General features: G+C 38.1%; 4 protein-coding genes and 2 non-coding genes across 11 annotated transcripts in view; 5 read left to right on the forward strand and 1 right to left on the reverse strand.

Moving 5' to 3' along the window:
- LOC122342649 (plexin-B2-like) overlaps nt 1-57,556 on the reverse strand; it is a 92,547-nt gene extending 34,991 nt beyond the window's left edge. The window contains exons 1-3 of one of the 3 annotated variants that reach the window (XM_043236620.1): nt 57,170-57,556; nt 49,537-49,636; nt 10,105-10,182 (exon numbers count right to left, since the gene is read on the reverse strand). The gene's annotated coding sequence lies outside the window, so the exon portion shown is untranslated. Of the gene's footprint in view, nt 1-10,093; nt 10,183-49,536; nt 49,637-57,169 lie in introns of all 3 variants that reach the window. The other 2 variants (XM_043236618.1, XM_043236619.1) reach the window with 2 other exon arrangements.
- Nucleotides 57,557-71,371: 13,815 nt separating this feature from the next.
- On the forward strand, nt 71,372-103,959 carry abcc9 (ATP-binding cassette, sub-family C (CFTR/MRP), member 9). 4 transcript variants are annotated; one of them, XM_043236753.1, is made up of 41 exons: nt 71,372-71,508; nt 72,826-72,987; nt 74,268-74,409; nt 74,501-74,622; nt 74,848-75,014; nt 75,581-75,823; nt 75,907-76,095; nt 77,754-77,924; nt 78,865-79,020; nt 79,099-79,233; nt 79,318-79,480; nt 79,603-79,643; nt 79,724-79,866; nt 79,944-80,058; nt 82,452-82,553; nt 84,153-84,225; nt 85,006-85,111; nt 86,965-87,003; nt 87,256-87,291; nt 87,934-88,035; nt 88,779-88,863; nt 89,030-89,110; nt 89,996-90,133; nt 90,255-90,380; nt 90,555-90,654; nt 90,731-91,008; nt 91,095-91,246; nt 91,342-91,411; nt 91,612-91,769; nt 92,247-92,339; nt 92,746-92,848; nt 93,378-93,479; nt 93,587-93,707; nt 94,462-94,592; nt 95,709-95,787; nt 97,448-97,556; nt 99,342-99,445; nt 99,662-99,795; nt 100,374-100,436; nt 100,877-101,059; nt 102,220-102,351. In XM_043236753.1, exons 2-40 carry the CDS (start codon nt 72,840-72,842, stop codon nt 101,012-101,014), a joined length of 4,758 nt encoding a protein of 1,585 aa, XP_043092688.1. In that variant the 5' UTR covers nt 71,372-71,508; nt 72,826-72,839; the 3' UTR covers nt 101,015-101,059; nt 102,220-102,351. The 4 variants fall into 4 exon arrangements, with proteins under 4 accessions (XP_043092688.1, XP_043092689.1, XP_043092690.1 ...); XM_043236754.1 differs by lacking the exon at nt 100,877-101,059 and having other exon boundaries at nt 102,220-103,959; XM_043236755.1 differs by lacking the exons at nt 87,256-87,291; nt 100,877-101,059 and having other exon boundaries at nt 102,220-103,959.
- Nucleotides 103,960-105,054: 1,095 nt separating this feature from the next.
- Nucleotides 105,055-108,489, forward strand: kcnj8 (potassium inwardly rectifying channel subfamily J member 8). The gene is given in 4 exon segments (XM_043237536.1): nt 105,055-105,208; nt 105,426-105,793; nt 106,428-107,098; nt 107,101-108,489. Coding segments are annotated over 3 exon segments (1,251 nt in total). The 5' UTR covers nt 105,055-105,208; nt 105,426-105,440; the 3' UTR covers nt 107,328-108,489.
- A 1,146-nt stretch (nt 108,490-109,635) lies between these two features.
- On the forward strand, nt 109,636-109,776 carry LOC122343893. Its single transcript, XR_006250877.1, has one exon. It is a non-coding gene; the product is annotated as a U4 spliceosomal RNA (small nuclear RNA).
- Nucleotides 109,777-110,523: 747 nt separating this feature from the next.
- cmasa (cytidine monophosphate N-acetylneuraminic acid synthetase a) lies at nt 110,524-114,556 on the forward strand. The gene is made up of 8 exons (XM_043237535.1): nt 110,524-111,171; nt 111,249-111,391; nt 112,009-112,164; nt 112,387-112,520; nt 112,670-112,764; nt 112,872-113,043; nt 113,632-113,791; nt 114,044-114,556. The coding sequence occupies exons 1-8, from the start codon at nt 110,939-110,941 to the stop codon at nt 114,337-114,339; spliced, it is 1,389 nt and encodes a 462-aa protein (XP_043093470.1). The 5' UTR covers nt 110,524-110,938; the 3' UTR covers nt 114,340-114,556.
- On the forward strand, nt 113,355-113,495 carry LOC122343892. The gene has a single exon (XR_006250876.1). It is a non-coding gene; the product is annotated as a U4 spliceosomal RNA (small nuclear RNA).
- Nucleotides 114,557-127,500: the final 12,944 nt, after the last annotated feature.

Raw genomic sequence — 127,500 nt, forward strand, 5'->3', positions numbered from 1 at the left:
CAGGGAGACTAGGAATTAAACAACACGCTCTTAACGCGCTCTCATTTTATACTTGAGCAAGATAAGCAGAGGGTTGTATGAAACGCAATTTCTTAATTTATGACTCGCGAGCATGAATGGTTTGGAGAAGAACCGGTTCAGCCAGCAGGATGGATTACACAATCAGAGAAACTGACATGTTTTGGAACAGGAATGCAGAGTTGCATTTCATTTGAATATATGTCTATGTGTCTGTAAATCTAATAATGTCTGTTAGGAGAGAGAGAGAGTTGCGCGGTGGTCCTAGTTTATAAGGAAACACTTCAACATAATTAAAAACATCAAACTTTAATCTATTATGTGTCACAAACATTCAGAGATTGAACCGAGAAACAAAGTAAGAGTTTAAAGTAGAAACTTGTAAAACAAAAACAAAAAATCGAAATAACGCCTTTTACTGTTTGGCTATATACTAGAAATGAGTGTCGTCAAATGATTTATCGTGATTAATCACATCCAAAATATATATACACACACAGACATAAAAATATATTTTGAAAATATTAACATTTATACATTTATATATTCAGATTCTTATATTTTACATTGGAAATAAATAATATATAAACCACATTTTTCTTAAATATATGCATGCATGTGTATTTATATACATGTAAATACACACATAATAAATATATACAATATTTTAGAAGAGATTTCCTGTGATTAATCACTTGACAGGACTAGATATATGACATAATATATATGATATGATATGATATATGATACGTTACAAGTAAAAAAACTGAATACTATACTTAAGACACATTCTCTTTTAAGATTAATTTGAAGCAACTTTCCCATGAATCCAAATTGTGACTGTTTCGATTTAGGATATGTTTTTAAATGCTTTAAATAAATGGTTTAAATAACCATGACAGTTCATGTCTGCACAAAAACGTCTTTCTTTGTGAATACAGACTGCATGATTGGTTGCTGAACCTGTAGTACAAAGAATGAATGATGAAAGATGAAACGCAACTCAAATGTAACCGTATTTCAACACACAGCTTGACCACCTTAGGCTGGTATGACCTGTTTTTTTTTTTTTTTTTTTTTTCAGCATTTCCCTTTCACACACTTCTAAGCAGAAAGGAGGAAAATCAGCTTTGGCTTCCCAAGTGTGGATGAGTCAACGTGATTTAGACAGCAAAACCAAGTAAAATTCCCCATGCCAGCTTTTCTCTTCAATAACATAACCACACACATCTCCACAGAGCTAGCGAGAACCCACAAGCCATATTAAATCAGTAATAATATCTGCTGCATTTAGCTGTAACTGTAAAAGGCAAGTGGTTATTTTCGTTTGAGCCATTGTGTGGCTTAAGCTGGTGTGAGTAGGCTAATCGCTAATGCTAGCTCATGTGATGAGGCAAGGGGAAAATCTCTAATCTGTATTACAATACACATTCTTTTCAAATTCCCCAAACGAATGGAAGGAATAATGCCGCGTTCCATTCGAATCGGATATGCAATATTCCTATTTGATATCTACCACACAGCATTCGTTTGTACAAGACATGGCAGATGTCTAAAAAAATGCTAGCACTCGCTCTGCGGGTGTACAATCACCAAAAGTGAAGATTCATTTAAAATATTCTTATTTTATTCGATTTTTTTTACACACCAGTGTTTTAATTTGTTGTCTAAACAGGACATAAATATATTAACCTTTACTTTTTAATGTTCTTTTGCTCTTTAATTTGCTTAAAAGTACGGTAGCTGCTATGTTTGCTTTAGCGGCATGTAACCACATCCAAATCATCTTATGATTCCATCCAAATGTCCATGACTGAACTCTAGGAAATTTCAGCTTCAAACAGGAAGCTGGTAATTGCAACTTTCTGATGTGAACAGAACCCAGCCTAAGCAACAAACATGTAAAAAATTTAGAACCAAAAAAAAAAAGTTTACATTTCAAATATTTGAGCAATTCTGACCCAGATAAGCTAGAGATAATGAGAAAGAGCTGGTTTGAGAGTCACAATTGCCGGCTTTATGGTCTAAACACTCTGCTGCTGATCCGTACAGCAGATATAAGAAAAGCGGGGCATTTTCAAGCCGCCTGGAGCTCTGTACCGGCTGCGTGGGATTCTGTTCTGGCTGCAATGCTCTGATAATTTCTTAATAGGCTGTTGAGAAACCAATTCAGCTTATGGGGAATAATGCAGAAACAACTTAGCAAAAAGAGAAGGAAAAAGAGAGAAACATTTTAGAGACAGGTACAGAGACCCGTGACTCATTGCACCAGAGATTAGGGGCTGATGACTGCAGTGAAGTTCAGACTGGTGGTGGCAGCGATCTCCATTAGTGCACAATTACTATAATCAGTATGTGTGCATATTGGTCTGCCTCCAAACACACACACACAGCCCACAAGTTTCGATTGCAGAGAAATCTGGCCTGTGATCTCATCAGCAATGAAAACACACACACGCAGAGTCTCCATCTGGTTTTGACCCGTGGGTTTACGTTACGATGTATGCTTCGTATATGGAGCATTATAAGAAAAAAAAACAGAAAGCATAGCAAAGCACTTGACGTGATCAATCAATAAAAAAAAAGATGCTCTGATTTCAAGGAACTTCAGGAAGCAGGTGGACGGTTTAACATGCCGCCTGCAGCACTCAGAGAGCGGCATAATTTTTTAATAGACAGTCAGAGGAAGTGAGGGAGGTTACACTGGCTTGCTCTTTCTCCTCCTACTGCTATTTCAGAAAGAGATTTCGCAATTTGGGATTTGTAAAAACTTCTGTGCCAGTGTTAATGGGGATTGAAAGTTTGATAAGAGCAAAAAAAAAGAAGTGAGGAAAGAATGAGTAATGCACCGCACACACACACACACACACACAGGACAGAGCCTTTGAACTACTCTGATGATGACAATGGTAAAAAACCAAAACAACCTCAACCCTATATTTATGTGATAAGAGGAGATACTAAGGCAAAACATAAGATAAAAATAAAAGCAAAACAACAAAAAGCCTAAAAAATCCCAAACCTGCACAAATATATGATGTAATAATATAATATTACATTACGCAACATTATAAAATGTTACATTATATATTGTACAATGTAGCGTTCTACATTATACAACAGTGTACCGCGATATACAGCAGGCTAAGTGAAAAGTTAAAGTGAAAAATGTATATGAATTTCAAAAGTACTTTATATTTGCAGTTTCCCCTTTTGCTTTAATGACAGCTTGCAGTCGAGCACTCAGACATCTGTCAAAGCCCCGGAAATGATGACTAGCGGAATAACTGTACTTCTGTCGAGTAAGCGAAAGGATCCGTCTTCCTCTGGTTCTGCTCTCATAACTTTTTCTTTTAATATATCTGACAAAGTGCCCGAATCGCAGTCTCTTTCCCAGGCTGAGAAAATCATTTCTAAAAAAAAACAATATATCATTCCAGAGAAAGTGAGACAGAATAAGAGAGTGTACCACAGAGATCCGTCCTCCCTTCTGCAGTTTTAACTCTGCATCCAGTGGAAAGAACGGAGGAGGGAAGATGCGCGTCTGAGATAGCAGGAGGAAGAGGATGGTCGAGGAAGGAGAATCGATACTCTGTCAGAGCTGGAACTCCTCAGCGGGCGACTTGGGACACGGCCAGCCTCACCGTATCTGACAGCTAATTGTTTCTCAGGAGCTTCCAGAAAGACATTGTCACGGTGAGGGAACACAACCGTATTATTATCAAAATACCAAGTGACATAGTGAAAGGTCAACAGAATCGTTACGTGTCATACCTGTCTGTGTCTGTCAAAGACAGAGGAAAAAGGGGAGACGGGGGGGAAGAAGCACTTGTCATAACACCAAGACCTGATGTGACCGAGTCAGAAGAAGAAAAAAAAAAACCTTCAAGGAGGAGGAAGAATTTAAAACCTCATTTGGAGGCCAATGTCTGTGTCAAAACAGTCATGGAAGCCCGTCGATTTCCTTTCAGAAGCTCGCTCTCACGACCTCTGACCTTTCATCGACCTAGTTTGTAGACGGATACGAGGCTGTTTACTTGGAGCAGCAATATGGCCTGCAAGGAGATCATAAATTTTTGAAAATGAAATAAATGGTGCTTACTGGTGCAAAACTCAGTCCCGTGATTCAAAAGTGTTTGCTAAGTGGCTTTTAATGTGTTCTAAGTGATTTTTTACACATCGCATTTATGTCGTCTGCCGCTTTAAATGCTCAAGCCATTTTAAAGTCAAGAACAGTCAAACGTTTACGAATCTGCAAAGCGTTCATTATTTTAACAAAATAAGAGGGATCGTACAAAATGCATGTTATTGTTATTTAGTAGTGGCCTGAATAAGATGATTCACATAAAATGCGTTTACACAGTTCAGGAGAGAAAATAATGCTTAAAGTTATAAAAATGACAAAAAAAAAAAAAAAAAGTTTACATACACTTGATTCTTAATACAGTTTTTTTGAAAGGTGTTCACAAGTTCCTTTGTTTATCCTAACAACTGTCAGCTGTTCTTCAGAAAAGTCCTTGAGGTCCCACAAATTCTTTGGCTTTCCAGCATTTTTTTGTATTTGAGCCCTTTCCAACAATGACTGTATGATTTTGAGATCCATCTGTTCACACTGAGGACAACTGAGGGACTCATTCTGCAACTATTACAGAAGGTTCAAATGCTCACTTGATGATCCAGAAAGAAACAATGCATTTAGAGTCTGGGGTGAAAACTCTTGAAATTTGAAGATTAGGGTAAATTGAACTTATTTTGTCTTCTGGAGAAAAATGTAAGCACCTTCTGCAGCCTCCGAAGAACAGTATTAAACGGAAAGATAATAAGAAAAATGCATCTTCCTCGAGTTCAAAAGTTTTCACCCCCAGCTTTTAATCATGGTGAAACTTGGCATAGCCTTGGGCTTTGTGTATTCCCCTAAAATATGGAATATATTTGAAGTACAACTCATGTCTGTAGCACAAAAAAGCACAGGATAAATTACATATAGAATTTTAATATTAAGGGTTTTGGGTAATGCTTGGTAAACGCATACCAATGTGTTAAAATGATTTCCAAATTTTAAAATGAGAGGATGAAAACTGGTATATTTGTTGTGGTAAATCCAGAAGGATCAAAGATGACTGAGGCTGCCACTGTGAATATGTTCTACCGAGCAAATGCTCAGACAGAAACCAGCTCTAATTCATTTACCCGTTCATCCCCCTTCACTTATTCACCTCACTCTCGCTCGCTCTCCTTCCAATCTTTCTGTCAGCTCCTCTGGGTCAAATTACCCCTGCCAGGCATGACGAGATTTTGATGCTCTCCCTCCGTTTGGTGCCCTGAAAGCTTTAAATCGAACTATGATGCAGGATCGACTCCAGAGCCAAATACAGGTCTGAAAAACTTCATGGGGGCTGAACTTGGATCAGAAAGCACAGAGTATTACTGTCTGTCAGGATCTCAAGGAAAACAACTTCTCCTCCTCATCCATAACTGGTGAAACGCTTCATCTCCTCCGCTGGCATACCGTGTCATGGCCTCTCTGCTAGATCATGGATCGTGGGATAGATTACAGCAGCACAGACTTCTGGGATAGATCACAACTATTACTGCTGAGGGAGCAAAATATATCCATCAACCTAGAAACTCCAAGTCTGCTCCAAAACCTACTGAGGCACACCATTTTAAAGCATCGACTTTGCAAGCTGTTCCAAAAGATAGAGATGTTAATTAAGATGCTTTTTAAGATACCTTGTTTTAGCCAAATGTAGATATGTAGAATCAGAATGCACTGCAACAATCCCAGTGAACCAAGTTCAAGATGGCAGTCGAGGCAAAAGAGATACGGACTATAAATGAATAAAGTTGTATTTCATTTAAACAGACAAGTACTGATAAAAGCCATTCCAAGTAATTAATTACGTTTGCTTAGAGCGCATCGTTACACTCCAAACATCCTGCTGTTAGCTTAGCAACATGCTAACAGCACACTCAACTGCAACCAAGTTATGAGGTAAACAATTTGCTGCCTACGTACAGTGTTACAATCTGTCATGTATGAGGATCTATTTGAGTTAGGATGCTGTCTACGTAGAGAATGAATCTGTTGACTAAGTTTACGAACAGAGCTTCTGAAAAGAGAGGAACATGCATCTTTCCTGATACCATCTTGGTTTGGATCTACGACCAGGCTTTGGGTCTATTTCCTGCAAACTGCTAGTTTTCTCTCTGTCCCGTCCGCTCAGGCTTCCCTCTCTCACAGATTATGAACTAGTGGGAGGACAGGTGAGAACGCCCATAATTCTTCCACAGCAGAGGGTCGATAATTTCAGGAAGGGGCTATATATCTGACTCCGTCGCTTATTATTACACAAGGGTCGTAATTCTCCAGCTCTGGATGTATGAGACCGCAGAGTTCCACTTTATCAGAGTCACTTGGCAAAACTATGACTTCCAACAATGCAACTGAGCCCCTATTAAAGAGGGAGTGCTGGCAGAAATGCATATTCACGCACGGTGCAAAATTATATTTTTGCCACATCTGCTAATGGCAAATTTTGAGTCAATAGATATTGCTTAATAGTCATAAAAATGTACTTTAAAACAAATTTAAGCAAATAAAATATACTATTATATTTATTCTTCAAATAAATATAACAGTATAAAGTTGATAGTAATGTAATAAAATATATAAATAAGTGTAAATACTAAAATATAAAACAATTAAGAAAACATAACTAAATGAATATAAGATCAAAGTAGACAAGTATTACATAATAACAGGAAAATTAGAAATAAGTAGAAAATTAAAATGTATATATACAAATAAATATAAATATACAATACATTACATTATAATATAATATCATTACAATATAATAGTATAAAGTGGATCATAATATAATAAAGCATATCAGTAAGTGGAAATAATAAAAAAATGGAAAAATAAACAAATATAAATACACAAATGAAACTTTAAATAAAAAGTATATAAAGCAAATTAATAATAATTGTAAGTATAAAGAGATAAAATAAATATGCAATTAAAAAAGTATTAAAAAACAAATGTGTGAATAAAATGAATAGAAACATCAATGTAAATGTTTAAATAATGGATAAAAATCCATACAAATAAATAAGCATGTGAATAAGCATAAATAAATAAACACAAGCGAACTAGTTGCATTTTTTCCACCAAAAGGAAATTGAGACTCCCATCTTGAGAGTGAATTTCGAATCCTGCTCATACACATGCAAAGCACAGGAGTGTATGGCACTGCTCCAAGCACAACACCCCAGTCACCACGTCTCCATCACATCCTCACTGTGTTTGTGTGAATCATAGCTAGTCTCCCAGCACTTAAAGTTAACTTAATGTAAATTTGTTATTACTTGCCCTCTGGGCTCCAAAAAGTGGACTTCTGCTCAAACAGAGTTCCCTGACATTTAAACTCCAAGAGGGGCCCTGAAGACCTTTCGTTTAACACAGCTGTTTGAATAAACCATTAAAACTAGTAACGACAAGACCTACAGCAAATAAGCATGTTGGACAGGAGGTGAGGGTGGTTTGACCTCTCTGTAAAATGATGTGAGACCCGGTGGCTGACGAGAAATAATCACACAGACCCACATCATTTCTCTGCACAAATACACGAGCGCACACTTAAATCTTTCAGGCTCCAGAGGCACTTCACAAACAGCCCTCCTCCAAATCTAGAGACATGTTTGAAATAATCACTTGTTCTCTCTCATGTCAGCAAGAGTATTGATATTCAAAACGCACGGCTAGCTGTTAAACATTCATCAAGACGGGGCAGACTGAAGCTCCTTAGCCTGCGGTAGGGCAGTTTGGGCTACATGGGTTTTGTGATCTGGATCACAAACAAACTGGAGTTTTTTTCCAGGCCATCTGAATGATAATTGTATGCTAATCGACTGGTCCATAAATACTATATTTACAATTAGATTTACGAACACTGAGCCTAATTCATAAAACATGAGCGGAACTGATTTTTTTTGCATAAACTGCTCAAGGCTTTTCGCCCACTGATTTTTATTAGATGATGCAACTGAACGTTAAGAAACATCCTAAAAGGGCTTTAAGAAATATACATAGAGCGCAAACAAAAACGTTTCTTTTGGATTAATCACAATTTGATAGCACTACTTTCGAACTTTTTACTGTATTTTTGATCAATTGAATGCAGCATTGGTGAACCTAAGACACTTCTTTCTTGCAAAACGTTACAAGAAAGATTTTTTTTTCCAGCTACTGCTAAAAAACTTCTGATTCAGCTTCTTTTGATTCATTCCAGTCACATCAATACCACTGACGGTACAAAACGATTTTACGCCTGAGGAAATGGCCCGAAGCGATGAGTTTATCTCTCTGTAAAGGTGAAAGTTTAGCTGGTGAACATGCTTTACTATAACTTTCCAGCGGTGCAAAAGGCAGAATTTACACTCAATATCGCACACTTCCTGGGTGTAATCACCTATTGAGAAACAAACGCGTACACACACTTATTATCACAGTGACGTGACTGACAGGAGCTATTAATCATTGTCAGCGACTGAGGCGAAATCCGCATTGAGGCTTTTATGAAAAATGGTTTGCGATAGCAGAGCAGCATTTACCAAGGTCTCGCTCTCTCTTTATGTATGTGAAGCTAATACTTTCTTTCTGTAATAGGAGCTCAGTGTCCACCGTTCCTGCTTAATAACCGGCAAAAAGAAAAACTAGGTGCCGGGATCTCATAGCGAAATCAAGAGCAGCTCATAATCTGCTTTGCAATCAGAATTTCCTCGCCGCCTCGTGAAAAAAAGCAGACTGCCTCAGGCTTCAATATAAATGCAATAAGGTGAGGGTGGAAAGACAGAGTGTGTTTAGAGTATTGAAAGCGCCTGCGTTTTTTTTTTTCTGTGGTTGGAGGGTCTGGTTTCATGTTTCATTGACCTTCTTTGTATAAAAAGCATGGATCCAATCCTTTATTGAAGGACAGCAGAGACCGAGGCAGCCAATAGCAGACGCGAGTCAAAAGCAGGAGATCAGGGAGTGGCTAGAGAAACCTTCAAGACAACCTCGTGAGAAATTACAGCTCTCAGGCGCCTTCTCTACTACTTAGTGTGATTCTCAGATTGTTAAGTAGAGAAAGGAAAAGCAATTTATTCTATTAAATTACTCCCCTTTTGCCCACTGCACCTGAAGAGGAACGTGGAAATCTACATTTTTATAATCAACTTCGCCGAGTACTTTTCTGAACAATTACTTATGGACAAGACCCATATAATTAAACGGTGATGAGTTCAGACACATTTATTTTTACAGTATGGGCATAGAATGCATAGTTTCAAAAACAGGGCAAATGATGAACAACAACTCATAAAAAGCATAAAAATTCTGCATTATTCTACCTGTGTATATATACCCACATGCACACAATTTTTTCATATATTTATATATAAACACGTACAATTGTTTTTGTGTGTGTGTGTGGGGGTGATATAAGACATGAATATTCATTTTGATATATTTATTAAATATTACGTGTTATAACATCCAAAATTGGACAACATATATTCAAAATCAACCGATATAGATAAATGGGTCTCAAAAAAACCCCCCAAAAAACAGGGGTGGTAAACCATTATGGTACCTAAATATCATGCCTGACAGTTATAAAGGCCCGAGATGTATATTTATGTGCAGATATAAACGTACTATAATACATTATTGCACAAAACAATCACTATATTTTTCACAGCAGGTGGTTTTAGGTCCAAAAAACTTGTCTTGAAACACATTCAGGTGACGAACGTGTTAAAGTGCTTTTGGGATGGACACAGAAGATATGCTTTAAAGAGCGATGCTTTAAACTTCACTGTGAGAGTTTACGTCTCTGACAGTCTAACAGCGCGCTGAAGCACATCACGCTGTCAGCATGCCAGAACCCTTTCTGCAAAGCTGCATCTTAGTATTTATCCCTTTTAAAGCACAAAACGGTAACGCTAAGAGAGAAATTAGAAGCAAAAATGTAGATTAACTTGCCCATCCCCACTTCTTACTGTCAAACACAGTCCTACATCTACTTACTCGCCACTTACTTTTGACTTTCCCCCTCTCTCTGCCCTCCTCCGCCTCTTTTGTTTCCTCTGATCCTCTTGAGTGCTGCTGTAGAAACACTACAAGAAAAAAGAAAGAACAAAGGGCATTATTACAATCAAATGGACGGAGAAGCGCGCACAAAAAAAAGCCAATGAGCACACTCCCAATTCTATGGCAGGCACTCAAACGAGGCTAAAGTCAATTATGCCTCGGCTTAGCCTATTCCACAGCCCGATTCCATGATTTAAATGCTAAATTTCCAATGAAACCTATGAGAGAATTACAAAAGCCATAATTTAGACCACAATAGACTTTAAACTGCTGAATATTGACAATAAACTGAACACGGTCAAGTACTGGCTGCGTCGTCAATGAGTGAGCAATACATGACAGCTGTGAATGTGTTTCCAATGCGGGGTTGAATCCCATGCAAGAGGAACTTTGATTGGACGGGGCCTATTTTGTCCAACAGTGAGTGTTGTAAACAAAGGAACAACAGAGGCAGGCTTCGCCAAAGCGAGCCTAATAAAGCTCACAGCGAAACCGATACGAGGTAGAATTGGGGATGTCAAAAGCCCTGAAACCTAGTCGATACTAAAAGAAGAATTATCGGACTCGACTTGGTACCAGACTCTTTGTGGTCAAGCCATCTGTGAGAAAAATATTGGTGTGCGGCTTTTGTGAAAATTACAGTAATCTACAGCAAAAGCAGAACGGCCTGACTTAACCTAGAGAGAATGTGGTTTACAGATGAACAACATGATGAGGGGAAATGGCAGACATGTTTCATTAGTGCTAACGTCACAGATGAAGAGTCCCTCAAGAGTATTAAACACACTTACACACTCGCGCTCACTTGCTCCATGCATCAGCGGAAGAGCGTTTATCCGTGTATGCGGACACACACACACACACACACACACACCTGTCTCTCTTCTCTCAGAGCAAGCATTGCGTTCATAAGATAAACATAGTCCGACTCATTGGAGGAATTGTGGAAATATACTTTTTTTGTGAAATTTAATTAGAATTTTTGCTGTAATGGGGGAAAAAAAACAACAGAACAAAGCTAATAGTTATAATAATGATGATAATAATAATGGCAATTATATATTTTTAAATGCTCAGTCAGATTTCAGACACTTCACTGTATATTATATTATTCTGAAAATAATAATGTTTCTTTAATGCCATGCCATTTAGCTTTAACTATATTCACAATATAGAACGGCCATGTAAATGTCATGAAAATAATTTTCCAATCCAGGCTTTGGTAGGTTTACAACAGGTTAGAGAAAAAAAAATAAAGTAGAAAGTAGTAGTGCGGTGACCCACGAAACTGAACGCAATATTGCATAGTTTGTCAGTGATCTACAACACGCAAATTAATATTATGTACGCAAAAAATTATTTTGGACGCAATTAAATCACAATTAATCATTTGACGGCACTAGTCAGAATACATAACCTTAAAATGAGCCACTTAGATTATATAACTAACTATAATTTTCACAATGTACTCCGTAATCAGCAGCGGACTACAAAGTAAATCTACAAAGTCAATGTTTGATAGTTCACCCAAACACCCTGATGTCAAAATATGTGTGTGTGTGTTTCTACTCATGTGACAATTTTCATTTATGTGACCCATCAATATTTATATTACTTAATTGTAATAGAACATCCACTCACTTCTATCCCCATTTTGTTTTGCTTTTCTGAATATAATCCATGTCTGCCAGCATCTTCCCATCATAATTCGTGTGTGTGTGTGTGTGTGTGTGTCCATTCATTCTGATGTCTTTCACATATGCCGAGGCTGCCCTGGGCTGTTTGATGATTTCAGAGACTCGGTGTCAGGGGTCAAAGGGATTTGGGTGTGGGCAGAGAGGTGGGCTTGAAACCCCACGCTCCATTTCACTGCTGCGCCAATGTATGTATGTTCTCATTCAGTGTGTTTCAGTGCGTCTGTGCTGCCAGTCACCATCATTTTTGGCTCCGCCGTGGACTGAGCAATGAGAAGCAGATGTGTGTAGTCGTGTTTCTGAATTCTGATCTCTTTCTGTCGCTTTCCTCCTCGAACACACACCCACATACATGCACGTACAGGTTCATGGCCAAAAGGCAAGTCATTCTTTTTTCTTTCCAGCCAATCTGCAAGATCTGATCTGATCCATGCGTGCAGACAAAACACACACGAAAACTTTTATCAACAAACAGCACAAAGTCCAAAAAGGGGCTTTCCATAAACTCAGCGTTGAGGCATTTAGGAGCCAGCGAGCCAGAAAAAAAGCCTCAGTGAGGAACAAAGGCTGTCCGTAATCAGAGCTTTTAGGCGTAAGTTGTCCAAAACATTCAGAATTTTGTTCAAAACTCGGGAGGCGTGACGTGCCAGAACCCGAGCGTTCCTAAAAATATTTTCCAGAAGGAAGCGGAGGGCTGTTTCAGTAATCTGTCCCGCAGCTAGAGTCGGTCCGCTCCTGGCGCTCAACACAACAGCGAAAAACCCACCAAAAAAACTGGCAAAAACTTCAAAACCTGCAGTTACCACTCATTAAACACACTCGCACCGCAACCGCGCGGCGCTGATCGACAGATGAAAGAGACGTCAGGGTCGGAAGTTAAAAATGCAGATCCTTTGCTGGCGTTCCCTCATCCAAGCATCAATCCATCCAGATCCAGGGGGAGGAGGAGGAGGGTGAGTTGTGCTGAATGAGGGTGAGCGTGATGTTGGGAAAGATCTTCGGCCAGGATGGGCTCGGAGACTCGGCTGGGAAAGTTTACGGCTGGAAGTAATGAAGAAGCCATGCACACATACAAAGAGCAAAACACACTGTCTGGAAGCAACCACCGAACCACGAGATGACCTTTACGATCTAGAACACACACGCACACAGACGAGGTCTGCAAACAATTGTAGACCACCAAACGCTCTTTAGAAACACACATATGCATTAAAACAAACACAACAAAGATTTAAGGTTGAAGCACTGAGGGAGCCATTTGTGACCTCACACACACACACAGCTATGATGATTTGACAGAGGTGTGTGTGTGTGTGTGTGTGTGACAACAAAATGGGCAGGACAGCAGGAGGTAAATGTTACATCTGACACCATCAACAATTAGCACAGCACTGTCAAAAGACCAACCTCAAGTGCTTACCCTCACATTCAGAGCATTCCAGAGATTCTTCCAAACAGGACTTTGACCCACTGTGGGTGAACTCTGACCTTTAGAGTATACGCTTTCGCATTCCATTTTTTTAAACACTAAAAATGATCCTTCCCGAGGTGGCTTTTATTTCACTTACATATGATTTTAAATACCGACTAGACTACTGTTTACTTTCCATGTAATATGTTCCTTTTTATTATTGCTGTGTTTATATAATTACATATAATTATATAATTACACATTATGATTGTTTTTGGATATGATTAATCGCAATTAATTGTTACCCAGCACTATTTTTTATATGCATCAGACATACATATTTTATATATGCAAATATGATATATGTTTTATATAATTTTGCAAAACTCTATACAAATGTAAACGCATGTGTATTTACATTAACTGTTCATTCATTCAAATACGTCAAATATAATGAAAACTAAATCAATCCATCAATTCATGCACACATTTCAGGTCAACAGGAAAAATAAAGTGGCTGGAGTAACGGCAGCGTGTCAAAAATAAGCGAGTGTGTCCATTAACTGAATGTGCGTCACATTGAGCTATTCCAGGACCGCTTGATTATAATAGAGGCAATCTAGTTGGGTTTTGAATTGAGTTGTTTCGAAAACTACAGAGTGAGAACATTATCAATAATAGCTACTAAGTCAAAACCAGCAGGTGTAAAGGGAGGGTGCAGAGACAACATTTTACAAGCTAAAAATACATTTTCTTCTAAGGAAATTCACCGGCACTTGCATGTTCGGTGATGAACATGTTAACATCATGTAAGATCCGAATAAAACCAAAATGCGATTTCAGTGTCTCTCACATCTGACCGTGTAGGAATGCAGAGGCCCATGAACCAAAAACCAGCCTCACATATAACCACAGAGCTCCAAGTTTCCTGTCTCGACTAGCCGCTCCATCTCTAGAGCTATGACTCCCAGGCACTGAAACCCTAAGCCACACACACACACACACACACACACACACACACAGAGTGATAAATGCGATCTTAACTGCAGCAAGACTTCATGAAGCTACCGCATGGTTCAGAGACCATGTTTTTACAGGTGTGTGTGTGTGTGTGAGAACGTGATAACAGTGAGCAGCACACACATTCACAGACCCTGTTGACCTGTGAGGACAAGACCGAGCATGTTTTAGCCGATGGCTAGCGATGTATCATTCTGCATTTTTGGTCTTGTTTTCCAGTAAGTACAACATCCTACACGCTCTTAAAAACAAGCTAAACTGGTATTAAACATTATTAAGGCTTTTTTAAAAATAAACTAATTACATTCATTAAAATGACACATTACATAATTAAAATGATCAAAAGTGACAATGTTAAAAAAAAGATTGGTCACATTTCCAATTTTTGCCATTTACAAAATTTTTTACACAAAAATATTAAGCAGCACAACTGTTTTCAACATTAAAAAAAAATCATATGAAATGTTTCTAAAATCAGCGCATCGGATAACTGAGAACATGGAGAATTTTACTTTTTCCATCATAGAATGAATTATGTTTTAACATATTAAAAGTTATTTTAAATTGCAATAGTATTTAAAATATTTATCATCAAAAAAAATGCAGCTTTCTTAAGCATAACTTTTTTTTAATTCTTACCTATACCGTACTTTTCAACAGTGGTGTAGTCAAGTTTCAAATATAATAAATAAAAAAAAAAATACTCCATATAATATTATTTTAAAATACTACAGATTTAAATTGGTTTTATATATTTGATATATTCTGTTATTTTCTTGACATACCAGCAAGAGCCTGTAATCAGGAAGGATACTGAAAGGAATGGTCTGACGTATTTTTCTCAGAAACAAACGCACCATAAAACAACATTCTACTGACTAAGCAAACCCCCGACACAAACATCAATAATAAGCACTGTTGATCTATAGAGTGTGGTTTCTGTATGCGAATATGTGAGGGCACAACTCCCATGGCAAAATGGCAAAGTAAACTGGTGGCATATGGGAACTGGGGCATTAAAGATTCATATCAAGACATGCCATCTGAGACTAAAAGAGCGGGAAAAGAGAAAAAAAAAAAGACAAGAGAGAGACTGGGCCAGGCTCCAATGATGCCCGCTTTCTCACACACCCACTGCAAAGCTCGAGGCTGGAAAGAGCTGGCAGCATCGCTCGGGAACCTGCTCCCATGGCAACAACAACCCAGAACCTTGCGACTCCAGCGCCTGAGCGAGACGACACGGTTTAACACGAGAGGACAACGAGCCTGAGACCTGGGACCGATGCGAAGAGAGCAACCGACGCAGTCGAACGCAGTCAAATTCCACTTTTCAGCACTGCTCGTGTGAAGATGAGGATAAGGAATAGTGCGAGCGCGTGAGCTTTTTTGGAGGGCATTCAGAAAGCAATTCTGAAAATAAAACGCTTGATGGTACACATGGAAATGCTTCACAGCAGAGAAAGCAATTTAATTTCGTATGAGAGGCAGACAAACTGAAAATTGAGCAGGAGAGGAGTTAGTAAGAGTGTGTGCGCTTGTGCGTGTGTGTAAAAGGAATTATAGGGCCGCAAAAAACCATTTCACTATCCATTTCTCGTGAAATGGCAGCTGACAGCGCTTCACACAGGTTGACTAGGTGAGGCGTCTTTGCTTTTGTTTAAGCGGTGACACCCAACCATGGCTCATAGCACACGCTAACCACCGTCCCTGCTCTGCTGTCATGCAACGGCACACCGCATACTATCTGTTAAACACATGTTCTCCTCGCCGCGCTTGTTAAAATAAAAAAAGAGAAATTTAAAAAGAGAAAAATGTCAGCTGGCACCTTTCCCTGGTACAAAAGGGCTGTATTGAGACTTCTTTTATTACTCATTCACCCTCTTTTAACTGCAAACCTGCGTGCCTATCTTTCTTCTGTGGAACGCTACATTAAACTATTTGCAATCATATTGCATCAGAAGACTTGAAATGCAGCAAATGAGTCATATCTGTTGCTCGGGGTGGTCGATACGACCAAATTTCTGTGATTCATTCTATTGCACGACGACAATATATATAGAATTTTCATAATTCTATTAATGCGCCCGTATTATGTATTTTCGAAAATTACCTTTCATGCAGCATGTTACACAAAACACAAAGTCTCTCAAATGAAAGAGTGGACTCTGAAGCACTGAAACGAGTCGTTTTTTAAAAGGAGTCCCATGCCTTTGACATTAGCATATTGTCTGCCTATCTGTTGGTCTTTTTTCATTGTTCTGAATGAAAATGCCAATTCATTTTTTGCCACTAGGTTCCTGTCTTTGGTGCATTAAAAGCTCACAAACACTGCTCCAAATGAAATCAACCAATAACCAAAGGGGTTTGGAAAAATTAATTGTTGAATAATGGTTTGGGAGTCAAATGAGGTAAAAACAAAATGTGTATTATAAGAAATTAAAGTTTTCTTTGTTTGGGTTTTTTTTACCTTGAATGCACGTCACCCTGTTGTTTGGGTCTCCCAAAACCAAAATATGAACCTTTCATAACCTATAATAGGGACACATTAAGAACTAATACTAGCCTAAATAATAATAGTAATAATAATTATAATAAAACTCAAGCTCACAAGTAAATAGTCAGCAATTAAAAAAAAGAAACTAATAACAAGCAATTAGGCAAAAAACTAGTAGAACAAATTAATAAGAAAAGTTTGAATGAATGACAGACAACAGGAATATAAAACTGCTGTTACTTTAAGAGCTTCCTGATACAATGTACTGTTAAACCTGTCTTTTTGTACTCAGCTATTTGCTTTCATTGAAGACCTAAAATATTGCAATTATGAGGATACTTACAAAAACAGGCATTCTGACACACGTTTGTGTATTTAACCATCAAAGGCATAGTATGTGTCTTTATGTGCGCATGGATTCTTGACAGCACTTGGAAATAATCTCTCAGTGCGCACATATAGTGAAACAAAGTCTCTTTTTGGTTTAAACTTGTTTTAAACCGTGACGATGAAAAATGCATCCAAGAGTTTTCGTTGCTATGTAGCAAAGCAATGCCGAGCATGAGCATGAAGCCACGATAGAAACGATAGTCCAAAATCTCTACCAATTGACAGATATCTACCAGTTAATCGTGTCTACCCATGTATTATCCTTCGTGGTAATTATTAGTCCTATTTCGAAGATTACGGTCCACAAAACTCACAATGTGTATAAAAAAGGACTACTTGAACATTCTTCAAAACATCTCCTTTTGTGTTCCACTGAAAAATAAAAAAAACCTCACAAAAGGCTAAAAATGACTCAATTTTCATTTTTGGGGGGTGAACTGATCCGTTAAGGCTGGTAGATGTGGGAATTTGAAGCAGATGTGTTTTCATTTCCTGTATTTTATTTTCATTGGAGAGTTTCATTTCGAGATCCTGATCGGGATCCAACACACACGTTCGGTCTTGCTTGACAGGTATGCAGAGTGGAAGGAAACCCAACAACTCGTAAAAAGTCTATTCCATCAGCAGGTACTCAATTTATCTTTGAAATGAGCTGGAAAAGAATCATTTGTGGGACTGATTGAGAGAAATTTGAGAGTAGGTGTGTTTAGACTACTAGCTAAAACAAACTGCCATCGGAAGCAGTTTTTTAGCGTGTTTATTTGTACATTGACAGAACAGACATGTTTCTAGTGCTTGTCAATCAGTTATTTCTGGGGGTAAAATTATAAAAAAAAAGAAGAAAACATAGCTAGCCCGTTAGCATTAGTCTGTTCTCATCTCTATTTCCACTGCTTAAAATAGTTCCTGACAGCAACATATTACTGTCAGCATTCATATTTAAGTGAATGAAACGGTTAAGTGAAATAAATGTGATCTGCAATGTCATATTTCCAGAGGCATCAAATAATATCTCGTATCACACGCTAACATGAACCTCCCTCGGGCTGTTAGACTCTGAAATGCTGTTTGCAGATCAGTTTTAGATCAAAACTCTGACTAGACAGTTTACTTGGCCATCCAAGCTCATCTTGAACATCAAAAAAGGCCTGGAGAAGAAAAATCGGAATGCATTCCAGCCCTTGAGACCCTTGACCTAGTAATTTTGCTTGAAAAATCTGAACTATATCAGAGCAGACTATGTAAACAACTTAGGGTGGCCATGAGAACATTTCTGTCATTTTTGTGGGCTGTTTAGTTTTAAATACGAAATGGCCGAGAAGAGTCAAAGTAGGTAAAGAAAAAACAACAAATCAATCAGGAAAAAAAAGTGTGACATTAAGTTATACAAACTCTGACCTTTTCGTTTGCTAAGTAAATATTCGAAACAGCCATTTGAACTAAAATACTACAGCTTGTAATGGATTTCACACTGAACTCTTAACGTCTTTTAAAAGCACCAGATCTCTGCATGACTTTCCAGAAATGTCTACTGCGTAAGGCCATATGCTCTAGAAACACACACACACACACACACACACACACACACACACACACACACACACACACACACACACACACACACACACACACACACACACACAGATGGCCAATAGGCAGCAGAAGGGCTCGCTACACTTTTCCCACAAACTATGTTCTGTTCCATCTGCCGCAAAAAAAAATAAGGTTTACAGGTGGCACCGTTTTCCCGCCAGCTCTATTTTTGACCATGTTTGGTGAATGATCATGTCTGGTGTGGTAATGCCCTCTGAGCTTTCCTGTGGTGCAGAAACAAGCCTTCATCATTACGATCATTTACACAGAACAGGCAGAAACTCTCTGTTTGCTCTGAAGCGCTAAAAATCTTTGATATTTGCAGAGAACACGCTCATCCGTCTTTTTTCGGGTTGACAAACAGAACAAAGCAAACACAGAATAATCCACCTTAAATATAGAAACTGGTAATCATTAGCACCTTTACCTGAGATGAACCATGGCAGAACTCAACTAAAGCAATAAAAAGAAAGCAGGTAATATGAGATAGATCGATATTAAAATATCTGTATAAAATCACAGCAATAAATCGAATCATTATAAAATCAAAGAGCAATGTCACCATATGAGACGCAACGATGCAATTGCATGTCAAAAAAGTTATTATTCACCACATATTCAACACAACAGTAATAAGTAAAAATACTTTAGAACCAACAATATCCATTTATAGTGGAGCTTTAATGGGTGTGATGAAGCACAAGAATTTCAGCAGTGTCATAAACCACACCGCTAACAAAAAAGGGAATAGGGATTTTATTGAGTTCTTTAAATTGGATAAATAAACATTTTAAAATATAAGAAAAAGGAGGAGAAAAATGTACAATAAATAAAATATAATAAAATAAATAAATAAATATAGCTTTATTCAGACCTTTTTGGTTAGGGAGTCAGATGACTTCTGTAACCACTTCGGATGATTCAGGAAAGACTCCAGAAAAAATAATGGCTCAATCTCTTTTTTCTTTTAATCAGACTACACTTGTTGTGTGTTGCTTGCATGCATGTTGTTGCATTCAATGAAAGAATAAGCGATCGACGGGTAATGTTTTCATATTCAATTCAGAATAAAAAATAAAATATTTTAAATAAAATAAAGCGGCGAGTCTTCCCATTTGCACTCCTATACCGTAAAGACAAGCTCTGCTACTGATCCACATTCTCTCAGAGTATTCCAAGGACCGTGTACTAGATACTTGAATAACTCTAGCTGGAGGAAAAGCCTCAGGCAACTGAACAGAGGCTTCCAGGAAGGCCAGCCCTCTGCTCTGCACATTAACTGACCTGGATTCTCAGAGCACTGATGGCAGAACTAAGTCCGATGCTCCTTAGAGACTTTTTTTGGGGTTTATTGGTCCAGACTGGAGCATAATAACGCTTGGCCTAACCCTATTTCAGGCAAGACACTGAAGAAAGTCAGGAATTGGAAGCCACAGCCTTTAAAAAGGATCCTTACCTGGTCATATTTCCTGTCCCAAGGGGGAAAGGCATGTAATACATTTGAATTGAGTGAGGCACAGCGAGGAGATGTGGTACCTGACAGAAAACAATCCAACGGCCTGGGGCCTTAAATGACTTCAGCAGACACTCGCGGAAATAAAATGTGGCTCCTCGTGTGCAGTATTCTTTATCACAGAAAGGAAATGATCCTTGTCTTCATTTCCTGCCTGGAGTGTAGCGCTCCCCTCGTACCTAGAAGTCGGTGCGGAATAAATTGGGAAGTTGATCTAAAATCATTTTCAAGTGCCGCCCTCGAATAAAAAAAAAAAAAAAAAAAAAAAAAAGCCCACTTTGGGATGGTGGAGATTTGTAAAATGTTTCCATCAATGCTAAATGAGCAGCGAGCGACTTGTCAAATTTGATTAAATTAAAATTAAAATGTCGTTTACACGTTTAAACGAAACTGCGACAGAGAGTAACAAGTCGTGTTGACACTCGACGGCACAAAACCCAAGCAGTTGTGCAAGCATGTTCCACGCATCCTTCGTTTGTCTGGAAAATGACTGTACACAAAAGAAACGGGAAATAGCATATAAAAAAGCCCTCAAGATTTCCACGAATACTGCTTAGTCACAGATGCTCTTGATATTGCGCTGTTTTCTAATGAAGGGTGTGACTGCTTGTTTCCTGAAGGGGCAGGCTGTGTCTCTTGATTACAGGCATAATTATAATTACTGAAACTTTTGAAAAGCGCAAGGACGAATTTGACTCTTAGATGGACATTTTAATTAGAACACACTTTTCTTGCTGGGTAAGTACAAACTAATGAGCCACCTCGCTGTTTACTGCCTGCATAGGCTACAACCTTGTATGGCAGCGCGTTAAATGAAATGTTCCCCACACTCGACTGATTTCAAACACTTGACATTGACAACAACTCTGCATGCTGCATAAATACACACAAAGCCTTTCAAAAAGCGCACAAGAAACTCAATTCACAGTTGATTCCATTAAGTTGCCGTTAGCATTTTGCTAAGCTAACAGCAGAGTTTTCTAAGCACTTAGTGTGTGGCAAAGCGTAATGAGATTTTCTAATATGCCGAGGGTACATGTAATACCGCCTCTGAATCTTATAAGGCATGAGCTTTTGTGTCATAAGTATCCTAAAATGCTGTCTAAGTAGGCCGCTAACTAGGTTTTGAGAGAAATCCCACACAAAAGGACATTAAAAATCAAGTAAAGCACCTTATTATGAACATTAACTTCGCTAATGACCTTTTGCGTAATTATTCAAGAGGCTAATGTCAATGTGAATTGGTGGGAGTGAATGAAGAGGTGTAAACGGTGCATTACAAACACAAACACATGTATTACAAATGTATTTGCGAACTCTTTTGATCACGATCCATCCAATAAGTCTTGACGCTATTATGCTCCGCTGGACATGACAGAGGCCCGAGTCACTGACACGTGGAAATGTTCACACATGCCTCGTCACAGAGAAAGAGAGAGATGACAGAAAAGAAAGTTTAGCATCACGTGGGTCTCAACTATAAGAAAAACAGTTCAGATCTAAAACAAGAGTTCAAAGAGGTCTTGGGGGTTTAAATTAGAGATCGTCTCGTATTTGGAAGCGAAAAAATAGTATTAAAAAAGTATATATATATTTACTATATAATTTAACAATCTGAATGTAAATGCAAAGTTAAGGCATTAAATATAAACATAACATTGGGAAACCAACGAAATGAGATGCATTAGCATATTTTAAAGGGTGTTGGGAGATTGCCTCGGTACGACGACAGTCAGTCAGCCCTGTCACGCAACACCGGCCACGGCGGTCAGCCCCTAACCCAATTAATTTTGACTTCACTTTCATGTTCCAAACATGAAAGAACTTGAGTGAAAGAGAGAGAGGGCCACAGAGCTCCATAACAGATATACTGGAAATGTTGAGGAGTATGACAATGGCACAGACTCACTTCTGGGAGCCAATATATAGTGGGGTCTGAGACCAACATCTGAGACCACTAGAGAAAATGCTTCTATTCTTCTAGTATAACATAATATAATAAAAACATTTTGATGTGAATTAATTTTTCATAACAAAAATGTACATCAATGCTTTTTTTTTTATAATAGGCTGATTATAATAATTATATTTAATTCCCATGTCATAAAAATGTAATAAAGTATATATAAAAAAATATATATGTAAAGTAATTTAATAGCGATGTAAAAATGAATGTAAAATATATTATAAATGAATATAGCTCTTCAACTTCACTCACATTGTTATGCTGATAATATGATTTAAATGAATAAGGTTATACATTATTAAAATTATATTAATATAAAAACTTCAAAAACAAACATCATGATGTTAAATTAATACATTTTTCATTCATACTTTTATTTTAATGTAATCATTATACAATATATAAATGAATATTTTTATTCATAAAATATTTTTACTTTGTTAACATTTGCAAAACTGCACATTTCCGAGATTAAATTACATTTCCCTCTTTTCTCCTTTGTTGTCCTCAACTTTTTCTCTTTTTTTTTTTTTTTTTTTTTTTTTTTTTTTTTTTTTTTAATCACCAGATGATCTCTGTCTCTGTCGGACTGTGTCGGAGCGCTGGGGAGGTAGGTCAGTTTCTGACTCCGTGTCGACACCAAATCAACAGCAGCAACCCGAATCCGCCCTTTCCTACCCAGAATTCTCTCCTGCACTCAGAGTTAGTTTGTGTGAGGCCTTTTTGAGATGTTTTAAAATCAATAGGTCAAGGTTTTGGTGAGCTGGATGTTCAGAGGAAAAAGCCTGTCATGCCTGAGAGGACAGGAAGTGCAGAAATGATCCGCAGCATAATGCCTCCTGGCCCAGTGAGGAGTGAGAGAGATCTCTGCCAGAGAGAGAGCAATGACCACATGGCTCCTACAAAACCCCGCAAATGACAGAAAACGAACCGAGATAAGACGCACACGCACCATACAGAGACTGGACTTTTTAGAGCATACGAAAAAATGAGAAGAGCACCAAGACCTAGGTGGGATGTTGAAAAAAATATATAATAAATAAAAACATAACGGGAAGACAGAACAAAGGGATTAAAGATTATAGAAAGGGTATTACACCAGCTTTAAACCCTCATGCTTCACTTTCAGCCAGTTTCGTTTGCTTTTGTTTCTTCATTTGGATTTGTTTGCTGATACTGATCTAGCATGTTTGCTTCTGTTCAGTTTTGCTAGGTCTCATTTGATTAAACCTGATGTTATTTGCTACGTTTTAATTTGTTTTTAATTGCATAGTTTGGCCCGATTGGTCTTCATTCATAACTTCGCCTTGTTTTCTTTTTGTTTGGTTTCATCTGGTTTTGTTTGTTGTTTTTTAGTTGGATACGTTATATTATATTTTGTCAGTTTTTGTAAAGTTTTGTTTCCCTTTGTTTGGTTTGATTTGCTTTCATTTGAACTCGTTCCATTTTGTTTCACCTGGTTTCGTTGGTTTAATGCAGACTTGTTTTATTTAGTTTTGTCATTTTTTGTCGGTTTAACATGCTTTAATTTGTTTTGCTTGGTATCATGTGCTTCCATTTGTTTCATTAAGATTTCCCAGCTCTACCTCAAGGTGCTACTAAAAATTACCATTAAAAATGTAGTACTTTAACATGCCTTTAACACAATTAACCATATCTATTTGCACCTAAAAAAGCACATACAATGCTAAAAGTAACGTCTATAGATTCTTCATGGGTTTGCTCATCGGTCAAAGATCGATGAAATGTGCTTAGAAGAGAGAAAAGAAAAAGAAAGGGCAAAAAAAAGAGAGTGCAGTAGTCATGCTGATAACTGCAAAGATTCAAAAAGTCCAAAGAGCATGCTCAGAGGTCACAACAAATCTTAATGCACTGCAATGCCTTAAAGCGCCAGTGACCTCCAAGCATCACTACTACTCTATGGTTTGTTTTTATAAGAGGCCCAGAATTGTAAGGTCAGGCCACAAATAAGAGAAACAGACTGACTTGAGAGGAAGGAGAGAGGTGGAGAGAAGGAAGACGAGGGTTGGGGGTTGAGGTTACACATCTGGTTGTGTTCAGGATGTTTGAGATTCCTCTGTGGTCTGTTTGGGGTCTTGGTGCCAAGGGGGGGAGGGGCGAAGAGACGGGACTATTCAGCCTGAACACTTCAAGTTAAAGCATCTCCCAACCTGATCTCTCCAACACATCGACACCAACCATTAGGGGTTGGATGAGCCTGAACTGACCACATTTGTTTTCTTTTTTTTCCAGTTTCAACGTGCGCTTACCATTCGTTTCGGCACATTACCTTGCACCAGTGCTTAACTGCAGAAGTAACTATTCATTTAATTCATTTAAACTAATAGAGGAGCTGAAAACATTTTCGCAACAGCAAAGCTTAGCTTCTGCTGAACATTCCTAAAAAATGTGAGCGCTTAAAGATTTCACAGGCCATGTCTGACTCGTCAACAGCAGAAAGACAAGGACCACAGGGAGTGCAAAGGTCAAATTTAACAGTGACCCCGGTGTGTAGAGATCTGAGATAGTAACACATTTATAAACATCAGATGGAGTATTTTCTTGGACAGTAAAGTGTCTGAAGACAGCTACAGGGACCGAACTCATTCAAATGTCTCGCCCTCACACACACACACACACACACACACACACACACACACACACACACACGCACACATATTCCTTCCTCAAAGAGCAAAAATTTAATCACCAAGAATAACAACCGGTCTTTAGTTCCCAAACCAAAGCGTCCGGTTCCTACATGCATCATTTGGTTTGCATTTCAATACGTAGTTGTTCAAACAAGTCAATCTATTCATATCACCGTTCATTCATTGCCTTCAATGCAGAAACATAACCACTTAAATAGTCATACCTCAAAACCAACGCTCTTGACAGCCCAGTGCCTTTGTTGGATCTAAGAGAGTCCAAAAAAAAGATGCTAAAGAAAAGCAAAAACAGCTGCCATCGCAGCCTACAGCTCTATCTATGTACAATTTATTATGAGGCAAAATTGAAATGGGGAGATATTCATCTTTATTACAATGTGGCAGATCAGACGATGATTTGAGACATGGGGTAATGTAATGAACCTGTCTACGGTGCTGTCGCTAGAAAAGAGGGCTGAGGGTAGTCATTACCCCGAGCTGTCAAACGCTGCCTCCCTCATTCACCTCACTCATAATAGAGCTTTTCTCATTGCCTAAATGAATACAAATGTCTTCGTCTGACATTCCACCTGACAGCCAGGTGTACATGGGCGGAGAGCAATTTGTTTCTGAAAGCGAGCGTTAGCTTTTGTAAACGTGCGAGAGTGTGTGAGCGTTCCTGTGCACGGGACAGGCCGTAGGTGTGTGAGATTGTACGTAGGTGTGCGTTAGATTAAACAGTCCCAAATGACATGTTCTGAAAAGACAGCTGCATGCGGATGCGGAGGTGTAACCATTGTGCGTCTGGTTTTAATATTGTCTCTATTTCTTCCGCTAGTATCCATGCCTGTCGGTCACATCTCGATGGAGTACCGCAGCTGTAGAACTAACTAGCTGGCTTGTAAAAAGAGCTCCTCCTGAACCCTGGAGACCCGAACACCCTGTGACAGAATTGTCTTCATTAATCTGCATGATTTAAACTTATGTCTCATGTCTTAGACTTAAACACAAACGAAAAAAAAAAAAAAAGGATTTTATATTATATATATATATATATATATATATATATATATATATATATATATATATATATATATATATATATATAAAATAATTAATATAATATATATATATATATATATAAAATTAAATTGTAAATGAAATTTTTACAAATTACAAAATTACAAAAAAATAAAATTACTAAAAATAAAATCTTTCAATAAATTCTTAGTTAATAGGCATGTTCTGTGTCAAAAAGGAGAAACGCAATTTTACTTAAATGTGACAGATGTTGTGTTAGCTGCAAACTTGGTAATTGCACAACAGCTTCCTCAGATAATGTCACGCAAAACAACAGATGAGAGGGAAGGGGGTGTGGAATAACTGGAAGCAATTTTCCGCCATCTCAGAGCGTGAAAAGCGGCTCGTCCGGGGCTGCAAGATGCCCTGTATTTCGCCGATCTAGAACTGGTTTGCCAAGTCTATATCCTTCCTTGATCTGTCACGAAAACGGTAAACTGATTTTACTGTGAACAAAAAAAAAGTCATCAATCATATTCAAAATAAAAGTCTTGTTGGTTTTGTCATAAAATGAGATAAACCACCTTTAAAGGGTTGTCATTTTTTTTTCACTTTATTAATACAGTCAACCGTGTAAACACAATGCTATAAACATATTTGTAGGACGGCTGAGATCAGCACTACCCACTGTGTTAAGGACACTCTCGGGACGGGAACGCGCCAGGAGTTAGCATTTTTATTAGTGTGAAAAAGACAAGAGGGCAGAGCCGAAGTCGATAATCAGATCATTTTCATAATTTAATATCCCCATCCAGCTCGATGACCTCAAAGCTCTATTCGAACAGCACAATATGTAAAGGTCATCTACAAGCGCCTGACCTCACTTCCTTTTATACAGCTCGATATCTTCCTGTGCCTAACATCGAGTCTCTTGCTTTCTGACCACATTCCAAGCCTAAGATCTAGGTTTATAAATGACAACTCCATCCTGTGCATCCAAATGCAGGCTTGCTGACCTTGTTTACAGCACAACATTCAACTCAATAACACTTGACAGTAAGGACCAAGAAAAGGCATGGACTGAGACACCTAAGGCTTCCTCTGAGGACCTGAACACAACACAAACCAAACTAAACAGAATACAGAGTTTTGCAGCAATTCTTGGGTCAGATCAGCCAGGAAAACTTATTATTTATTCATGATTTTAAATACTTTTGAGCGAAAGTAACTTACATTTCTGTGATTTAGTGAGATTAATTCAGTAAGAGCTCCGATTGATTCATAAATGAACAATCAATAAAAATAAACAAACAGTCATAAGTCATTTGTTTTTGAGTTTATGTCTTTACGAGAATTCATTTTTATTTGAAACTAAACTGGTTGTGCATTTAGGAGAGAGATGAAATCTATGGCAATACTAAGGACTTATTAATGATTCATATATATATATATATATATATATATATATATATATATATATATATATATATATATATATATATATATATATATATATATATATATATATATATACACACACACATTTACACACTTTTGAGGAGTAAATATCCGAAAAAACTAAACTGAAACTAACTTGCGCTCAAATGACTCAAAATACTTGGTAATCACTCTTCATGTGATGAAAATAACTTTTCGTAAGAGTCATCTGTTTTCTGAAATCAGACTACACTGGTTACACAGTATAAGTGTTGAAATATGAGACGTCTATTTATAGTTTTCTAATTCTAATATGTGTGTGAAATCTATCAAAACTGAAAAAAAGTGAGGAACTGAAGACCAAATTTTCTGGGTCATGTATTCCTTTGACATATGTGTAACTTTACAGTGGAAAATGCCATTAAAGTAAATGAAAATTTTTTAAATATTGCATTTGAAGCAATGCGATTAAATAAAGCAAAAAGTACTTAAAAGTAATACAATGTGAAAGTAAAGTTTCAAGGCAAATAAAAATAACATTTTAAATAAAATTTCATGTGAAATTAAAAAATACAAAAATAAAATAGAATATTTGTTTTCATGTATTTAAAAGAAACTGAACTCTGATTCATGACATTTTCCAATAAGGTTCATTAGTTAACGACATTAGTAAACATGAACAATACTTCTACAGCATTTATTCATCTTAGGTAATGTTCAGCCTTTAGTACTGCATTGTTAAAATCAACAGTTGTTTGCTAACATCAATGCACTGTGAGTAATGAACAACTGTATTTTCACTAACTAACATTAACAAAGATTAATAAATAGTGCAATAAATGCATTGTTTGCATCCATGTCAGTTAATACTTCAACCTTATTGTAAAGCTAAATTGTAACTTTTTTGTTGTTGGAAGACTGCAGCTCTAAATAAGACCCCTCCCTATTAACACACGTTTTAAACCAATCACAAGCATGATGGAGCAAAATTGGGGTCTCAGAAACACTCAGCCGGTGTATCTGAACCGCTGAAACTCCTACCGATGGCCCAGATTTGTAACTATTATGTTTCCAGCTCCTAATGAACTAAACAAGCTGATTAGAGTCATTATGCACCAAGTGATCCATGCAACAATTCCAACAGCAGTTTTAATCAGTGACATTTATGGACCAGAGAGATTGGCTCGCAGAGAGAGAACGTTACAACCACGGGTCTGTGATGCAGCTTATAGAGCGAGACTGAAAAAAAGCGGCACAACGCCCGCCAAGAAACACAATATCGATATTGACTGGCAACCACCATGAAGAACCCCTCACGAGCCTCAATGGAAAAGCTATTTGTGAGGAATAATTTTTCTGTGGTAACAAAACCAATCAAGAAATCCGAAGCTTTCCTATTAGATTAAGATCTTTTCTCTTATTGTTTCGTGCACGGAGGAATGTGAATGGCGCTGTTATGCATTTCCTGTCAGTCAAGGCTTTTACACATGCTCTAATGCTCCTTTACAAACAGACATCTGAATTCTATTTGGCAATGGTATTGAAGCATAAATAGCTCTTGGTTACATTTGTAATAACATAAAATACAAAAGGAAATAAGACTGCCAGTGTTTGTTATAGAGACAAGCAACATGACAAAAGAAAATCTCCTTTTAAACTCTCTACTTAAAAGTTCTCTTCTTTTCAGTTTTTGCAGGAACGCACCCTGGACTTTAAACTATTCGAGTGAGCAACTGGTTTTGGAGGTGTATTTGTCTGTGCACTCGTCCATTTGTTGATCGGATCAGAGCACAAACGGCTGAAGCAGAACGAAGTTGTAAGATTTCGGTGCAAGGAGAAATGAATTGTCGCTCTCATTTTAAGATCAATCCAAAGATTAGCATACATGTTAACAGCTCCTAAGGTAATTGTATGCGAACAGAAATGTAAGGCTATGACCGAAAGCTGTATTTGTTCAGCTAAACAATAAAATAAATTTCACATTAATTAAAATACAAAATAAAATGCATAAAATTACCCTAAATATCCTCTTTTGTGTTCCAAACTACAAACTATCCAAGAAACAGCTTTTACAATGGTAAATGCTATTGAGTGATCCAGAAAACCCAGAGTGGAGTGATTGCTAAATAATCTTGATCAGATGGCTAGTGGTGACAGTCGTGAGAGCCTTGAGTTTCGGATAATCTACCGGTTAAGACGACGTCAAAGCATCCATAACAGTTCCCATATCAACACACCTGCGACGCAATTACCTCTTCACTTCAGTCACATCTACCTCCCATCATTCTCCCGTGATTAATATGTGTGTGTGGGGGGGGGAGATAAGGATGTGGGGAGGAGGTGTATGTGAAGAAAGAAGAAAAAGACGAGATGTGATGAAATCTAATGAAAAGCATTGTAATCACACTGAAGAGCCCATCTGTGCACAGGAGGCTAATCAAACTTCCATGCCTCAGATTAGACTGTAACAATACACCTCACACAGATATCACACACACACACACACACACACACACACTCTAAAACAACAGAACTGCAGGATTTAGGTGTGGAAATCAAAGCTTCCTCCATTAACAGCTCGTTTGCTTGCCAGAGACAAAAATTGAAACGTTTTGGAAAGCACATTGCTTAAATCTTTCACTCCATTACACTTTATTAAATCTCGGGTAAACAGACGGCAGGAAGCACGCGCAACAGATCAAGTCTGCTTACCTGCTGCTTCTGAAAATGTAAAAGAAAATCACAAAGTTTTAAGAAGCCATGGAAAATCAGCTAGCTTATTAACTCTACCTGACCTACATAGAGATCCTGAATTGTGAATTGAAGCTACACTAGAATACAGTGAACTTCTAGGTACTGAACATAGCAGCGCTGCACACCAGAAACGTTGTAATGTGTTTTTGTGCGCAATGTTTTTGAACCTTATAGGCCTGACTGAAACTCTTTTTCCCCAACAGCACTGTAATCGAGAGAGAACACTTCAAAAGGAAGTTTATTCGCCCGCACGTTGTTCCAAACTGGTTTCACTTAGTTTCTATCACAAAAGGAGGAGAAATTCCATGGAATTAAAAAGAATGTGACTGAAGCGTAAAAGAGAGCAAAAGCAACAGAGAGGGTTTTTTTAACATACAGAAGTCATACAAGATTTCTTGATAAGCAGCAAAAAAATATATTCTAATTATAGAATATAATTAGAATATTCTATAATTAGAATATTCTTTTTTTTTTTTTTTAAAAAACACTTTCTATTTTTAAACATATTTCAAAATATGATTTATGATAGCAAAGCTGTGTTTGGTGCACAAGAAACATTCTTATAAGACAGCTGTGCTGATTTACTGTAAACTTGTGTTGAAATCATGATATATTTCTTTCAAGCTTTTTTCCATGAAAAACAGCTTGACAAATCTATTGTAAAATTATAAACGGCTTCAATGCCACTTTTGAACAATTGAATGCATTCTTGACAAATAAAAAACCATTTAAAGAGTAAGTTACTTACCCATAATCAAGAACTTCAAACGTTCAAGCCACTTTCTGAAGAAAATGCATTTAGTACGAAGAGTTATGAACTACTCGTATGATCATTTTGTGAGGCGTTTTAACTAATAAGCTTCCAACTGCCAAACATTGCGTTTACATGGAAAAAAAAAAAAAAAAAAAAAAAAAAAGTGTGATCAGAATTTCTCCTTTTGTGTTTCACAGTAGTCATACGGGTTTGGAACAACATGAGGGTGAATAAATGATGGCAATTTTCTTTTTTGGGTGAACTATTCCTTTGAAGTCAACATGAAACTGCATTCATAACCCATTTTACTACCATAACGTGATTTTTTCCCTTTTCATTGCATGTTCGACAAAGAAAGATTATTTTGGATTGACTGACTAAATTATGAAAACATTTTTTTGTTCTGTGGACTACTGATTCATGCAAAAAAGCCACGCATATTAACATCGTCATTGATGGCATTATTGCTCTTTTGAGAATTAACATCAAGACCTTTATATGCATGAAAAAAGCAGCTACCCAGATCCTACAACGGGAAGAGGTGCTATGGCAACACTCGCAGCTTTTCTTCTTACAAAAGCGTAAGAAGTCCCACGCTTAACTAGCCACACGTGTGTAAACGCTGCTGAAAACGAGCCGTCAGCTTCAAAATTTTAGAGCTCAGTCGATGCCGACCGAGCAAAGCGCTGATCATGTTTCCCTCAGGCCAAAACAACAAGCCTGACAGCCCGCTGTAGCAAGATGCTGCCCTTTAACACTGATCTCAGACCAGCTTTGACGTTTCTGCTATTAGACTGAGTAAGAAGACCTCAGAGGGCAACGTCAACTTCAACAAAGAAGTCTGGAACACTGATTTCACACAAACATAATCCTCAAGACTTAAGAGCAGATGCCATATTTAATCTAAAAAGAAAACAAGACTGTGAAGTCAGATTGTCACTAGAGGCGGGAGGGGAAAAAAGGTTATTCTCTCTTCGGTGACTCTGAATCCATTCAGAAAACTGCTTTTATGATGCAAGGTTAAATGTAAAGTCAGTTTTTCTTTTCTTAAGGACGGACATCTGATGTGTTGAAATGAATCTGTGCACAATATATATAAAGAAGAGAGAGATTGCGAGTAATTATGCGACTTCTACAATTCATTTTTGATTAGTAATATGCATCGCTAAGGACTTTATTTGGACAATTCTCTCAGTGTTTTTTTTTTACATCCTCAGATTGCACCTATTGTAACAAACCACACATCAAAAAATGACGACCCTTATGATGATCACGTATAATAACTGAAAATGAGAACAGGTAATTTAGTAACCCGAATCTTATACATAAGAAGATTTTCAGTTCCCTTTGCTGAGAAGTGGACGTGCTCGTATACACAGCAGAGCTTGTGGGTTTGAGCCTTTCGGTTTAAATGCAAACCGTATCAAATGACAAGCAAATGTTCTCCTTCCAGGTTTGGAAAAAGCAGAAGTCGGGACTGATTTGATTGTGCCGACGTTTGAGTAGGAGGACTTGATTACAGAGAACAGGACAGACTCCACGGCTGGAACTTTCTGGAATTATGTCCTCTGTCAGATTTCATGTCTGCACGGAACTAGAAGTAAACTAACTAGAAGTAAACAGATGACTACAGAGAGCGGGACGCAAGAGATAAAGAGAGCAATAAAAACATTAGCATCTCAAACTATGAGACTCACATGACCACATTCATGCATGCCCAGGAAAACAAGCACAGACTTTAATAGTGCTCTTTTCTAATTAAACATTGATTGCATCCTGTAATAGAGGAGGTGGTTATTACTGCCATTAGTGAGATGATGGAACCAAAACACTACTAAACTGCAGAAACAATAGAGCATCTTAAACACCAATTCTTATCCTTCGATATGTGTGTGTGGGTCATGTTTTAGCCCACAAGGAGAGGGCTAAATGTCCCCAAAAGGACAATAAAATCTGAAATGATCAACATCGCCAGTGGTCCCCTTGAGGAAAACGGGTTCATAAACATACTAAATAAAGTCTTCATGAAAACACAAACGCTTTTTGTGAGGGTTAGCGGCTAAAAAAAACAAAAAAAACATCATTAGCTCGGTAGAAAAATCAACAGAAGTCAATGAAGAGTCCTCAGCATGACAGAAAACAAATGTGTGTGTTAGGCAGATCTCGGAAAGCCACCTATAAGGCAGCCTTGAGCAAAACTTGCCCAATTAACCACCCAAAGAGCCCAGTCTCATTCAAGAAGTACAGAGAGAATGTGAGAGTGAGAGATTCGCCCCACCGCCTGAGGACTGGGGGCAAAAGGTTGCGACAAAGAGGCCTGGGAGAGATTCCGACACACACATCCTGCTCGCTTTCAAGTATTCAAGCACACACACAGACTATAACTCTCCACGCAGGAATCACAGTTTAAGATGTAATAATTTCCTGGGAGGGATTCTTTTTTTAGACAGACACCACAGAGAGTGAAAATGACTGGAGATGGAGTGATAATGAGATCGGAATACGTTGCAGGCTGGATACGAACTTGCATAAGCCATGTGAGCACTGCAGGCATTTATACTTCAAAATGATTCTCGACATTAAATATTATTGTATGTTTTATTGTATATAATATTAGATTAAGGCTATTTAAGCTAATAATTATTGCTTTTTTTTTAATAATTTTAATAATTACGGTCTAAAAAAAATGATACTAATCAATGCATCTGCAATAGAGATGCACCGATATATCGGCCAACAATCAGTATTGGCTGATGACAGCATTAGACTACAGTGTAAAAACAACCAACGATCAGTATTGTTTCCATACTATTGAAAGTAAATGGCTTACCAGTATTTTTCAAAATATCTTCTGCTGTGTTCAACAGAAGAAAGAAACTCGCAGAGGTTTGGAACAATTTTGTGGGTTGACGTCATCAATGACGGCAGAATATTTAATTTTTGGGTGAACTATCCCTTTAAGAAAGTCAAACAATCTGTCATTTTGAATACTTTGTCTCAGCGTAGAGGTATTAGTGCATCTCTAATGTCCAGTTGTCTGTTAATACGTTCCTAAACGCCGTAACTCACAAAAAACATCTTCACCAAATGGAGAATGTCAAAACCACATTTATCGCTTTGACTATATCATCATTCCTCAATTTTTAGAGCACAGCCCATGCACACACTCCACCGCGGCGCTGGTTATCTCTATTCCTGTCTCTCTCTGTATTTATCTGGCGCTCTGACTGAATTATAGACTGATAAATGCAGTGACTTCTCAGACAGATAAAACCTCCAACCACTAATACACACAGGAAGTGTACTTGCTTTCTATCGCCGACAACATCCATCTCTCTCTCTGCGTGTGTTAGTGTCGTTTGTGTTCCACCTCGTTGGGAATGCTGGGGTTATTAATTAAAAACAGCAGTGCAGTCGTGTCTAACACTAAGCGCAAACAACTTATTAAAAATGCAGTTTTTATGAACTTGAGTTTCGGAAAGAACAAAAAACAATGACACAGGAGGATAATGCATGAGCGGGTATACGTGTACAGATAGCAAATTAAGTGTGCCTGTGTGATGTTTGTGCATGTTAAATACATGCATTTGTGCGTTTCGGTATCTGCATCTGATTTAGCCATTATGCTTAATACAATGCTAGTGAAGCTAATTAGAAATTGTAGCTAGCTATAGTTCAAATACAGTTCAAAGCTAAAAAAAAAAAAAGTCACTCACAAAAACAGCAGGTAACTAAAAATCTTTTGAATAATATCTACATTATATATGCATTTTTATATTTTATGATAAAATTATTAGCATAAATTAACTTCAAACTAAAGCCACCGTTCCAATGCTAACATAATGATAGCATTCAAGTAGTTAGCTAAATAGAAGTATTAAAATTTTTAGACATTACATATAAAATATCTATTATTACATATTTTTAAATACTCTAGTAGTGCACATTTGAGTACTACCTCAGCAGTCTTATTACCAAGGTTGTTTGTGTACTGTATAATGCTACATTGCTAATGGTTGAGAAAGCAGCTTGTTATTAATGCCACTTTGAAAACATCAGAGCTACTGGTTTTTAAGTGGTTAAAATATAGTCAAGCTAACTTTTGGAAAAAGTGTTAGCCACTACCAAAAAAGTTGGTAAGCTAAATAGTTTCAAAACATCAATTAGCATAAACTAGCATCAAAGCCACCTTGTTTACACAGCAATAACAGGTAGTTAATGCTAAAGAGCAGTTAGCACGTACTGCTAAATATAAGTATTTAACATTTATTTTGCTATAAAAAAAAAAAAAAAGGAGGAAAATAGGTTAGGATTTAAATGAGTGTGTTTGATTATTGCTTTAGTTGGCTGGGTGCAAAATAAAACAAAGATAACAGTCAAAAAGATTGATTTTGCTCCAAAAAGTAGATTGAAAAGTAGAAAAGTAGTTTGAAATGCTAAAAAGACACTTCATTATTCACTCATCTCATTTACAATCACACAATTGGTCTTGAACGCTACTTGTTAGAAAAAGCAGCTTGTTACTGGGAACGTTACACCACTTTAAAAACATCAGAACTACTGTAACACCCCTGAAAAATGTAGTTAAGTCAGTAGTGTCGTTACGGTCTGCGGTGTAGGGGTGCAAGAGCGTTCGTGTTTGTGTCTGAATTTCCTCATTACGTCTCAAACTGCAGTTTTCCATCTTGGCTGTCATAAAGTGCGCGAGTGTGTGTGCCCCTGTTTTAGAGCAGGGCATTCAATCAAACCAAAGCAGAGAGCATACACACATTCATCACTGTTTAGCCGAGACTCCCTGATGAAGTGTGTGCCGCACCGATGACAACACACACTCATAAGCTGACACTACAATATGACGTTCACTTGACAAACAGCATACACACACACACACAACCACAAATAAATTCCACACACGCACATGATGGAGAACACCCAAGAGGAACGCGATTCTTCCCTCTCTCTTGTTAATTCAGCTGGGATCGATATGGGAAAGCTGCTAATTGTAGTTATGTTCTCTGCATTGATTAAAAGACAAAAGCGCCACGGAGAGCTAATGAGAGCGAGTGAGTGAGTGAACGTACGTGCGCGATTCAACTCCGGGAGGGAACTCTTTGTTCATTCTGTTACTGCACCTGAGCGCACTCATTTCACTCCATTATAAAACAAAACCGGCTGGAGAGACGTTTGTGAAACTGATAAAGGAGGACATAAATTGGACTTAAAAGAAAAGTTCATCCACAATGGCTGGCTTCATTGATTTCCAATTGGCTCTAAGAAACTTAATGAGCTCAAATGCAAGATCATTGGATGCTGAGAGCGTGAACTGGCTGTGTATAAAGGAGATTTACTCTTAACCACTTTTTATTGGGTGTGTGTGTGTGCGTGTGTGAGATTTGCATTCACTTGGGGCTTTTTGTCAGGTCACTAAATCGGTGCGTCTTGGGTTACGGGACAATAAAGCCAGCCAATAAAGATCAGTCATAATGGCTTGATCTTAAGTGTCAAATTAGATGCAAAGTTATCTGAGGCTTACCATTTAAACTTGTTAAAAATCAGAAAAATCGTTATTTGTATTTGGTTACATCCGTTCCCCCTTTTCCCCTGGCATTATATATAGGAAAGGAAACGTTTTTTTTTGTTTTTGTTTTTTTAAACAAAAGAGCATGAAAAAATAAAATGTAAATAAAATTATAATTTAATTAAAATGAAAATTACACTAATAGTAATATACTTCACAAACTTGAAACCTTTGAGCATGCAGTCCTTAAAAGTTTGTGCCTGGCTGTCAGAAACCATGTGAACCCTTCGACCAGAAAAAAAAAAGAAAAAAAAAAGTTACAGAATCTATAAATATCCAATTAGATCATGCGGTGATGTCATAAAAGGAAGTATATTCTCGAACTCAGTCTGCAGGCATGATAAAGATATGTGGACACTTCTCTGGAACTGTCAATCAAATTCCCCAGAAGCAGAAGCCCTCTCTCACAGAAACAAGACTTGACTGGGATTCTCTAGGGACTTCCAAAAGAAACAACACTGGTTTTTTTTCATCCTCCCTCTCTCTTTCTCTCTTTTTTACCTTCCTCTTTCTGTTCTGCCCACAATCTTGAATCATTTCTCTTTCTCCAAATTCCCACTTCCCACAATCCCTTTCTCTGACTTTTGATTGACTTCTCCATCCCTCTCCTTCTTCTATTAAACCTGCTCTCTGGACCTCAGATAGCCCCCCCCCCAAACGGTCTAGGTGCTACACAGTGTCTTTTCTGCACATTAATCATTGTGCTTAAACAGGAAAACTCTCTTCAAAGCCCTGTCACTCAAACTCCAGGACTCTTGTCTTCTAGCCAATTAAAAGTTGGTGTTTATATCCAGCAGGTTGGAGGGTCACTCCGAAGGCAGGATAATGGAAGGTGGTGTGTATATGTATGCGGGTTCAATGTGGAGACTCAAGCTTGGCTCCTAAACCAAGCGAGCTGCTCCATTCCTTCTATGGAAGCATTCAGACTGAATTAACTGACCATTTTGGAGTGTTTTGGCTTTGGCAGGAACAATCAAACGCTGCATTTATAAAACCCACAGGAGACCCTGATTGATTTAAAAACAGGCAACGAGGCAGGAATGTTGCAATATGTAAGCATAATCAGCATTTTAGTATGATTTCTAAAGAATCATGCGACACTGAAGACTGGAGTAATGGCTTCTGAAAAAATTAATACTTTAAAATCAGCTATTTTAAAACTAATTTACTGTACTTTTGAGTAAATAAATGCAGCCCTGGTGAGCACAAGGGACACTTTCATAACTTACAATTTATGTAACCATGTGATAACCCCCACGTCTGACGATTGACAGGCGAGTAGGCGGATCTTCAGCGCACATAGGTAACATGCTGCCTACCTTTAAATGTTGCTCGAGTGATACCGAGTAAATACTTCAGACCCCGTTTGCACCTGTATTTAGCTGCCCACTTATGACTGGCCCCCTGACGAATATTAATACCAGCTATAATTGGGTTCATATCAGCAACAAGGCACATATTAATTACTAAGAGGGTAAATTAACAACAACTGCACTCGTGAAGACACATAATCCTACATTCTTCTGCATATGGACTATTTGGCAGCAGTAGGTATTTCCCACTCACATCCATGACCGTGCAGAGAGAGATCCCGGAGATTTCTTCCGGAGGATATCAAAACTTGAGGATTTGGCCGCAAGCCAGGACAGTCCATACTTGCGCTGTTTACTCCTGTTTCCGCTCTGCCCCGGCCTCTTTCAGCCTTCTGATCATCCACAGTCATTGTTTGGCTAGTCGGTGGATCCGGTAGCTCAAGAGGTTCATATACTCAGCGGCTATTGTTAATGAACAAAACCGCATCACTGGCACAATGAGCTTAATTCACCAACATAATACACTCAGACATGCACGCACACGCAGGGATAAATCAAGCTTGAATTTAACTCAACGGCTTCCTCCACATTACCTCAATGGCTCTGGCGCAGAATGCATTTGTGCGCATAAACGTGTATGTAATATTTTATGCACCTGAAGTAAGGTCTCCTGAGAGCTGACACTACTGTTGATTAAACAGATGCTCAGCATTAGACACGGATGGAGGAATCTGATTCGCTCCAGCTAGCTGTGGTCATGTGATCTTCAACAGCTTCGGTTGCTTTGCCAACGTGTCAACACACCATTTATCATTTACCTGACCTTCAACGGCAATCAGGTGAGCGGAGCCAAAAATGTGCACGTGTTCAATATCCAACCGTATGAAAAAAATGCCCATTAAGTTTACTTGCATATTGCTTGTCGGCCGAGAATGAGGAGCACTTGGGTTCACAGGAAAAGAAAAAAAAAAAAAAAAACTGCAGCTCTGATGCTGGGAAGTGATATGTGGCTTTGCTCCACTTCATATACTTTTGCATACTAGTACACACGAAAAGAATGTAGGTTGTTTATCATACTGCTATGTCAAAAAATACCACAGAACTCTTATCTTTTATTATTTACATGTGCGTAGCAGCATTTGCATCCAGTTAAACGTATTACCTTCAAAATGATTCGATAATATGATGCTACATACACCACCATTACAAAGGTTTGGGTCAGTTTTATAATAATTTAATTCAACACTGATACATTAAACTGAGAAAAGGTTATGGTAAAGAATTTTTTTTCCCCACATAAAAGGAAACCGTACAAAAAAGTATCATGATTCTTGAGCGGCAAATCAGTATTAGACTGATTTCTGAAGAATCATGCGTCAAAAAGTTTCGCCTTGACAGGAATAGCATTTTTAACATTAAATTGAAACCGAAAAGGAGTTCTTTTAATGTAATATTTCGTAATATAGCTGTTCGTCATGATTGAACGGGACATGGAAGATATTTCTGGTATCATGTCATATCTGGTTAGGAACAGGGCGTTTAGTAAAAACAGCAATGGAAGCTTTCAGGTCTCAGGTTTTCAAGCGGATGTCACACAAAAAACTCCTATCTATTGGCAAAAAGGGTTATGGGCCATAATAGGCCAAATAATAGGCCAAAAAGCAAGCTTGGCACTTCAAAAATCTACCATAAAAATAGGTTACATAACCCCTCGGCAGCATACTTGCTTTAACATACTGCAATTTGGGACGCGCTAACTCTTAAATCTCGCATAATGTTCAGCATAGATAGCGTGCGAATGAACAGACGACGCGAGGTACAGACACGACCTGGTCAGCTGACCGTTTAGTATGACATACACACTAAGTGAAATCTAACAGATTGACTTACAGTGGTGTACCACACAAGGGAAACTTGATTTATTGGATTCAGAAATGCAATGTCATGCATTACACCACTCATTGGCCTCTCTCGTCCCGTCTCACTTCTTCTCTCAACCAGTCTCTCTCGCACACACACACACACACACACTCAGAGTTCATTTACATAATCAAGTTCACGAAGCCAGTTTAATAATTTGGCCTCCTGGCCGGCTGCCTGCCACAAGCGGCATTCCATTGTTGGGTTCTTATTAAATATCTCACATTCCGTCCCGGGCTGTGAGCCGGCCACTAACTAATTAAGGCCGAGGCATTGGAGGAAAAGACACACACACACACACACACACACACACACTGATTTGCTGAAAACATATCTAGTTATCCTCATTGCAGCTCATTTCCATTTGCTGTATATCAGTTTGTGTATTTCTTTGCTATACAAGTGCAGTCCTCGTATTTAGTTTGTCATTACACAAACACTTTATAGCATTTGCACTCACTTCAGGGTTAAATATGGCTAGCAGACAACATTTAGCCTCTCTGAAATAACAATACAGATTGTTTTGGCCTCTGGCTGTCAGATACATATGGTGGTTGCAACGGAGTAGGGTATTAAAATGAGGCGGTTAAGCAGAGATGAGTCTGTGAAGCTCGGTCGTACTGCTGTTATACAGTAATGGATATGGGGAGCGTCGGCATGCTGGGACATGAATGCTGAAAAATCGTTGCACGGAACAGGGAAACATGCCCAGTGTCTTTGTTTGTAGGTGTGTGTGTGTGTGTGTGTGTGTGTGTGAGAGAGAGAGAGGAGGTTAGTGTGAATTCAGGTCAAAAAAAAAAAAAAAAAAACATGTGACCACATGCACTCGTGTACATGTATCTTTTGTATAAATGCACTGCGCAGAGAATATGACAATGAATTAAAAAATAATAATAATTAAATTATTATAATTAATAAACTTCACCCCAAAAAGTGAAATTCTATTAACATTATCAATTTCTAAAAAAAAAAAAAAATTTGAAGGAGTTGTTCATTTGTTTATGAATGATTAACCTTACGAATTTATGAAGCATTCATGCGTTATTTTACATTATGCAGTTAATGCACCGCCTGTGCAGATTTAAAAATATATGTCACATGATTTTAATGATTTAATACAGTAAAAATGTTTAATCATAATTTTTAAAAAGTACAACATCCATACTTATTAGGTTCATAAGAATGTGAAAAAAATTAAGAAAAAATGTGGTTAAATATGAAAATCTTACAATATAACAATAATAATAATTAATACTTAGCTTCTAAATAAAATATGTATCTTATTTTAGTAGTAACTGACTTAAATCTGAATTAAGCTATTAATAATATTAATTTTTAAAAAAGAAATAAAACAAAATTCAGGCTCATTAAAATGTCACAAAAACTATTTCACGAAGCAAAAAAAATATTTGCATTTGCAAAATAGCATAACATGAAAAATGCATCATTGTAATATACTGCCTTTGTATACATTTAAATTGTTAAAAACATTTACAGATTCAAACACAGTGTCACAATAATGTGAATATAGAGAAGTATATATACGTAAAAAATATAACATTTGTGAAATGTGACCTGGGCATGTTTTTATTCATCCAATAAGGCAAAAAAAAATAAGATGAGAGAAATCAAAATAGAAAATAAGGAAAATAAAAAACATCATGAGGAAAATATAATGTCCATTTAGATGCATCTCAAAGTGACACAGCTAATGGTAAAACATTCAGAAATACATGCCCATAACGTAAACAGGCTGTCATTTATTTCTCAATGGTCCATTAAAGCAGTAAGGCATAGTCACACCTGCTAATGGCTTCCACCCACATCCCTGTTTAAACAGGGTCGCACGCACACACACACATAAACACACACGCAGACATGTACACACACTAGAGCAATCAGGCGAGCTATCATAGCCCTGGGGAAACATGATTCACAAAGTCATTAACAGCAGTGACATGAATCAACCTCAATCAGATGTACAGTAGAGCAGCACACCTAACCGTATTTATCAGGTGTAATATCTGACAGCAGGCCGGACTCAGGTGTGTGTGTGTGTGTGTGTGCGCTCGGTCTCTTGTTATTGTGATACATGATTAGCTCTGCGGGTGAGCGGTCGAGACCTCACACTCTGTCTGCCCCCCGAAACACAGACGTTTTGATTCGTCTGCGAGCGCTCGTCCGTCCTCAGCCCGATCATCAGTGCCAGGTTGCTTTTGTATCTGGAATAAACCGTTCTAGGCCTGTTTTTTGTCCTAGCCATTGTGTTTCATGTTAACTCTCAAAAGATAAACAAGAAACTAAACGGCTGTTTGTGTTACGGGAGGAAAGACGTTGTGCGGTTTCAATCTGTTCGGGTCAGATCTGAACGCGGTGTGCTTGATATCAAGTCTGTCTACAGTTTGTTTCAACAGCATGCCAAGCAAGCACAAATGCGATACAGAATCAGTTTTATAATACAAATACAACACTGTCAGGCAGGTCTGGTGGATTTGGCAGCATTGTTGAGTAGACAAAAGAAACATTTGCGGCGTGCCGTTCGGACGGTTCGGTTACTGGAAAGCTGCAAGAAGTTTTTTTTAGACACAGAACTCTTTCCATAGTTTGTGAGACTGTGACTGCTGCTTTAGCTCAACACAGTCAGACAGACAGAAAAAAAAACTGATTAAAGTTAGATCGTTGGGAATTCAATATGGCGTTTGTGTAATTACTTATTTTAAATTAAAAGGGATAGTTTACCCAAAAATGAAAAGACCTGTAGCTGCATAACATTACATTTGAAAGACTGATGCCTCATGGACTATTTTAACAACATCTTTACTAGCTTTCTAGGACTTGAAAAAGTCAGTTGCATTGTTGTCTAGGGGTGTAACGATTCGGGTATCGTATATCGTACGATTCATGGTCAGTTATAAAATCATCAAAATGATCATCCTTATCCCCTTGTTAGTGGGGACATTTCATTATTTAGCCATTTGGAACAAATTTCTCCCTTTGACAAATGCAATTTCCTGAATATCTTCAGATGGGATGTTCCCATGACAACAAACGCAGCCCGGTGTGCGCCAGCAGACTGGTTAAGGGACTGATGCCTTGCATAAAATGACATCTTATATACGTTTTTATACATTAGCATATTTTAACAAGATAAAAAAAACAAAGAAACGTGTGTTTCCAAAAGGCATAACAATAAAAAGATATTCATGACATTAAAACAGTGACAGCTGCTGAAGCATGCGTCGGCACAGGAGCATCCCAGCTGAAGATAAAGAGGAAATGACATCGCTTCCCTTTGACAAGTGCATTCCGAACGACTAAATAATGACACGCACATGCTCCGTTTACCCAAGTCTACACTAACAGGGGGATAGGGATGATCACTATGATTTGGAAAAGGACCATGTCATATGATTGTTACTTTGTTGTCTTTGCAGGGTCAGGCTCTCAGGTGTCATCAAAAATATCTCAATCCGTGTTCTGAAGATGAACGACGTGAGGGCGAGTCACTAATAAAAGAATTTTCATTTTTGGGTGAACTGCGCCTTTAATATATAAGCCTATTTCAAACTTTAAAATCTTCCTGCTTTACCACAGTGGAAGAGGTTGCATGATGCAAAAATTGCATGCCGCAAGTGATTGGATTCATCTTTAAATCATACAGCTTGAATTGTGTATTCACCAGCCGATTCACCAGACACCAGGACACTTATGAGTCCGTTTTTACAAATAATCATTCAAAAAGACTGCCTGTCTGAATCAATCACAAAACACCTTCAGAGTGACATAGATATGAAACTAAACTAAGTAACATAAATTGCATGAATAACCCCAATGTAATCAAATATGATTCAATACACTGGGAATTACATCTGGTTGTTTTTCACCATGCATGAAATGATTAGCATTTACACATTAAACATTTTGTCTTGGTAAAAGTCTTGTTAAATATAGATTTAAGATGAATTAAAAGTAACCGTAAAGACTTCAAGAGATTTAAATGGCTAAAAAATATACCTATTTAAAAAATATAAAAGCAGCACAACTGTTTTCAGCAATGATAATAATAAATCAATTCAGCAGTCATCACAGGAATAGATTTTTAAAATACTTAAAAATACAAACAAATTTCACAAAATATTACAGTGTATGTATTTTGATCAAATAAATGCAGCCTAGGTGAGCATTAGAGACCAAAACATTACCACAACGTGCAAAAGGTAACTTAACCAACCTACAGGTTTTTAGCATTTATGCATTTTTTTCCATTACAATTTCTGAACATTTTTACAGACGAGAGTGTCAGACAATGAAAAACAAGCTCATAACCGAACCTGAAACACTAAAGTGCATGCGTGTGAATGTATAAAAGGGAACAGGCTGGCTTTAATGAGAGAGATGGAGCCGGTGAAGGTGCGTGTTTGAGTACATAAAGCTTCAATGACACCGGAGAGGAGTGTTAAAAGCCGTGAAACGCAGCCTCTCTGTAAAGAAGCATAATTGCAGGAAATGACAAGTAGGACTGTGGAATGCAGCCAACGAGCGCAAGCCATTCAACAGGAGTTCACGGCTCCTAAACACACCTCTGCCTGCGTACCTCTTCAAAACTGGACTTGTACGCACAGAATAAACAATAGTGAGGGAGTGATCCGGGCTGATCGGATTCCTCAGAAGTCTACAAGACAACCCTCTGCCCAGGTCGGAGAGAAAAAGACGGGCCCTGCAAATCACAGAAGGAGCACACCACAACTGTGACTATCAAAGCAACGAAAAGAGACAGAGGTCGAAGGTTAAACCTGTCTGACCGGAGAGGCGGAGCCAGAGCCCTGCTGAGAGTTTCGGTACGGACGGTCGTCATGGTGACGGAATAGCTGCTGGAGAGCTAATGGAGAAGTTTGAAAGCTGACAGCTCTGACAGGCGTGGAGTCTAATCTCACTGCCCACTGGTTTCAGGTTCACACAAATATATTGAAATTTCTTGAGTGTGGGAGACGTTTAAATACGTCTGGAGAGAAAAAAATGTGTGTCAATGGAAACAAGAAATTGCTTATATAAACAGCGTCGGCTACAGCAGACTAATCTAAAGAGGTCCGACCAAAAATGTTGTCATGGGTCGAAGGAGGAGGATGATGACGATGATGATGAAGGTTCTGAAAGGTATGGGGAAGGAAGTCGAGTGGAGAAAACGCTGCTCCGTGGTTTGATGAGACAGGCACCATCATCACAAATCCGGTTAAGGCTCCAGTTGGTGTGAGGAGAATTGATTTGTGTGTGTGTGTGTGTGTGTGTGTGTGTGTGTGTGTGTGTGTGTGTGTGTGGCTGAGGTCAGTGTGTATAATGGAACAGACAGGGTACATCAGCCTCTAATCACTTCAGCACTCTCGTCCTCCTCTCACACACTTACACACTCGTACCTGCAGATGCTCTTATCTCAGCAATTCTAGAGATGGAGAAAGAGACGCTCTTTCTAAACTAATAAAGTTAAGACTAACTGCATATTACTTATGTCACAGTATGAGAACATGAGAAGCCGAGATGGTCTCCACCCACAATGCACTGCTTAATGCGAAGCCAAGTAGGATGTGTTCTTGGATCAACATCCGTGTTATTCCTAGAACAACATTCCTAATAAATAACTATTTTCTGATTGTTTCTTAATGCATGTACCACTACATTTTGATGAAAGCTTACAATGACTTTGTCTAGATCTATTCATTTATAAAATACTAAAATTAAAATGTATACATACACCGATTAGGATATTTTCTTTGATGAGCATATTTTCTTGCACTGCACTGCTTCTAAACGTGGCAAAAAAGTTGCAGGTGTGACATATTGTGTCTGCACACCACTGAAAAAAACGTGTAGTGCAAAATGCATTATCCAACATCCAAGTGTTTTGTGTCCGTTACAAGGTTTGCCATATCACAGATCTGCGACTACAACTCAAGTATTAATGAGAGTCTGCCCTGTCCTCATTCTCCCAATCCCTATCTCTGTATGTCCCACACACACATATATACACACGCATCATGGCTCAAGGACACCACAGAAGAACCTTGTTAAGCCGGGGTGGAGCGGGTAAGATTGGATTCAGACTCATACCAAACACACTGAATTACATTATTGATCACAAGACAGAAAGGTTATGAAAGAGCCATGGGGGCTACACCAGCATCCAATCTGTGAAGCAAGAGTATCAGTGAGTCCCAAGAGAGTATGGGGTGCTCTTTCGGACAATTCATAACACGCACACGCGCGCACAAGCACAGTGTGGCTCTATAATTGATTAAAACTGGCTCAGAGGGCAACTGGTGTGCCGACCCTCATGCATAATTCTTGCTCTGTGCCTGGGTTGCGCTGAAACACTCCTTATGATAATCTCCCATCAGCCCTTGGAGATGTAGAGAGAAAAAGGTGTAGAAAAACAGGTCTGTTTTCTCGCAGGACGCAGTGACCGATGCATTTATTACACAGGAAGGCTAACTGGGCCATACTACAAACGAACAGGAGTGATCGCGGACACACTCGCACACACTTCGTGTTGACAGAAGCCGGCTGGAGCGCTTATCTCGCAGGAATGCGCAGCGGCCAAAGCCTGATAAGAGCCGGTGTTCCAGAGGTCGTTCGAGCGCTTAAGCAACGGCCAGGCGCTGCAAAGCAAACCGGCTCGCTATCTTGGGTTTTGTTATGCGTTTGAACGCGTGCGCTAGCGATAGCGTTGTTTCTGGCTTTGGTGTTTGTTGTGTCATCCTGAGTAGCTGTCAGTGGTTTGTTTGACATCTGAGGGACGTCTTTCCTAAAGGCGGCTCAGGAGATGAGAGATGCTTTAGATCTCCCGGCCCTGATCCTAGGTCACGGTTACCACATCATCAAACCGCTATGATGCCAGAAATGAAAGCAAAATCCGACTCGAGAACATTTGGGAATGTTTCTCCGTAAGGTACTTTCCGTTACTTGGACTGTGCAACCAACTAGGATTAATTACGTATATTAAACCGAGGAATTTACAGTCAGCTCTGGTCTGTACGGCTCACTAGAGAGACAGCATGCTGAGAAGAAAGAAAGCAGAGCGAAGGGAAAGAGGGGGGTAGGGAAATATGGGACATTCCAACTAGTGAGCACTTTAAAGATGGAAACGTACTCTAGTTTGTGAGACGTGATTGTTTTGCTAACAGAGACTTCAGTTTACCAGCTTGATGTGCTTTGTTGTGTTATTGTCAAAGAAACAAGTCTCGGTCTTCATAGAGCCATCTTCAAACGTGCCATTAAATGTGTATAAAAACTAACGATTAATACGAAAAACGCCACCTTTCAGCTAAAAAGCCAATGGATTTAGCAATAAAGACACTGTTTGTTTGTTTGTTTGTTTAATCTTAAACGGATTAGCGTATTAGCTAGGCCAGTCTGAACGACTAGCATAATTTAAACCAAATACTTACTGCTGATATGAAAAATATCAGTAAAATATAGTAAAACTATCCTGAGAGAAAGTTAGAGTTTTAGCCAGGTATTAGCTGGCCTTGTATTCTTATCATAGACAATCAAGATGGCCTGGTTTTTATATTCTGGAAACTAGTTATAAACATACTGACAAAGATTCTCTACAATAAGACACTAACTACAGAAGAAGACAACAGTTTACGCCAGTAACAGCTGTACTTACTCCTTTGAAAAAACTGAGAATCCAACACTTGACACTTTCACATACTTGTGCAAAGTGTATTTCAGGGTTAATTCCTGCTGCTTTTGTTGTTGTTTTCTCTCATGTAAACGTATTATTTTGTCTCATGCTTCCAATATTAAAATAGTTCATTGTTTGGATGAAAATATTGAGGTAACTTGTTATTATTCAGGCAGTTAATTACAAAAGGTGGCTAGTCCATAATCGTCCCTTTTTTGACTGAAAGAGGAAACTAACCATAGAAGAATACGGTTTACGTTAACGCCTGCTCCCCGTGTGACAACATTGAGAATTTAACACATACTTGTGTAACGTTAATAATAACGATCTGCCATTTCAGAACAGCCCTTCAGAAAACGCTTTACTTGTGCAGTGCGAAAATTCCAAAAAAGGTCTAAAAATTGCAAACATTCTGTCATAAATATATGCCGTTTCTTTAACCACCAAGTGTTATTTCTGTGTCTCATCTCCACTGGTAAGCAAAAGCAAAACAGAAAGACGAGACCGTGTTTTACCCCATAAGTGGCAAGAGGTACAGACTACGCAAGGAAGAAAACTCAAATAGGGAAGCAATAGAGAAACTATTGTAAGCTTTATTAAATGAAGCCAGTAGGAGTTCAGTGCTACCGAGCTTTGTTTGTAAAAATAGAAATTTACACTTCACGGCCAACAACGTTGCTGTGTTTTTGCTGAATGAGTCAGTCAAACAGAATCTCGTCTGAGCGCGTGTAAAGAAAGAGATGAGGTCAGGCCTACGAGAGCAGGACTGTGACATTTGGTTCTGTTTAATAGCTAGTGGTGCAGTGGGCCACTTTGATGAACGCTGGGACGCTGTCAGGGAATTCTGGGAAAGCTGCTGTGGTCAGAGCTGGGGGAAGAGGAAGAAAAAAAAAAAAAATCGACGAGAATGAGAAAGGGAATAACAGAGAGCGAAAGAGTGGGAGAGGGAGAGAAGAAGGAAAGAGAAAGGCATCCAGCCAACATCAGGCGGGCGGCGAGCCAGAGCACAGGAAATTAAGCTCATGAGCTGAAACAGAGACTCCGACCACACAAACATACACAGAACTACATTCGCGCAACAAAATTATGCCATTTATGAGCGTTTATACGTGAAACCGGTTAAATCTCCATTTTATGCATTGACTCGTATTTCTCCCCCTTTCTCCCATGCATACGTGGACACGCTCTACATTATCTGTTCGCTGTATCTTTGAAGCCGATGGGAAACAGACATTGTGTGAGTGTGTTAAGAACAAATTTTCCCATCCAGCTCAACTTGGAAATGCCAGAGGATATTCAGAGCGCAACAGGGCAGAGATCGCAACGACATAAATGCATCACTACTGATATTAGTCATACTTAGGGTTAGAGATTTAAACAAACGTCAGCATATAACTGTTGTGCTTTAAAAACATGAACTGTACAATTATGTGGTTTGTTAAGAAGCGTTTTATGCTTTCGAAGAGCATTAAAACACTAAAAATCCATATCTGTATTATGTGGTTTAAAATCCAATTAATAGCTGATTTTTTGGAATGAGACTCTGTATGAATGGCGAGATTGGATTTCAAATTGTTGTTTTTTTTTCTTGTCCGAGTTTCAACATGTATGCAATATCATAAAACAAGCTCTCAGTTGTTGTATAGGGAAGTCGCTTGGCAATATGTTGATGGCAATGTCATGACTACAGCAACCAACAATATTAATTACACTGGCTCAGCAAATAGATAATCGCTTGCAAAATAAATCAAAAGATCACATTTGAAAAGCAAACCAGATCTGTGTGCAATGTAAACAAAGACATCAAAACTTGGCCAATGAGAAACCAATTAGCAACCAGCATTAGCAACAGGCTAAAACCCCACTCAAAATACACTTATTAGTAACTATTAGAGATCAAACAACAGCAACAATAAATAGACAATGCGACCAGTCAATAACCAATTTTTTTTTTTAATTGAAAAGCTAAATTTTATGTAGTTAAGTTATTGTTTTTTTTGCTTTTTGTTCAACATTTTGGGGGCGAAAGCAGGTTACTGTGGTCATAATCATCTGTGACCCGTGTGTAACCGCTCTGTGTGTGTGCTGCATTGATGTGTCAAAGTGGACACTGCAGCACATACTTATCACACACTCTTGGAAGTCCATAACTGTGCTAGGTCACCCCGCTGGGAGCACGGGGCCATTTACTAACCATTAAATGCAACTGGAGGCAAGTGGAGGTCAATCAGTTAACAGGTCGTTCACCTCCCAAGTTAGCAGGGCTCTGTCCCTCTCTTGCTCTTCCTGTCTCCCTTCAGAAATAAACAAAAGTTTACAGACGATCAGTGAAGACTGACAGAAGGGATGTGTAAAACACCACATTTTCCATATTGATTGGTTGATATCTCTGTCTAAGTGACTAATAGGCCTTAAAAAAAAATGTTTACCAAACCCTAATCAGGAAGCTTGACTGACACGACATCACTGCATCACTTCCTTTTCCAAAACTTCCAAAACGTTGGAAGTGACACATTCCAGTAAGCAGGCCACATGGGAGTTTCCAAACTGACAGCAAACAGTGATAGGATCATCTGTGACCATGAGAATCAGTCCCGCTGTGACTCCTCCCCTTCAATAATTCATGATTTGACAGTTGAGGCTTAAACGACCTTGGCCTCCAGCTGTTACTCATATACCCTCCTCCCTCCACATTCCCTAAGATAAACACATGTAACAAGGCACATTTCCATGCCCGCGACATGCTTGTGGTTACTAGCGCATCTTATAGTCAACAGGACCAAACTTAAAAAAAAATATCTTTTCTTCAAATTCACATACGTATCATCACGCCTTCAGCCCCAGAAGCAGCCTGTCTCCGTAATTAATATTACTGATCCCGGGAAAAAAGGGAAGAGGAAATATCCTACAGCTCAGGGCTATTGGCAAAGCACAGCAGGACGAAATATTAGCAGTATTTTAAAGATGATAATTAAAATTAAAGCTCAGTGTGAGGAAATTGGACTGTTTGAGGATTAACAGCAGCACCGTTGATGCCCGTGGAGGAATTAAATCCCGCTGTGTCAATGTTATCGAGGAGCAATTCACCAGTACATATCACAGACACAAAAGGCCAACTAAAAGGTCTTTTAAGCAGCTTTTCCCGTTCAGCAGAAGGGGGGAAAAAAAAGCGCAATACATTTGAATTGTTAACATACAGCAGCAGGAAGACGAATAAAGATATCCAAAAGAGGTCATGGGGTCGCTATAAAATGGGGAACATTTGTGTCCCACTTATAATAAGTACAGGAATCGTTTGTATGTTTAAATAAATAAATATATATTTTTTAGTTTATTAGATGCGTTTAAATCACAATATAAAAACAATTTCAATACAAATCTTAAAATGTCATCCCTGTTGCCATGATTTGGCATCTGACAAAGGGGATGTTTGTAGAAATATTTGCATTCAATTGTCTGTGAAGCACTACCTTGAGCTTGTACTGCAATGTCAAATTAAACTGTGCAATATCAACTACTTTACTTTTCTAAATCCATAATTACACATGCAACACACTGAAAGCACAAATATATCTTACAATGTTAAAAAAAGACTGTATAAAACTGGAGATGCTGCCCATTTTATACAAAGACTCCATGAACTAGCCATATGTCAAGTCACATGGGCCTCGTTTTTTGGCCAGAGCCTAAGACCATGGGACGGTTCCAAGTGTTTTTGTGTTTAAGATTTAGACCTACATGACTCAAAGGGATGTGTTTATATAAAGCGTGCATGCCATTTTTGCTCGGCTGCGGCTACCATTGAGTTCCTGCACGGTTCATCCAGTCGCACCGTTACGCAAGTGCACTCATCATCCAAATCAGATGGAGCTAAATGCAGAAAAGCAGCGTCTGCTTTGAAGTTCTGCAAATGAGAAGCACTTGACTGACATTAGGGCAGAGCTGAATAGATGTTGCCACCTCTCTCCCTCGCTCTCTCCGTCTCCTGGCAAGCAGTGAGTGAAACATGTTCTTGTTTTTTCCAGGACCCCAAATAAAAAGCACGCTGGAAGGGAGAACTCAGTTGGAGGGTCTTCAAAACAGCAATAGTTTCAATCTTGGAGGCCTCTTAAAACAGAGCGAGCCTGTGAGGACAAGCACCTTGTTCAATAACCGCTCAGTCAATGGACTTTTGTTAGGATTGTGTAACGTTGTAAAACCGGGGTCAAAGTCCTCGTGTTTCGGGCTGAAAGAGATTTAGCGTTCATAGAAGCGTAACCTGACCCCAAAGAGCTCGCCGATTGAATTCAGAGTAAAAGACGGTGGACGCTTTGCTCTAGAAAACAAACAATAAACCCTAATGGCGATCGTGATTGCATTAGAAACGGTCCAGATCATCGTGACATGATGTTAAATACACTTTTTAGGCTAATAAAGGTGGTGAATAGATGAGTGAATGAAGCAATCAATCATCTTAACGACCATTTTGGTTCATTATGAGCTTTTGTCAGACATTAGCCGTGGAGGAAGAGACAGCCAGACAGGACGACAGGTTGCAGGGCTTGTGGGGGGGCTCCATATGTGTTGTGAGACACCGTAGGAGACTGGGGGATGTGGCATTGTGTGAGTGTGTCCCCAAGAGACTTACAGCTGTCACTCAGATGTAGGAGAAGTAGTGAGATCTCACCTCATACACTTATTGGCACCTGCTGACACCACCCACATGTTTGCCACACACACACACACTTTTCCCAGTCTGAAACAAATGTACACACCTGCCAAAACAGCACACGAGGACAGCTAATGGATCTACGGTTGGCGACAGGTTCCTAAACAAACCGTTTAAAAGCCGCGAGGCCGTCTCGAGCGAACCCTGAAATGCACCAGAGACATTACTGTAACAATTCACTCCGTCGCTCTCGGCAATGCCGAGTTACTAATTAATACGATCAACTAAATTTAGACACACTGCCCACCCTCACACACACACACACACACACACAGACACAAACAAGCACTAAAGTCACACCCACAGACATGACAAGCATGGTCAAAAAATGCAATGGAGACATGCCTATTCACTGAGTCAGAGGATGGATGGTCGTCAGACAGATCCAGTTAGTCAGAAACTTGCACAAACAAAACTGAAAAAATGTTAATGGCACTGACCTTTACACAAAGTCCCAACATCATCAGATTTTCAGAGCGTTCAGAACTAAAAATTCACTTAGGGAAGAATTAGGGGTCATATTCTTTTTCTGTACGTCAATTTAAGACCTTAAAAACAGCTATATTTATCTTTAATAACCCTTTTATTTCATTCTTAGATGAACACGGTGCATTTGCTTATGTGCCAGGCTAATTATTTAGCTGATACTTGGCCAATAACAGCCACACTGGGGCAATTTAACAAATTTTAAGTTTATAAGCCTTGTCAAAAAAGAGAGAAAAAAAAAGTAAAAGTAAACAGTTTTGAATTTCTGCTAGGGATGTAAATAAAATAGGAAATTATCTATATGAGCCAATAATATTTTTTGACATTAAGCAAATGGCCAATATTAAAATTCTAGACCATGTAAATAAAATAAACTCAAAACTAGTTAAATGTAGTAAATGTAAATTGTTTAGAGTTATTCTACATCCTCAAAAGACTAATAAAATTAAATTAAAACATAAAAAAACCTGTGAAAATCTATGTAACATTTCTATTCGCAATTGCCATCATACTGTATTAGCATTACATCAGCTACCCTGCTCTCTAGGTATCAGCTGATGAAAAACCCATATTGATCGAGCACTAACTCTGAGCTCTTACATCGTAGAACTCTCTCAGACAAGCAGGTCTATGCCTTCTCAGTATGGAAAGACACCTGTGCGGTTATCTATACACAAATCAATGACTACTGAAGCGTGTGACTGAATATAAACAGCATTTCAGGAGAAGCACAGGCAGAAATTCCCATGATCCTACAACATAACGTCTCTCATGATGAGCGTTAATGCACCAGGTATTCCAGGCCAGCAGCTTAAACGGAAGTCTGAAGTAAACATAACCTTTGTCCCCTGATAAAGCACAAGAGATCCGATGCGAGCAAATGAATCTGCTGCTGCAAACCCAGAGGACGTGAGCTCTAGGACATCATAACATGCCCTGGCAAGTCTCCTTCTCACACTTCCTCTCCACCTCATTCCCAATAATTAAATATGATGCCCAAAAGCCACATTCTGATTTAAATAAAGCAGAACGGAGGGGGGAAACGAGGCTGTATCAGGCATTGTGGCGAAGTGGCGGCTTCTCGATAGACATCGGCCTTTGTGCGGCTTTTTCATTATTCTCAGCACAGTCTACCAGTGCAGATCCATTAGCGTGACATAGGCCTAAATTAGCGTCCATAGAAATCCATTAGCATCACCGTATATGAGGATTCAGAGCTGAAGTGCCTTTCTCAAGACTGACAAGATGCTTGCTCCTATTGCAACAGCTGACAGAGAAGGGGAAACCTGCAGAGGGCTGTTCTGGGGCATACAGGACTACAAAGGTTAGCTGACCTCAACGGGACATGGGGCTTAACGACCGTCCATGAGTGAATCACATTTTGAGTCAAATCTTTTCAATGAATTGGCCGATCTAGTTCACAAAACCAGCCTCAATGAACCATTCATGAATCAAACCGTTTCTCAAGTAACACTCATTGACTTGAGCCCTTCATGGTTAATTATCAATGAAAAAACATCTTAAAATGAGACCTTTTGAAGAACATCCTGGCCAATCTTTTTAATATACGAAAGCAAATGAGAACTGGGACTGTTAAACCCCAAAATGAGAATTAAAGAACAATAAAAGTATCAAAAAAAAGGAAAGTTCATATGTCTTTTGCAGCATATTTACATGTCTTCCAAAGACATTCAAGACCTTGTCATAAGCCTTGATGAGTGTTTAGGAATGAATCACTCTTTTAGGTCAAATCTTCTCATTGAATCCAATTCACAAAACGAGTCTGAATGATCCGTTCATGAATCAAAACCATCCATTTCTCAAGTTTCTCATTCACTCACTACCATTTACCAATTTTGCATGTTTTCAATGTGACTTTTTGAAGAACCATTTGGACAATCTTTTTAAATTAAGACAGAGCTAACAGATTAATAGTTCTTCTGAATCAATGAACCGGTTGATCCTGTTCACAAGCCAGCCTTAACGATTGACTCAAAATGCACTGCACGACTTCACAATATTTAAAATAAAAGCGCAAGGTCATTTTTACGGCATGCTTTTGCGACCCTTAGTCGTTCTTAGTAACCAAATGAAAAAAAAAGAGCAACGACTACATTTTTCAAATTCACCAAAATGTTTCACGGAAGTGCCTCACGCAGGTTTGAAAACAAGACGAGGATGATAAAAATATCAATTTGCATTTTTAGGTGAACCTTCCCTCCAAGACAGACGTGCTCCGAGATCTGTTTATGCATGACTAAGCATATTATTTGATATTATTCAAAAACCGTGCCCACAGCACGAATAGAAAATTAATCATTAGAGTTACATAATTACGAGCAACAGTAGAGGTAACTTCGAAAAAAACAAAAAGAGAGAGGGAATGCATTAAAATAAAATTCTACTCCTGCGCCAAGAGTGTTCTTGAGAAACATAACGCAGAAGAGGAGAAAGAAAAGCCATTGCGATTAGCTCATAACTGAGTGGGCTGTTCAGGAAGCGAGAATGACTGAGTGAACATCCAGATCACAGATGGGCTTATCCAGCGGAGAAATACGGACAAGGACAACGAAACCACAAACACAGATACATACTGCCCGCACTTTCAACACACTCTCTTTAACGCCAATTACTCAGCATTATCGCTCTCATAACAATCAACACTCTGATACCACCGACCAAAGGACCTGTTGAGACACAAGTCGGTGACTCAGAACAGGAAGATGAGGGTTTCACGTGATTATCACGATTCTTTAATCAAGCCGGCTCCATGTTCTATGGGCGACATGAACAAACAAACACACAAAGTCCTCAGGAAGTGCATGAATGAGGCCACTGTACTGCGTGCGTGTTCCTCCACAGAAAACACAAATAAACACAGTCCTTGCTTGTGAGAGATGAAGAATGGAGGAAGAAAGAAGGGTAAAGAGAGCATGCTCTCTCTCTCCACACTCTCTGTTTTTGACCATTGATCTTTGACCTTGAGGGGGCCGGATGACTTCCTGCTATGAATTGCTCAAGAAAGAGGCACGTTCTCATACGGAAGAATCAAAACGAAGTGTTGAGCTTGTTTATGTTTATTCAGTAGCTAGAATGAATCAATTATTTAAAACATAATCAGGGAAAATTAGGTTTCCAGTTTTCCAGAATATACCCACTTAGTAGTTACTCGGATATCAGGCAACAAACGTTAACTGTTAATACCCGAGAAGCTGATATTCTACTAATTACAGTCAACAAATCCTTGCGAACCTATTGAAATGAATGCAATCGAAAACACTCCGGGTTTTTACAATATATGCAGCACTTGGGATTCGGTGCGAAGAGTTAAAACAGGCCTATTTCCCAAAAACACTGTGCATTCGTACTCAAAAAAAAAAAAATGTGTTGCTTGCTGTTGCTTTTAATTAACTGCGACATCAACTAACAATTTCTAAGAGAAGATAGTACGCCAATTCTACTTTACTGTATCAGACAGATGCTGAAGGGCCTTCCAAGTGGAGCTTTGCCTGCTGAGCATCCCTATAAAAATGCAAACTTAAGAACTTTCGAGTAAAGAAAGGGTCGCCGGTTAAGCAAAGCTCCAAAAGTATGAACGTTAGAACATGAGGTGAAGGCGAAGCGATCGGTTTTGTAACACTGCCAGCAAAGAACTTCGCTGCAACCCGAACAGCAAGGCAGCCACCCAATTACAGAGCAGAGAGAAATTTGATTACCTCATTATAGTTGATTTTATCACAACAGCTTGTATAATACGAGAGCTGGGTGTAATTGAGAGAATAAACAAGCCAGGAGAAAATGAAATGAAGGTAAGTGAAACTCATCAGACGATGACAACGGGAACAGAGATAGCGCGGCTCTGCTTTCTGCTGCCTTCACCCACAGCCCGTGACAAATGGGTTCACGGTCAATCAAACACAACAGGTACTGCTATATATCCCATCATTAATCCTTGTTTTACATCGCTAAAGAGCATCTTAAGCGGGATAGTGCTAGTTACACTATTAAGAGAGCATATGTCAAGCGTCAGCACCGTGCAAAGGGGAACAAACATCCGGTTAAAGCAAACAGAATGAGCAAAGGAGAGTTTGACTTATCAACAACATGCTAACATGTCCTGCGTAAACCCGAAAATCTCGTTTCTTCGAGATATGTAAAGCATAAACGGAACGCTCAGGAGCCAGTGTGGCACTTTCTTTTCACATACAGCGATATTTCAGCTGAGCACCACGGTGCTGCTGTTGTACACGGCGCCTTGGCAATCTCGGGAAAGCCCTGGAAAACCACCCGAACAGCATGGGAAAGAATGCCTGCGCCGATACTTCATCTACGTCGCGTGCCTTTCCACACTCGCGCGAGCTTTTACCTTTTTTTGAACAACACGTTGCAAAAAGTTGCACGTCGACGAGACGCGCCGCGCCGCGAACGCGCTTGAAACTATTGCGCCGATCAGATTTATTTCGAAAGAATTGTCACTAACGCGGCGACATCGGAGGAAACTCTGGAGGGGGAACGCGCGAGACTCGAGGGAACGAAACGACACGAGACGTCGTTTTAAACATTTACGAACGCGCGCGGTTGAGCAACGCAAAGCGCGCAGTTGAAACAAACAGAAAGTTGAACGCTCGCTCACCTTTCCGAGACGCAACTCGCGACGGCTGATCAAGATTTCCGCTCGGAAACTGCCGGTCGGGGCTTCACATTATCCGTCTTCCGAGTGGGTCGCCGGAGCGGGGAGAAAAATAAGAGTATTCCTTGCGAAAAGCCGGGGAGGCAGGACACTTTGTCGGGGAAATCCGAAGAAGTATGGGCGATGCTGGCGATCCAGCGTCGAAAACAATTCCTGGCTTTTCCACGCCCTGTAGGCTGAGCTTTAGATAAGCCGCCAGGTGCGGGTGAAGTGTGGGTGTTCAGGGGTACCTGTGTGAGTTTTGAAGGAAAGCCGGTGAAGTAAAAGTCCCCACAGCTGATGGATGAGGACACGGGACTCATCTGGACCTGCCCCGACTGACCAGAGGGAGCACTCTCTCTCTCTCTCTCTCTCTCTCTCTCTCTCTCTCTCTCTCTCTCTCTCTCTCTCTCTCTCTCTCTCTCTCTCTCTCTCTCTCTCTCTCTCTCTCTTTCACTCACACACACACACACACACACACACACACACACACACACACAAGTAAGTTTTTAAGTGCAGTGACATAATACAATAAATAAACAAATCAACACATAAATGATACGGTACTGCCTGCAATAATAAAAAATGACAGGTTTAATTTCAATTTCATGGCACGCAGCGTTGTCAGACCATCAACGCACAAAAAGTCACACACAAAACTAAATAAATAAAAACACACGGCACCAGAAACTTTTAAAACGACACTTTTTGACAATTATTAAAATGGTTCAAATAAAATAGTTTACCCGATGCTTTAATGGAATGACAATAAAATAATACATATTTTTCAATATTTTTAAATAAAATAATATAATGTGCAATATGCAAAAATTAAATACTATATATATATATATATATATATATATATATATATATATATATATATATATATAGTACTTTTGAATTGCATGGCATACATTTGTTGCCAAGGCATCAATACATAAAAAATAGTGGCGAGTACAATACATATTAGTATCAAGTTAGTGAGCAAATAATTAAATTAAAATGAGAATTTTGTTAATTAAACGTCCAGTAAACATCTTCGAGGCTTTTAATGCAATGATATAAAAAAAAGAATAAAAAATATTAAATCAGTTGCAAGTATTTTTTTTAAATAACAGCTTATTTTCGCGTGGACAAAATAAATAACTTTTATGTATTTTATGCCATACAGTGTTGACAAAGTATCAATTAAAAAAAAAAAAAAAAAAAAACAGTTGCATGATGAAATAAAACAAAAATAGCTTACCAGTAATACTAGTTTCAGTAAAAGTTAATAAATTAAAAAAGCATATAGTATACAGTAAACATACATTGACAGCATTTTCAAACTATACCTCTGTGTTATATTTTTGTTACATCTGTCTTCATGCCATACTTTGATAACTGCACGGACACCGCGATACTACTTTTTTTAATCTCTGATGGTGATGAGACGTTCTTCCAGACGACATGTTTAGACCCCGTGGATCCGTCCTGCCTGTCTCAGTCTCCAAAGCTCTTCAGAAAGAGCATTTTCCAGAGTGGAAACAGGAATCAGAGATGGCTCTTTGCTCTAACCTTGCTTCAAACACCCTTAAGGCCCTCCCCGCCTCGAAGCCTGAACTGGAATAAAAGAATGATCTTTTCCTCTCCCACTTACAGTGAATCTGCGATTTGCCGTAATCTGGCTCATGCTGTGACTGAGATTAAGGCCAAACCAATTGTAAACCATAATCAAAGCGCAGATATTGAGGACGGATGCAGAAAATTGTGTTGTGACAACATACTTAAGCCCACCTCTTTCATTAGTCTGATGTTTTTTGATCCTACGTGTTTATGGCTGCGTTTCAGAAGATTAATCTTCGGCTGAGTAGGAGGGGGATTGACAATAATACAGGTTTAGAATAAAATAATAAGAATTACAAAAGGAGAAAAAATGAAATGTCAAACAATCAAAATATAATACATTATATATAATTATAATATAAATATATAACAAGTGCAATAGTTATTTTTGCATCATACAATTGAATCAGGAGACTTCAACCATATTTCTTTTTTATTATTGAACCGTATTGAATCTGGCCAGATTAACAGACTGACCTTCACAAAGCCCCCCCCAATATTCCTCAGGTAGTCGAGGTCTTTGAAGTAAGCAAGGTGTTTTTCGCGGCTTTGCCTTCAGAGGACAGTCTGGGTAACACGAGCAACATCATTAATGCAGTGTCTCTTTAAAATGTTGTTTTGGACCCCGGTGTGTGTTTTTGCATCGAAAGTGCACTCGCACGTGTGTGTGTGTGTGTGTGTTGTAGTTGGACTGAGTGTCAAAGCTGAATGATTTGAATAATTCATGACTATGGAAATTAGTCTGTCTGAAGGAAAAGAGTGCGGTCTTTGCCCTGAGGCCTGCGGGGACAGAGATGCTTTGCTTTTTCATTTATTCTCTCTCCCTTCCTCCGCGCCTCATTCTCTCTCGACCCTCCTAAGACGCTTTTCTCAAACGTTTTACAGTCGCAAAGATGCAGTGAAAAGTTGAGCAAAACACGAGAAATGTTACAAGGAGCGGGCGATGGAAGAGACGCGCAAAATCAGAGGAAAGACGAGAATAATGATAGCTGTCAGGGGGAATGAGATGGCTTTGTGCCGAGCGCGGAACACAGAGCCGGCTGTCATCGGCAACCATTGTTCTATTTTCTCTCAAATAGTCCCGTACTTCCATTGCTCGGAGTGGATCTGTCACACCTCTTTTACTAAATGCTAAGAAATAGATGGCTGAATCATCTGGCGAATCAAAAACAAGACAGCGCGGGTCATTTTATACTTCACTGGGCCCTGTTTTGAGCGACTCTGATGTGAAGGGCAGATATTGATTGCGGCTCACTTGTAGTTTCATCAGCTCGGTTCAAGTCTTTTCAAGATATTTTGAGGCACGCGTTGACTCTTGATAACTCGAGGCTGACAACTAGACGCCGCGATGAACAAATAGATCTCTCGAGAAGGAATCGGACGTGGCGCGTGCTTGTGGCGCCCTCTGCTGTTTGAAACCGTAATATCAACTCGTATGTAAAACCTCGGGGGAAACTTTTGAGCCGTTTAACCCCCGTCTCGAGACTACCGCGCCCCAGAAAACCCCGCAAAGTATAATTGAACGTCAGTGGCGTTCTCGCCGTGTCCGTGTTCGGTAGGAAGCAGACGTTGTTTGCTCCTCTCTCCGCGAGCAGAGCAGAGTTTGGCACGTCCAGAATGGCGGCAAAGACAGATGAGCAGAAACAGTTACGCTGTCAGTTGGCAGGGAAAGACAATATGCTGCGAGACAGCAAACAGAAGGAGCCGTGGAGAGGGAGGGGGGGGATAAACATGAACAAAAGTGAGCGAGAGCGAGAAATAAAGGAGTTATTTTTAGCGCGTGCGATGATTAGATTTGCTTCCCTGTTGCACCGAGCCAAGTTTGGTCGGGTGGCTGTCAATATGAGTTATTGCATAGACCTCGCTCTAATCAAAGAGGTGTGTATGCGTGTTTGTGTGAGTGACAGAGTGTGTGTGTAATCAGTGCGTGGTCCATGCACGTGCGCGCGCGTGCACGAGCTTGTGTGATTGTCTGTGTGTAAACCGCGCTCTCCTATTACTTAGCGTCTGGAGATGTTGGTTTTGCTTGGTGGATGGTATCCGGTAATCCCTGCAGTGCCAGTTTGGTGCAGTGCCACTAATGAGCCATCTGGTGCTCTCACCATCAATCCCACAAGTCCTGGGACCATCACCCAGAATTCTGCACCCCTGTGCACAGCCAAATCATGAGGCTTCTGTACCAAACAAGATCAAGATGAAGGACAAACTTAGCTCATTTGAAAAGTTTATATATATATATATATATATATATATATATATATATATATATATATATATATATATATATATATATATATATATATATATATATATATATATATATGTGTGTGTGAAGATATACAAAATATGTATATGTATAGAGAAAGTGTGTGCGTGTGTTTCTATGTTTTATTATTTACATATATATACAATATTAGTCTCTGTCTCGCTCTCTTTTAATAAATATATAACGTGTAAGATTTACATCTTAAAAGTTAGATTTTTTATTATATAAGTGTATATATAATATATTGGTCCCTCATTATATGCATGTATGTGTATGTAGACAAAGAATATAAAGTTTGCAAAAAAGATAAAATAACTATATAACTGTATATTTCTAAATGATTATATGATCAAATAACTACATCCTCGGCCTATAAAAGGCATAAAAAAGATATTTGGTTAAAAATAGATATATTTTTGTACATTACTCATCCTAGTAGGCCTATGTATCTTCTTAGATATTTCTTTTGGCTGGTAATTTGAGTTGTGAAATACCCAGTTCTCATCATCAACCTGATTGCAAGTGATCAGAGATGTGAGAAAGCTAATGAAGCCACTAATGAAGACTGAGAGCCACTCTCTGAAGGAAGACACTGTGCCAGAGCGTCCAAAGTGCTTGATCAGATTCCCAGATTATTCCCAATGCAAACAATGTAAATGTTCTCAACATGTTCAAAGGACAATTATTTAAATAATTGCTTTGAAGAGCCACATCCATTTTTGGCTTTCAGTAATCCCTTAGATTGATTAATTGAGTGTTGCTTACACAAACACACACACACACACACACACACACACACACACACACACACACACACACACACACAGAGACACACACATAACAGGAAGCTCTTTGTTTTTGTTATGATTAAAACCTGATTCTATAATCTATTACATCAGATCCATTCATTTCTGTGGTTTTACGGCTGGTTGGTATCAAATAATAGGCTTCACAGAGCGGAAAAATGCAATAGGAACGTCTGAAATTGTAATTGGGGCAACGCTCTTTCAGATAACCTTCAGAAGTTGGAAATAACAGATTTTTCAAATAGGGCTGTGCTACTGTCCCCAGGATAACAAATTGCAGTGGCTATGGACCACTGAATAACCAGCTAACAAGAACCAGTGGTTTTTGTGAGGAAATAATTGCACTTCTGGAAACTCAACCTTTTGTCTCATTGCTAGTATAATTAAAAGCTACCTTGGTTTACCATATACTCTAAATCAGTTAGAGTGTCAAGGCTTTTCAAGAAGGGTTTCAAATTAGTGTTGTAAAAATAAAATCAATCAAGTTATTCAATCACTTCAGATTAGTTTTCAGTAATCATAATAATGCTTAAATAAAAGACAAATCTAATAAAATGAAAAATAGATAAATTATATATATTATTATATGTATAAAAACTCTGCAATGTTGCTTTGAAAATTAACTTGAAATAATAAAAATGTAGCCGAGGTAGCCTATTAAAATTACTAAAATTTAAAATGAAATAAAAAGAGTAATTAAAGCTATATAAATATGAGAAACATAGTTAATACAAAATAACATGTATATTAAATAATAAATGTAATAAATTGTTTGCAACTGAAGTGAACTTTGAATGTCAACCCACTAGGTGACAGCATGTTATCATTTTAAAATGTCAACAACGCTAATCATAAAACAGAGATCCATAACCATTCATGTCATAACTTCAAACAGAAATCTTGCAAACAATAAGCTACTTTCCCTATCCAAGCCACTTAACTAAATACTGTCTAACAGCAAGCCAAAGCAAGCAATCTGAGCTGCCAGCATTTAGGCTAACTTGACTTCACTAGGGTGAATGAGTTGCTGGTTTCAAGCATCCACATGAAACAATAGGCTACTATAAAAAGTTATAGTTAGCACTATAGTGTTTTTGAACCATACTGTAATAAAATGTACTATACTGTATATGTTATAATATTTACAACATGAAATATGGGACTGTGCCATGGATTTCCCTCTGCGTGAGCCAGTGCCCCGCGGCCAGATCTATCTACCCTTGCTTCCTGAGCAGAAGGCCATGGAGGAGCACATGGAGGAAGCTCTAAAACAAGGTTATATTCAGTTCCACAGCTGCTTCAGGCTTTTTGTTTTTGGAGGCTTGAGGCCCCGCATCGATTATCACTCCCTGAATAAAACCACAGTGATCCGATATCCTCTTCTCCTTCGTCCCAGCAGCTCTCGAACATCTCCGTGGTGCCTCTGTTTTCACCGAGCTGGACCTCCGCGGGGCCTACAACCTGATCCGCCGCTTTTGTGAACGTCTGGCTGTCAAGCTGGCCTCGTGGTTATATTGTGTCAGAGAGACAGAGAATGAGGGAGATATAGCAAGGGCTACGTGTTAGTCTACGTATCTGACTAACCACCTCACTAAAAGCAAGCAAGCGTCAAGTGACCACACCGGGCTAACCCAAGTGCTACATGAAAGCTGAAGTTAGACCTCAGTCTCAGGTTAGGTATGGGAAAATGAAAATTTCATAGAGAGGCTGTGTTTGACCTCACAGGCTCTGGGCTCACACATGGGCGGCTTTCTGTACTACTTCCTGTGGTTAATGAGAGTGAGAGCGAGCAAGGGCCGCTCAGCTCTGTTCTCTAGAGAAACACAGGGGATCTGCACACACACTTTATATTATGCAACAGAATATATGTTAGACAATATTCCATCTTAGCTATTAAAAGTGGTGCTTGCAAAAGTCATAAATCCTCTTCTGAATATTATTAATTTGTCATTGACATGTCCCAAAAAACCTTCAAACTTTTATTCCTCATAGGGACACCAATTCTTTTGAAGTCTGCTATCATGTCCACTGTTCTGAGCGTACTGAGCTACAGCTTAAGACTGCTCTTTAACCTCCTGACCGAGATCATTTCAAAATAAAAAAAAGTAAACAAAACATTAGGTAGTACAATATTACTTAAAATATTAAATAATAAGACACCGCGTGTTTATACCTGATTGATTATATATTCTGCAGGTTTTTTGCCCCCTGTTATATAATAGATAAAAACAATTTGCAACACATGCTTGCACAGATAGACGCGCGCACACACACACACACTCACAGCATATTGGTTATTTGATATGACCCACAATGTCATATCACAATGTCAAAATTTACATGATTAAAACAGCAAAGACAAAAAAATCTGAGAATTGGCGATTTTAATTTTCTAGGCAGCCTAATCAAATGGTCTTTAGATGTTTTTACGAAACATAAAGAGAAAACAATTCTTCTTTTTTTCAGCTAGCAACTTGTGCCATGAAATACCCAGTTCTCATGATCAACCTGAATACAAGTGATCAGAGATGTGAGAAACAACACTCCAAGCAATGAATTAATTTCAAAGAAGGATTACCGAAAGCCAAGAATGGATGTGGCTTTTGAAAGAATAGCAAAATAACATGAAACATGACATTTTCATGACATAACATGTATTGTTGAACTTAAGTGTACTTTGAATGTCAAACCACTAGGTGTCAGCATCTCGTCATTTTAATGTCACCAATGCTACTCAAAGTGCGACAGAGAACCATAATTAATGTCTTTCTGTAAGACTTTAAACAGAAATCTTGAACAATAAGCTACTTTCCCAGTCCAAGCCACTTTACTAAATACTGTCTGTTCTCAAGTCTAATAGCAAGCCAAAGCATTTAGGTGTCCCATATAGAGTTAGCATAGGTTTACTTTGGTGAAAAAGTTTAAATGTATGTATAATATAGATATGAACAATAAAATTTCTAGATACTGTGTCTTACTTTTTTCATTCTTTGGCTAACGTTTTCCATTTGACGTATCCTTTAGTACAGGTGCATCTCAGTTAATTAGAATGTTGTGGAAAAGTTCATTTCAGTAATTCAACTCAAATTGTGAAACTTGTGTATTAAATAAATCCACAGACTGAAGTCTTTGGTTCTCTGAAGTGTGGTGATTGTGGCTCACATTTAACAAAAACCCACCAATTCACAAATCTCAAAAAATTAGTTTAAGGCGACATGCCAATCAGCTAATCAACTCTAAACACCTGCAAATGTTTCCTGAGCCTTTAAAATGGTCTCTCAGTTTGGTTCACTAGGTTACACAATCGTTAGGAAGGCAGTTGTCCAGAAAACAATCATTGACACCCTTCACAAGAAGGGTTTCCAAAGAAGCTGGCTGTTCACAGAGTGCTGTATCCAAGCATGTCAACAGAATGCACGACCAACCGAGAGAAATGCAGCCTTACGAGAACTGTCAAGCAAAATCAATTCAAGAATTTGCGTGAACTTCACAAGGAATGGACTGAGGCTGGTGTCAAGGCAACAAGAGCCACCACACACAGACATGTCAAGGAGTTTGGTTACAATAGTCAGATACCTCTTGTTAAGCCACTCCTGAACCACAGGCAACGTCAGAGGCGTATTACCTGGGCTAAGGAGAAGAAGTACTGGTCAGCTGCCCAGTGGTCCAAAGTCCTTTTTTCAAATGAGAGCAAGTTTTGTATTTCATTTGGAAACCAAGGTCCTAGAGTATGGAGGAAGGGCGGAGAAGCTCATATCCCAAGTTGCTTGAAGTTCAGTGTTAAATTGGTCTGTGTTGATTTGAGATCCAATGTCATCTTCTGGTCTTGGTCCATTGTGTTTTTTGAAAACCAACATCACTGCACCCATTTACCAAAACATTTTAGAGCACTTCATGCTTCCTTCTGCTGACAAGCTTTTATAAAATGTTGATTTCATTTTCCAGCAGGATTTGGTACCTGCGCACACTGCCAAAAGTTGGTTAAATGACCATGGTGTTGGAGTGCTTGACTGGCCAGCAAACTCACCAGACCTGAACCCTGTATAGAATATATGGGCTACTGTCAAGAGAAAAATGAGAAACAAGAGACCAAAAAATGCAGATGAGCTGAAGGCCACTGAGCTTCCATACCACCTCAGCAGTGCCACAAACTGATTACCTCCATGCCATGCCGAATTGAGGCAGTAATTAAAGCAAAAGGAGCCCCTACCAAGTATTCAGTACATGATAAATAAACATAATTTCCAGAAGAAAATAAGAAGTATTCTAATTTGTTGAGAATTGCATTGGTGGGTTTTTGTAAAATGTGAGCCAAAATCATCGCAATTAAAAGAACAAAAGACTTGAACTACTTCAGTCTGTGTGCACTGAAGTAAATAAACTTTTACACGACATTATAATTTATTATAGATGCACCTGTACACACATTCATCACATAAAGCAAAACTACAACGTCCAAAAGGTGCTATATGAGTACAATGCTGTCATTTAGCACCCATCCCTATTGAAAAAACAGCACATTATGCTGGTTAATTATATTTTGAAGCTGGGATGCTGGTTTATGCTGGTCATTTAGGGCCAGCATAAACCAGCAAAAGGACCATCTTAAACCAGCATCCCAGCTTCAAAACATTCCTAACCATATGCTGTTTTTTTCAGCAGTGATGCTAACATGTACACAGTAGGGGAAAGCAAGATCAGACTTATTGCAAGGATGCGAGTGCAAGTGTTTAATCGTGGTTTGAGTCTGTTTATCGTATAGGGCTGTTTATGTGAAAACATCTTACGGTTATACTGTAACAGTTTACAGAGAGAGACAGAGAGTAAGGGATTGTTTCCATTCATTCACTTGTTAATTTCTCAGCTTCCCCCTTCATCTGTCTCTCTGTATTTACACTGATAATTGACTTTATAAATACATATGATGCTTGAGACGTGTAAAAGACTTCCTGTCCTTTGCTAACTCAGTGAACCCAGCGTACCGAGCCAAGCGACAACACTGGGCTAACTCAAGTGCTACATTACAGCTGAGAGCTGTCTTTAAGCTCACAAACAACGGGAAAGACATCATCATTTTGTATTTGTTTACTTAAAAGATAAAATGTATTTCACCATAGAGTGGATGACCTGTCTTAAAGGTGAAGACAGCATTTTCTTGGAATTAACATTAGCACTGTGGTTATGAATCTTCGCCCGCAGCTGAGCTTCTCTTTTAATTCATAAAGTGTTTGTTTTGAAATCCATTTGTAGCTTCGAACATGGAAGCTGGTTTCTAGCTGTTTTAACCTCATCATTGGATAGTTCAATAAAGTTGTTTAAAACATACAATTAGTCAGTTCGACCTTGTCATTAGCATTAGGTTTGCTGGTATTTGCTGGTTCAAGATGATAATAAAGCTGGGTCAAGCTAGTCATTAGCTGTTTCAATCTATGCTGGTACTTAACTTGTTCAAGCTGGCCATAAATCTGTTCACGCTTGTCAGTAGCTGGAATAACCAATAAACCATCATTACCTTTACTAAGCTGGTTATAGTTAGCTGCTAGCTGGTTTGAGCTAACTATTTAGCTGGTTAATGGTTTGTTCAACTGGTTATTATCTGGTCTTAGCTGGCCAGTAGCTGGTTTCAAACCGTTTATTAACTGGCTCATGCTTGTCATGATCTGGGCTAAGCAAGTCATTAGCTTGTTATTATCTGGTTTAGCTGATCCAAGCAAGCAATTTCCATCAGTTTTATGGATGATCCAGGATGGTCTACAAGCACTCACTAGCTAATGAGCCATTTTAGACCATTTAGCTTCAGTGTTTCACAACACCGTGTCTAACTCAAAATTAATTTCTCAGTAGAGTTATAAGAATAAATGTCAGTACAGTACAGTTGTAATATAAGATTTACTACTCGCTCTTACAAAGCAAAACACGGATGGCATATTCTAATCGCTAATGTTTTGCATAATTCTTTGATTACTGTGAAATAATCACAGATCCAAAGGGAAAAGAGGAATAACAAAACAGCATTGGATAACCTTAATTACTCCAGTGTCATTTGATGACGCACACCACATGCATGCGTGTGGAAACCGCCGATTCTCAGCTTAGTTGTGGGAAACTGAAACTTTCTCAAAGAGGTTGTGTTTGACCTCCTGGCCTGTAGAATCCTTCAGCTTCAAGTGCATCCCTCTGTCCCCAGCCACAGCACCTCGTCCCAGGCTCTGGGTGTCACCACAGGGCCTTTGATGGCTCACACATGGGCTGCTTCCTGTACTACTTCCTGTGGTTAATGGGGGAGAGGCTGGGTCGGGGCTGCCCCCTTCTGGTCTCTAGGGAAACACAGGGGATGTGACTGTTTGCGCACACACTCTCACACACAGAGACAAATACACTCCCATAATCCCATTCAACCCCAGAGCTTCCTCAACCTCGCACACACCCTTACATCTCGCAGTCACACACACACATGCTCCCTGCAGCAGTTCTCATCACACTTCAGCCTCCAAACCATCTGTGACCTTTGAATTCTGTCCCTCCGGAGTGAAAGTCCCGCTTCCCATGAAGTCCCAGCATCAGTCAATCACTGGCTTTGAAGATCATTGACATTTTGCACATGCCAACCAGGGTTTCCCCAATGATCAAGGATTTGATTTAGCATTGCTAAACACTTACAAAACAAAGACGCAACAGAAGGAAGTACATGCATTTCTCAAAACAATTCATCCCTCAAAAGTAAGTATTTATGTGAATGAACATATCAATGCCATCAGATTGAAAAGTCCTTGTGTCATTGTTCAATAGTCGAAATTCTTAGTCATGTTGTTACATGAGTTACGTGATGTAAACTATGGCAACAGTTTGAATGACAGTTACTGTACTAAAATGCAGAAGGCTGTGCTTCCCATGTGTGCCATTTAACCATTTCAAAAGTACAAATTTGCACATTACTGTATGTGGGATATAGACTGAAAGAGACTGTTTTGAAATGTTTAAATTATTGTTTGAAATGTATTCCTATTAATGTAGGAAACCGCAGAAAAAAATTACATAATCCGTTGCATGAATGTACCAAAGCAATCGCAATTTGTTCAGAAGAATGAGAAACTGCTTTTATAATCTGCACAAGTGACTAAATGATGTGGAAGTTGAACAAGTAGTTTTGAAAATGTAATGTCTGATCTGAGAAATGCAACCAAAGCAACTGAGAAAAACTGTAAAACAAGTAATGCCTTTATACATATGTCTCTCTCTCTCTCTCTCTCTCTCTCTCTCTCTCTCTCTCTCTCTCTCTATATATATATATATATATATATATATATATATATATATATATATATATATATATATATATATTATTTTTTTCTTTTTTCCCCCAAAACAAGGGACAGTAGAAACATTAATTAAGGTTGCTATTTGATTTTTGATGGATGGATGTTTAAAAAATATAAATGGAAAGGTTGACGGATTGACAGACAGACAGATGATAGATAGATAGATAGACAGACAGACAGATAGATAGATAGACAGATAGATAGATAGATAGATAGATAGATAGATAGATAGACAGACAGATAGATAGATAGATAGATAGATAGATAGATAGATAGATAGATAGATAGATAGATAGATAGATAGATTTTAATACAACTACAATCATGAACCAAAAGAAACTACAACTCCCATAAAACTATTTCTGGCTGAAGGACAAAATGAACTGACAGGGATAATATTTTGCATAGGGTCATAAAAAGAAAAGCACGTGCGGTAAACTAAGAGTAAAAGATGTTTGTTTTTCGCCACACGGTCTTGTGCCTATAGCCTACAAACGAAATCTACACCCCCCTGCTGAATGAAATTATTATGCATGACTTCCAGGTCTTTATGCGGAGTAACGCACCGCGCACCCCACATCCTCTCCTTCTTTTAGCAATCCAGCCGCCAGTAAATCCTCTTTGTTTTAGTGAGTGACATTATGCACCTGTCAGTGAATCTTCAGCACGATCCGGTTATTCTTGACGTGACCTACATCAGGAGCTGCCGCGCTCGTGCACGGGCATCCCTCCTTTACATCTGACGCCATAGCAACGCGATGCCGAAGCAGTGATGCGCGCTTTCTTCAACACCGCAAGGACAAGGAGAAACAAGCCCGTCGTGCTCACTGTCTACCCGCTGGTGTCGTAGCGTGTTTACAGAAAATATCGACGGCAGAACCTACAGCCGGAGACATCTAGGTGAGTGGGTCCGCAGTCTTGGCGCATTTCATCTTAAATGAATTCATTCAAATCGCAGAGGTTGACTGTGAATGACGTTCGCCTTATTTACAACGGCCTGCTTTGAACGTGTTAACGTTATGGTGCTTTTAATTACATTGTACGCGAGGTTGTACTGCCACAAGCTGAACGACACGGTTTCATAGTGCTCATGAAGAGATGTGTCACTTATAAATGACCAGAACTAGGTTACATCGAAGTTTCATTGCCTTTGTCAGATTAAATTGTTTTACAGAAGCAACCACCATGTGACTTTGTGTACAGTTGACTTTAAATACAGTAGTAACACTGATGAATTATTATCAGTTAAATGCAACTGTATTATAGTGTTATAGATATCATTCTATATTATAGTGTCATAACATCAAGTAAGCTCATTAAAAAAATTTAATTGTAACAAATAGCTTTATATCAAGTGACTAGAAATATTAATTTATAATCTTAAAGGATTACAGTAGTGTATATGCTAGATATAATATTATAGTTCCTATTGTTATAGGCAACGTTTTGAATGTTCGTTATTAGGTATCTATGTCTTTATCTAAATGTAGAGCAAAATGTATGTTTAAACACAAACAATATTTTTTGGCAAAATAATAATATTGTTCATAACATTAATAAATCAGACAGACATGGCTAACATGACATGGCTAACAATCGACTAACAAATTATTGTAATTGAGCGATAAACACATTTTGACATCCACATGGCAATAGTCCGTGAAGCGTGTTGACAAAAAAAAAACGTGATGACATAACCCTTCGTGCCCCGGTGCATGCTGGGAAAACCAGAATTGGTAAGTTGTGCCATTGCCAGAAACTGGATGAGCAAAAGGTGCACTCACTGGATGTGCTTGTAAACTGTTTATGAACATTTGGTTCCACTCGCTTAATTTCAAAATTATATATTTTTAATGCAAATATTAAACATTTAAAAAACGAGTATTCGTTACTTATTTAGTGAAATTTGTGTGCATCTTTTTTTCCATCTTTTTTCAGTCAATTACTAATTTAAACATTGCTATCCTATTAAACTCTGTGTTTTCTAATTTCTTTACCTAGACTGCTTGTTCGGGCATCACACATCCATTATGGCCAAAAATGCTGTGTAGGCAGGCAGCTCACAAGATTTTGAGACGCAGACGCAGTGTCACAGTCGATCTCTATTTTCTCAGGAGGGTCCGTACATTCATGCCAACATTCCTGTTCAAGTTTGGAAATACGATCCAAGAGCTAGAGAGAGAGAGAGAGAGAGAGACCATGAGCAGCTGATACACTGCGGCTAAAAATAATATTCCCTGTGAATTACTCTCTCTAACACCAGCAACGGGCATGAAAAGCTACTAAAGCAGAGCAATTATTTCGGTAAGTCCTTTATTAATAATTATATACGACTGTCACTGTGGCACTTTTACAATTTTATTTACTATTCGTGCTATGTAAAGCTCATAAGACAACGTCTGGCTGTCAGCGAGCATGTGGAGGGATTTGTGTAGCTGTCAGAGTGGGTGGTGTCCTATAATAATAATGTGTTTTATATAACAGTGTTGAGCATGAATGAGGAGACTAGTCTGTTTAATGCACTTGTCATGTGGCTTTACTTTGTAATGCACTTCATTTTGACATCAACCAAGACACAGCAATTCATTCTGTGCTTTCTGTTAATTATAAAGACCATGCGTGGTTTTTTTAAGTCCTGCAGTAAGTAAATGGAATAAATTCTGACATGAAGGAAGACTCTAGTCGTATCGGTCGCCTGATATAAGCTGTTTTGTTTTAGGCCGACATGTTGTGATCACGTGACCAGCCAAGCACTATTTATTTTACTGCTAGTCCTTTTTATCTGACACTTTGGTTGAGGAATAAACGAATCAATAATTAATAGGGCTTTTTTTTTAGCCAGTTTCTGCATAAATGTAAATGTGAAACTTTATTTTCTGCCAGTATATGAGATATAATGATGACAAGCCTAGGGTTAATATAGTTAACTAAAACTAAAACGATCAAACACTTTTTTCATTTCAGATAGTTGCTCAAGCAGCGTCTCTCATTTTCATTGGGATCTCTACATCTTGATGTACTAGGACTAAACTGAATTAAATCTTTAAATGAATGAAATGACTATGCGAACCACACAACAAAACTTTAACGAAACCAGAAAACAAATTCAACCTATTACTATGATAACAGTTATACTAAAATATCCATTATCCATAAAGTACCCATAATACAGGAATCGTGCCATGAAGTGACAGTGCACTGAAGTTATATTTCAATCATTTCTGTTATAGTGTAAATTCTACATTTTATAATGCACAAAACACACTTTTGATGTTTCCCCTGAGGGTGCACAGCATGTTGTGATGTTGTATAATCATCCCGTATGAGAAATTAAACTTTGCTGGTAAATGAATTGGCTGAGAGGTACAGACAGCGTCCCTAGAGAGGGTTTGTTAATCTTGCTCTTACACTGATTGTCAGCAGAGGATCAGTGTAGTCAAACACTTTGCAGGACCTCATAGACAATAATGAACACAGGAACCAGCCCTGTCAGTTTGGGCACAGAGCTGGCACACTGTAGACTAAAAACGTTTGATTTTTCAATGCATCATTTTTTTGGGTTACAGTTATCTGCACTAAATGCTACATATTCAAATCTAACATTCATGCATTTTTCTTTAGCCCAGTCAGGTGACATGGCCATTTCTTTCTGTGGGAACGACATAGGTAAAAATGCCTACAGTGTGGACGACGGGGTCCTGGCCAATGGCTGCTTCGTGGACGCCCTCAACCTCGTCCCTCATGTATTTCTTCTCTTCATCACCTTCCCCATCCTGTTCATTGGTATGAATGCTCTCGTCTTTCTTCCCTCTCAAGCAACCATTCTCCTTCTCCGGTTGGTTACAGGCTTGTATTCCACTCAGAATTGAATACGGACTGCAGTAAAACCGTGTAATGCACAGGGAGTTTCGAGAGAGAGAGAGAGAGAGGAGATTGCAGACTGCCCAAACTTGTCAATGAAGCCCTGTGAGCGTTATTAATGAAATAGCCTAGAGATGCTAGATCTCTACATTATATTTCTCAGCAACAAGGTGGTAAACTCGCTATTTTTGAAGCGCGATTGTTTGTAGAGAGAAGCAGTGTTACAGTGTAAATTCTTTCGATTCATCTCTGTGTCTAACTGACGAAAATACACAGAACACACACATATATTATATAAAAAACTTTTATTTTGTGTATGTTTACTCATGATTAACCATTTCACAGTACTAATTTTAATTTAAAAATCCTAAAAATCCTAATGTTATATTATATTTGATCATATGATACATTTTTTTGTCTTTTATTATATGATAGATTTTATTATATTATATTACATTGTATTGTACCGTATTGTATTAGATTATATTAGGTTTACCATGCTAGAAAAACACATAATCATAATTATTCATTATAATTTAAATATAAGTATAGAATAAATATGGAATGTCACAAAAAATAAACCAATATTCGCTGTAGTTTTTTTATAATTTAGTATATTCATTCATTCTTGCTTTATTTAAATTATTTTAATTATATTGTCAATTGAATAATACATTTATTTAATTTGAGAAACACAATATAAAGCTTACAAAGCAGATTGTAGTAAGTAGTAAATTGAATGTCTGCTGTGTTACATGTGAATTTCCTTTGGATTACAGCTCAGTAAATTCTAGTTATTGTCATTCCAGTTCAGCCTTCAGTCACATGTAGACAATTTTAAAGGAAGCCAGTTTTTAAGTGATTTATGGCATACATCATGCCTTTAAAAGGTGCCTAAACGCTGTATCAGAACTAAACGGGCCAATTCATTACCTATACTGTCTCCCGAAAGAGCCTTTACTCAAATCCTTTAAATTAAAATCCTTTATTATGACGCCACTATGTAGTCGAGACTGTTTCTCATACAAAATGTTTCCTATAACAGAATTACCACTCTATTAAGTAAAAAAAGGAAAACAATCAAAAAAATCGAAACAGGCGGGGACAGATACAGGATGCCGATTAGCTGTAACTGTTAACTGCGTACTATATCAGACACAGAGGGGAATAATACAGCTACACATATGTGTGTTTGTGTCCAGGCTGGGGCAGCCAGAGCTCAAAGGTGCAGATCCATCATAACACCTGGCTGCACTTTCCCGGTCACAACCTGCGCTGGATCCTCACCTTCACACTGCTGTTTGTGCACGTGTGCGAGATCGCCGAGGGAATCGTCTCCAACACGTGGGTTTCAACGCGCATTCAACGTATTTTAGAGCTCGTGGCCGTTATGCATTCATGTTTGTCTTACATGTGCGTGTATGGATCATTGCAGGCAGATGGAGTCCAATCACTTGCACCTATTCATGCCGGCTCTGATGGGCTTCATAGCGGCCACAACATCAGTCGTATATTATCACAATATAGAAACCGCCAATTTCCCCAAACTGCTGTTGGGTAAGTCAATGTCCATTTCGCTGTGCAAATTTGATGGCGGCTGTTAATAATAAAACGTACTTCTCCTACGTTATGTAACAGTTAGTATCCGTCCTCCAATTTAAATAAAGCACTTTCAGTCTGGTTGCTTGGCAACATGTAATGGTTGGTTCATATTTTAGTTGGTTTCTGGTCTTGGGATTCTCTATGAGAAAGATAAATAACCTAAGAAATATTCTTTCACAGCTTTATTTATTTATTGGATTCTGGCTTTCATCACCAAGATGATAAAGTTATGGAAGTTTGCAGAGGCGAGCTTGGGGGTGCGAGAATTACGTTTCTGCATCACAGCTGTGCTAGTGGTGCTGTACGGCCTGCTCATGGCCGTCGAGATAAATGTCATCAGAGTCAGGGTGAGTTGAACTAGCGTCATGTGACAATTTTTTTCCCCATTGTTTTTCACTTAATGTCATTTGTAATTTGAACCATTATTTTATTGTAATACATTTATCTTATTTTATTTTAGATTGTATTCTTTTATTTTATTTTGTGCTGTCAAACTATTAAAATAAATGCTTATATTCTTATTTTTTTATAATATACTGTACATAAATATATATACATATATATATATATATATATATATATATATATATATATATATATATATATATATATATATATATATATATATATAATACATAAACATAGATAATAGCTTAATTTCATTTTGCACATTTTTATCCATTAATTGTAGACAGTTTTATAATACTAACAAAAACTGCTTGGCTGGGTTCTGGTTCTCTTTGGTTTGTGTTGGTTTTAGATTAGCTGATAGATCAGCGTTCTTTTTGGTTGACCAAGTTAGTATGGCTGTTTGAATAGTTAAAGTGAACCCAAAATAAAAATCCATCATCCGAAGCTCTCAATGACTAACAAACCACGTGACCCGAATCTTTTGTTTTTCTCTTACCTGCAGAAGTACGTGTTCTTCGCGAACCCTCAGAGGGTGAAGCCCCCAGAAGACCTGCAGGACTTGGGTGTGCGGTTCCTCCAGCCCTTCGTCAACCTCCTCTCCAAGGCAACATATTGGTGGATGAACCCGCTCATTATTGGAGCCCACAAGAGACCAATCGAGCTGAAGAAGATTGGCAAACTGCCAATTGCGATGAGGGCCTTGACTAACTATATACGTCTGAAAGACTCCTATGAGGAACAGAGGGTATGTTTAAATCTAAAGGAACAACATTTTCATGACATATTGTAAAAAAAAGAAGACTCAGTTGACCAGTACAATTCTGACAGCACAAAACAGAGGACCCAGAGAAATCTCCATCCATCTGGAAGTCCATGTACCGGGCATTTGGGGGTCCAATACTCCTCAGCAGCACTTTCCGGTACATGGCGGACCTGCTGGGCTTTGCCGGGCCACTCTGCATCTCTGGGATTGTAGAGCACCTGCATAACTCAACGGAGATTGACAGGACAAACAAGGTGCGTGTAAAATATTTGCATTGTGGTCGCATTGTGTGTGTCGCCATCTTTGACAGTCTATCAATGGTTTAAGAGGCTATGTGAAAATAGAAAACAGATTTTCTCACTCAGAATAATTCTAATTTTCTAGTAAGAATACAATGCATTTTTAATACTCTCCTTCCAATTGTGCATCTGAACGAAAAACCCCTACAGAAGAATATTCAATAATATTCAATGAAATAACCACGACCGCTCATCTTTAGTAAAATCCTGACAGTACTATTTTAAAGTTGTTGCAAGTAAATCTAGCCAAAAGTTGCTTTTTTAAAAAAGTGAGTTTTTAAAACAGATGCCTTTAAGTGCTGAATATGCATCTTGATTGACAAATGTTTGTACTGGAAACAAGACATAAATATTAATAATAAAATCATCTTCGGAATAAACAGACATGATGCTCAGCTGAATAAGACAATTCAAGGACAACAAAAAATTCAATCCCAAACACATACCAGAAAAGAGGGAAACTGGGGAATGAAGGAAGCTACAAAACTTATGTAATGGAAATGTATGACAGTCCAGTCACTGTCTCACGGCACTTTGATATTATCTCATTTACTTTGGAAGCCGTTCATAATGTGCCTCGTTAAATAATTTAGGATGTTGATCAAACAGCTGTCAATTAAATGATTTGCTACAGATATTGGTCTGCTGGTTACGCTGCTAATTACGCTATATTTATTTTTCCTGGGTGCAGCGTGACAGTATGTCGTAGAGAATGATCTGATATCTGCTGTTATCTGCCTTGTTATTTATCTCTTCCTTTGTGATGTCACAGAGGCGTCAGTGCTATTAATGAGAGGACCGTATGTCACTGCCTTGAGATGACAGCATTTATTAGATTTCGCACCGTGTGTTTTCCCTGCTCAGATGACCATGATGTCATGTGTGTTTGGAATAACACTCTCGTGAGGTTTAGATAAGGATGGATTCGGTGCGGAAAACTCAGGATGTGATAAAATATCAGCTGATTGAACGAATGATATCATTGCATTCATCTTGTCACGTCGTCTATGAGAACATGTCTGCAACCTAGTGTTAGCAAATAGCTATTCATTTTGAAAAATATGTATTACTTTTAAAAAATATATAAAATGTAAAAAAAAGACAATAATAATACTTGTTTATATATATATATATATATATATATATATATATATATATATAATTATATTTTAAAGAAATCACCGGAATAAACTACATAATAAAATATATTAAAATATATATATTTTTTAAATAATTTTAAACTGTAATTATATTTCACAATATTACAGTATACATTTTTTAAACTGTGTTTTAAATTAAATAAATAGTATTGAATTTTTACAAATCTTTAATTTTTACAAATTTATAATTTATACATATGGCATCAATCCAAATACATTTTAGGGTCGCTGTAAATGTACGTGACAAAATGAAGTCAGAACAGACGTACATATCTGTGTGACATGGAAAATTCCCCACTCACCTCACACTCCCTCTTACACACACATTGCTGCCAGCAACACTCTGTTTAAGTGGCTACTTCTTGTAATTTGAATGTGTGTGTATGCTTGTGCATGACACCGGTGAGGGCTGAAATGTTTTTATGTTTTTTCATACTGTTTATGTCCCGTCAGACAGCGAACATGACTTTCGGGGTGTACTTCATGTCTTCCACGGAGCTGCTGCAGAATACGTCTGTTCTGGCGGTTCTGCTGTTCCTGGCGCTCGTTCTACAGAGAACATTCCTGCAGGCCTCCTACTACGTCACAATAGAAACTGGCATTAACCTGCGTGGAGCGCTGCTTGTACGTTTCAGAGAGTTTACTGGAAGTCAAACATGCCGTTAATTATCAGATAACTTCATATTTCAGCAGATAAGTTGTATAATACAAAATCTTATATAATACAAATTCTTACCACAGTAGAAAAGTTGTTATTCTATTCTATCCTAATTCTTATTCTAGTCTAGTCTATTCTGTTCTGCTTTATCCAGTTTGATTCTATACTGCACTTTGCCCCATTATTTTTTCTGCTCTACTGTTTCATATTCTATTCTATTCTATTCTATTATTTTCTATTCATTTCATTTATGTTTCTAATTATGTTAATCCTATTAGGGTTTGTTCTGTTATTATCTGCTTTATTCTATTCCGTTCTATTCTCCTGTTCTTTTTCACTGTATTTTGTCTATCTATATTTGGTCTGTTTTATTTGATTATTTTTGATTTTTTTGAAGTTTTTTTATTCTGTTTGATTCAGTTACGCTTTGGTCTGTTTGTGTCTGTGTTCTGTTATTATCTGTTTTTCTATTCTATTCTAAAACTGAAAGTATTAAATGTTTTAGTTTATTGAAATGAAACTGAAACAAGTGTAAGCATTAGCTGAAAAAAACTACAATTACTGAAGCTAATGTTTAATAAAGTTAGATATATTTAAAGAAGTATTTAAATAAAACAAAAATAAAATTAAAGTGACAAAATTAAAAAAATTTTATGAAATATAAAAAATATTAATTAATTAATTACATTTAATACATTATTTATATAATTTGAATGAACTATAAATATGACCACATTGTCACTGACTACTATATTTTCTATTCTCTCTATTCTCTTATGATCTGATTTGTCATTTTGCATTTCATTCTAGTTTAGCGTAATCTTCTGCTGTATTCAAGACCCCAAATTTAAATTTAGTGTTTACTTTTTGTTGTTATGATTTCATGTTTTGTTTTTGGTCCTCTAGGCAATGATCTACAATAAAATTCTGCGTCTCTCCACTTCAAACATGTCCATGGGAGAGATGACCCTCGGCCAGATCAACAACCTTGTTGCCATAGAAACAAATCAGCTCATGTGGTTTCTTTTCTTATGCCCCAACCTGTGGGCTATGCCAGTTCAGGTAGGTCATAGCGAACGTACACCTACATTTGTGAAAACACTAAGTCATCCCTAAGACATAACTTATTTCTCTTCATAGATCATTATGGGAGTGATCCTGCTGTATTACTTGTTGGGTCACAGTGCTTTGATAGGCGCCGGCGTCATTTTGCTGCTGGCCCCTGTTCAGTACCTCATCGCTACCAAGTTGGCAGACACACAGAAGAGCACCCTGGTCAGCTTTACCTACACATTTGCGCATGCTGTCAGCACAGCATACACCAGTTACCATATTTGTGCCTTATAAATATTTTCTCAGGACTACTCAACAGACCGTCTTAAGAAGACGACGGAGATCCTGAAGGGAATAAAGCTGCTGAAGCTCTATGCATGGGAGAACATCTTCTGTGACCGTGTAGAAGAAACGAGAGGAAAAGAGCTGACCAGTCTCAAGACTTTTGCCCTCTACACTTCAATGTCAAGTACGAGAGGCTCCGCCCTCCATCATATGCCCCACCCACATACATAAACCCCTCCCCTTTGGTTCTAATAGCTAAAAGTTTGTTACGTTTTTCGCATCTATGGCTCTTTTTGATCTCCACAGTATTTATGAATGCCGCCATCCCCATTGCTGCAGTGCTGGCGGTAAGAGATGCATCATAAGAGCTTTATTTAGCTATATTTGATCCACCATGTAGACCGTTGCACCCTTCTTGTTCTTGTAGACCTTCGTCACACATGCCTATATCGAAGAGGTCAGGCTCAGTCCAGCCAGAGCATTTGCCTCTTTGGCTCTATTCCACATCCTGGTTACTCCGCTCTTCCTGTTATCCACAGTGGTCAGGTTTGCCGTCAAGGCCCTTGTCAGGTACGTTGCTCAAGCAGGCAAGTAATGAGATCTAACATAAAATTGGAAAGATCTGATCATCTGGTTGATGTCTGCAGCGTACAGAAGCTTAGCGAGTTCCTGCAAAGTGATGAGATTGGAGACGACAGCTGGAGAAACGGAGAAATGTCCATGTCCCTAGAGGTCGGCAAGAAATACAAATACCACGGGGATGTGAGTGCTCACACACAACTTTGCACCTTAAACGTCTGGTCCCGTTTACAGTCGCTTGCTGTGCGAATTCAGTCAATACAACAGGAATCAACATAATTGGTTTCCGCGCAGATTTCAGACTTGCTGTGTTGACCAACAGAAAACTGCTTGGTTTAAAAATGACTTGCTTTATTGCTACAATATGGACAACAGACCTACTATTCCCACAAAATGTCGTTATGCGCTATGAGTCTAACACGTAATAATTAATCAGTTGCGAAAAATTTTGCAAAACAGTACTAAATGTGAGATGTCTTCTAATAGTGAGGATGATTTTGTTGTCCTCTCGATTCTTAAAAAGGGAAAATCTCTGACTGTGTACAATGACCTTTTGCATTCAGCAGAGCTACTTACAGAGGAACTGTTGCTGATGAAGTCAATTCGGGTGATGCTGATGCTATGTGATAATCAGATTTTTATACTCTAGAGTTTTTGAAAAGCATTCTGTAATATTTTTGGCATCAGAGCAGCTATTTATGAAAGTTAAAAATGGATGGAATGTTCTTGGATCATTTTTAGGGGACCAATATTATTTGTTGATTAACTGGGACTTTTTTGTCCTGTAACTGAAGAAGAGAAACAAATGAATATTATTAACAAATTTAAGTTTATATATTATCTCACTGGAAATTCAGGGGTTTCTTTAAATAGCAAGCACTGAGAACATATTAAATAAGTTGCCATTAAATGAATTTACAAATTGTATAAAAAGGGCTCCATTCTCACATAAAGCTGCAGCATTTGTTTTTTTAGCAGGTTGCTCCCTTTTTTTGTGGGAATTTTTTTAACACACATTTTATTTTGTGCCGTTTAAAAAAAAAAAAAAAGATAAATTGTACAATTCTCTTCAACAAGCCAGACAATTTTGTAACATTTTTAGTTTTATATTTAGTTACATTTGAAGTCAGTTGCGGCTTTAAATATTTTTAAAACTCTTGTATCTGTGTCTGTGAAGTGTCTCAGGGATTTTAATTGAGATAAACTTGACGTCATAACACTCCACATGACCTCCAATAACAGCAAACATGAGACTCCACACGGTCATGTCTCTAGAGGCAAGTATCCCACGTTTAGGGGGCAGAAACGGGAGCTGTTCGTTCCTGAGCCAGCATAGCTGAGATCTCATAAACGTGTTAAAGAGGAGCTCCTCTCTCTGGTCAGCTCAGGGGCCCTCAGCTGTTCTCTGACAGAGGGACAAGTATACGACAGGACTAAAACTACGCATCCCCAGAGAGGAGCAGAGCTGAGCAAAGGGAGGGAACGAGAGGCTGAGGTTGAGGATGGAAACGTATACTGTGACAGGAAGAAGGGGGTTCTAGCAGAGGAAATAGTGTTAAGCTGGGAAAATTGTTTGGCTAGATGCAAGCGGCAACTCATGTTCCTTGTTTTAGGACCTGACAGCAGCTTTTAAGTCTCATGTGACGTTAGCTGATCCCAAATTCTGTCATTATGTTTTTAAAAACCCATGTGCTCTTTTTTTTGTGGAACGCATACGTAGAAATTTGAGCTGCTACATCATTTTTATTTATTTTGATATTTATTTATTGTTGCTTTCTTATTATTGTGTGTCTACTCCAACTTTTCCTCATGATGTAATCATTTAAATGGGGGCTGTGATAAAATCTTTTTTTGAGATGGTACATTTTTTTCTGGACAGAATTAAGAGTACAACTATTATTCTATAATACTCAAAAAAAAAAAGAAAATATATCAAGAAATTAATACAAATATAATATTGCAGCTCATATATTTAACAGTATATTTGCAAAAATATGCTTTATTTTCTGCCTATGTACCACACCACATATAACATTAAATATATATATATATATATATATATATATATATATATATATATATATATATATATATATATAATTATTATTAATTAATTAATTAATGATTTACATTTTAGTGCATATAAATTTACAATTTAATGATTTTTATTATAGCTAAATACATTTCTGGTAATGTCACACCACATATAAAATTATTAAATATTATACATAAAAATGTAAATATATAATTATTAGTTATATAAATATTTAGATCACAGTGCATATATTTAACAACATATTTACAATTTTAGTCATATGCTTTATCATAGTGAGACATTGTCTGGTAATCTGTCACAGCACATTAAAGCATTAAAATTACATTTATTGTTTAAATATTATGATGAAACAATAAATGATTTTTCTCAAACTGCCCTTTTTGATTCAAAATGATACGGCACGTCACTAATATTGGACGAGGATTTTCCACAAAGGGACAGTGTGCAGTTATCTGGATTTTTACTTGATTCATGGCTTTTAATTGTCTCTTAATCTCTCTTTTTGTCTTTATCATTTTAGACGAAGGCTATCAACAGGAAGGGCCGTTATCGCATGGATAACTACGAGCAGCCCATGCGCAGGCAGCTGCGGCCCACAGAGACTGAAGATGTGGCCGTACAGGTCAGACAGCAGACACACTGCAGCTCACAGAGCATGTGCTAAAGTTCATTAAGCAGCTCAGGATCTGCATGTTCTCATCCAGATGCCAGTAACCTTTAAGTCACGGCTGATAGGTTGTTTTACTCCTACTGTGCTGGAGGACGTGTTCGAAACCCATTTCTTAACACACACACACACACACGTTTTTTTAGTTGTTTTCCTTTTTTTTTTTGAGCATGTTCATTCCTTTCTTAGCTTTTTTTAAAACTCGCCGTATGGGGTTTGTGATAGTTTCTCATACATGGTGCTTTGGGTTCAGCTTCCCTCCGAGTGCAGTTTGGGATTCTCACGAGAAGAAAAACTGGGACTAAAAATCAGAAGGACATTAATTTATGTGTTTATTTTTTTGGTTTTGCCTCTGTCTCTTGGTTCCCCCGAGGGTCCACTTCCTTCGCCATCCCTCTAGACTAGGGGTGGGAATTGTAAATAATTTTAAATGATTCTGATTCGGCTTAATGATTCACATTCCATTAATGATTCTTTTATAACTTAAAAAAACAAAAGCGTATTGTAATTACTACAATAAGTACATAGTATGTACTTAAGTAAGAGGGCTGTGAAAACGTGCTACCCTTTATTTTAAGGTATCTTTGTTACATGTGTCATGTACTGACTATTTTATATATAATAACAACAAATTACGCATAACTGCATGCAAGCAAACACCCTAATCCTAACCATAAGTACATGGGGTTAATTAATATTACTCAAATGTATATTTACACTGTAAAAAGGACCGCTTAAAATAAAGTGTAAACATGTATTGTAATACAATATGAACACTATAAGTACATTGTACTTTTTTTTAATGTAAGTACGTAGTAGTGTAAAGTGGAACCAAACAAAGAGTAGACAGAGAATGGACTGAAAAACTTAGTAACTTCACGTAAAATTGAGAAATTTAAATGAATCAAATCTGAAAGCTGATTGATGATGTTTATGCATGGTGTCCGGCACGATAACTAAAAGCTGACGTGGTGCATAGGGAAAAGTAAGGGCTTCGTAAAACCATTAAAACCATTCAAATTTTGGAATAATAATTTGTTAATGGTTATAGAATCATATGGTTCCATTAGTATTTTTTAAATGCAACTGGTTGTGGAATACAAAAGTCTCTTATCTAATGAGTTTATTGAACAGAAACACATGGACTCTCCCACAGTGACATCCGCTCACTTTGTTATGAATATGGCCTAATCTACTCTGACATTTATACTCCTTCACTTCAGTCATTCTCAACCGTTTACTCCCATCTTACCCTCTCTCTCCTGCCCTCTTGTTCTCACACATGTTTTTGATTGTTCAGGGTTCTCCCTTTTTCCAGTATTCTATTCTGGCCTACTGTATTGCTCTGATGGATGGGAGTATTATCATAACTGTAAATAAACATTTAGAAAATAAAATTCAGAAAGCATCCGGAAGATGTAAGCGTGACCGGAGCAGCTTGTATGAGCAGAGATGAAAAGATGGAATCACGTGCATTCTGCTCTGTGCTGGACCGTTTCCATCATTCTAAACCCTATGGCTTTTGTTTGTACTGGTGGTGAATATCTCATTAAGGTCAATGATGGCTTCTTCACATGGGGAAGCAACTTGTCCACGCTGACAGACATCAACATCCGAATCCCTACAGGTACACACTGCTTACTACTTCTTAAAAAAAAATAAAAATCTTGTTTCAATATTCAATATAGTAAATTAATACTCCTGGATATCAAGAGCCATACTAAATAATAAATAAATATAACTAAATGCACAAACACATATATACGTAAATACTCTTTAACTCCACTCTTTTTTATTTATTATGAATAATAGTTAATATTATAATAGTTAATAATATAATATTATAATAATAGTTAATTAATATGAATATTATAATAATAATAACAAAAGGTTACTATAAGAAATACTCTTATATAAAGACTGCTTACTATTTATTTCATTCTAATAAATAATAGAAATATGGTAAATTAATACATGAATACTCTTAGATACCAAGAGTCCTTGTTAATTTGTTTGATTATTGATTTATTTCATTGTTTATTAGAAACATCTATAAATTCTAAATAAAATAACTACATACCAAGAATTCTACTTTGTTTATTTATCTTGGATACCAAGAGTTGTTGTTTGTTTGTCAATAATACAAAAAAAGAGTTTTTTTTCTGCCATACTTAAAGTGTACAAGACATGAAGGGGATCCTCGTTAATGAAGACCAAAATTCATTCAGCAAGTTGATATTAAAAAGCTATATCAAATAAAAATAAATATGGCTGAAAACATGAATTCCTAATAGATTTTGCGTTGGCTCAGGTTTACTGTTCTGGTGTAGTGCTTGGACAGCCTCTTTAAACTAGTACTAACTAGCTATAAAACTGTGATTAACCTTCACCTTTCTCGCCTCTTCAGGTCAGCTGACCATGATTGTGGGTCAGGTGGGTTGTGGGAAATCCTCCCTGTTACTGGCCATGCTGGGGGAGATGCAGACCATCAGCGGGAAAGTCTACTGGAGCAAGTGAGAAATTAGACTTTTGCGCAGTTACCGTCAAAAATATCGTGACGTTTACGAACATTTACGGAGCTTGCGAAAACTCACAAAGGGACCAAAACTCCCCCGTTACCTCTTGAGCCCTAAAGAGGTTACAGAGCAGAAAGAAAACAGAGGAGTACGTCTGCATGCCAGATCCATCCGATGCTAATCAAAGTCTTCATCTGTACAAACACACATGTACATAAATGCATTTCTAATGCATCCGTTATTATTATGATGTACGTGCGCATACAAAGATGTGTGTGAGGGCTCTCTTACTCCTTGTGTGTGTGTGTGTGTGTGTGTGTGTGTGTGTGTGTGTGTGCATGTTTTTGTGACATATGAGTATTATGTATAATGACATGTATGTCATAGTATGACATAGGTGCTACAAGGTGAAGGTGACTTGTGGCTGTAGTTTCCTGTTTGGGGTAGGTTTAGGTGTAGGGTTGGTGTAGGAAAATGGCACATACAGTTTTTACAGTATAAAAACCATTACGCCTGTGTAACGTCCCCACAATTCACAAAAACAAACGTGTGCGTGTGTCTTCCTCCATTCTTAAATCTTTACACTGCTCTCTGATTTCTTCTGTCTTTTTCTCCCACATGTCATTCTGTCGTCTGTGTTATCAGCACACAAGGGAAATGCTTTTCTTTCTGTATCACCATCCCCCTGCTGGAGATGGTCTCTGATTAGCATTTGGAAGCAAACACAATCAGATCTACATAGTTTCTAGAATTCACTGGAATTCATTATGGAAGGACCAAGTCCTTAAATATGGATATACAGTGGCTCCAAAAGCAGCATTTTAAGTCACATTTAAAAATACCGAATGCCTTAGATAACTGAATATCACACCATCTAAATGCTTTGTCTTTTTTTCAGAACTGACATTGTTAGAGCCTTTTTCGGATCAGAATATTATTTTATTTTTCTTTCAAAGGCCACATGACTTCAGTTTTTTAGTGAAAATTCTAATTTAATTTTTTATTAAAATGCTAAAATCAGAATCTTGGACCTTTGAATAATTTATTTAATATAATATATAAAATTGGTCTATTAATATGTATGAAAAATATATATATATATATATATATATATATATATATATATATATATATATATATATATATATATATATATATATTAGTGTTGATTTACTTAAACATAAATGTTTTTAATCTTTTTTATTAATTTTATTAATTTTTATTTATCTAATGCAATTAAAATTCATACATTTGTGAACTTTAAACTCTTAATCTAAATATTTGTGAAATGTATTAGTAGTTTCTAAGAATAAAAATATTTTCTTAAACTATATTTCAAATTAAAAGTTATATAATTTTTTTTCATTGTATTTAAAAAAAATGTTCTGTACAGACAATGAAAGCGGGCCCAGCTTTGGTCGCCAATGACTTTCATTGTATAGAAAGAAAACACTGACTCCCCAAATGCTTCACGGGGCCACTGTAATTAGTTCATATTTGCTTTCAATTCACATTAATTAGCAGGGCAACTCATTTTAGACCGTTTGTAAATTGTGTTTTGATGCAAATTCAGTCTCAGTTTAGACACTATTGTCTTTGCAAACAGTGCAATGAATGTTGGTCTGCGTTTTCCAGTTTCAAGTTCTCTAATGACAATGACATTACTCTCCACCTAAAATATAATGCTTATGCATTACTAAACAGTTATATCTCTTATTATCACCCGCCACCTCATGAGGAGAGTATGTCAGTGTTTTTACAGAACAAGCACTCACTAACTCTGGACACGTGTGTGTGTGTGTGTGTGTGTGTTTCTCTGTGTCCTCTTCCCGAATGGTGTGCTCAATCAGGCTGCCTGATTATGAGATACTCTTCGATGGGAGCATAAGGTATTTCACCGGGGGTCTTCACATGCTTACATGCTACACAGTCACACAGTGACCTACTTAAACCAACACTGAGGACATTTTGTAACATGTAGTGAATGGCCAAAAAAGGATTTTAGCTAGTCAAGTTTAGATTGTCTGTTATGGGTCCAGAAAGGCTATTTACTGTCTCTATTTAACAGCTAACTAGAAGCATTTAGACACATTACTGTGCTGCTCTGGGCTATAACGTCTTTTAATGTACCTGACTTGCAGCGGGCACGATACAGGCCTGTCTCAGGAAGAATGGAGGTACACGTTTGTGAACACTTTCAGCAGATATGCCATCAACCCCCACATGCGTTCATTTACCAATACATTTATCCGTTTAGATTCATCTGGCTTTGAAACAATGGGTGTTGTTTGTTTTTGTTCAGTGCAAAGTGTGCGAAAATGCCGGGAGTCTTCACCTCTCTTGGACACACTGGGGTTTTTTTTGTTACAAGCCAGACCCCTCCAATGGACAACAAAAATCTGATTTATCTAATAAGAGGAGGCCGTGCTCAGCATCATGAGGTTTATTTTTGGTTTTGTAGCCATTGAAACCGTGTACGATTTCGACGCCTCTAATGGTTTGCGAGCGTAACTTCAAAAAATGAACAGGTTTGAGAACTCATGCCATTGATTGGGCCAACATTGACCTAGAAAAGGCTTGCTTACGTGAAAAGGCAGGAGAAAATGTCATAAAGACAGACATCGGCTCTCACAGTGAAGGGCTCCCTGCATTTCGTTAATCTGCAGCTTTAATCTAATCATTAACAAGGTTTTTCTCCCCTTCATTTCATATCAGAACCATTAGTGTTTGCTGTGATGACAAGCTGAGTGTGTTTTTCAACGTTTCCAGGTTATCAATCACGTGCTTCTTTCTCTGTTTCTCATCCTGTCATGGCTCAGTAAAAACAGGTACTCTGTGGCCTATGCAGCGCAGAAGTCGTGGCTGCTAAACGCCACTGTAGAAGAAAACATCACGTTTGGAAGTCCTTTCAATAAACAGAGGTGAGGTACAAAAGATCTCCAATCACATTTTAGAAAATGCTTTAGAATGCTTTTTTTTTTTGAAAATTTTTAGAACGCCTATCTGTCTTAATTTGCCTTAATTATGTCATTTGCCAACAAGTCAAAATTGACCGGATTTACTTTCTAAGGCATAATTCCTTTAAAAAAATCCGTAAAATTCTGTCATTAATCAAAATAATTTGAAATTATGCCACTTAGCTCATATGAGGTTATGTTGTTGTTGTTTTTAAGTAGAATATGTTTTAGGTTTCGCTTAACCTTTCTGCAAAGTTTTAATGTTGCATTCCTTTTTTAGCATTTTGTTACCAAATGCTCACTTTTTAGCATCCAGTCAATTTTGAATAGATAAAATGAAGGTCTATTCCTTTTTTTATTCTCATTGAATGGCCCTTTTTATTTGAAATGTGTCATATTGAGGAAATAAAATTGGTTGCGACTGGAAATTGCATTGACTTTAAGGCCAAAGAGCTGTGAACTTGCTGGTTGTAGCTTCAACACCACTTTGATTTTAAATCAGTCAGCGCTTAAACTGACGTTTCCAAGTTTAGTGGGTGGAATTTTTACAGCGTTCAAAGATTTCAACTATAATAAAACTCCCTGTGGAAACTCCGGGTCATGACATTGTTCATTTTCTATCCCTCGGGAGCTCATGTTCAAGATTCCTATCCTTATGTTTTTGAGGAAACATTCGTATGTTTTTGAACTCTGAATCTGTCGGCCAGATACAAGGCGGTGATTGATGCCTGCTCGCTTCAACCAGATATCGACCTCCTTCCTTTTGGAGACCAGACTGAAATCGGGGAACGGGTAAGACAGGACTGTGCGCTGTGTCTGGGCTTGAGACCAGCTCTCTGACCTCAGCTGCTGTGATACTAATCAAATAAAGAGATGTTATTGAGACTACCATGACTTTTACGTTACATCATCAGAATCAAAAGTGTTTAATTGGTGTTTGCGTGTTGTAATCCTGCAGGGTATTAACCTCAGTGGTGGTCAGCGACAGCGGATCTGTGTGGCCAGAGCTCTATATCAGAATACCAACATTGTTTTCCTGGTAGGAACCAACTTTTCCAACACAGATAACTTCATAACAGTTTCTTACTTCCACCCTCTACAAGGGAGATACCAGTATTATGAATGACCACAGTTTTAATTTGATTTTAGCGGTCTTCCCAGAGGAGATTTCTGAACTGACACAGGATAGCACAAAATACATTGTGGTAGTGATAGCAGAAAACACAATGATGTTTGAGGGCAGTTATTGGATTACTGTACATAACTACACACCCTTCTGGATAGGATCAGGAATTCACCTCATTCCAGTCCTTGGAGTGACGTTATGTCTCACTTCCTAGAAAGTCAACGAGGTTGTTTTGGTGTCTTCTTGGGTCAGTCGAGAAGTGATTTAGGCACATTTAAAGTGTGTTTCTATTGAAATAGTTACTCTCTGCATCTGAATCAAAAGAGTAATTTTTTAAAAATTAAAATAAAGGTTCTTTATTGGTGTCTATGGTTTCATTAGGAACATCCATTGCACAAAAAAAGGTTTGAAAAGGCTCTTTATAGTTTAAAAGATGACCTACAGGGCTTAGCCTAAATTAGAATTAAACCATAGTTCAAAGTAATTTTCATAAACCTGCCTTAGAAATTCTTATCTTAAAGCACTGACATGTTTTAAGATCTGTCTTAAGCCTGGTCTGTGAAACAAGGTGTCAATGTTCTTCACACTGAACAAAAAGGTACTGTGGAGAAGCCAACATTGATTTTTTTATGGCAATCATTAAGCAAAGATAATTTATTACATGCTCCTAATGTCTAGATTAGTCTCGATCAGTTTGAATTTTTTGAAGTTTCTTGTTTTCTTTCTTTTTAAAGTTGAATTACTAATGAAGCAGATATTAAATTGAAGTAGAGTCAACCTGGGGTTTCTTACCTTTAGGATGACCCCTTCTCTGCCCTGGACATCCACCTCAGTGATCATCTGATGCAGGAGGGGATACTGAAGTTTCTTCAGGATGACAAGCGGACAGTGGTCTTGGTCACTCATAAGCTGCAGTACCTCATTCATGCTGACTGGGTAACTACTGAGGTTCCTTTGTTGACTCATGAGGCTTGTTCTTCGTAAAACTCTGAAAAGGAGGATGACATGAAAATATTCAAAAACAAATGACTACAGATTTACTTTCTCTGTGTGGTAGATAATAGCCATGAAAGACGGTTCTGTGCTCAGAGAGGGGACCTTAAAGGACATCCAGACTCATGATGTGGAACTCTATGAGCACTGGAAGACCCTGATGAACAGACAAGACCAGGAGCTTGAAAAGGTCCTTCTGCTTTAAAAACCAACTCACCTATTCAGTTTTTAAAACACTTAGCGTCATACACTTTGACTTGGCATCCCTGACTTGTCCAAACTGCAAATCGTTGTAAAAGTTGTGTATTGTATTTCAGTTTTGAAGAACTGTTTATGAAAAGCTGTTTTTGATTCTTTGTTTTAGGAGACTGAAATGGAGAGTCAGACCACTCTGGAGAGGAAGACTTTGAGGAGAGCGTTCTATTCCAGAGAGGCGAAAAACCACATTGACGATGAGGATGAAGGTAGTAATTCATCAACATTTCAGCACAACATTTATATTTTTTCACTAGTAAAAACAACCTTTTTTCTATTCCACAGAGGAGGAGGTGGAAGAGGATGATGATGACAACATGTCCACTACCACTAGCCGCCGTTCTAAGATTCAATGGAAGATGTGCTGCCGCTACCTTTCCTCAGGTGGTTTCCTCATGGTCTTTCTGATGGTGTCCTCCAAGCTCGCCAAGCACTCGGTTATGGTGGCCATCGACTATTGGCTAGCAGCTTGGACATCCTCAAACCCTCATAACCAGAGTCTCGCCGATTCATTTCTCAATGCAACCAATTACACACAGAATAATGACACACAGATCGCTCAGGTGACACGTCACTGCTGTTTCCTCTTTGAAATTTTGTCTTTTATATTATAGTTATACTGAAATGGAGCTTTTTGCGTGTTTTATAGCACCGCTCCTATGTGCCAGTGTTCATTATCCTGTGTGGAGCAGCGATAGTACTTTGTCTCATCACTTCCTTAACAGTGGAGTTTCTAGGAGTAGCTGCAGCTACAAACCTCCATCACAACCTCCTCAACAAGATCATTCACGCTCCCATCAGGTACTTACACATTATTATGAAACGTTCTGTTATTCGAAAGTCAAGCAGACAATGAGATATCGATTCAACCAGGACCATCTTTATGCCATTTTTAGATTCTTTGATGTTACCCCGCTTGGACAAATTCTGAACCGTTTCTCAGCGGATACCAACATCATCGATCAGGTGAGAGAGAAAGAGATCTTTTTGATTCAAGTGTCAAGTACGTCTCTTTCATTTTAAGCACACTGAGATGAGCAGCCTTGGGTTTCCACACGAACATGTGACCTAAGGGCTGCGCTAGTCAACATTGTGGTATCAATGAGAAGATGAATGTGGCATATGCGTGCTAATGTGCGTCTTTTTCGCTCTCTTTCTCTACACAGCACATTCCCCCAACACTAGAGTCTCTCACTCGCTCCACTCTACTCTGTCTCTCAGCGATTGGGGTCATAGCTTTCATCACACCTGCTTTTCTAATTGCACTGGTGCCACTTGCTGTGGCTTTCTACTTTATTCAGAAGTACTTCCGGGTTGCTTCCAAGTAAGTAGTTCACTAAAGAATGAATGCACTCTTTGGCCTAATGTGATTCAATCATGGATTTGGATGTTGGATGTGTCTATTAGGACTTTACATAGAATTAACTTAGCTGAATTAAGTCAGCTTATCTTAATTTATATATGTCAAAATAACTTGACTTGACTGTTGACAAAAAAGGGTTAAGTCAAGTCACTTTTATTTCTATAGTGCTTTAAACAATATGTATTATGCCAAAGCATTTCACATAAAACAGCAGAATCAGTTATGGAAATTTAACTACTGAGACAATTCAGATTCTACTCTAAAGAAGCTCCAAAAGACAATAATGTCATTTTACTACTAATAATAAAGTCCTAATATTAAAATCCTTTAAAGCCAGCATCAAATCCATTAAAGTCAGCTATGATTATAAGAATGGCATTTTTACTTCTAGAGCCAGACTGAACTCTATTGTCTGTTGCTGTTCTTTTTCTCCAACAGAGATCTACAAGATCTCGATGACTCCACTCAGCTGCCTCTTCTCTGTCATTTCTCGGAGACCGCAGAGGGCCTCACCACCATTCGAGCATTCAGGTTAGTGAACTGATGGTTTTCCGAGAGCATGTGGCTGTTTGAATAAACCACACTTTCTCTCTCTGTGTTCTTCTAAACTCTATGTAGATCTAAGTAGTTGCATATGAGTGAAAACAGAATTGAATGCGTCTTTATGATGCAAAATACCAGTTATGCAGATGTGATGCAGTGGCTCCAGGCCATTTCTTATAAACACATTGTGCTTATTCACGCATCCTTGACTTAAAGTAATCCAACAATAAACATTAAGAGATTAAGTTTTCATCTCCTCTGTTAAGTCTCCAGAGTGTTTACGTGAATGAATTGAACGCTCTTATCCATCACAGATGTGTTAGCTCTAGTCAGTCATGGATCTGTATCAACTTCCAAAAGGTTTTGACACAAGGTAAAAGGTCTCTGTTTCTAGGCACGAGGCTCGCTTTAAACAGCGGATGTTGGAGCTAACTGACACCAACAACACGGCCTACCTGTTTCTCTCTGCTGCCAACCGGTGGTTGGAGGTCAGAACTGTAAGTAAAGTTTAATTTTTACTGCAGTATGGTAGAAAAGAAACCATCTCCAACCGATCTCCAATTTTCCGTAATTACATAATTTTATACATAACATTTACTGGGTTTCCATCCAAAGTTGCGGATTTAACTGCACAAATTTGCAATAAAAATCATTTGTTAATTAAGCAGAGTTTCTGTCCAATTCTGTTCCAATTTGTACAATATGCTTACGCCCCACTGAGGGTTAGGTTTAGGTGCGGAGCTTTTTGGGTTTTTTTTTTCTGTAATTATTTTTTATATGATTGCATTGTAAAAATTCATTAAATAAAGCAATGCATTATTTTTTCTATTTTCTCGTGACTTGTAGAATAGAATAAAAATATAGATAAATAAAATACCTTTTTATTTATATTAATAATTAACTTAAGTACAGTGTTATTTTAGTATCAAAATTGGTACAGAGGATTATATCATTTAATTAATGGTATTTTTATCAACTAGTATAACTTAAAATCCATATATAGTAGAATTTGTATTTTCCTCTCAGGATTATCTGGGTGCTGTGATTGTCCTCACTGCAGCAGTGGCAGCGATCTGGTCCACATCTCAGTCTGGACTGGTTGGACTTGGTCTGACATATGCCCTCACTGTGAGTTATCCATTTAAACACGGCTTTATTGAATTTCTAGTGGTCATCTGTGATTTAAAATGCACTTAAAAGCACTTTAAAAAGTCCTCAACATGCTTTGTGTTAAGGTGACAAACTACCTGAACTGGGTGGTGAGGAATCTGGCAGACCTGGAGGTCCAGATGGCTGCGGTAAAGAAGGTCAACAGCTTCCTCAGCACAGAATCCGAGAACTATGAGGGATCCATGGGTAATAAATCCACGGTTTTTAATGATTGTTCAGAGTATTATTCAGGCTCTAAATTAAGATTTATACCTACTAGATAAAAACACGTATTTCTTTCTGGCTTCTAAGCGCTGCTACATGTGCATTTTCTCACAATTTAGTGCTTCAGGACAGAGCGACCTGTAACATACCGCCGAGAGCTTCCTGATAGAGCGTTTAGTACATAGAGTCTAAACAGTCGCCTTTAGAAACAAAGCAGGAATGAGCCGAGAAAAAGGAGTTTTAGCAATAGCCTGTCAGTGCCACTGTTAGACTGAAACATCAGCTTATTCTCCATCTCCTTCTCAGTGACATAATGGAAAACTGGCCTGGAGAGCTAAGTACGAGACTAAACTTTGACATTTGGACACCATATATAGCTGTGTTAATTGCAGCTTGTTAAAGTGCTCACTTGCAGTGTTCTGAGCTTTTTGTTGCCACTGATGTATCAGTGTTATGTCTACTTTATGCTCTCTTCAGATAAAGTCATGTGTGGCGGCACTTAATCCACTGACCGGCAGAAAGGAACATTCTGTAGTTAACCATTCTGTAAACTAAATTGTATCCATAAACTTGCTTTAAGAGTTAAAGGCACGGTATGTTTTTAACACTTAAAAAGGTTTTGTGCCTAAATGAATGATGTCACCAGTCGGATATGTCCGTATGTCAGTCGTAACAGTTATAACATAATTAATATATAAAATGACAATCTAAATGACTTGATTCACTTTGATTTCAGATGTCTCACAGGTACCGGAAGACTGGCCGCAGCATGGAGAGATAAAGATCCATGATCTGTGCGTCCGTTATGACACCATGCTCAAACCCGTGCTCAAACACGTCAATGCACACATCAACCCTGGGCAAAAGGTAGGCAACAAGCCACTCTCAAAACACTTTTTTTCAGTTTTTTTTACTTCATCCAAATTATGGGCAAGGATGGTCAATCAGCTATTCAATATGAGTTTACTAAGCAATAAATCAGTGCTGTTGTTGTTAATTAAACTATTAAAATATCCAAAATATGATATGATATGTGTGTGTAATGTTATATTTTTACATAAACACTCACATTTTTGTATGCATATGTGTGTGTGTGTGTAAATAAATGTACAAAATATTATAAAACACAACACACACACACACACACACATATATATATTTAAATATATAGGTGCTGTCAAACTATTAATCTCACTTTATTGCATCCAAAATAAAAGCCTGTTTATTGTACTTACATGTATATATTTATATTCGTATAATTTATATCTAAAATAATGCGATTAATCGCAATTAATTGTTGGCATCGCAATCGCAATTAATTGTTAGTGCTGTCATATAGCTCATATATCAATATTTACATGCATGTGTGTTTATTTATTTATGTATATATTTATGTTTATTTGTGTGTTTATATACATATATAGACAGTACACACACATATAGTATGTAAGCAAAATGTTTTTTTGTATGCGATTAATCAAGATTTACAGATTTAAGAGTCATATCGGTCTAATGTATGTTGTCTGTTACCCAATAAAAATATTAAAATTGCCATAGATGTCGTAACCTCCAACCAAAGCTGCCAATGAGAATTGGGGAGTCCTTACTGATCGGCCTGCTGTAGCACATAACACTCACTTGCGGTTTTGTCACTGTAGCGTTTATTTTCTCATCGCGCCGCCAAGCCACGGTTAATCTCTGCCTGAATATCCACTGCACAGTGATAGCAGCAAAACCTACGCAATTTGCAATTCCGTCATAAGCTTTTATCTTCATTAGTCTAACTTGTTTTTTAATAGGTGCCCTGGCTCTCAATATACGAGTGCGACAGCACAGATGGCTTTCGTGTTGTGACACGAGAACTGTAACCGTCCGCACTAGTTTGTGTGATTTAGGAGAGCAGCCCCCGAGCGTGTTTATGCAAAAGCAATCTGAAAATGTCAGGCTGTGTCAAGTGCTTACGTGTTGTTCTTTTTGTCCCAGGTGGGCATCTGTGGCAGAACGGGCAGTGGAAAGTCTTCGCTGTCTCTGGCCTTCTTCAACATGGTGGATGTTTTCGAAGGTAGGTCTTCCCAGGACATCTTCCATGTCTCTCTTTAATGAAATATTCTGGTTCACTGAGCACTGCGGCGCTCAGATGTATGTCGAGCTCGCCGCTGGGGAGAAGCTGACCCTTGCGGATCCCTAAAGAAAAAAAAAAAAAACATGGACATTCTTGAAAAAGCTATTTTTAATGTCCTCAGCTGCTTACCCTAGAAACATTCATTTCTTCGCCCCTGTTGTTTGTTCTTTTACCTTATGGTTACTGTCGCTTTGACAAGCAGCCGTGATGTCATGCTTAGACATTAACCGTAGACATCTGTTGAGTCTTACTGTCATTATTGACAGCGTTTCTTAGTCCGGCTGATTTAAAACGGAACCATGGCTACATTTGTTATAATATATCAAATAGAAAGGGCGTAAAAAAAACTCTTATCATGCAGTATATTTAGTAGTTTTCACTAATGCATTAAAAAAAACAACTCATTCTTCGTAATTAAACAAAAACAATGTGGAAGATTTAAAGCAACGCTATAATCAAGCGGTGTTATTTCGGGGATACCGATTTTATTATTATGACAAACAAAAATACATCAGATTTATTTTCTCTCTGCGTTTTATCACATTGTCCGGCGTGCAGCATTACCACATTTCTCTTGGTCGAAATAAATCTGTGGCCAAATCAAACATTTTGTGCCGTTTTGTGCACATGAGCCTGCTGTTAGAGACGTTTTCAATCTGAAGTGCACAGACTCGCTCTTCACTGTGTCCATATAAAGGTAAAATGAAAATCTTAAGAGCTGTGTTTGGTCTCCTGATATCCTCTACAGACCGCTATGTATTAAAGTCAAGTTGTTGTAAACTGACCTGAACACCCAAAACTAATAAAACAATCCTTCAGGGAAAGAAAGAAAAATGTTACTGTGATTAAAATGAGGTTTTGCAAGGAGCTAAATATAGGTACGTCTTATATAGTTAGATATTTTAAATATATGGGTAGCTGACTCAAAACACATCTGTGGAGTTAATATTAAATTTATATTGGTATAAAATAGAAAGTGTTCTAATGTGCTAACACCTTTTAAATGGTTTACCTAACAAAATAAATAATTAAATACAAATATTCAATGTAGTTTCTTTATTAATATGAGCTAAATAAAAAAATATAAACCAGAGATGGTATTGTTAACTAAGACTATTCAAATAGTTATACAATTAAAAATTAATGAGTTAAAATAAATATAAACCAGTATTGTTATTATTATAGTTATTCAAATATTTAAAGTTATTAAATGATTATAATGAAATAATAATACAATTAAATAAATATATTAAATATGTTTAAATACAAATATCAGCGGAGTTTCTCATAAGAGCTAAATTTTAAATATAAACAAGTTTTGTTATTGTTTACTAAAACTATTAAAAACTGGTTTTAAAAATTATTAATCAAAAATCAAAACAAATATGCAAACAAATAAACGTAAAATAAAAATATATAAGTATTACGCTAAATTTTTGAAAACAAATAAAAACTTTTTGAAAGCTGAAATAAAAATAAATTAAAAGCAAATTATATTAAATTAATAAAAATTATAGAAGCACATAACAAAGTAATTAAACTAATGACAAAAAAATTGAAAAAAAAAATTAATTCAAAACATTTTTTGTTGTTGTTCCAGGAAAGATAGTTATTGATGGCATTGACATCTGCAAGCTTCCTCTCCAAACCCTGAGATCCCGTCTGTCAATCATTCTCCAGGATCCAGTGCTGTTCAGCGGCTCCATCCGGTATAAACACGCTAATATGCTCGCTCAAACATACAAACAGACACAGAAATACATCTGTATCTGCGTAATGCATGCACCTCACACGCACTCACTGAGGCTAAACTGACCCAAACAGACAAGACCCGGGACAATAAACACGCACTTCCTGCCTGACATTTTTAATCAGAAGTTCAGCATAAACACAGATCATTTACAAAACACAGGGACCCCCAGGATGTGGAACAGGGGGCCTTCCAATTCACTGGCATTGCACAACTCAGCTGTTCTCACAATAAGCTATACGTTCTTATGTGTGTAGTATTTTATCCCCTATAAGTTTCTTCTCAAACAGTGTCAAGTATTTATTTCACTGGATGCTCAATGTGTATCTCCGAGTGTCCTCGGCTTCAAACTTGTTTGAACTTCTCACGGATACTAAGTGTCATGTTTGTTTCTGAAGACAGTGAGCATATGGGGTTTGTTTAAAGAGGCCGCCAAGGGATAAGAAAGAAAATAGAAGTGAACCACCATCACAAGTCGTCTGGGAATGGTTTTGGGCAAGCTGTTGTCATGACAATGTTTATACGAAGCGGGCCTAATCTATCACCGGGCCCAGGAGACAGAGCGACGAATTATTAGTACAGCAAATCTTTCCTTGATTTTAATTTTGGAAAATGCAGGGCCATGAAGGAAGAAGCTGTAGTTGGAACCCATTTTCCAGTGAATATGGGTTCGTTAACATTTCCTCTTATGGTCATTGGGTGCATTAACACTGCGTCCCCCTTAGTGTGCTTTTCAGTAGAAAGTTAAGTTCATCCCCAAAAAAATTCAATTCTGTCATATTTATTTAAGCTGATGATGTCTCACATATTTTTTAAGTGAAAAAAAAAAAAAAAAAGTTATTTTGAAGAATGTCCAAGCTGCACTTTTCCATACAAGTGATGGCTATTTTCTCACATTCTCACAATAATTCTCAGTTTTGACTTTATTCTCATAATTATGACTTACTGTATAGTAGTTTTGACTTTTTATCAACTAATTATGATTTCCTCTATTTTTTTCTTAGGTGATGGGAATAAGCTTAAATATATATCCATTACATTTTATATAATTTCTTAATTTTTTTGTCCTGATTTTGACTTTATCTCATAATTATGATATAGTATCTCATAGTTTAGATTTATTTGTTTTATTAATTTATTATAACTTGCCATAAGATTTATTTTCTAAGGTAGCCATTACTCCAGTCTTCAGTGTCACACAAGCCTTTAGAAATCCTTGTAAAAATCTAACTTGGTGCACTACAAACCTAATGCTGAATTTGTGCCACTTCTTTATTATTTTTGTTAAAACAATAAAACTTTGTTTAGGATTAAAACATATTTAAATAGCATTTATTTAAATTAGAAATCATTTGTAACATTATAAGTGTATTTACTGTCTCTTTTGATGAATTTTACGCATCCTAGCAGAATAAAATAATTGGTTTTCAAAATCAATGATTACTGGTGACAAGACACTCAATAACCACTGAATATTGATACTGTTACTCATATAACTTCAAAAGACTTGAATATACTTGAATATAGAAAAATGTTCTCATACTTTTATGGTGCTTTCTTTTGCAGTCTTCATTCACTTTCGTTTTAAGAAAAGGAGCAGCATGAACATTCTGCTGAATGTGTCTTTTAGTCTTTTTAAGGGTTTTTAAAGACATAAGATATGGCGAAATAGAGGCATTTTTCATTTTGGGTGATCTGCCAATTCATTTTATATTTTATTTTGTTTGCACCTGCTCATTTTCAGGTTAAATCTCGACCCCGAGCGCACTTGCACCGACGACAGGCTTTGGGAAGCGCTTGAAATCGCCCAGCTGAAGAATATGGTGAAAGCACTCCCAGGAGGACTGGGTAAGAACCATCTTCTCCGACCGTTCATCCCTTATCTCCATAATGTCAGTCACCTCACGATTTGGACGCTGAGTGAGCATTTTCTATTGCGATGAAATGCTGGAGTTTCCTGACCTTTTCACGGTGACCCCCGAAGCATTCAGTTTTATTTGAAAGTGATGTGTGCTCAATCTGAACAGCTGTAAAGCGTCACGCTGTACGTGTGTCATTCCCCAGACGCTGTGGTGACTGAAGGAGGGGAGAACTTCAGCGTGGGACAAAGACAGCTCTTCTGTCTCGCCCGGGCCTTCGTCCGCAAAAGCAGCATCCTAATTATGGATGAGGCCACAGCTTCTATAGACATGGCCACGGTACAACCACATCTACAGCAGACCATTTCCATTCCATAAGAAAAAAAGTCCATAAAAAAATATGATGTACTAGATCATCTTTCATCACTTTGACTTTATTCTCATAATTATGATTTAGTATCTCATAGGGGTTTTTTTATCTCATAATTATGACATTTTATCAATTATGACTTTCATTTTTTTTCATAGACGATGGGAATAGGTTAAAATATACATCCATTACATTTTATACAATTTCATATTTTTTTTGTCCTAATTTCAACTTTAACTCATAATTGTGATTTAGTATCTCATAGTTTTTTTTTTTAAATTATGACTTTCCCTAAGATTTTTGTATGCATTGGGTTATATAAATATATTTATATATATTTATATGCAGTTTATTTTTAACAATGTATTATAGATGTAAACAAAGTTAATGGAAAAATGATTGGGAGTTGTTGATTGGATTGTATTAAAATGAGGGCAATTTCGATTTCGCCTTGTTTGGGTTTCGTTGAGGGAAGAAAGTATGATTTCACTAAACACTGAAATAATATTTTTTTACGGTATTACTTTTATTTTGCCAAATTCTATAGGAAAATATTCTTCAGAAAGTGGTGATGACTGCATTTGCTGACCGGACAGTCGTCACTATAGCGGTAAGTTACCCTGTATGACTTTTTTTGCTGGTCTTTATAAAACAATGGGCAGAAAAAAACCCTGTTTTTTCAAATAAACATTTAAAGGGATAAAATGACTTTTAATGCTCGTCAGGCTTTGACGTCTTCGATTCTTTCCGTGTTCTCGTCTTTCCTCTGACAGCTGACAGTACATCTCTCTGCATTAACACACTGGCTCGTAAGAATAAAAGCCTGCAGCGACTGTGCTCTGATGTTTTACTGCAAGCTGTCATTCAGAGCCGCAGTCACACAGAAATGGCCTTTCTGCCTCTGTTTGTGTCAGGGAACACCGCTGAGCTCTGAATGAACGCATGCTCTCTGTCTGCTGCACTTTTTCACCGGTTTTCCTCTCCTCCTCACCTTTTGCTCCTCTCTTCTTTCTCCTTCTTATTCTGCCCGTCTCTCTTCCTCTGACTCAGCACCTGGTTTCCTCCATCTTGGAGGCGGAGCAGGTGCTGGTGTTTTCCTCTGGGACTCTGGTAGAGAGTGACAGCGCTCCTAACCTCTTGGCACAGGAGAACAGCCTCTTCAGCATCTTAGTCCGGACGCACAAGTAACCCTGCTTTGGCTCCGCCCCTAGGCGTCTACGCCCTACCACATTGGTTGGTAACCAAGTGCTTCCTGTGTGTGCAACTTATCAGAACATTTCAGCGCGCAGCCACTAACCCTACACTTTAAAACATGCAGCTTTTGTTACAACCCTACTTTGGGTCAAATATGGCCTAACACAAATATCAAATTAAGTCTTAATGTAAAAATTTGACCCAGCAGCTGAGTTAGTCCATTTTTGACCCAAAGTTTGAAACAACCCAGCCTTTTTAAAGTGTATTTTAAAGCCAGCTAACTAGTGTTTAATTTCTGGGGGTTTTTTAACATTAGGATTTTAGGTTGAAATGTGTTTGTTTATTTATTTATTTAACGTGTATAGTTATTTATTCATGTATTTTATTATAATTTTTCAATAACCCTTTTATCTTTTTTTTTCGGACAGATAAACAAATAAACAGAGTTTGATAAATACATTTTTAAAAACACAAATAGCTACAATATGGGTGTTGCAATTATTTTTTTTTTTTAATTTGACGTAAAGGTCCTTACCTGTCCAGGTATTCTAGGCTCTGTAAAATAAATTTAAGTTGATGAGTTGATAAAGCAAATAACATTTTTGAAAACATAAATGAGAAATATTGTTTACCTCTCTGTGTGTTGTTAACTAACTTGTTCTGTTTATTTAGTAAAATTAGCAATATTGACACTGAATAGAGGTAGTAAAGGTGGAGAATTTAAATTACTAGCATAAAAGTACTAGCATAAAAACTAAAACTAGCATGAAATTTTTATTAAGACTATAAAAGAAATATTTATTAAAATATTTATATAAAAATGTAAAAATTAAAAACATAAAATTACTAAACCGTTAACCTAAATTTAAAATCTAAAAATGAAATATTAAATATTTTAAATATTAATAAAAAATTTAATTGTATACGCTTGCCTCATTTGCTAGCCAAGTTATTTCAGAGCTCTTTGTGAGTTTCGCTGAATGAAAGGCCTGCACCTGCTATAAGATGACTGTAAGAGTCCCTCGAGGTGGTTTTCGTTCATCCTGTAAACGGCAGCTTGATGTTTTACTCTGATTGCAGAATCCTGCAGCGATTTAGACACCAAAAGGGCACAGTCAAACATAATCTTAACAGATGAGGTGATGCTTTAATTGAAATACATTGACACACATCTGCTTGACCGCACCTGTTTTCCACAGCATCGCGTCCACACTATCCTGACGGCTGATCTAGTCATTGTGATGAAGCGAGGAAGCATCATGGAGCATGGAAAACCAGAGATTCTCATGGAGCAAGAGGACGGCTTATTTGCATCCTTCGTCAAAGCCGACATGTAGAGTCACTCATCTCCGTCACCACACTGGTTTATACCACTTTTGGCCTTATGAAGAAAAAAAGAGGCGGCCATTTTTGGCAATTGCATCGGAAAGGACTCGACTACACACAGACTCTGGACTGTTATTGTTTTATATAAAAACAGTATTACACTCTTTTTTTAGCCCTTTCTTACCTTACGGCTCTTTTTCTAAGTTGGTTTTCACGCGTGTGTACTCTGAAACACATAAGCAATACGCATTTATCTACTGTGTTTTGACTAGTACCAACACTGTACAGAGCACGTCTGTCCGGTTGAGGCCCGACGCTCTCGTCTGTCTGTCTGAAGTGCATTGCTGATACAGATTTAGGGATGGAGGACAAATATAGCCCTCACTTTCTGGGGAGTCCTGCAAAGTCCACCAAATCAACCCTAATGCGTTATTCACACCCTATATACAAAACTGATTGTATTTTATATTTAGTACTGTATTCCTCTTATGCAAATTACTTAACCAAAAGCCTATTTTTAGCGTTCGTTTGTCTGTTTTAGTCTTAATTTAAAGCTGCAGTCGGTAACTTTTGGCGCTCTGGCGTTTAATAAACAGAACTGCGTGCGACTTGCGGAAGAACATTGTTGCCGGGGCTACTTCTCTTTGTTTACGTCTACGACGAATCACGCAGGCCACTCCGCGGCGGTACCTCACCGAACCAGTCAAAATAGTCCGAATATAAACACTTATTATAAGTGCACTGAGGTGATTTAAAAAAAAGTTACGGACTGCAGCTAAGCAATATTCAGTTTTAAACATTTGCAAGATCCAAAACCCTATGACAAACTGTCAAGAAATGACCAGGTCATAAATAACAAAAAAAATAATATGCACTTTTTTTAAAGGTAATATTTAGTTCGTTTGTTTGTTCTTTTGGTTTTACCGTGGCTTCCACCCTATAAAACACCATAAAGGCTCATCTTTACTTTAACGCGCGCTCTTATGCAAGCATGCCTACGCTTTTTCCAAGCACGCTACAAGTTAAATCTCATTTCAAACCAGCTCATTTCTCTCTTCTGAGCCGCTGTGACATTTTATTACGGGGACGTCAAAACGAGTCCTTGCACAGCCACGCGATGTATTGTACACACGACGTCCTCGGTTTCCCTCCTCGTCCTTTAATGGAGAGCCGGGCTGCACCCTGGCCCCTTTCACCTTTCAACCTTTCTGTATTTGATCGCTCTGCCTTCAACCAAAGATGATCCAAACAATATGTTGCTTGTGACGCTCTGTCCCTGAAGTAAAATGATGCACAGCTGTGGGAAACCCTTCCGATTTGACGCTATTCGCAGCGAGCTGTGATGTTACACTTGAGCAGTGACTTCCAGTAACTTGTGAACCCAGCCGAAGTGCATACGACACGCTGCGTAAACAGGACGTAAAACATAACTAAGAGAAACACAGCAGTAACAAATAAACTACTGCAAATTTCAGGTATTTGCATGTTGGTCGTGATGGACTGTTTGAAATGTACATAAGCCTGTGTAATTAGTGCGGCATTTGTATCATACGCGTTTAACAGCATTGCTCTTTTTTTGTACACGCGAAAATAAAAATGGCTTTGTGTGTTTACTTTAGCTTTGTTGAGCGCATTTGCATAAACACTAATATTGAGCGAAACAGGAGCCGATCTAAGAGTGAAGCAATTATAAAAGAGTTAAAATTATTTACTACATGGTGAAAAGGTTAAGTTTAACTCTTTAACTCTTGCATTACTTCTAAGTCTCTTGGGTAAGAAAAAAATATTTTGCGACACAGCGCCCCCTTCTGTTCACATTTTGACTAAGTCGTGGAAGTTGATGCTAAAATGTGGTTGAATCTTGTCTCTTTCTTAAATTATAAGATATATATTCCCATGTACAGAAACTAATTTAAACTGCGAGGGAAAGCTGACAGCGACTTTTATCCTACTCTCTATTAGGACAAAGTTAAATATATAAACCTGATGAAAAAACATCATCAATTCAGATTTATTTGTATAGCACTTTTCACAATAAATATCAGTCCAGAGCAGTTTTATGGAGAACACCGCCCTAATCGGTGAGCAGCTAAAGTCAACACTGAGATGAAACTACTCAGATTATTCTTAACAGTGTGTGTGTGTCTCTCTGTGTGTGTGTGTGTGTGTGTGTGTGTCTGTGTGTGTGTGTGTGTGTGTGTGTGTGTCTGTGTCTGTGTGTGTGTGTGTGTGTGTGTGTGTGTGTGTGTGTGTGTGTGTGTGTGTGTGTGTGTGTGTGTGTGTGTGTGTGTGTGTGTGTGTGTGTGTGTGTGTGTGTGTGTGTGTGTGTGTGTGTGTGTGTGTGTGTGTGTGTGTGTGTCGTAAAAGAACTTTTCCTGTTTTCAGAACACAAAATAAAACCAAAATGTGCATTCCATAAATGTCTATAATAAAGTTAAGTGTCCTAAAATATATATGCTCAACAATTAAAAACTAAACTATTTTTGTAGTTTTTCTAGCGCCCTCTTGCGGCCACCGGGTGTCCAGGACCCCAGTTTGAAAAGCACGATAACATTTCACCGACACATATACACACATTATTTCTACATTTCACAAAAAAAATGAACGCCAGCTTATCTGTTCCTATTATATGGTCTATTTTATAGGCTATAGACTGTTAGACTGCTTCAGTTTATACTTTATAGTATTTCAATTTGAATCTATAAAACACGGGCAGATGCGGTTGATGGAGTCTTTAGAAGTAGTTGAGAGGGTGAACGTCTCTCGGAGGCAGCAGGACAGTGATGTACCGCCCATGCGCGTGAAGTCCTGAAGGAGCGCAGCACAATCATCAGAAAGATACTTTTTTGAAGCCTTTACGCGGTGAGTGTGCGCTTGTGTTTATGCGGTGTTTATTGTATAAACCGAAACAAAAAACCAGCTCGAGGTGTGACAGATGTAAAATAACTTTTTTAACTTCACTGTACGCTAACCGAACAGAGTTAGAAGGCAGATGCGGGATGGTTTTTGAACCGGAGGCGCGCTTTTGACAGTCGTTGAATGGAGAGTCTTTTTTTTTCTTCCCCCTGACCGTTTGCAGCGACCTGCTCAGATAATGCTGCCGCGCAAAAGCATCATTCCCGAAGAGTTCGCGTTCTCCCCGGCGCTCCTGTCGGCGATCCCCCGCAAGCCCGTGTTCAGGGACCGCGTGAACAAAGCGCGCTTCATCGCCAAGAACGGCGCGTGCAACCTGTCGCACAAGAACATCCGCGAGCAGGGCCGATTCCTGCAGGACGTGGTCACTACTTTGGTGGATCTCAAATGGCGTTTCACCCTGGTGATTTTCTCCATGACGTTCCTGTGCAGCTGGCTGCTGTTCGCTATGTTCTGGTGGCTGGTGGCCTTTGCGCACGGAGATCTGGACGCTAACCTGAAACCTGAAGTAAAGCAGTGTGTCACTAATGTCAGGTAAGTGTGCCATTGAGATTGTAAAAAAAAAAAAATAAAATATATATATATATATATATATATATATATATATATATATATATATATATATATATATAAAATTAAAGTATGAATTTAGTTACTTTAAGTTTAGTAGCATTTAGTAACAATTACTCTTTATCTCCTCTGATCATGATCACTAAAATAAACTAAATAAAGTAAATAAATGACTATATACTGTAACAACTCCATTATTCTTACAGTTGTACATTTCAAAACAAGACTGCTAAAACAATTATATTAATACAGTTACATATATAGAACTATACGGCCTAATCTGTATTGATATAATGGTTGATAAAACTATTTAAATAATATACAAAAAATAATAAATAATTATTAAAATTAATGATTGCATGATATATAAAGATCTCAATTTATGAATACACATAAAATTATGGAAAATATGTAGTGCTCAGAAAATTTGTAATAATAATAATTAAAAAAAAATTCAATATGCATGATAGTAAATAGAAACCATCAAATAACCGTGTCTTGTTTGTTTGAAATAATATTGTTAATAGCTTGTTTTACTCCCCTCCTTGTAATAGAGGCCTAATACTCTTTGGGGTTTTATTTCTTTTTCTTTTTCCAGCTCCTTCACCTCTGCCTTCCTCTTCTCCATCGAGGTGCAGGTGACAATAGGATTCGGGGGTCGCATGATAACGGAGCAGTGCTCCACAGCCATCACGTTGCTCATATTCCAGAACATCATCGGCCTGATAATTAACGCCATCATGCTGGGCTGCATCTTCATGAAGACGGCCCAGTCGCACCGGCGCGCCGAGACGCTCATCTTCAGCCGCAACGCCGTCATCGCCGTGCGCAACAACCGCCTGTGCTTCATGATCCGGGTGGGGGATCTGCGCAAGAGCATGATCATCAACGCGGTGGTGCGCCTCCAAGTGGTCCGGAAAACCACTACGCCGGAGGGCGAAGTCATACCCATCCACCAGATCGACGTCCAGACAGAAAGCGCAGTCGCGGGCAACAACATCTTCCTGCTGGCCCCCCTGATCATATGCCACGTCATCGATAAGGACAGCCCCCTGTACGACCTCTCGGCGATGGAGCTGCAGTGTAGCGACCTGGAGCTCATCGTGATCCTGGAAGGCGTGGTGGAGACCACGGGCATCTCCACTCAGGCTCGCACCTCGTACGTGACCGAGGAGATCCAGTGGGGCCACCGCTTCGTGCCGATAGTGACCGAGGAGGAGGGCGTGTACTCGGTGGACTACTCCAAGTTCGGGAACACGGTCAAGGTGGCCACCCGCGCTGCAGCGCTCGCGAGCTGGACGAGAAGCCCTCCATCCTGATCCAGACGCTCCAGAAGAGCGAGCTGTCGCACCAGAACTCCTTGCGGAAGAGGAACTCCATGCGCCGGAACAACTCTATGCGCAAGAACAACTCCATGCGACGCAACAATTCTGCCCTCGCCGTGCCCAAAGTGCAGTTCCTCACCCCCGAGGGGGGACCCAATCTAGCAGTCACATGACAAACGGCCCGCTTAGCGATTTTCACCTGTCTTTGTCTTTCTCTCGGTCCTTGTCATGCTCTTTTCTACGGTTTCCTGTGTTCTTTGATCCTTCCTTTCCTCGGCAACTCCGGCCCTCCCGATTGACTTTTTCCTGCAGAGTTCAGCCTTAAAGGGCCCCTGTGGGTTATGAAAGGTTCACATTACGGTTTTGGGAGATTGACATGCATGCGACTGTCATTTTCTTATAATACGCATTTATAAACGACTCCCAAATGATCTGTTCGACGATTAATTTTTTCCCAAATCCCTCCGGTGATTGGTCGATTTCATTTAAAGCAGTGTTTGTGAGCTTTTAACTCTCCAGAAGAGGCATCTGGTGGCGAAGAATTCATCTGCGTTTTCATTCAGACCAACGCAAAAAGATCAACGAGTGGGCAGGCAATATGCTAATGTTTCTTTCTGACGTCAACATAAAACGACTTGGGGCTCATTTTTAAAAAAAGACTCGTTTTAATGATTCAGAGTCGACAGTAACTTTATATACGGTGCACTTTCAGACATACTACTTTGCACAATGTTTTCATTCACTGTTACACACTTCATGAAAATATCTTTTTTTTTTAAATCCATAAAAGAGGCGCTTTAATGAAATACCCCACTTGCTGCAGCGCCAGTGAACTGGACAAGACGTCCTCCATCCTGATTCAGAGAGCTGCTGCTTCACAACTATTTTCACCAAGACAAACTCCATGTGACAGAATAACTCTGTGTGCAACCCATATAGTTTGGACATTTCCATCAGGCGCTTCAACCCTAATAAACTGCGCCAGAACAAGCTAATCAAGATCTTTAGGATTACTTGGCCCTGTGGTCTTCCTCTAAGTGTTTACACTATATGGAAAAAAAGAGATGCACGATAAAAGAGAGGGTTTTCACAGCGATAAGAAAAGAAACATTACTGGTTACCAAAAAACCCTTCAGTGCACAGTTGTTAAAACAGGTGAACATCTGTGAATGGTGATCATTTTAAAATACTCTTTTCTCTATATATATAAAAAGAAAAATACTTCCATTTTTGCACAGCCTATCACTGTATAGCTCTGAAATCAAATGCATTGTACTGCGGACAATGACTGTACGTTTCACAATTAAATAAAGTCGATGAGCTTGTCATTCATCATTTGATTTGTAATAAATTGCGTGCGCTCAATAAAGCTCTGGGATTTCTGTTTGAATCAGCTCAAATCAAAATGAACACTAAACGAACCGGGGTTATTACTTAAGGCTAGAAAGATTCACGAAAATAATCAAGAACATAAAAATAATAATGATAAAGCAATTCGGTAAAATGGTAGGAGAGAAACCAAGGTAAGTGATTGTGACGCTGGGTTCGTGGCGACCTCTGGTGGTGAACAGGTGAAACTGCACGTGTTGGTGATAAGGTGAAAAGCATTTAAACTTCCCTCCAAACTTCATAGCGACTGGACACAGCATATCTGCATTAGCCCATGTGTGTGTTTTTCTTCTAAGCAGTTCAGAACAAGGTAGTCAAACCTTTACATGGTGAATGCTCCGAAAGTAAGCATTCTGAACCGGTTAAATAAGTTGCTATGATATTGTTAGAATACACACAACTACGTTTGCAGACCGGGTTTTATATTGTGCAACGTTTGACCCAGGTAACGTTAAAGTTAAGCTGAAATGTGTGATTCAACAACTTATTCAGCAGTCGCATCCTACTCTGCTGGCGGATGTACCTCGCATTTAAATGCGTATTGTTAATTATGTTTAAAACGTTGCAAACAGATTTACACACTTTTAATCGCTCCGAGGTAAATAGTCGACTAGGTGTATTTATTTTAAGACCAATGTCGCCCTCTGGTGGCCATGACAGTAAAAGCGAGCTGCACGTTACAGACGTGAAAAAAAACAAGAAATCAGTTTTGTACTACTCACTTCCTTAGAATAATTGTAATTTTATTTACACGCGTGCGTCTGTCGTGCCATTACGTTAGTAAACGTTTTTGTGGCACATTGCTCCCCGCGAACTCGAAAACTGTATGTCCCAGCATGCACCGCGCGAGGCGAACCAACGGTCCCTGCGTGTATATACATTTATGTATACGCATATAAATATGTATGTCTGTTTTAAACGTCGCTAGAACACTTTTATAAATATCCCGAGTGTTTTTCACGACGTGCTTCTGCTGCAGCACTCCGACTGCACGTCCACCTTCGCAGTGACCCTATCGAGGGAACGGTGAGTTACCGTCGAGGGGACGCGTGTGTCGTTGAGAGACCGCCCCTCTCCGGACGGCTCTTCTTTAGCTTTGCGCAGTGGCAGTATCGTAGCCTATGAGGTTTATCCGAGGCGCGATTATTGCTAATTGAAAACTTTACCCAATACCCCGCCATGACGACTTGAAATATAGTCGGCATTGGCAATTTTTGGCGGTCTCTACGGAGACTGATTTACATGGTTAATGCAGAAATAAAACAACGGAAGTGAGTGTGGAAGCCGGAAGTGATGTGTGTAAGACAAGGACTGATTTTGTCAGTTTCTCAGTTATTTTCTTTTTTGTTATTTAATTCATTTAGGGTAGTATTTACGTGACTGCATTTGACTGCGAGTTTTTAAAACGTTATTCTAAACCTGTTTAATTTTAAGCGAGATGTAGAAAATGTACCGTCCGATAAGTGCTTAAACCGAGTCTTTAATTGAACTTCGAGTGGCATTTAAAGCGGTTTAATATTGAATTAAAATCGTAAGTTAGTAAACTGTCCTAAGGTATCTGTCCTTTTAAAATAATCGTCCATACTTGAGCGTGTTTAACTGACTAAAAGTGACTGAAACTAGAGTTTTGCGTTCGCTGTGCACAGCCGAATACGTTTCCTTTACATTTGTGAATAAAAACAATAGAAATCGCTAACCATTCACACGAAGTTCATGCTAGTTCAATACTAAAATAAGCCTATTGTCTGAATGTAATAACTTTTTTTTAGTTTTGTAGTAGGCGTTTGCTGTGATTTCCTGGTTATAAATACTACCGTAAATAACTCTAATTTCGCGCAGCTTCATTTTTCCCATTGGGTAACTTTACCGTGAAGGCATACGAATCGTTTACATTTAATTTGCAGTACTTTATTTGATTCGGGTTAGTATAGTGCTTGTTTATAAACGTATATAATTAACAGAGAGTTTAGAAATTGCACGGTTTTATCTGTAATTACGGTAAATCTACAGCTGTTGCGCTTTTTGTGCACTGTTTTATTTGGTGTTTAATTGGTTTTCAGATGTGCAGTTAAAGTATGAGTGAAATGAAGCGCTTGTTCGTATGAATAACAGATGGCAAAAAGAACGGGGAGATGGTTTATAAGCAGCATTACGTAAATATAGAGATACAAGCTTTTTTTAATGCTGTATTTAAAGGACACTCCCGCTCCTAATCAGTAGGTGGCGCTGATGCGCCTAAAAGTTGTATGTCATCCGCCAAAAAAAAAACAAGAAGGAGGAAGATAAATTGCTTCTCAATGGAAGTAACGCCTCACAGCTCGAGTCTGGATTTGAGATCAATACAGCTATTTTCTATATCACATCCGTACGCGATATTAATTGATTAGCGACGCTAATGGCCGCAGCTAGTAAAAGCGGTAAACGAAAGCGGAAAGATAACCCCAAGCGAAGCAAAGTCAGCCCCAAACGGCAAAAAGTCAACAAGGATGATCGAAGACACATCGCTGCTCTTATTCTCGCCCGGGGAGGAAGCAAGGGCATCCCTCTGAAGAACATCAAGGTGCTGGCAGGAGTTCCCTTGATCGGATGGGTGATCCGAGCGGCGCTGGACTCCGCCGTGTTTGATAGGTGATTGAATGAGACGGGGTTCAGCGATTGGCTGGGCTGTGCGGCAGTGGGCTTTTACGCTCTTCTTGTTTTTGCAGCGTTTGGGTGTCCACCGACCATGACGAAATCGAGAGGGTGGCCAGGGCTTGGGGGGCTCAAGTGCACAGGAGGAGCGCAAAGGTGTCCCAGGACGCCTCGAGCTCGCTGGACACCATCCAGGAGTTCAGCAGTGAAAACCCAGGTTGTGTCACAGGCTCTGCTGCGGCCACGTTCCGCTCTGTGTGTAAAAGGTGTAGCTACAGCTTGTAAAACCAGTGTGTCCGCCTATTACCGCTTGGTTTTAGAGTAAAGCAAACACTGAGCAAGCCACGTAGCCAAGTTGTCATTCTTGCATACCAGGATGGTTACCCGGCATTGTTATTTGCTTTGTGAAGGAACCAGAAAAACAGACTCTGCAGCTGACAAATATTCAAGCGGTGATACAGATATTTATAATTGAGTTTTATTGTGGTATTTACCTGGGAGGTAATGATTTTACAGCACAGCTTGCTCCTCAAGGTTGCGAGTTTTAAAATCTCGCTAGATGTGCTGTATTTCCCGAATTATAGAGATGAGGTGAACGTAATCTCTAAGGCTTGAGCAATATTGTCATTTGACCCCTGAAGGTTAAAAAGGTGACACAGTAAAATACTGTAAAAACAAAAAAAAGTTCAACCGTAATTGCACTACATTTTACGAGTAAATGCTATTCCTGTTTGTCTACTTGAATATTTCATGTCTAATTCAGCGCTTTGAATGATCACAAATGGCAGCCAACGAAAGGCGAGTGGTTGACGTTCATGTAATGTTCGTTCGCAGGCGTCGGTGTCATCTGTAACATCCAGGCCACGTCTCCGTGTCTGCACCCCAGCGATCTCAAGAACGCTGTGGATTGCATCACAAAAGAAGGGTGTGATTCCGTCTTCTCTGTGGTGCGGCGACACCATTTTCGATGGAAAGAGGTCAAGAACAAAGGTTTGTTGGGGTGCATTCCTTAAATGTTTGGTTTGGGGTCCAGTTCTTTGATCATCCGATTTTATTGATCTAGGCTAAATGTACGGATTCTGATAGACACTGATATGACTGCATGCCTTTGTTAAAAATGACAATAAAACCACTTCTCAAAGCATGTCTCAAAGTCGTTTTTCAATTAAATACGAATGGTTATATAAGCTAATTATGCATTCTTTATAACAGGCTGCCAATGCACTAAGCCGTTGAACCTGAACCCAGCATGCAGGCCGCGGCGTCAGGACTGGAAAGGAGAGCTCTGTGAAAACGGCTCTTTTTACTTTGCTACCAAAAAACTTATAAAACAAGGGCTTCTTCAGGTAAGATTTGGGGGCTTTGCATTGAGTAAAAGCCTTAATGAGCTACATAATGGCCAAAAAAGTTGACAATACACATGAAAGTATATTATCAGCATCCTCAATCATTTTCTTTGTATCTTGCATGATTGTCATTTTTTACATTTTCAAAGGGTGGAAAAATGAAGTACTACGAGATGAAGCCCGAGCACAGTGTGGATATTGATATTGACTTAGACTGGCCCGTAGCTGAACAGAGAGTGCTGAGGTGAAAAAGCAATCGTCTCCACACAACTTTTATATTAGTAAACAGCCACAGCGCAAACAGTACAAAGTCTGAATCTGTGGGTGTGTGTGTGTGTGTATTTGACGTAGGTTTGGTTACTTCGGTAAGGACAAACCTGAAGCTGTGAAGCTTCTGCTGTGTAACTTGTCAGGATGTCTCACAGACGGCCAGATCTGCATCTCCGCAAATGGAGAGGAGATGGTGTCCATCAACACCAAAGACCAGGCCGGCATTAACATGCTGAAGAAACAAAATGTGAAGGTGATGCTATCTTGTCTGCCCACCCCCTACCTCCACCAACCCCCACACAACAATAGACCATCCCTCTTTTGTCTTTGCCCCTTCGTATCCCATCATGCAACTGGGACCCTTCTTGTTTTTGTCTTTTAATTTGATATTACTTTGGTGTACAATATACAGTTTAATCTGTTACTTTAAAAAAACTAATGTTTTTAACATTTTAAGTGTAGTGTTGGGCAGTTTGATGATTTTTACTGGGTTCTGCTGATCCCACCGCTGACGATCACAGGAGCTCAGACACAAGAGTACTCAGACGTCTCTGCTGGCTGGTTATCTTTGCGCAGTGGCAGTATCGTAGCCTATGAGGTTTATCCGAGGCGCGATTATTGCTAATTGAAAACTTTACCCAATACCCCGCCATGACGACTTGAAATATAGTCGGCATTGGCAATTTTTGGCGGTCTCTACGGAGACTGATTTACCAGTTAAAGAAAGACACATGCTTTTAAAAGACAGTTCTGCAAAAGTAGTGTATTTTAAAGATCTGTTTTAATTTGAATGCTAATTTAAAATCTATGTATGTGTGTGTGTTTGGTCTCTCTCCTATAGGTTATCTTGTTAGAACAAGACCCAATAACCAATGCCTTAGCTGACAAACTTGAAAAGAGGATGAGCTGTACGATTCTGCAGAATGTGGACGACAAACTGAAAAAAGTGCAGGAGCTCATGAAGGAAGAAGGGCTGGAGTGGAAAGAGGTGGCTTATTTAGGTGAGACAGGAGCGCTACGTTTCTTCCAGTTACATCAGCCAGACGCCACGAACATTAACAACATGGCGTATCTTAGAAATGTTGGTGTGGTTAATACAAATTGTACCTGAATATTACATACAATACCAAAACATCTTACGTTTGAGCACTTTATTATTTCATTAGAATGATTTTAAACACCGGTTTCTTTAAAATGACTATTGGTCAAAAGACAATGATTTCTCCAATGCTTTCCTGACTTCTGTGTATTAGGAAACGATGAGCCGGATGTGAAGTGTCTGGAACAGGCAGGCTTGAGCGCAGTACCCATGGATGCCCCAGCCGATGTTCGGTATCATGCCAAATACATCTGCCGCAATGCAGCTGGTCATGGAGCCGTGCGAGAGTTCGCCGAACACATCATCCAGCTAAGAAAGGACGCCGAGTCCCAGGGTGGAGCAGAGGAGAAATCACAGAACCACCTTTTAGAAAACAAGAATACCGAAAAAAGAAAAATGAAAAATGGGGTCACGGAAAACCTGCAGAATCAGAAACGAAAAAAGATTTGAGATCATCTTCCGAAATCTGGACGAGAGTAGGTGGCTGCCGTGAGGGGAGAAGTGAACTAAACGCAGTCATGACGGACATTTTTTAACCTCTAATTGTGGAGCAGATATTGTTATTCTCACTCGTGTGCTGTGCTGCTGATAATCATGTTTAAATATTCTGAACATGATAGAATTTCGGTTCTTTCGCTTTCGTGTGAATAAAATATGAAGAACTACACGCTCGAAGTGCTTGCTATTTAATTCCGTACGAAATGCCTATTTGTGATCTGTTTGCACTTTAATACAAACTTATTTTACTTTTATTATTTTACTTTCTTTACAACAGTAACTCATATCTCACTCAGATATCGCACATAGTGCATCCATTTAAATACATAATCATGAAATCAGATAAAAAAATAAAATCAACATTTTAGATGAGAATGCAGCATTACAGTTGTGTAAACCAATGAGAATTAAGCTGCGTCCAGAGCCAGAAGAGAATAAGTAAAAAAATACTGTGAAATCTGCTGCCTAGAGACTGTTTCCATCCAGACTTTTACCCATATAATGGTTTTTAGCCTTCACCAGTAAATGGCTAATATATATTTATTTGTTAAGTCTTCTTGTATTTTATTTCTACTGTTGGTTTTTCTGACCATTTAATAGTAGCAGCTTGTGTATTCATTAAATCGTTGAAGCATAACAGTGCATAATGGCATTTTAATTAAAGAAGCTCTTTTTGGAAAATGTTTACTTTTCTTTTGGATGGGATGGAGATTCCAAAAGCCCAGTTTTACCTCAGCACAACAGTGGTGGGACATTGGAAAGTTAGAGAAACAAAAACTATGTAATCGTACTTCTAATGTCACTATTCAAAATATTAGAAATTTAGACATTGAGATATTATATATAAAAGGATATTGTGGAGCTCCAATGTTGTGTGGAGCCCATAGAGATCATTTACATTTACATTTACATTTACATTTAGTCATTTTGCAGACGCTTTTATCCAAAGCGACTTACAATTGAGAGTACAACAGCGATTCAGTTTTTTGAGAGACAAACAGACAGAGTAAGTGCTTATAAGACCCAGTCACAGGGAGTGTTCAAATTAGTACATGCCAGAAGGGAAGGAATAAACAAGGGGATGAGAAGAGAGACAGAGACAGTGAGAGTATTTTTTATTTTATTTTTTTTTTTTTTTGATGAGGTCAGGTATTGCTGAAAGATGTGAGTTTTCAGCAGTTTCTTAAAGATTGACAGAGATCCAGCATTCCGGATATGTACGGGAAGATCGTTCCACCAGCCAGGAACAGAGAACGAGAAAGTTCTGGAGAGTGATTTCGAGCCTCTTTGAGATGGTAGCCAACTTAAGGTGTATTTCTCCTTTTTATGAGAGTGTGAGAAAATCTGGTGTTTGGTGCAAGCCAGATGATCCTTACCTTACATCCTTGCCTTACAGGAAACTACCGGCATTTATGGTTTTTCCAAAAAAAATAATTTTGTATGTTTTATAAGCTTGTTTCCTCATGGAGACCTAAAAATAACTGGTATTCCTATCCCTGTGGGAATATTTAGTCCCCATAACGTCATAAATACAAGGCACACACACACACACACACACACACACAAACACACACACAAACCTATATAAAAATAAAGCCCCTTGAAAAAGTCCCACGTATTTCTCTCATATCAGAATCCAGACATTTTTGCTCAGAGCAGTTTTTGGGTTGTAAACTGAATTTCTGGGATATAAGACTTGTTTGAATTTGCAACTGATCTTAATGACAAGTAAGCTTTTATGAACACACTATTCCTTTATTACAAACACTAAAAACTGTGGTAGAGTATACATTATACTCTGTCTTCTATATACACTAGAGGGCAACCTTGTACAAACATTAAGTAGTTACACAATTCATTTAAATTCAACAGAGTAGGCTGTTATATTGAACTACTAAAATAATAATGTCAACACAGAATATGTTTATGTTATGCGAGTCTTAATATTTGATGAACTATCGTTTGAGTAAATTTATTTTTGCATATAAAATGCTCTTCCAAAACCAAATTATTACAACACACTTAGAGTCAGTAACCTGCACTAACTGATTTAGAGGAAGTAGTAGAAGTTAATTATAAAAGAGCTATTTGTTATTGTATACATCAGCATCATCATCTTAAACCTAGTGATAGGTAGATCTCCATCCCTGAGATCAAATAAAGAAAAACTCACTCAAGCCACGTTTAATTTCACCGGATACCTAGCCAACGTCATTGATATTTAGTAGGTAATCACTATGGTACCCAGTTTTGCATACTAAAACGTATCTAAGACGGTTTCTTCCCCCTCATGAATTTCTTTATTGTTTGGCAGCTGTACATGACCTTTAGTTGTCTCTGTTTGATGCCTCGACGATGATCACCAGGGTAAAAGCACAGAGGCCATAATGAGGGTGAGATTTCCACTCGCCAGCCACAATTAAGACTCAATAGGTCTGTTAATTTATGATTCCTCTTAATCTATGCACCCTAAGAGAGAGGGCAAACCCAATTAACTCTCTCTCGTCATCCTCTGGCACATTATCATTGTGCGCTCGTCGTTGTGTGCGCGCAGAGCAATGCCAGCGGAATACGATTTAGCCACTAAATCACCCAAAGTCAACTTATGTAACCAAAGAGAGCGGGAAGATAAGACATTTCCCTGAAAATTAAATGTTAATTCATAACTTGAGTTCTGCGATAAAGTAGCATTATCATTTAGATCTAGTTTGAGTTAATCTTACGGTTCTGTCAGTTTCAAAGGCTAAAATGGGAAACCGATGAAAGGAAATGCAAGTATTGGAGTAGCTTTGCTTTACAGAATCGATCATTGTCTGGGAATTAATTTTGCAATTAGCTATCATAAACTTTTGTTCATTTGTTTCATGGCTATAGATTGAACAGCACCCATTGCGGTATTGTTAGTGTTAATTAAAACTATTAGTAATCGCTTTTGGTAGCTGAAATAAAATCAAATATGATAATGTTTTAAAATGTGAAATTCTAAAAGTTTATGTAAAATATGAATACATATTATATAATAATACTTTATAACGCTGACTCTATTTAGGACTGAATTTAAATTGGATATAAGATTTCCACCCATTTGGATTAGTTTTTACAAACAAACTAATAAACTTTTTGTAATGCATATTCTTTCAGTCATAAATAAAAGAAAATAAGATAAATAGTACTAATAAACTGAATGTATTTAAACCAAGTTTATATATTTCTCATCATTAAAACTCGTAAGTTAACTGAATATTGCTCATTCCAGTTAGCCATATTTTAAACATTATTAATGCTGATTCTAAGCGAATTACATGAATCCATTTTTTAAAATATGCTGGAAATAAAATGAAACATTTAATATAATATGAATTTTGTTGTTTTAAGGTCACTGAATGGATTTAAAAGATCAGAATGGATAAAAACATTACACTTTACTGGAATAACAGAGTCGAGAGCATTCTTATGTTCGGATGCTTAAATAAACTATTAGCTGGAGTTAATAAACTGTGGTCTTTCACCACTGTTGTTGGTGTTTTGTAAATAAATTAACTTCTGACGCTGACATTACACACGACCTTCTTAAAACCCAACGGACTGGAAGATTGTAAGCTAGTGTGGGAATTTGAAGAGTCAGGCATTAAGTTGCAGGATCAATACATGCAGAGGTACCTCTCTCACTAACTTCCACTTGTCCACTGGAGCCAATTAAACTGGGTCAATAGAAACTGATGAGACCCGCCGCACGGGGCACAGGTGTGCCAGTTCATACTATACCCATCATCTCATTAAAACACCCCAAACCTTTCAGCCCGTCTGTTTCTGAGCGCAGTCACAGGTCCCTCTACAATGGAGCCTCAGGTGGGTTTGGAGGGATTGGATTGACTTTGATCGTGGTTTTAAGCCCTGGGGATGTTTTAAATTTAGAATTGCGAGAGGTGGTATTTCTGCATGGATAGGATCGGTATATCACCGGTATAATTTAATCATGTTAGCTTAATGCAAATACCTGCAGCGTACCATCAAATCCTCTAGAAAAAAATGGATTAAGGAAAACCTGCCGGTGTCAAAAGTAGCTACTGTGATGCTGATAGGTACAGTGCTGGTATCAGATGGCAGCTTTCAAAGTGCAGTGAAATAGGCCAGTGCCATTGGCCTGAGCACCATGCACATGCACTCTGGTTTTCACATGGTAAAAAAAAAGCTGGGTTTCTCAAACTATATCAGATCTATAGCCTAGGTGACAGGATTTCAGCTGAAAAAAAGGTTAGGAGTCCCTACTCTGCAGTAAGTAAATAAATAAATACATACATAGTAACATGTGTATATGTATAATGTAATGTTAGAATAATATTTTCTCCATACAGCATATGGCATGCCATGTCTGCAAATCAAATATTTCCCTACTAAAAGCAGGTAAAAAACAATATGTGAGTCAAGTAGTATAGCTGAAATCTCAGTATTCATCAAATAGTAGACTACTTCTTCAGAGAGATTCTGAAGCACACGTCTAATGCACACTGTGTTTTCCCATCATGCCATAGGATTGATTTGTAAATGGCAGTGAAATAATGCATACACGATAATGACAGATGTCCAGACTGCATGCACATTTTACACATTCATGCAATCTAAAAGATACTTTAACCATTATTGCTTATTTAAAAGAAGCTCTCACTCAAATAATATGTAATTTTGAACACAGCCCGTGAATGTTAGCCTGCTTTTGGTATCTGATGGAGCATTTGGCTTAAAAAACAGTGACACTTGAAGTCAGACTTAACAAGGAGATTGCCAAAGTTACATTTGCAGAAACGTACAGTTTTCCTTGCACTCTAAAACACATCGGCGACTGAAGAGAGAAAGTGACCTGACAGTGATGAAGGGCTTGTAGTGAGTTTTCACGAAGCCTCCTAGTCATGCATCAATCACACGCCAGAACTAATGCTCCATTATGAGTCTCTCAGGTATATTAGTGCACACCGAGTTTGTGGTTCGCGCTTTGAAATCATTTAGAACGAGATTTCAGCATTTCTGGGAATTTTAGCTCATTAACATGATATATGCTAATGTGTGTGATGTGGCATGTTTCTTTAGATTCATTCCTAATTGTAAAGCTGACGGTAATACCCTCAGCTCCCAGTGACACACCTAAGTTTACTTCCTGTTCCTGTCCCGCTGGTGTTACACTCCCTCCCATCCATCAAATACAGCCCAAGCTATGGGACTCATCAAATGTGACGATGATGAATGTTCCATACACAGTCTTCTTTCGCAACGGCACCCATATCTCACCTGTCCCTCTGAATTACAGTCCACTGGTATTTTTAGGTAAGGGTTTCTTCCTATGAGGTCAGAGCACTTTAATTTGCCGCACTGACATGCTCGTTCGTCAGCCTGGTGGAGGTTTTATTGGACAGTGACAGCAGCCAGATCGCTGTTGACGGGTCTGTGATGTCCCGGCAACATTGTGTTTTAGCACATAATGTTCTGTGACCCGTGGACCTGCTTCCTTGTAAAAAGGCTTTATTCCCTTGATTACTGTCTTTTCCCATTGCTTTGGCAATGAAATAACATGTTGAGAATTTTTTTTAAGATACCTAGGGACGAATAAATCATGATCCAAATGGACCAGTCACATTTTATAATTTTGGTTTGCACTGACAAACTTTTGAGCAGTTTTCATGAATCTGAAAAAGTGTTTACACACACACACATATATATAAACCCCAAGCAAATTCATTCATCTACTCTAATTAACTGCTATGTTGAGGAGCACATGGCCCATTAAGCCTTTGTTAATTAAACAGTTGTGCTTCATTGACTGAGGTATCCCTGCATGACAGTTTGTTGATCTGAAAGTGCATCACACTTTTTAATAAAGTTTTAATAATAATCGTTCTAAGTCTATTGGGAAATCAGTTCATGAGACACCCTAACTAACACTAGGACAATGTAGGAACAATATTGGACTCACTTTTAAAGCTAGTTGTTTTCCGGTTAATGAACAAAAACATTGATAGCTAATCATAATTCACCCAGTTTCAATGAGTGTGAGTACAGTGCACTCGTTTTGTAAAAACAATGTCCATGCATATAGCTCAGAAACACCACAGAAAACACCATTTTGTAGTAGTTTTATGCATATAAATGCTGGAACCTTTTGACTGTTTTGTAGCCTATTTAACGTTTTTACTTGTAAATGTTTTTCTATACAAACACGTAGACAAACATATTTCATTTTTATTCCTTAACAAAAGTGTTACAAACGTGCAACAAAGGGCAATTGGAAAAGTAGCATCTTGAGACACATTTTGTTTTAAGCCTTGTCCTAGACTAAAATGTAAATCTGAGCTGTTTCAACTGACTGATCTTGAAACATGTCATTGCCTTTATTTTATCTCAAGATGCACACCAGTAATGCTTTTTTCTAAGGCATGTTTAATGAACTAAAAAGAATAGTTCACCCAGAAATAATATATATATTACTTCCATTAGGTTTTTTTCCTACACATAGGCTTACTTCCATGTTTAATGAAAAGGGTGGATAGTCTGGTGTGATTATAGCTTGAGTCATCAAATTGATCTTCCACCACCAAATGTAAAATATATTAAATGTTATAGAGAAATAATGCATGCATCTCATCCCAAACAGTGGTCACAGTGACCTGGATAATTAGATTTCATTATCTGTAACCAAAACCTACGGCTATTTTGGCTATTAAGTGCATGATGCGGGAAAACGAACATGATAAGATCAGAGAACAGATTATATTTCCCATTACTTAAAGTGCCGTGTTTGCCATTTCCCAAATGAAACAACAAAGCTCCATTAAATTTCACTCTCAACAGATTAATGCAAATCAATCGCTTCATTCCTGACAAACAGCATTTAACGAGTCCGTCCCCTCGGTTTCATCAGTACAGCGTCAACAAATGAAACGATATGTTGCAAATTACTGTAAATTTAACAAACTAAAACAGCGAGCTTGTTTCATGATTTCCCTCCATCCCTGCACGTTTTGTTTTTGTACGTCCCGGTGCGAAAATAGAATGTTTGCCATTAGCAAAGTGCCCTGTTGACTCATAGCGTGTATGTGACGCCCATGTTGTCATCCACTTTCATTGCTTTACCTTTTAAGCCTCCCCCTCGGGATTCTTCAGTGCTTTTTGCTTGCTCTGATGTGTTTGTGTGTCTTCAGAGTGACAGGCTCAATAACGTTTGATCTCAGACGAGATGTTCTTTCCCCGAAGAGCTTCGTCCAGCCAACACCTCACTGTACCAAGGTGAACCTATCCTTCACCTGAGAAAACTTTATTGAATTATGCATGGGGGAGGGGGCGGGCGGCGTCGAGGTCCTGTGGTAAAGAGGTGGAGATGGAGGATGCATGACTTCACCGAGCGAAGCTTTCAGAGGAGAAAGCTGAAACCCACCAGGGGCTAAGAGGAGACAGGACGGGTGAGCTTCAATATCACAGCCGGGGCTGCGATCAACCTTCGTGATCCGATTACTTTTTCCATCGAACCATGAGAGGGTAAGTAAGTCGAGAGGTAGCGCGGCCCATCACGGTGCTCGATCGGCGTAAACGGCCAGTGTCGCCTTCGCCGTGGGGTGCTGCTTTTCCGCGCCATTGGCTAATGGCTCGCCGTTGAAGCCCGAGCACGTCCTTACAACGACAGGTACAGATATCTGCAGGGACAGGCTTCAGTAAACCTAGCTGACAGACAGATGCAGCTGAGGAGTGGAATAAATGCTTCTGAACTTGGCAGGAAAAGGAGAAGCTGCAAAGAAATCATTTTCACTCCAGTGATTTGTAAGTGGGCATACAAAGACGGCACAACTTGGACTGAAAGCCGTCAGAGGTCAATACATTTACATGCGCTTATTTCTGTCTGTTGGAATGAATCCAGTCTGTTTTCAAATTCTGAAAGGTTTGTGGATATGAGCGCAAAATGTTTATATCCAGTTCACATATTCATTTACATTGGTATATGTGTTCCAGATAATATAGCTATTGGTGCTTGTTCCTATTTTTTATTTTTAGCAAATATAAGCATACATTCGATCTCATTCACATACACGTTCGTATTTCAGATCTACACCACTCTTTTTTTAGTTCAAATTGAATTGAATTAACATGTAGACCTTTCAAATTAATAAACAATAATAAAGAGAATAATAAGTGTTCTCGATTAATCCCTGGTTTTACAGACAAGGCTTGAAAATCTGAGCCGTGTCAACTGAAAGAAACTTGCACTGACTGATCTTAAAATCAGTGTCAAATATGTTTTCTATGTTATAAAAACTACTTAAATGTTTTAATTGACTTATTGCCTAATGCTGGCTTAACCTAAGCCTTCTCTGAAACAAGAAATAAGGGTTTTAAATCTGTGACTGTGTCGCCGATATGTTTTAAATCTGTCATCTGTGAAATCTGGGGGTTTTTCACGTTCCATTTAAAACTGAAAAAAGGATACTGTAAAATGTAACAAACAAGAAAAAATAAAAGATTCAGGATCAAGAGGTTCTACTCAGTAATGTGTGACATTGATCAGTCTTTGTACAGATGCTCAAATGTTCTCACTCCCATTGAAGCACAAGAAAATTGAAAACGGTTGTATTAAATGTCCACTTTTGGACCTCTTTGTACATCAGATCTCATGAATCTCTTCTTTACTCAGAGCAGACAAGCACGACACAGCCTGTCCGGGCCAAAACCCATTACTTCCAGCTAACCTTTCTCCAGCCATCAGAACCACATCTCCCTCTGTACCCCATCTGTTTTGTTGGAAAGCAAAACCTCTCAACACCTCTGTCACCGTTTCCTGGTTCTGTTCCTGTAGCAGACAGAGGAACTGGAAACGGACCGGCAATGACAGTTCTCTAATTCTCTAGAATAAATTTTCAGGCATGTCACAACAAGTACTAAAGTAAAGGACTTTAGTCAATAAAACAGAACTTGCACATTAGTCACTTTCAAATTAAGCCGCTTTCTGTTGGTCAATTCAGCAAATTCATATGACCAGCTGGAAAATTAGTGAAATATGTGTGAGGAATATCTTCGATTTGTCAAACGATGAAACTCCCAAACTCGCATTGCTATCGGGATGCATGATCTCACCCGAAAAATCAGCAAACATTAAATGTTACCACACCCTAAATTGGATTTTTGAAAAGGACCGTGTGCACCGTTTTAAAACTTTTCATGTTGAGGTCAAAATGAAACATTAGCATATTGCCTGACCACTTGTTGGCCTTTTCGCTTTGGTCTGAATGAAACTGCCAATTCATTCTTTGCCACTAGGTGCAGCTTTCGGAGCATTTAAAGCTCACAAACACTACTTTAGATGAAATCGACCAATCACCAGAGGGATTTGAACAAATTGTCAGGAGCTGTTGAATAAATAAGTAAAAAATAAATGCTTATAAGAAAATTAGTGTTTTTTGACCTTGTATGCATGTTGTTTGGGACTCCCAAAACCAAAACATGTCTCTTTCATAACCCATAATAGGGACTATGTGAAGATATAAACCTTATGAGACAGAAAAACTTAATCTAACTTAATTGAAGAATGTGGAATAAAGTCTACACAAGCTTCGTTTATTAAATTAAATGAAATCAAATAAAAAAAAATAAAATAAAAAAATCCATAAATAAATATAAAATGATAAATATATCAATTTGGCCTTATCTCAGTGTGTATGGTTATTGCTTTTTTCCTGCCCGTGTAAATTCCATCGATCACGACATGTAAATGCACTTTAAGCGCCTGAAGTCTGATCTTTACATGGAGCAGCACTTCAATTTAAAAGGTTACAGAGCAGCTTGTCCGGGTTTTGCTTCGACCCTCCTGTTCATCCTTCTGGTCTTCCATTATCTCCTAATCTCTCTCCTGCAGATCTTATAAAAGATGCATCACTTCCTCTGCGTAAGGACCCTCAATGCTTTTATTGCAGTCTTTCAGGGCCATAAATCTAATGGTAAAGGCATTAGGAATAGTAAAAGCACTGCGGAACTATTATATGCATATGTCTGTGCTAGTGTTTTAATAATGAAATGCACGTACGTGTCTTATGGTTGCGCAAGTGAGGTTCAGGATATTAAACAAAGTGCATGGCTGCGTTATGAGCATTCGCATATGTCTCTATAATGCCCTGTTTTGTATTTTCAACCACATGAAACCAAGGAAGCAGAATATCCTGATTAAATTACTTGAGATGAGATTTGTCCAGATTTTGAAAGCTTCTTCCTGCCACAGCCTTACCCTAAAACAAATAACCGTGTTTTGGACCTTACTGCTAATTTACCGTAGTATTTATCTTTTTCTTGACCTTTTTCTCTAGTGAAATGTTTGCTGAGGACAGAACAAGGCGAAAGGAAGACTGTTGAAAATACGAAACGCAGTGTTTTACAATTGACTCAGGTGTCAGTGCTGATTTAGTTTGTTCATTTGTCAATACCGATGCCTAACCTGAACCGATGATTCAGCTCAATCCTATCCTTCAGCTCTTAGTAGTGGTAATGATTTGAGACTAGTCATTTAAAGCTAATCTCATGCCAAATCTGGATGGAAATTAAAATCTTTAGTCAGAAGGTCAAGAGCTTAACGCTCGGCACACAGCTTAAAAGTGCCTCATAAAGTTAGATGAACTCTTTAGTCAGAGCTGATTATCTCTGCTTGAAGTCTGAAAATTAGGAAGAATCTTTTATCTGTTTGATTGTGTATCCCATTAATAATTATTTTAAAAATTTTGATCAGAAAGTCAGCAGTATGTGACCTTTTAGATGCGATCTCATTGACTCTTTCAAATAAAAATCGTTAAATATTTATTTGTAATCAGTTTGTGCAAAATGCTTTTGATTGTTCATTATAAATGGGTCACATAAAAGGTCGTATGCCGCCAAATGTCAGCATTTAGCATATAAATTTGATATGTTGAATAAATCGGGTTAGGAAAGTAGCAAAACCAGTCCTGAGCACGCAATCTCTACTAAAAACAAAGCTATTAAATGAAAGAAATGTACTGTAAAAATAGAAATATATACACATCAACTAAACAGGAAATGTGAAAAACCTAAATGCCCAAAAGTCAGTATTTTGCATATAAATTTGAATAAAATAAATGTAAGATAAATCAGAATTTCATTTAAATAATAAAATGTGATGCTCCTTTTTATCACTTTCACTAAAAACGCAATACATTTCACATCCAAATATAAACAAAATAAATCAAAAGCTTAAACGTGAACTAAAGTAAAAATGACATGTTTTATTTTCCTCTTAACTATTTATTTATATGCATGTTAAGGTAACTTATAGAGGGATTTTAAATTCTCGAGTAGTTTTTGCTTTAGTTAAAACTGGTGAAAACTTTTTAAAACAATGCTTTTATCTTCACCGTAGTGGAATTGTGAAATAAAGTACTCACTCAAAAGCTTAAAGGCCTTTACTTCTCTAAAGTAGATTGCGAGGTGATGTTCTGAAAGTCTGTGTGTGTGTGTGTGTGTGTGTGTGTGTATAAAGAGAGAGGAAGGAGATGAACAGGAAAAAGTGGCTCTACTAAAAAACAAATCATGATCCCAAACAAATTGTCCACATCAGATAGTAGAAAGCAATTTATTCAGCCCAGCTGAGCGAGCCTCTGTAAGTCAGACTAATGGGTGTCTCTCTAGAAGGTAAAGTCTGGCCGTGGCCCCTGCTGTGGCCCTGATAAGGGTGGTCTAATGAATATGTGACGCTCCCAACAGCAGCGCTCTAAACAGCCATCTCGGAGGTGGCTGGGTGCTGAATGATTGGATCGGATAGATTAACGGATGGAGCCGCCCTCCCCGAAATATGATTTTCCCCTCGGAAATCCCAGACTAGGGCCTCTCATTGAAACCGAGCTCAGGATTGCAATGAAAGATGGAAGGGAGGGAGGAAGCTTCCAGTAATACTTTGATTGAAACGGGACGTAAACCGCATTGACCTTGGCTCAGAAGGGATTTTATATGTGGCAATTCAAAGTGTGTTTTTTCAATTTTTTTCTGGCAAAAATGTGATATGGAAACAAATCTGGAAGCATAATATTGTATAATGCCGCACAGTTTGTGTAAATGTAAAACAATAGGATGTGATCTGATGGGAATGTGCTAATATTCATTTCATCATATACCACTTAACACCTGCGTATGAGCTTCTGACAGGCAGACAGGCATTTGAAACGCCTCATTGCTCTGGGAAATATTTCTCGCTGTTGCTTGTCTCACATTTTAACACTGCAAGTCAAGTTATCTGGCATTATTAGGCTTCATGCTTCATTTGAAACTTCATTGTCATAAATCAGGAAATTTCTTATAGGAAGAAAAATCAGAGTTTCAGTCAGAAAAGATGCACTGCCAACTCCTGTTAGCCATTTCCTTGAAATTCATCATGAAAGAAAATTACAAATGAATGAATGAATGAAAAAAGTAACCTACAAATATCAATATATTTATACAAAAATAAACTAAAATAAAATGAATAGATAATTTACAAATATAAATAAATAAATAAATACATATACAAATAAGTGCATTGAAATATACAAGCATAAATGAATTAACTAATATAAAGATATGAATAAATAATATAAAATGTACGAAAAAGATATACAAAATATAACATATATAAACAAACTAAACATGCACAGTACATATACACACACACACACATATATATATATATATATATATATATATATATATATATATATATATATATACACATGTTAAAATATGCAAATCTACATAAAATAAATATCATGCAAAATATATAAACTTCTTATTATATATATTATTTTATTATATATAAAATGTTAAATACACACACACACTGTCTATGTTAATGAATATTAACATATGAAAAATTTCACAGTGAACAATTTTTACTTCCAAAAACTAGAAAGTTTTGCTGTATTTTTCTTCCTGTCTTTGATGCTTTAGAAAAAATGCTGTGTCAGAAGTGTGGCCTATAGCATGCCAGGCCTTAGCTGTGGTGCTCATGTGGTGTTTGTAGACTGCAGCAGTATAGGGTATAAAACAGGGAGAAAAAAAAAAAAAAGAAATGCAACAAACCCTCATACTCCGCCCCTAAATGCCCTT

Source organism: Puntigrus tetrazona, chromosome 4, assembly GCF_018831695.1.
Source record: "Puntigrus tetrazona isolate hp1 chromosome 4, ASM1883169v1, whole genome shotgun sequence".
Classification (NCBI taxonomy): domain Eukaryota; kingdom Metazoa; phylum Chordata; class Actinopteri; order Cypriniformes; family Cyprinidae; genus Puntigrus; species Puntigrus tetrazona.

What these genes read in the sequence shown, in the direction of transcription:
- abcc9 (XM_043236754.1), top strand. Translation starts at nt 72,840, where the DNA reads ATGGCCATTTCTTTCTGTGGGAACGACATAGGTAAAAATGCCTACAGT. An exon ending in CAACATCCGAATCCCTACAG is followed by an intron (nt 84,226 to 85,005) that starts GTACACACTGCT and finishes TCGCCTCTTCAG; the next exon opens with GTCAGCTGACCATGATTGTG. An exon ending in ACCTCATTCATGCTGACTGG is followed by an intron (nt 90,134 to 90,254) that starts GTAACTACTGAG and finishes TCTGTGTGGTAG; the next exon opens with ATAATAGCCATGAAAGACGG.
- cmasa (XM_043237535.1), top strand. Translation starts at nt 110,939, where the DNA reads ATGGCCGCAGCTAGTAAAAGCGGTAAACGAAAGCGGAAAGATAACCCC. An exon ending in GACTCCGCCGTGTTTGATAG is followed by an intron (nt 111,172 to 111,248) that starts GTGATTGAATGA and finishes TTGTTTTTGCAG; the next exon opens with CGTTTGGGTGTCCACCGACC. An exon ending in GAAAGAGGTCAAGAACAAAG is followed by an intron (nt 112,165 to 112,386) that starts GTTTGTTGGGGT and finishes TCTTTATAACAG; the next exon opens with GCTGCCAATGCACTAAGCCG.